The sequence below is a fragment of the Ranitomeya variabilis genome, chromosome 2 (assembly GCF_051348905.1).
Source record: "Ranitomeya variabilis isolate aRanVar5 chromosome 2, aRanVar5.hap1, whole genome shotgun sequence".
Lineage (NCBI taxonomy): Eukaryota > Metazoa > Chordata > Amphibia > Anura > Dendrobatidae > Ranitomeya > Ranitomeya variabilis.
In genome coordinates, this window is record NC_135233.1 from 1059777079 (window position 1) to 1059921257 (window position 144179).

Below are 144179 nucleotides of genomic sequence, written 5' to 3' on the forward strand. Positions count from 1 at the left end.
TTATCCTATGTAGTGTTTTTCCACAAATTAGCTGGAGACGGGTGGAAAGACACTAATAGGAATTTTTTGAAAAAATGTGCAGCAGCCTACACTACTTAAAACAAAATGAAAATTGATTTGGCGGTATGACGCAGTGAACAACCCTGAGCTGGAGACAACCAGGCTATGGCTGCTCACAGACTACAGGGCGAGCTGCAGTCACACGGAGACCGTGCAGACAGCCGTAAATGGCGCTGCAAGGCCCAAAAACCCTCCTCTACGTTATCCTATGTAGTGTTTTTCCACAAATTAGCTGGAGACGGGTGGAAAGACACTAATAGGAATTTTTTGAAAAAATGTGCAGCAGCCTGCACTATATAAAACAAAATGAAAATTGATTTGGCGGTATGACGCAGTGAACAACCCTGAGCTGGAGACAACCAGGCTATGGCTGCTCACAGACTACAGGGCGAGCTGCAATCACACGGAGACCGTGCAGACAGCCGTAAACGGCGCTGCAAGGCCCAAAAACCCTCCTCTACGTTATCCTATGTAGTGTTTTTCCACAAATTAGCTGGAGACGGGTGGAAAGACACTAATAGGATTTTTTTGAATAAATTAGCAGCAGACTACACTACTTGAAAAAAAAAAAAAAAAGAACAGTATGAGGCAATGAACCACCCTCCCTGAACTGAATACAACCAGCTATGGATGGCCTATGTGGCTGCACTCAGACTAGAGAGTGGGCTGCACTCACACACACACACACACAGACCTTGCAGATCGCTGTGAAAACAGCGCTACAAGGCAAAAGCAAGGTGAATAGTAGGTGAACACAGCGGTTGCTAAATTAGCCTTTGGAAAGCACAAAGAAGCAAATCGCTATCTCTAAACTGTCCCTCAGTCAGCAAACAGCGTCCTGTCACTAACTGAATTCACAGCAGAGTGATCGCAAAATGGCGCCAGCGACTTTTAAACTGCATCATGACATCATTTCAGCAGCCAATCACAGCCTTGCCAGTAGTTTCATGCCCTCCATGCTAAACAGGATGTGCCCACACTTGGAATCATTCTCATTGGCTGAATTTCTGCATTTTGAATCTTGGAACTTCCGATTCCGGTATCCGATACGCGGCAAGTATCGGAATCCCGGTATCGGAATTCCGATACCGCAAGTATCGGCCGATACCCGATACTTGCGGTATCGGAATGCTCAACACTAGTTATGGCTTATTCACTCTCATCATTAGGAAAGGCCAGGTGATGCAAATTTCCCAGCTTTGTAAAAACAGCAGCCATGGGTTCTTGTAAGCAGCTGCCTAGTTGTCTAAATTGTCATGGGCCCACAAAGCAGGTGAAGGTTATAATAAGATAGCAAAGTGCTTTCAAGTTGCCCTTTCCTTAGTTCAAAATGTAATTAAGAAATGGCAGGTAACAGGAACAGTGGAGGTCAAGATAAGGTCTGGAAGACCAAGCATAATTTTTGTGAAAGCTGCTTGCAGGATTGCTAGAGAGACAAATCAGAACCACCCTTGACTCTTAAGAAGAAGGGGTACTGTCATGGTTCCACCCCTCAGTGTTTTTGGGATACATTTACTGACAGATCAACTGTCCAGTCTGGTACAGGGATGCTCTGAAGCTGTCAGTACTTTGATTGACAGCTCAGTCAACCAGTCTGGTGCAAGGGCGTACTGAGCTGTCAGGGTGTTGATTGACAGCTCGGCCATCTGAGACTGGGAGGAGCTGACGGTTTCCAGATGTTCATTGTCCCAGGTTATTGCCAGAAAACTTAACTGGGCTATTAATTCCATACCTCTGCCAGACGTACATTGGGCTACTGTGGGGTTGTCTCTCTGTGCTTTGCATTCTGTTTGTAAATCTTTCATTGCCTGACTTTGTACCTTGTTCTGATAATATATGTGTTTAACCCATTCTGCTCTGATCCTCTATCCTCCTAATATTCTGACCTCGGAGCATTACCTTACTATGCCTTTATCTCTTCCTTCTGTTTATGACGTACCTTCCTGGCTTTTGACCTCAAGCTCCTTGACTATCCCATCTCCTGGCTTGCCTTTGAGCAGCGACTCAGCATCACAAATACCACTTTACTACTATTCTCATCAGAGTTGTACCTGACCTGCACAACTCCACCAGGTGAGCAGATTCCATTTACTATTCCTTGTTTCTTTTTAGAAGGTCTTCACCATGAAGCGCTCCTATTTGGTCTTTTAATTTCAATGAATTTGGAGCAAAAAACATCAGCGAAAGCTACAGGTCAAAAAAGAAAACTTAAAGAGAACTTGTCACCAGGTTTTTACCATGTAAAGTAGGGCCAGCACCTGTAAGCCCTGTGTTACAGCAGTTTAGTAAGCTGTATACGAGAGTCCCAAATCTCCTCTGCATAACACAAAAAAGACCTTTCATTATACTCACAGATGGCACTGTTCGATATCTGTCGATGGTCTTAGTCTGGCGCCTCCTCTCTTTTTGCGATCTCCATCCTCTTTCTTGCTTCATGTGGATGACGCTTCCTATGTAATTCACACTGTGTCCTATATCACTCTCCTGTGAAGGCGCACTTTTTTCAACCCTGCTGAGGGCAGTGTAAAGTACAGTAAGGCGCTTGCGCTGGGAAAGGGCAAAAAGTGCCTGTGCATATGCTCTACAATATTTTGCTCTATTCTCAGCAGGCTCGAAAAAAGTACACCTGTGCAGAAGAGCAAAGTAGGACGCAACATGGGACATTGTGTGGAAGATACAGAACGAGTCATACACAAGAAGAAAGAAGGTGGACGGCGATTGCAAGAAGAGAGGAGGTACATTGGACAGGACTGCCCATAGGTGAGTATAATAGAAGGTCTTTCTTTTGTTATGCAGAGCATATTGGAGATTTATATACAGCATTCTAGAACACTGTACATAAGGGTGTTCAGGTGCTGGCCCTATTTTTATTGGAAAAACTTAAAAACTTGGTGACAGGTTCTCTTTAAAAAAATATAAAATGATTAATCATGTCCTTTATCCTTTTGCAGACAGAGTAGTGTAGAATGGCTTCTCCTGCAGTTATGCAGTTTTGACTGCATTAGGACAAAATCAGATGATAAGAGGGAATAAAAGCAGAGAATTTGCTGATTTCTTATTTTCGGGGGAATCTGTATGTGTAATGTTCTTGTAAGAATAACAAGTCACATCCCCGTGAGAATCAGACGACTGATAAATCTAAAGTATAACCTAGCTTCAAAGTTTAGTACGAATTCCTTCCAATAATAAAAAAATGCTAGAGTGAGCGAGATAAGTGGTTTGCCAAAGTGAATTCCCACCTTTTTTAGAGTTAATTGCATATATTGCTTGAAAACCTATAAATTCACCCTGACTAGGGTTGAGCGACTTTCATTTTTTTAAGATCGAGTAGGGTTTTGGGAAACCCGATTTTGTCCAGAGTCGAGTCGAGTGCAGTCGGCCGATTATCGCTAAAAGTCGGGGATCGACCGAAACACGAAACCCAATGCAAGTCAATGGGGAAGCATAGTCGGCAGTGAGTGGAGGCCAGGAAAACACCTACAGTGCCCATTTTAATGCCAAAAACATCCATTCTTGTTTCTGAAGCTTGCCAATCTTAATTAACTGTATAATAATAGTTGGGCATAGGGAATTGGGTGAAAGTTGTGGGGGGAGTAGGGCTGGCTCAAGTTTTTCGTGGGCCCAGGAAATGCGGACTACGTCACGGCGGTGTTGCAGGGAAAGGTAAGTATTTAAAAGTTGCAAGTGCTGTGATCCTGAGCAAGCAGGGGGGGGGCCCACTCGTTCGCATTGCCACTGGCACAGGGCCCCTCAAAGTACGGCGGTGTGTTTGCATGGCGGGGGCGCCTCCCACCAGCAGCGACACTTTTGCGTACTCTGAGGGGCCCTGTGCCAGTGACGTCGCCAACGAGTATGCCCCCCCACCTGATGAAGGAACCTGCACTTTCATCTGCACCTTCCTCTTTGTCCCTGTGTAAGGTGGTATAACATGCGGGAAGGGGAACCTTACTTTCAGCAGGGACAGATTCTGGCTGTGTAGAGTACAAGGGGAATGTAGTGGTCTAGGTCAATGTACCAGCAGACTCATTTAGCAGTGGCTGGGCAATGGGCAGGATGAGGAGGAAACAGATATAGGGCCAAAGAATAAAGTAGGCTACATGCAGTTCAAAATTGGTAACAGGACTAAACAGGCGGCATTGCTTTGTTCAGTGGAGTAGCAAACCCAAGAGCAGCAGACACTGTTTCAAGGGCCTAACCACACTAGTAGGCCAAATGCAGTTTAATATCTGATAGTATAGGGCGAAAGCCAGAATGTGGAAGCTCAGCTTTGTTCAGTTGAGGACAACACCAGGGAGGGGCAGACACCTTTAGTAGGCCGGAAAAGCCTATTGCATTTTTTAAAATGGTAATTTGGAGCAGAAGGTTGAAGCTCAGCTTTATTTACTTGAGGGCAACACCAGGGAGGGGCAGAAGCCGTTAGTAGGCCCTAACCACCATTTTTTTTTTTTAAACCACATAATGAGAGCCGGAAGGTTGAAGCTCAGCTTTATTTAGTTGAGGACAACACCAGGGAGGGGCACACAGACAGACACCTTTAGTAGGCCTGAAAAGCCTATTGCATTTTTCAAAATGGTAATTTGGAGCAGAAGGTTGAAGCTCAGCTTTATTTAGTTGAGGGCAACACCAGGGAGGGGCAGAAGCCGTTAGTAGGCCCTAACCACCATTTTTTTTTTAAAACCACATAATGAGAGCCGGAAGGTTGAAGCTCAGCTTTGTTCAGTTGAGGACAACACCAGGGAGGGGCAGACACCTTTAGTAGGCCGGAAAAGCCTATTGCATTTTTTAAAATGGTAATTTGGAGCAGAAGGTTGAAGCTCAGCTTTATTTAGTTGAGGGCAACACCAGGGAGGGGCAGAAGCCGTTAGTAGGCCCTAACCACCATTTTTTTTTTTTAAACCACATAATGAGAGCCGGAAGGTTGAAGCTCAGCTTTATTTAGTTGAGGACAACACCAGGGAGGGGCACACAGACAGACACCTTTAGTAGGCCTGAAAAGCCTATTGCATTTTTTAAAATGGTAATTTGGAGCAGAAGGTTGAAGCTCAGCTTTATTTAGTTGAGGGCAACACCAGGGAGGGGCAGAAGCCGTTAGTAGGCCCTAACCACCATTTTTTTTTTTAAAACCACATAATGAGAGCCGGAAGGTTGAAGCTCAGCTTTATTTAGTTGAGGACAACACCAGGGAGGGGCACACAGACAGACACCTTTAGTAGGCCTGAAAAGCCTATTGCATTTTTTAAAATGGTAATTTGGAGCAGAAGGTTGAAGCTCAGCTTTATTTACTTGAGGGCAACACCAGGGAGGGGCAGAAGCCGTTAGTAGGCCCTAACCACCATTTTTTTTTTTTAAACCACATAATGAGAGCCGGAAGGTTGAAGCTCAGCTTTATTTAGTTGAGGACAACACCAGGGAGGGGCACACAGACAGACACCTTTAGTAGGCCTGAAAAGCCTATTGCATTTTTTAAAATGGTAATTTGGAGCAGAAGGTTGAAGCTCAGCTTTATTTAGTTGAGGGCAACACCAGGGAGGGGCAGAAGCCGTTAGTAGGCCCTAACCACCATTTTTTTTTTTAAAACCACATAATGAGAGCCGGAAGGTTGAAGCTCAGCTTTATTTAGTTGAGGACAACACCAGGGAGGGGCACACAGACAGACACCTTTAGTAGGCCTGAAAAGCCTATTGCATTTTTTAAAATGGTAATTTGGAGCAGAAGGTTGAAGCTCAGCTTTATTTACTTGAGGGCAACACCAGGGAGGGGCAGAAGCCGTTAGTAGGCCCTAACCACCATTTTTTTTTTTTAAACCACATAATGAGAGCCGGAAGGTTGAAGCTCAGCTTTATTTAGTTGAGGACAACACCAGGGAGGGGCACACAGACAGACACCTTTAGTAGGCCTGAAAAGCCTATTGCATTTTTCAAAATGGTAATTTGGAGCAGAAGGTTGAAGCTCAGCTTTATTTAGTTGAGGGCAACACCAGGGAGGGGCAGAAGCCGTTAGTAGGCCCTAACCACCATTTTTTTTTTAAAACCACATAATGAGAGCCGGAAGGTTGAAGCTCAGCTTTGTTCAGTTGAGGACAACACCAGGGAGGGGCAGACACCTTTAGTAGGCCGGAAAAGCCTATTGCATTTTTTAAAATGGTAATTTGGAGCAGAAGGTTGAAGCTCAGCTTTATTTAGTTGAGGGCAACACCAGGGAGGGGCAGAAGCCGTTAGTAGGCCCTAACCACCATTTTTTTTTTAAAACCACATAATGAGAGCCGGAAGGTTGAAGCTCAGCTTTATTTAGTTGAGGACAACACCAGGGAGGGGCAGAAGCCGTTAGTAGGCCCTAACCACCATTTTTTTTTTTAAAACCACATAATGAGAGCCGGAAGGTTGAAGCTCAGCTTTATTTAGTTGAGGACAACACCAGGGAGGGGCAGAAGCCGTTAGTAGGCCCTAACCACCATTTTTTTTTTTAAAACCACATAATGAGAGCCGGAAGGTTGAAGCTCAGCTTTATTTAGTTGAGGACAACACCAGGGAGGGGCACACAGACAGACACCTTTAGTAGGCCTGAAAAGCCTATTGCATTTTTTAAAATGGTAATTTGGAGCAGAAGGTTGAAGCTCAGCTTTATTTAGTTGAGGGCAACACCAGGGAGGGGCAGAAGCCGTTAGTAGGCCCTAACCACCATTTTTTTTTTTTAAACCACATAATGAGAGCCGGAAGGTTGAAGCTCAGCTTTATTTAGTTGAGGACAACACCAGGGAGGGGCACACAGACAGACACCTTTAGTAGGCCTGAAAAGCCTATTGCATTTTTTAAAATGGTAATTTGGAGCAGAAGGTTGAAGCTCAGCTTTATTTACTTGAGGGCAACACCAGGGAGGGGCAGAAGCCGTTAGTAGGCCCTAACCACCATTTTTTTTTTTAAAACCACATAATGAGAGCCGGAAGGTTGAAGCTCAGCTTTATTTAGTTGAGGACAACACCAGGGAGGGGCACACAGACAGACACCTTTTGTAGGCCTGAAAAGCCTATTGCATTTTTCAAAATGGTAATTTGGAGCAGAAGGTTGAAGCTCAGCTTTATTTAGTTGAGGGCAACACCAGGGAGGGGCAGAAGCCGTTAGTAGGCCCTAACCACCATTTTTTTTTTAAAACCACATAATGAGAGCCGGAAGGTTGAAGCTCAGCTTTATTTAGTTGAGGACAACACCAGGGAGGGGCAGAAGCCGTTAGTAGGCCCTAACCACCATTTTTTTTTTTAAAACCACATAATGAGAGCCGGAAGGTTGAAGCTCAGCTTTATTTAGTTGAGGACAACACCAGGGAGGGGCAGAAGCCGTTAGTAGGCCCTAACCACCATTTTTTTTTTTAAAACCACATAATGAGAGCCGGAAGGTTGAAGCTCAGCTTTATTTAGTTGAGGACAACACCAGGGAGGGGCACACAGACAGACACCTTTAGTAGGCCTGAAAAGCCTATTGCATTTTTTAAAATGGTAATTTGGAGCAGAAGGTTGAAGCTCAGCTTTATTTAGTTGAGGGCAACACCAGGGAGGGGCAGAAGCCGTTAGTAGGCCCTAACCACCATTTTTTTTTTTTAAACCACATAATGAGAGCCGGAAGGTTGAAGCTCAGCTTTATTTAGTTGAGGGCAACACCAGGGAGGGGCAGAAGCCGTTAGTAGGCCCTAACCAAAGTTGAAGGCCAAATGCAGTTTAATTTCTGATACTATAGGCCGAAAGCCAGAAGGTGGAAGTTCCGATTTAGACAGTGGAGGACAATTTGAATTAGGGACTGCAGACAGACTTAGTAGGCTGTCCCCTGTGGACCATGCATCCACCACATTAACCCATTGCGCCGTAATGGACACGTAATCTTCCGTGGCCATGCCTACAGGTCCATGCGTCTGTTGTCAGGTGCACCTTTGTACTCACAGATTGCCAGAGTGCATGGACAATGCGGTCTTCTACATGCTGGTGGAGGGTTGGGATGGCTTTTCTCGCAAAAGAAGTGTCGACTGGTTAGCTTGTAGCGTGGTACAGCGTAGTCCATCATGGCCTTATTAATAGTAAATAAAATATATAACTAGGCTCTATGAACTTTTAAATAGGTTCCAGGGGTACACGGGCAGCATTGGTGTGGTCAGTGGAGGAGTATTGCAAGTAGGGGCTGCAGACAGGCTATCAAAGGCCTAAAATAACAAACAGTAGGCAGTCATGGCAGTTTTACATCGGTTACATGGATACACAGGCAGGCACTCCAGGCAGCATTGTGGTCAGTGGAGGAGTATTGCAAGTAGGGGCCGCAGACAGGCTATCAAAGGCCTAAAATAACAAACAATAGGCTCATGGCAGTTTTACAGCGGTTACATGGATACACGGGCAGGCAGCTTGGTGGTCAGTGGAGGAGTATTTAAAGTAGGGACCGCAGACAGGCTTCAAAGGCCTAACATAAGAAAATGGGCTGGCTGTAGGCACTTTATAATTGGTTCCAGGGGTACACGGGCAGCAGTGGTCTGGTCAGTGGAGGAGTATTTAAAGTAGGGACCGCAGACAGGCTATCAAAGGCCTAACATAACAAACAATAGGCTCATGGCAGTTTCACAGCGGTTACATGGATACACGGGCAGGCAGCTTGGTGGTCAGTGGAGGAGTATTGCAAGTAGGGGCTGCAGACAGGCTATCAAAGGCCTAAAATAACAAACAGTAGGCAGTCATGGCAGTTTTACATCGGTTACATGGATACACAGGCAGGCACTCCAGGCAGCATTGTGGTCAGTGGAGGAGTATTGCAAGTAGGGGCCGCAGACAGGCTATCAAAGGCCTAAAATAACAAACAATAGGCTCATGGCAGTTTTACAGCGGTTACATGGATACACGGGCAGGCAGCTTGGTGGTCAGTGGAGGAGTATTTAAAGTAGGGACCGCAGACAGGCTTCAAAGGCCTAACATAAGAAAATGGGCTGGCTGTAGGCACTTTATAATTGGTTCCAGGGGTACACGGGCAGCAGTGGTCTGGTCAGTGGAGGAGTATTTAAAGTAGGGACCGCAGACAGGCTATCAAAGGCCTAACATAACAAACAATAGGCTCATGGCAGTTTCACAGCGGTTACATGGATACACGGGCAGGCAGCTTGGTGGTCAGTGGAGGAGTATTGCAAGTAGGGGCCGCAGACAGGCTATCAAAGGCCTAAAATAACAAACAATAGGCTCATGGCAGTTTTACAGCGGTTACATGGATACACAGGCAGCTTGGTGGTGAGTGGAGGAGTAGTGCAAGGAGTGTCTGTCCCAGTACTCCCAAAATATAAATAGATGTTAATGTCTCGCAAAACAACCAAAACAAAAAAAAAAGGTGGCATACTTAGGTACAGGGGTGGGCTCATCTACTGAGTTTCTGACATAGTAATTTGGCAGTAACTATTTAATGGTGCCAATATAGGACACAGACACAGACTACTTTAAGTTGCATCATAGATGTCTACAAATTTGTATTGTCAGTGCCAGACATTGAATGATGTCAGCGAATAGACTAAAGATTGGTGGAGCTGTGCGACATAATTTTGCACGTGGTAGAGCACATTTTGAGCTGGGGTAGGGGGGAACTCTCTTGAGGCCGGCGGGACCGCCCCAGGGCCCCTCATGTTACAACGGTGTGTCTGACGTTGGGTGCGCACCACCACCGCCAGAGACACTACATTGTACTATGAGGGACCCAGTAGCAATGCCGTCAACCAAAAGCGAGCACACCCACCTCTTCAGACAAACAGCAGTCTCACGGGTGCTTGCGCCAAGTCGCGATACCACGGCCCCGTGTGGGGAGTTTTGCCATTTAGGGAGGTGTAAACATGTCGTATGCTGTACAATCAGCTGCAGCAAATTAGACATTAGAAAAGTAATTCACAGGCAAGAGCTTTTCATAGGAAAGCTAGGTGTCGGCCGGGCAAGGTGGGGCAAAAGATTTCGAAATCCAGTTGTGGTTCATTTTAATGAATGTTAGATCGTCAACATTTTGGGTAGCCAGACGAGTCCTTTTTTCGGTTAATATTGAACCTGCAGCACTGAATACTCTTTCTGATAGGACACTTGCTGCCGGGCAAGCAAGCTCCTGCAATGCATATTCTGCCAATTCTGGCCAGGTGTCTAATTTGGAGGCCCAGTAATCAAATGGGAATGACGGTTGAGGGAGAACATCGATAAGGGATGAAAAATAGTTAGTAACCATACTGGACAAATGTTGTCTCCTGTCACTTTCAATTGATGCAGCAGTACCTGTCCTGTCTGCGGTCATAGCAAAATCACTCCACAACCTGGTCAGAAAACCCCTCTGTCCAATGCCACTTCTGATGTGTGCACCCCTAACACTCCTAGTCTGCTGCCCCCTGGAGCTCGTGTGAGAACGATCACGTGCGCTGTGTGCTGGGAATGCCTGAAGCAAACGGTCAACAAGAGTTGATTGTTTGGTTGCTAATATTAGTTCCAAGTTCTCATGTGGCATAATATTTTGCAATTTGCCTTTATAGCGTGGATCAAGGAGGCAGGCCAACCAGTAATCGTCATCGTTCATCATTTTCGTAATGCGTGTGTCCCTTTTTAGGATACGTAAGGCATAATCCGCCATGTGGGCCAAAGTTCCAGTTGTCAAATCTCCGGTTGTGATTGGTTGAGGGGCAGTTGCAGGCAAATCTACGTCACTTGTGTCCCTCAAAAAACCAGAACCCGGCCGTGACACGCAACCAAATTCCTGTGCCCCCGGGAAAGGTTCGGCATTAAAAATATACTCATCCCCATCATCCTCCTCGTCCTCCACCTCCTCTTCGCCCGCTACCTCGTCCTGTACACTGCCCTGACCAGACAATGGCTGACTGTCATCAAGGCTTTCCTCTTCCTCTGGTGCAGACGCCTGCTCCTTTATGTGCGTCAAACTTTGCATCAGCAGACGCATTAGGGGGATGCTCATGCTTATTACGGCGTTGTCTGCACTAACCAGCCGTGTGCATTCCTCAAAGCACTGAAGGACTTGACACATGTCTTGTATCTTAGACCACTGCACACCTGACAACTCCATGTCTGCCATCCTACTGCCTGCCCGTGTATCCTCCCACAAATAAATAACAGCACGCCTCTGTTCGCACAGTCTCTGAAGCATGTGCAGTGTTGAGTTCCACCTTGTTGCAACGTCTATGATTAGGCGATGCTGGGGAAGGTTCAAAGACCGCTGATAGGTCTGCATACGGCTGGCGTGTACAGGCGAACGTCGGATATGTGAGCAAAGTGCACGCACTTTGAGGAGCAGGTCGGAGAACCCAGGATAAGTTTTCAATAAGCACTGCACCACCAGGTTTAAGGTGTGAGCCAGGCAAGGAATGTGTTTCAGTTGGGAAAGGGAGATGGCAGCCATGAAATTCCTTCCGTTATCACTCACTACCTTGCCTGCCTCAAGATCTACTGTGCCCAGCCACGACTGCGTTTCTTGTTGCAAGAACTCGGACAGAACTTCCGCGGTGTGTCTATTGTCGCCCAAGCACTTCATAGCCAATACAGCCTGCTGACGCTTGGCAGTAGCTGGCCCATAATGGGACAACTGGTGTGCAACAGTGTCATCTGCCGATGGAGTGGTTGGCAGACTGCGTTCTGTGGAAGAGCTGTAGCTTCTGCAGGAGGACGAGGAGGAGGAGGAGGAGGGGGTGCGAACGCCTACAGCCAACTGTTTCCTAGACCGTGGGCTAGGCACAACTGTCCCTAAATTGATGTCGCCTGTGGACCCTGCATCCACCACATTCACCCAGTGTGCCGTGATGGACACATAACGTCCCTGGCCATGCCTACTGGTCCATGCATCTGTAGTCAGGTGCACCTTTGTACTCACAGATTGCCTGAGTGCATGGACGATGCGCTGTTTAACATGCTGGTGCAGGGCTGGGATGGCTTTTCTGGAAAAAAAGTGTCGACTGGGTAGCTCGTATCGTGGTTCAGCGTACTCCATCAGGGCTTTGAAAGCTTCGCTTTCAACTAACCGGTAGGGCATCATCTCTAACGAGATTAGTCTAGCTATGTGGGCGTTAAAACCCTGTGTACGCGGATGCGAGGATAAGTACTTCCTTTTTCTAACCAGAGTCTCATGTAGGGTGAGCTGGACTGGAGAGCTGGAGATCGTGGAACTTTCGGGTGTGCCGGTGTACATGGCAGACTGAGAGACGGTTGGAGACGGTATTGTTTCCGCCGGTGCCCTAGATGCAATATTTCCTCCTACAAAACTGGTGATTCCCTGACCCTGACTGCTTTTGGCTGGCAAAGAAACCTGCACAGATACTGCCTGTGGTGCGGAAAATGGTGGCCTTACAGTGACGGAAGGGATGTTGCGTTGCTGACTAGCTTCATTGGCCGAGGGTGCTACAACCTTGAGGGACGTTTGGTAGTTAGTCCAGGCTTGAAAATGCATGGTGGTTAAGTGTCTATGCATGCAACTAGTATTTAGACTTTTCAGATTCTGACCTCTGCTTAAGCTAGTTGAACATTTTTGACAGATGACTTTGCGCTGATCAGTTGGATGTTGTTTAAAAAAATGCCAGACTGCACTCTTCCTAGACTCGGATCCCTTTTCAGGGATTGCAGACTGAGCTTTAACCGGATGGCAACGCTGTGCTCCAACAGGTTTTGGCTTTGACACGCGTTTTGGGCCAGATACGGGCCCGGCAGATGTAACCTGTTGCGATGTTGATGCCTGCTGCGGCCCCTCCTCCACCTCCGCTTCTGAACTACTGCCGCCTGCACCCTGTTCCCCCAATGGCTGCCAATCGGGGTCAATAACTGGGTCATCTATTACCTCCTCTTCGAGCTCGTGTGCAACTTCGTCTGTGTCACTGTGTCGGTCGGTGGTATAGCGTTCGTGGCGGGGCAACATAGTCTCATCAGGGTCTGATTGTGGATCTGTACCCTGAGAGGGCAATGTGGTGGTCTGAGTCAAAGGAGCAGCATAGTACTCTGGCTGTGGCTGTGCATCAGTGCACTCCATGTCAGAATATACTTGTAATGGGCATGGCCTGTTAAATGTTTCACTTTCTAAGCCAGGGACGGTATGTGTAAAGAGCTCCATGGAGTGACCCGTTGTGTCGCCTGCTGCATCCTTCTCTCTTGTTGTAGTTTTTGCTGAGGAGGACAAGGAAGCGACTTGTCCCTGACCGTGAACATCCACAAGCGACGCGCTGCTTTTACATTTACCAGTTTCGGAAGAGGAGGCAAAAGAGCTAGAGGCTGAGTCTGCAATGTAAGCCAAAACTTGCTGTTGCTGCTCCGCCTTTAAAAGCGGTTTTCCTACTCCCAGAAAAGAGAGCGTTCGAGGCCTTGTGTAGCCTGACGACGAAACTGGCTCCACAGCTCCAGACTTAGGTGGAATATTTTTATCCCCACGACCACCTGATGCTCCTCTACCACTACCATCATTACCAGCTGACAATGAACGCCCACGACGACCTCTTGCACCAGACTTCCTCATTGTTTTAAAATCTTAACCAAAGTAACTTTATTTGTTGCTGTCAAACAACTTACACGGTGAGCTATAACTTCAGTATGATTTCAATATCCCTTAACAGGTTGGTGAGACCACAAGGAAAATCAGGCACAATGTTACACACTCTGTTTTCTGTGGCACAAAATCACAGAGATGACACACACGCAGGACTGTCACTCAAGCACTAATGTCAATATTAATCTCCCACCTAATTTATTTATTTTTTTTTCTCAGGGAGACTTTAGAAACCAAATAATATTAAAAAAAAAAAAAAAAAAGGCTTTCTATGGCCCACAATTAGAGAGAGAGAGGTGGCACACCCAGGAGTCAAGACTGGCACACAAGCTGAGAGGGCAATATTACTCTCCCACTGTTTTTTTATGTATTTTTTGTTTTTTCAGGGAGACTTTAGAAACCCAATAATATTTTAAAAAAAAAATAAATAGGCTTTCTATGGCCCACTGAATGAGAGGGAGAGAGGTGGCACACCCAGGAGTCAAGACTGGCACACAAGCTGAAAGGGCAATATTACTCTCCCACTGTTTTTTTAGGTTTTTTTTTTTTTTTCAGGGAGACTTTAGAAACCCAATAATATTTTAAAAAAAAAATAAATAGGCTTTCTATGGCCCACTGAATGAAAGGGAGAGAGGTGGCACACCCAGGAGTCAAGACTGGCACACAAGCTGAAAGGGCAATATTACTCTCCCACTGTTTTTTTATGTATTTTTTGTTTTTTCAGGGAGACTTTAGAAACCCAATAATATTTAAAAAAAAAAATAAATAGGCTTTCTATGGCCCACTGAATGAGAGGGAGAGAGGTGGCACACCCAGGAGTCAAGACTGGCACACAAGCTGAAAGGGCAATATTACTCTCCCACTGTTTTTTTAGGTTTTTTTTTTTTTTTCAGGGAGACTTTAGAAACCAAATAATATAAAAAAAAAAAAAAAAAATAGGCTTGCTATAGCCCACTGAATGAGAGATAGCACACACAGCAGTGGCACACAAGCCCTGACTGAGGCCAATATTTTTCTCCCACTGATTGATGTAGTGTTTTTGTGTTGAGGTAGAATTTAGAACACAAATCACGGAAAAAATAAATAGGCTTTCTATGGCCCACTGAATGAAAGGGAGAGAGGTGGCACACCCAGGAGTCAAGACTGGCACACAAGCTGAAAGGGCAATATTACTCTCCCACTGTTTTTTTATGTATTTTTTGTTTTTTCAGGGAGACTTTAGAAACCCAATAATATTTAAAAAAAAAAATAAATAGGCTTTCTATGGCCCACTGAATGAGAGGGAGAGAGGTGGCACACCCAGGAGTCAAGACTGGCACACAAGCTGAAAGGGCAATATTACTCTCCCACTGTTTTTTTAGGTTTTTTTTTTTTTTTCAGGGAGACTTTAGAAACCAAATAATATAAAAAAAAAAAAAAAAATAGGCTTGCTATAGCCCACTGAATGAGAGATAGCACACACAGCAGTGGCACACAAGCCCTGACTGAGGCCAATATTTTTCTCCCACTGATTGATGTAGTGTTTTTGTGTTGAGGTAGAATTTAGAACACAAATCACGGAAAAAATAAATAGGCTTTCTATGGCCCACTGAATGAAAGGGAGAGAGGTGGCACACCCAGGAGTCAAGACTGGCACACAAGCTGAAAGGGCAATATTACTCTCCCACTGTTTTTTTATGTATTTTTTGTTTTTTCAGGGAGACTTTAGAAACCCAATAATATTTAAAAAAAAAAATAAATAGGCTTTCTATGGCCCACTGAATGAGAGGGAGAGAGGTGGCACACCCAGGAGTCAAGACTGGCACACAAGCTGAAAGGGCAATATTACTCTCCCACTGTTTTTTTAGGTTTTTTTTTTTTTTTTCAGGGAGACTTTAGAAACCCAATAATATTTTAAAAAAAAAATAAATAGGCTTTCTATGGCCCACTGAATGAGAGGGAGAGAGGTGGCACACCCAGGAGTCAAGACTGGCACACAAGCTGAAAGGGCAATATTACTCTCCCACTGTTTTTTTAGGTTTTTTTTTTTTTTTCAGGGAGACTTTAGAAACCCAATAATATTTAAAAAAAAAAATAAATAGGCTTTCTATGGCCCACTGAATGAAAGGGAGAGAGGTGGCACACCCAGGAGTCAAGACTGGCACACAAGCTGAAAGGGCAATATTACTCTCCCACTGTTTTTTTATGTATTTTTTGTTTTTTCAGGGAGACTTTAGAAACCCAATAATATTTTTAAAAAAAAATAAATAGGCTTTCTATGGCCCGCTGAATGAGAGGGAGAGAGGTGGCACACCCAGGAGTCAAGACTGGCACACAAGCTGAAAGGGCAATATTATTCTCCCACTGTTTTTTTAGGTTTTTTTTTTTTTTTCAGGGAGAATTAGAAACCAAATAATATTAAAAAAAAAAAATAAATAGGCTTTCTATGGCCCACTGAATGAGAGGGAGAGAGGTGGCACACCCAGGAGTCAAGACTGGCACACAAGCTGAAAGGGCAATATTACTCTCCCACTGTTTTTTTAGGTTTTTTTTTTTTTTCAGGGAGACTTTAGAAACCAAATAATATTAAAAAAAAAAAAAAAAATAGGCTTGCTATAGCCCACTGAATGAGAGATAGCACACACAGCAGTGGCACACAAGCCCTGACTGAGGCCAATATTTTTCTCCCACTGATTGATGTAGTGTTTTTGTGTTGAGGTAGATTTTAGAACACAAATCACGGAAAAAATAAATAGGCTTTCTATGGCCCACTCAGTGAGAGATGGCACACACAGGGATGGCACTGTAGCAGAAATGCCAATCTTAATCTCCCACAAAAAAAAAAAAAAAAAAAAAAAAAAACTGTCCTACAATTACTATCTCCCTGCAGTAATGTAAGCCAGGTATGGCAGGCAGCAATAGGAGTGGACTGATGCACAAATTAAATAAAAAGTGTGGACAAACAAAAAAGATAGCTGTGCAGAAAGGAAGGAACAAGAGGATATGTGCTTTGAAAAAAGAAGTTGGTTTCCACAGTGGCGTACACACAGCAATACAGCTATCACGGAGCCTTCTAGGGCAGCCCAATGAGCTACAGCGCTGAGGGGAAAAAAAAAAAAAAATAGCTTCCACAGTCCCTGCACACCGAAGGTGGTGTTGGACAGTGGAAATCGCTGCAGCACAAGCGGTTTGGTGGTTAGTGGACCCTGCCTAACGCTCTCCCTGCTTCTGACGAAGCGGCAGCAACCTCTCCCTAAGCTCAGATCAGCAGCAGTAAGATGGCGGTCGGCGGGAACGCCCCTTTATAGCCCCTGTGACGCCGCAGACAGCAAGCCAATCACTGCAATGCCCTTCTCTAAGATGGTGGGGACCAGGATCTATGTCATCACGCTGCCCACACTCTGCGTTCACCTTCATTGGCTGAGAAATGGCGCTTTTCGCGTCATTGAAACGCGACTTTGGCGCGAAAGTCGCGTACCGCATGGCCGACAAGCACAGGGGTCGGATCGGGTTTCATGAGACGCCGACTTAGCCAAAAGTCGGCGACTTTTGAAAATGATCGACCCGTTTCGCTCAACCCTAACCCTGACATTTTGCTTTTTTTTTTTGTCCAGTCAGCAAAATCTACATGAAATAGGCACCAACGAACCTTACATAAAAGCGTGCTCCAAATTGTTGCTATTTTTTTTTTGTCTCTCCTCTTCAGTTCATAAAACTTTCAGGATAAACCTATATTTTTATTAATATTGTCATGATTGACATTCATATTGTGATGTAATGACCAGAGACGTTTTCCTTGTATTAGAGGCTGCTACATCAGTCGTACGAATACATTCCTGAAATCATCAATTTTGTACATTTCACAGAAAGTGTTTCTGGTTTTGATCATACTTTAATGTCTTATTTATTGAGCAAAGCTTTTAACCTATGCTCAGGCCATATTTATTTCGGTGTCACGAAGTGGACACGCGGTTTACTTGCTGCATACAAATAAATAGTTTTAACAAGAAGTTTTACACTGCAACAACCAGAAAGATAATAAATATCCAACAAATAAATTTCAAAGGAATGAGACAAAAAACATGGAATCTTAAGTTTACAAATAAAGTCACTTATATTATGCATTAGCAAATCAGAGAATAGCGTTCACTCCTTGACTGGGTCGAATCAAGGGTTTTGGGGTTTTAGTCCAACATTCAACTTTTTTGGGATTCATGGTAAAGGACACTGACTTTTAATGGTCATGTTATGGATGAAGACATCACAATATGGCATCTTCAGTACAGAAGTCAATAGAGCTCTAGTGTATCACTATATAAAGTTTATCCATTGGTATCAGCTTCAATAGATGAGGTATTACATATAGGGCTGCGATTATGTCGGAAAAACTGGGCAATTACTTGTGGCCCTCATCCAAAAGGGAATTTGTCGCTCTATAGTGTAGTTCTTTTCCGAATGTTTGGTCCAGTAGATCAGCAATTGGGATCAGAATGGAAAGATTAGATATTTTGTGGATCATACAATATGGTTGTACATACAGTACAGACCAAAGGTTTGGACATTACTTCTCATTTAAAGATTTTTCTGTATTTTCATGACTATGAAAATTGTACATTCACAATGAAGACATCAAAACTATGAATTAACACATGTGGAATTATATATTTAACAAAAAAAGTGTGAAAAACATAAAATATGTCTTATATTCTAGGTTCTTCAAAGTAGCCACCTTTTGCTTTGATGACTGCTTTGCACACTCTTGGCATTCTCTTGATGAGCTTCAAGAGGTAGTCACCAGAAATGGTCTTCCAACAAACTTGAAGGAGTTCCCAGAGATGCTTAGCACTTGTTGGCCCTTTTGCTTTCACTCTATGGTCCAGCTCACCCCAAACCATCTCGATTGGGTTCAGGTCTGGTGACTGTGGAAGCCAGGTCATCTGGCGTAGCACCCCATCACTCTCCTTCTTGGTCAAATAGCCCTTACACAGCCTGGAGGTGTGTTTGGGGTCATTGTTCTGTTGAAAAATAATTGATGGTCCAACTAAATGCAAACCGGATGGAATAGCATGCTGCTGCAAGATGCTGTGGTAGCCATGCTGGTTCAGTATGCCTTCAATTTTGAATAAATCCCTAACAATGTCACCAACAAAGCACCCCCACACATCATACCTCCTCCTCCATGCTTCACGGTGGGAACCAGGCATGTAGAGTCCATCCGTTCACCTTTTCTGCTTCACACAAAGACACGGTGGTTGGAACCAAAGATCTCAAATTTGGATTCATCATACCAAAGCACAGATTTCCACTGGTCTAATGTCCATTCCTTGTGTTCTTTAGCCCAAACAAGTCTCTTCTGCCTGTTGCCTGTCCTTAGCAATGGTTTCCTAGCAGCTATTTTACCATGAAGGCCTGCTTCACAGTCTCCTCTTAACAGTTGTTGTAGAGATGTGTCTGCTGCTAGAACTCTGTGTGGCATTGACCTCGTCTCTAATCTGAGCTGCTGTTAACCTGCGATTTCTGAAGCTGGTGACTCGGTTAACTCGGATAAACTTATCCTCAGAAGCAGAGGTGACTCTTGGTCTTCCTTTCCTGGGGCGGTCCATATGTGAGCCAGTTTCTTTGTAGCGCTTGATGGTTTTTGCAACTGCACTTGTTGACATTTTCAAAGTTTTCCCAATTTTTCAGACTGACTGACCTTCATTTCTTAAAGTAATGATGGCCACTATTTTTTCTTTACTTAGCTGCTTTTTTCTTGCCATAATACAAATTCCAACAGTCCATTCAGTAGGACTATCAGCTGTGTATCTACCAGATTTCTGCACAACACAACTGATGGTCCCAACTCCATTTATAAGGCAAGAAATCCCACTTATTAAACCTGATAGGGTACACCTGTGAAGTGAAACCCATTTCCGGTGACTACCTCTTGAAGCTCATCAAGAGAATGCCAAGAGTGTGCAAAGCAGTCATCAATAGGGTTGAGCGAAACGGATCGGTCATTTTCATAAGTCGCCGACTTTTGGCAAAGTCGGCGTCTCATGAAACCCGACACGATCCCTGTGTGGGGTCGGCCACGTGGTACGCGAACTTGGCGCCAAAGTCGCGTTTCGTATGACGCGTTTAGCGCCATTATTGCAGCCAATGAAGGAGCGGCAGAGTGATGACATAGGTGTCAGGGGGCGTGCCATTTTTTTTCGCTTGTATGTTGCAGCGATTTGGAAAGTGAAAAACCTGTCTTCCCGTTCGGGGGAGAGAGAGAGAGAGAGAGAGAGAGAGAGAGAAAAAGCAAAAAAACACAATTTCTTCATTGGGTTTCGTGTTTCGGCCGATCCCCGACTTTTCACGGTGGTCGGCCGATTTCACTCGACTCGACTTTTAAGGCAGTCGGGTTTCGCAAAACCCGACTCGACCCTAAAAAAATAAAGGTCGCTCAACCCTAGTCATCAAAGCAAAAGGTGGCTACTTTGAAGAACCTAGAATATAAGACATATTTTCAGTTGTTTCACACTCTATTATTAAGTACTAGATGGCAGCCCGATTCTAAAGAATCGGGAGTCTAGAATCCATATATACTTTATTTATTCAAATGTAAGAATAATACAATTAATAAATAATAGTAAGAAAGAACAAAAAATGGCTGCACTCACCAGCTCTTGACAATTCTTGTTATTTAAGGTACAGTTACACAGGATCCATGAACATGCTTATGAGGGGAGGAATGAAAGACATCACACAACAACTTTGCGTGTTGTGGCAAATGCCACAACAACGGTTCTTTGCTTAAGAACAATAATGTAAATAATAAATAATATGTATCAATAACTATGTATATTGGTTAGTGTTGAGCGATACCGTCCGATACTTGAAAGTATCGGTATCGGAAAGTATCGGCCGATACCGGCAAAGTATCGGATCCAATCCGATACCGATACCCGATACCAATACAAGTCAATGGGACTCATGTATCGGACGGTATTCCTGATGGTTCCCAGGGTCTGAAGGAGAGGAAACTCTCCTTCAGGCCCTGGGAACCATATTAATGTGTAAAAGAAAGAATTAAAATAAAAAATATTGCTATACTCACCTCTCCGACGCAGCCTGCACCTTACCGAGGGAAGCGGCAGCGTTCTTTGTTTAAAATTCGCGCTTTTCTTTCCTTTACTGAAGTCCCGGCTTGTGATTGGTCGCGTGCCGACCATGTGGCCGGGACGCAACCAATCACAGCAAGCCGTGACGTAATTTCAGGTCCTTCAGGATTTTAAAATTACGTTCCGGCGTTGTGATTGGTTGTGTCGCAGTCACATGGGCAACGCAACCAATCACAGCAAGCCGTGACGTAATTTCAGGTCCTTAAGGATTTTAAAATTACGTCCCGGCTTTGTGATTGGTTGCGTCGCAGTCACATGGGAGACGCAACCAATCACAAGCCGTGACGTCACGGGAGGCTGGACACGCGCGCATTTTAAAATGGGCGCGTGTCCAGCCTCCCGTGACGTCCCGGCTTGTGATTGGTTGCGTCGCGATCAACCAATCACAAGCCGGGAGGCTGGACACGCGCGCATTTTAAAATTTTAAAATGCGCGCGTGTCCAGCCTCCCGTGACGTCACGGCTTGTGATTGGTTGCGTCTCCCATGTGACTGCGACGCAACCAATCACAAAGCCGGGACGTAATTTTAAAATCCTTAAGGACCTGAAATTACGTCACGGCTTGCTGTGATTGGTTGCGTTGCCCATGTGACTGCGACGCAACCAATCACAACGCCGGAACGTAATTTTAAAATCCTGAAGGACCTGAAATTACGTCACGGCTTGCTGTGATTGGTTGCGTCCCGGCCACATGGTCGGCACGCGACCAATCACAAGCCGGGACTTCAGTAAAGGAAAGAAAAGCGCGAATTTTAAACAAAGAACGCTGCCGGTTCCCTCGGTAAGGTGCAGGCTGCGTCGGAGAGGTGAGTATAGCAATATTTTTTATTTTAATTCTTTCTTTTACACATTTTTACATTAATGTTGTTTCGATACCGATACCCGATACCACAAAAATATCGGATCTCGGTATCGGAATTCCGATACAGCAAGTATCAGCCGATACCCGATACTTGCAGTATCGGAATGCTCAACACTAATATTGGTATGTTCTATGACATTTTAAAATATTTCATTATTATGTGGAAAAGCTCTTAGAACCCATACTGGCGCATACTTGTGTGCCCATCAGGTATTTTCACAGTAAAATTTTCACAGGTGGGGCCCCTCGTCCTCCGATTTGGTGGGCGGGGACCCTCGGCCTCCGATTTTGTGGGCGGGGACCCTCGGCCTCCAATTTGGTGGGCGGGGACCCTCGGCCTCCAATTTGGTGGGCGGGGACCCTCGGCCTCCGATTTGGTGGCTGGGGACCCTCGGCCTCCGATTTGGTGGGCGGGGCCCCTCGGCCTCCAATGTGGTGGGCGGGGCCCCTCGGCCTCCGCTCTGGTGGGCGGGGCCGGGCCCCTCGGCCTCCGCTTTGGTGGGTGGTGCCGCTCGGCCTTCGATTTGGTGGGTGGGGCTCCTCGGCCTCCGATTTGGTTGGTGGGGCCCCTCGGCCTCCGATTTGGTTGGCGGGGCCCCTCGGCCTCCGATTTGGTGGGCAGGGACTCTCGGCCTCCGATTTGGTGGGCGGGGACCCTCGGCCTCCGATTTGGTGGGCGGGGACCCTCGGCCTCCGATTTGGTGGGCGGGGACCCTCGGCCTCCGATTTGGTGGGCGGGGACTCTCGGCCTCCGATTTGGTGGGCGGGGACCCTCGGCCTCCGATTTGGTGGGCGGGGACCCTCGGCCTCCGATTTGGTGGGCAGGGACCCTCGGCCTCCGATTTGGTGGATCGGGGACCCTCGACCTCCGCTTTGGTGGGCGGGGCCCCTCGGCCTCCGATTTGGTGGGCGGGGTCCCTCTGCCTCCGATTTGGTGTGCGGGGACCCTCGGCCTCTGCTTTGGTGGGTGGGGCCCCTCGGCCTTCGATTTGGTGGGCGGGGCCCCTCGGCCTCCGATTTGGTTGATGTGGACCCTCGGCCTCCGATTTTGTGGGCGGGGACCCTCGGCCTCCGATTTGGTGGGCGGGGACCCTCGGCCTCCGATTTGATGGGCAGGGACCCTCGGCCTCCGATTTGGTGGGTGGGGCCCATCGGCCTCCGATTTGGTGGGCGGGGCCCATCGGCCTCCGATTTGGTGGGCGGGGCCCATCGGCCTCCGATTTGGTGGGCGGGGCCCATCGGCCTCCGATTTGGTGGGCGGGGCCCATCGGCCTCCGATGTGATGGGCGGGGACCCCCGGCCTCCGATTTGGTGGGGGGGACCCTCGGCCTCCGATTTGGTGGGCGGGGACCCTCGTCCTCCGACTTGGTGGGCGGGGCCCCTCGGCCTCCGATTTGGTAGGCGGGGCCCCTCGGCCTCCGATTTGGTGGGCGGGGACCCTCGGCCTCCAATTTGGTGGGCGGGGACCCTCGGCCTCCGATTTGGTGGGCGGGGACCCTCGGCCTCCAATTTGGTGGGCGGGGACCCTCGGCCTCCGATTTGGTGGGCGGGGACCCTCGGCCTCCGATTTGGTGGGCGGGGCCCCTCGGCCTCCGCTTTGGTGGGCGGGGCCGGGCCCCTCGGCCTCCGCTTTGGTGGGCAGGGCCGCTCGGCCTTCAATTTGTTGGGCGGGGCTCCTCGGCCTCCGATTTGGTTGGCGGGGACCCTCGGCCTCCGATTTGGTGGGCGGGGACCGGCCTCCGATTTGGTGGGCGGGGCCGCTCGGCCTTCGATTTGTTGGACGGGGCTCCTCGGCCTCCGAGTTGGTTAGCGGGGACCCTCGGCCTCCGATTTGGTGTGCGGGGACCGGCCTCGGATTTGGTGGGCGGGGACCCTCGGCCTCCGATTTGGTGGGCGGGGACCCTCGACCTCCGATTTGGTGGGCGGGGACCCTCGGCCTTCGCTTTGGTGGGCGGGGCCCCTCGGCCTCCGATTTGGTGGGCGGGGTCCCTCTGCCTCCGATTTGGTGGGCGGGGACCATCGGCCTCCGCTTTGGTTGGCGGGGCCCCACGGCCTCCGATTTGGTGGGCGGGGTCCCTCGGCCTCCGATTTGGTGGGCGGGGACCCTCGGCCTACGATTTGGTGGGCGGGGCCCCTCGGCCTCCGATGTGGTGGTCGGGGCCCCTCGGCCTCCGCTTTGGTGGGCGGGGCCGGGCCCCTCGGCCTCCGCTTTGGTGAACGGGGCCGCTCTGCCTTCGATTTGTTGCGCGGGGCTCCTCGGCCTCCGATTTGGTTGGCGGGGACCCTCGGCCTCCGATTTGGTGGGCGGGGACCGGCCTCCGATTTGGTGGGCGGGGACCCTCGGCTTCCGATTTGGTGGGCGGGGACCCACGACCTTCGATTTGGTGGGCGGGGACCCTCGGCCTCCGCTTTGGTGGGCGGGGCCCCTCGGCCTCCGATTTGGTGGGCGGGGTCCCTCTGCCTCCGATTTGGTGGGCGGGGACCCTCGGACTCCGCTTTGGTTGGCGGGGCCCCACGGCCTCCGATTTGGTGGGCGGGGTCCCTCTGCCTCCGCTTTGGTGGGCGGGGCCGCTCGGCCTTCGATTTGGTGGGCGGGGCTCCTCGGCCTCTGATTTGGTTGGTGGGGCCCCTCGGCCTCCGATTTGGTGGGCGGGGCCCCTTATCCTCCGATTTGGTGGGCGGGGACCCTCGGCCTCCGATTTGGTGGGCGGGGCCCCTCGGCCTCCGATTTGGTGGGCGGGGCCCCTCGGCCTCCGATTTGGTTGGCGGGGCCCCTCGGCCTCCGATTTGGTGGGCAGGGACCCTCGGCCTCCAATTTCGTTGGCGGGGCCCCTCGGCCTCCGATTTGGTGGGCGGGGACCCTCGGCCTCCGATTTGATGGGCGGGGACCCTCAGCCTCCAATTTGGTGGGCGGGGACCCTCGGCCTCCGATTTGGTGGGCGGGGCCCCTCGGCCTCCGATTTGGTGGGCAGGGCCCCTCGGCCTCCGATTTCGTTGGCGGGGCCACTCGGCCTCCGATTTGGTGGGTGGGGACCCTCGGCCGCCGATTTGGTGGGCGGGGACCCTCGGCCTCCAATTTGGTGGGCGGGGACCCTCGGCCTCCGATTTGGTGGGCGGGGACCCTCGGCCTCCGATTTGGTGGGCGGGGACCCTCGGCCTCCGATTTGGTGGGCGGGGACCCTCGGCCTCCGATTTGGTGGGCGGGGCCCCTCGGCCTCCGATGTGGTGGGCGGGGACCCTCGGCCTCCGCTTTGGTGGGCGGGGCCGGGCCCCTCGGCCTCCGCTTTGGTGGGCGGGGCCGCTCGGCCTTCGATTTGGTGGGCGGGGCTCCTCGGCCTCCGATTTGGTTGGCGGGGCCCCTCGGCCTCCGATTTGGTTGGCGGGGCCCCTCGGCCTCCGATTTGGTGGGCGGGGACTCCCGGCCTCCGATTTGGTGGGCGGAGACCTTCGGCCTCTGATTTGGTGGGCGGGGACACTCGGCCTCCGATTTGGTGGGCAGGGACCCTCGGTCTCCGATTTGGTGGTCGGGGACCCTCGGCCTCCGCTTTGGTGGGCGGGCCCCTCGGTTTCCGATTTGGTGGGCTGGGTCCCTCTGCCTCCGATTTGGTGGGCGGGGACCCTCGGCCTCCGATTTGGTGGGCGGGGACCCTCGGCCTCCGATTTGGTGGGCGGGGCCCATCGGCCTCCGATTTGGTGGGCGGGGCCCCTCGGCCTCCGATTTGGTGGGCGGGGCCCCTCGGCCTCCGATTTGGTGGGCGGGGACCCTCGTCCTCCGATTTGGTGGGCGGGGCCCCTCGGCCTCCGATTTGGTGGGCGGGGCCCCTCGGCCTCCGATTTGGTGGGCGGGGACCCTCGTCCTCCGATTTGGTGGGCGGGGACCCTCGGCCTCCGATTTGGTGGGCGGGGCACCTCGGCCTCCGATGTGGTGTTCGGGGCCCCTCGGCCTCCGCTTTGGTGGGCGGGGCCAGGCCCCTCGGCCTCCGCTTTGGTGTGCGGGGCCGCTCGGCCTTCGATTTGTTGGGCGGGGCTCCTCGGCCTCCGATTTGGTTGGCGGGGCCCCTCGGCCTCCGATTTGGTTGGCGGGGCCCCTTATCCTCCGATTTGGTGGGCGGGGACTCTCGGCCTCCGATTTGGTGGGCGGGGACCCTCGGCCCCCGATTTGGTGGGCGGGGCCCCTCGGCCTCCGATTTGGTGGGTGGGGCCCCTCGGCCTCCGATGTGGTGGGCGGGGCCCCTCGGCCTCCGCTTTGGTGGGTGGGGCCAGGCCCCTCGGCCTCCGATGTGGTGGGCGGGGCCGCTCGGCCTTCGATTTGGTGGGCGAAGCCCCTCGGCCTCCGATTTGGTTGGTGGGGCCCCTCGGCCTCCGATTTGGTGGTCGGGGACTCTTGGCCTCCGATTTGGTGGGCGGGGACCCTCGGCCTCCGATTTGGTGGGCGGGGACCCTCGGCCTCCGATTTGGTGGGCAGGGACCCTCGGCCTCCGATTTGGTGGGCAGGGACCCTCGGCCTCCGATTTGGTGGTCGGGGACCCTCGGCCTCCGCTTTGGTGGTCGGGGACCCTCGGCCTCCGCTTTGGTGGGCGGGGCACCTCGGCCTCCGATTTGGTGGGCGGGGTCCCTCTGCCTCCGATTTGGTGTGCGGGGACCCTCGGCCTCCGCTTTCGTGGGCGGGGCCCCTCGACCTTCGATTTGGTGGGCGGGGCTCCTCGGCCTCCAATTTGGTTGGAGGGGCCCCTCGGCCTCCAATTTGGTGGGCGGGGACCCTCGGCCTCCGATTTGGTGGGCGGGGACCCTCGGCCTCCGATTTGGTGGGCGGGGACCCTCGGCCTCCGCTTTGGTGGGTGGGGCCCGTCGGCCTCCGATTTGGTGGGCGGGGCCCCTCGGCCTCCGATTTGGATGGTGTGGACCCTCGGCCTCTGATTTGGTGGGCGGGGACCCTCGGCCTCCGATTTGGTGGGCGGGGACCCTCGGCCTCCGCTTTGGTGGGTGGGGCCCGTCGGCCTCCGAATTGGTGGGCGGGGCCCCTCAGCCTCCGATTTGGATGGTGTGGACCCTCGGCCTCCGATTTGGTGGGCGGGGACCCTCGGCCTCCGATTTGGTGGGCGGGGACCCTCGGCCTCCGATTTGGTGGGCGGGGCCCCTCGACCTCCGATGTGGTGGGCGGGGCCCCTCGGCCTCCGATTTGAAGGGCGGGGCCCCTCGGCCTCCGATTTGGTGGGCGGAGCCCCTCAGCCTCCGATTTGGTGGGCGGGGACCCTCGGCCTCCGATTTGGTGGGCGGGGACCCTCGGCCTCCGATTTGGTGGGCGGGGACCCTCGGCCTCCGATTTAGTAGGCGGGGCCCCTCGGCCTCCGATTTGGTGGGCGGGGACCCTCGGCCTCCGATTTGGTGGGCGGGGACCTCTCGGCCTCCGATTTGGTGGGCGGGGACCCTCGGCCTCCGATTTGGTGGGCGTGGACCCTCGGCCTCCGATTTGGTGGGCGGGGCCCCTCGGCCTCCGATGTGGTGGTCGGGGCCCCTCGGCCTCCGCTTTGGTGGGCGGGGCCGGGCCCCTCGGCCTCCGCTTTGGTGGGCGGGGCCGCTCGGCCTTCGATTTGGTGGGCGGGGCTCCTCGGCCTCCGATTTGGTTGGCGGGGCCCCTCGGCCTCCGATTTGGTGTGTGCTCTGCCTGGGGCCCCATATGCTGCCTGGGGCCCCTGTGCTCTGCCTGGGGCCCCATATGCTGCCTGGGGCCCCTGTGCTCTGCCTGGGGCCCCTGTGCTCTGCCTGGGGCCCCTGTGCTCTGCCTGGGGCCCCATGTTCTGCCTGGGGCCCCTGTGCTCTGCCTGGGGCCACTGTGCTCTGCCTGGGGCCCCATGTTCTGCCTGGGGCCACTGTGCTCTGCCTGGGGCCCCATAAGCTGCCTGGGGCCCCTGTGCTCTGCCTGGGACCACTGTGCTCTGCCTGGGGCCCCATATGCTGCCTGGGGCCCCTGTGCTCTGCCTGGGGCCACTGTGCTCTGCCTGGGGCCCCATATGCTGCCTGGGGCCCCTGTGCTCTGCCTGGGGCCCCATTTGCTGCCTGGGGCCCCTGTGCTCTGCCTGGGGCCCCTGTGCTCTGCCTGAGGCCCCATGTTCTGCCTGGGGCCCCTGTGCTCTGCCTGGGGCCACTGTGCTCTGCCTGGGGCCCCATATGCTGCCTGGGGCCCCTGTGCTCTGCCTGGGGCCCCATATGCTGCCTGGGGCCCAGTGCTCTGCCTGGGGCCCCTGTGCTCTGCCTGGGGCCCCATATGCTGCCTGGGGCCCCTGTGCTCTGCCTGGGGCCCCTGTGCTCTGCCTGGGGCCCCATGTTCTGCCTGGGGCCCCTGTGCTCTGCCTGGGGCCCCATATGCTGCCTGGGGCCCCTGTGCTCTGCCTGGGGCCCCTGTGCTCTGCCTGGGGCCCCATATGCTGCCTGGGGCCCTTGTGCTGTGCCTGGTGCCCCATGTTCTGCCTGGGGCCCCTGTGCTCTGCCTGGGGCCACTGTGCTCTGCCTGGGGCCCCATATGCTGCCTGGGGCCCCTGTGCTCTGCCTGGGGCCACTGTGCTCTGCCTGGGGCCCCATATGCTGCCTGGGGCCCCTGTGCTCTGCCTGGGGCCCCATATGCTGCCTGGGGCCCCTGTGCTCTGCCTGGGGCCACTGTGCTCTGCCTGGGGCCCCATAGGCTGCCTGGGGCCCCTGTGCTCTGCCTGGGACCACTGTGCTCTGCCTGGGGCCCCATATGCTGCCTGTGGCCCCTGTGCTCTGCCTGGGGCCAATGTGTTCTGCCTGGGGCCCCATATGCTGCCTGGGGCCCCTGTGCTCTGCCTGGGTGTAGGACACTGGTGACGTCACTTATCTCCGGACATTAGCTCCGGACATTATCTCCGGACATTAGCTCCGGACATTATCTCCGGACATTAGCTCCGGACAAAGCCACGGAAGTTGGCACAAATTGCAGGAAGTAGTATTCTAGGCAATTATATATTAGATATAATTCCACATTTGTTAATTCATAGTTTTGATGCCTTCAGTGTGACTTTACAATTTTTATAGTCATGAAAATACAGAAAAATCTTTAAGTGAAAAGTTGTGTCCAAATTTTTGGTCTGTACTGTACACCCCATCACCTTTAGCAGTTTCCATCCTTCCTTTGGGCTTGATGCACATTTGTCTTTTCTCAACTGTATTAGCTATTTAACAATTTATCGCTAGCATTCCTCCTCCTCCTCCATCTGCCAGTCTGCACTGAGTCTCCTCTTCTTCCTTGCAGTCAGCCTCCTCATTCAGCATCTCTCTCAAAGATAGCCAATTTCATTCTCCCACAGTCGGGGGGTTTAGAGTACACACAGCGGTCCAGAAAAAATATTTATTTGGCCTGGAAATGGCAACAAGACGGCTGATGTCAATTATTTATTTGCAATACTACTAGAAAGCACACAGTGGTCCAGAAAAATTATTTGCTGGTCTACAAATGGCAATGAGATGGCTGATGCCAATTATTTATTTGCAACAGTACTTAAAAACACACAACGGCTTAAAGGAACAGTGCTCCCAGAGGGGGGAGTGCAGAGTACACACATCAGCTTAAAGGAAAAGTATTCCCACAGTTGGGGGGGCAGAGTACACACAGCAACTTAAAGGAACAGTACTCCCACAGGTGGGACAGAATATACACAGTGGATTAAAAGAACAGTACTCCCATAGGCTGAGGGTGCTGAGTACACACAGCAGCTTAAAGGCACAGTGTTCTCACAAAACGGGGGTTGCACAGTATATACAGCAGCTTAAATGCAGAGTACTTTGACAGATGGGGTTGCATAGCACACACAGAGGCATAAAGGCACAGTACGCCCACAGTCGTGAGTACAGAGTGCATACAGCAGCTTCTGGCACAGTACTCACACAGATATGGGTTACAGAGTACACACAGTGACTTTTGCTACATTACTCCCACAGGCGAGGTTGCAGAGTACACACAGCCGCTTTTGGCACAGTACTCACACAGATATAGCTTGCAGAGTACAAACAAATGCTTTTGGCACAGTACTACCACAAAAATGAGTTGCTGGGAACACACAATGGTATTTGGCACAAAACTCCCACAGGCAAGATTGCAGAGTACACACAGCAACTTTTTTGCATAGTGTGCAGATTCTGTCCATCACACCAGCTGCGTCCTGTCCCTAATTTAATAAGAGTAGGATGGCAATATTGGCCTAGCTCTGATGGCTCCAGAAGTGCCCACAGTCTAAAAAACTTTACCGTTTGGTTTTGCTCGTCCCTAACGACATGTTGTGATATTGGGCAGATATAGAGAGATGAACTTGTGAAGCCTGTTACGCATAGCTTTTTTTGTTTGCAAAAACTACGCAAAGCGCGGGTCACAAGGGCTCTTTCCCTGGTCTCTACAACAGTGAAACTATGATGAGTAAGCTTCTTTGATATTTTATTAGGTGATTTCACGAGAGGGTGTTGTAGTGAGTGCTAGGATATTCCTATATATGTTTCCCTAAGATAAGTGTACCGTAACCACACACTTGTGCTGTTGAACTGGCTGCTTGCCATTATGTCTGTGCTGCACCATGTTAGCCATGAATATTACTATACTAGATTGTGGCCCGATTCTAACGCATCGGGTATTCTAGAATATGCATGTCCCCATAGTATATGGACAATGATGATTCTAGAATTCGCGGCAGACTGTGCCCGTCGCTGATTGGTGGAGGCAACCTTTATGACATCATCATCACCATGGCAACCATTATGACATCTACATCGATACTGTGCCCGTCGCTGATTGGTCGAGACCTGGCGGCCTCGACCAATCAGAGACGCGGGATTTCCAGGACAGACAGACAGACAGAAAAACCCTTAGACAATTATATATATAGATGACCTCTTCACTAATTTGACTTATATGCTATTGTCTGGTGATGATGCCCTCATATATATTTGAAGGAATTACTTTTCTGGCGTTGATGCCATCATCTTTCTATACTGACGGATCATTATATCTCTGGCGATGATGCCCACATATTTCTGGCGGTGATGCCATCACTTGCATATAATTATTGAATATGGTAATTATGGCTTTATTCTGGCTATGATGCCTACATGATTCTGGCGGTTATGCCGATTTTTTGATGGTGCCTAAGCTTCTGAGTTTTTGTAACCTCACCACTACCAATGTACAGTATATGCCATCATGCGTATGTAACTATTGGAGCATCTTAATAATGGTTCTAATCTGGCGATGATGCCTATATGAGCCTGGCGGTGATGCCGATATTTATCTTTATGACTAAGCATCTGAGGTCTTTTTAGTAATTTTACCATGATGAGTGTATATTACCCTTCCTACCAACAGAAGGCATGATCTCTGAACAGGTGATCATACCCTTTATCTATAGACTCTTCTAGAAGAAAAAGTTTTACAGTATTATAAAAGACTAGATGGTGGCCCGATTCTAACGCATTGGGTATTCTATAATATGCTATTGCCCAGCCACGTAGAATATTGCCCAATCACATTGTATATTGCCCAGCGATGTAGTATATTGCCCAGCCACATAGTATATTGCCCAATTACGTAGTATATTGCCCAGCCACATAGTATATTGCCCAGCCACATAGTATATTGCCCAGCCACATAGTATATTGCCCAGCCACATAGTATATTGCCCCGCCACATAGTATATTGCCCAGCCACATAGTATATTGCCCAGCCACATAGTATATTGCCCAGCCACGTAGTATATTGCCCAGTTACGTAGTATATTGCCCAGCCACTTAGTATATTGCCCAGCCACATAGTGTATTGCCCAGCCACATACGGTAGTATATTGCCCAGCCACATAGTATATTGCCCAGCCACATAGTGTACAGCATATCCCTGTTAAAACAAAGAATTAAAATAAAAAATAGTTACATACTCACCCTCCATTGGCGCCCAGATCGAAGCGGCCGGTTACCGATGCTCCTCGCGCGCTCCGGTCTGAAGAGTGCATTGCGGTCTCGCGAGACCGCTACGTCATCATCTCGTGAGATCGCAGCATGGACTGGTTACAGGAGCGTCGCGATCGGGAAAGGCCTGTTGTCGATCCGGGGGCCGACGGAGGGTGAGTATGTAACTATTTTTTTTTTTTTTATTATTTTTAACATTAGATCATTTTACTATTCATGCTGCATAGGCAGCATGAATAGTAAAAAGTTGGTCACACAGGGTTAACAGCAGCATTAACCGAGTGCGTTACACCGTGGTCAACGCTGCCATTAACCCTGTGTAAGCGCTGACTGGAGGGGAGTACGGAGCGGGCACTGACTGTGGGGAGGAAGGAGCAGCCATTTTTCCGCCGGACTGTGCCCGTCGCTGATTGGTCATGGCTGTTTTGCCACGACCAATCAGCGACTTGGATTACATGACAGACAGAGGCCGCGACCAATAAATATCCGTGACAGACAGACAGAAAGACAGACAGAAGGACAGACGGAAGTGACCCTTAGACAATTATATAGTAGATATGTCACCTATTGAAGTAAACTTTTTTTTTACCGTTTCAGACAATCTGCTAATGATGGAGATACCTATTTCTTTCTACGATTAGTCACTGCTGTATTTACAAATAATAATGATATCAAAAAGGGAGTATTGTTTATTGTTTTATATATACATCCTTGTAAATCAATTATTCTCCTAGATTTGATATCACTCAGAGTAAATACATTTCCTCAGATGGTATTTAGCAAGGCTCACTAACGCCATTTTGCACTGACAGCCATTAGCAGCAACAGCACATTAGTGTATCTATTTATTGTCGGGTTTTTTTTGTTTTTTTTGTGGTGTGTTTTGGGTGGTGGCTTTGGTAGGGATACCTTTTAGGGTTTTCAGGGTCAGTCTACGTTGAGCGGGGGAACCATATGGTATCCCAGGGTGCCAACCTCCGCTGCAAGGAAGGGACTCCAGTAGGGTGAGGCACTTCTATCTTCCCTAGCCCTTTCCTTATTAGCGATTATCTTTACCTTACGATTATCTGATCCTATTTTTGGGCTCCCTACCATTGTTTTTTGTTTGGTATGTGTGGTTTCCAGTCCTATATTTTAATTATTGTTATTAAAGAATATATTTTTTAGGTCTTTTTTTTAATTCATTGGTTTTCTCTTTTGATACTAGACCTAGGCCATCTTTTTTTGGTTTTCACTATTCCTATATGTTACTAATGAAACTGGCTGGTTCATTGACTTTTTACTTGGATTACACTTGTTCCAACTTCACACCAATCTGGTGTTTTCATTTAGTCTATTGGGTTAATAGTACTGAATAATGATCATTTTGAGATTTGCTTAACTGTACTGCACCCCAGACAGACTATCTATCTAGTCCTGTACACTCAGCAAAACCCCATTACATAATTTTAATACATGTAAAGCTATTACCCTAGTTGCATACCATTTGGATTATAAAGTGGTCTATCTTTATTTCACCTCGTATTGTATGTTTATTATATACTTTTATAAATTGTATTATACTGTATTTAAAAAAAATGTTTTTTTTTTCCAAAAAGTGCTCCAGTTCTATCTTTGTAGGCTATAAAATATATTCTATATGTTACTAACTAACCAATGCATAACTCCCACTTGTGAAAAGTAAAAGGGATTGCATGTTTCAATAACATGTCTGTGATAGTATTGTGTCAAAAGCTGCTGTGTGTACTCTGCAACCATTCCTGTGATAGTATTGTACCAAAAGCCACTGTGTGTACTCTGCAGCCATGTCTGTGATAATATTGTGCCAAAAGCCGCTATGTGTACTCTGCAGCCATGTCTGTGATAGTATTGTACCAAAAGCCGCAGTGTATACTCTGCAGCCGTGTCAGTCCGAGCAGTGTTTATAAAAAATAATTCTACCCATCAGCCATCTCACTGTCATTTGTACATTCTACTGATTACATTTCTGTGATGGAGTCTAGCATCTCTACAAAAGAAATTGACAAGCTGCGGTCCTGAAAGACGCAATGCATGTCAGTTTATGCAAGTGATCCACAGGTGCACATACACGCATAGTGAACATGTGATTTCTAGAAATCCAATCCACTATGCTGTAACATCTGACTGCTGCAGTTTTGACACTGTATAAATACGCTGCGTCAAAACAGCAGCACTTCCTGATAGTGGGCACATACCCTAAAGCATTTTTGTACTCTGCAGCAGTTTTTTTCCCATTTGTGGGCCAAAATGATTGTGTTTCTCTTGTGCCAAAAAGCCTCTGTGCATAATGTGCCAAAAAGCATACATTTTCACAGTACCAAAAATACTCTGGGAGTACTGCGCCAAAAGCCTCTATTTGTACTGTACCAAAAAATATTGTTTTGTACTGTACCAAAATAGGGATCATATCAGATGGTAGAGCTTGTCTATGTTATTTTAAGTCATTTTCCCATCCACATTTGTTTGCATGGCAATTGTCCTACTCTTACCCCCATTTAGCTTCTTTTTGCAGCCCCTTAGCCCTTAATATGACCATTTTACAGCCATTTTTAAGCATTGAATTTCGGGTCCCCATTGACTTCTATTGGGTTTGGGTTCGGAGTCAAGTTCGGACCCAAACTGAACTTTTTACTGTAGTTTTGTTGAACCCAGTGAACACAAGCATCCATGGGTCTGCTAATCCCTAGTTATCCCTAGATAGCGATTTGTGAAAACCATCTACATTTAGCATTTCATTGCCGAACACAACAGTAACGTTTTGCCATTCATAGAAATCTAAAGAAAATAATAATCATAATTACTGAATATATTGAGCAGACAGGACAGGAGTGCAATTAAAGACTGAAGATTGCCGACAGAACAAGGACAAAAAGGTGAAGTTGTCCAACTGTGTAATCAAAAACAGTGGAGAGGATGAGAAGTGGACATAAGTGAATGGATGGTGCGGCTAATAATAACATCCTTTAACTATTAATGAGGGTTTTGTGCAATGTCAAGCACAAGTGGAGTCTTTTAATGGCTATTTTCATTCTTTTGTCTTCTTGTCTTCTTCATTACTGCAGAAAAGGTCTTGGTTATATGCAAATTGGATGCATTTAAATTAGAGTGGGCGGGACTGTATGTCTGTTATACTATATGTGTGTTTCCAAAGTCAGGCAGCAAATGATAATCAGGACTTGTGAATATTCATCTCCTTTCACTAAACCATAATCACAGTGAAAGGGTTATTAAAAGTTTATTCTGAGCTTTTCTTAGCAGTCAACATTGCATTTTTGTAACGCTTTCTTGCTTACATCCACCCTAAAGTTTAAAAGGGACAGTAAAGATTAGACACAAAAGTTATCAGCAGACAGATGATCATTTCCTATAGACTTATTAAATTTTACTTTAGCCTACAATAAAAGGGTGAGTGGGATCTATAGCCGTCTTGGTTTTCTTTAGAAAAATAATGGGGAAGGGCTTCTGCTGCAGACAGTTTTCTTACCGCCAGAGGAAAGCAGATCTGGAAGGGGAAAAATGACAGATCTCGAAGGACACATTTCTATAAATTATTTTTATATATCATGGTTTTGATTACAGTTTCAATGGTAATAAACAAAACAGAATCGGAGAAGAGGAGGATAATAGGGAAAAAAATGATCTTCTTTGTATATTGTCTACATTTAGGGCATAGTTCATTATTCATACAAAAAGAAAAAAACGACTGTAAAAAGCCGTAGCCAGCTCACCAACCAGACCATCAGATGCGGTGCACGGAAGTTCGTCCAGACCAAGACGTCCTGCAATAGCAATCTCAAAAGAACATGGATACTCCAGCTCCAGCAAGATGGGTAAAAAAAAAACAAAAAAACCCCCTTTTTTTCCTTTATATTTTATTGTAAATCCAACATGAAGATAAAAAACAAATCCTTACAAAAGGTAGACCAAACAGGTGATTGTGAAGATATGGCTACGCGTTTTGACCAAAATAGGTCTTACTCATGCCTATATAAAGGAAAAAAAAAGGTTGTTTTTTTTTTTTTACCCATCTTGCTGGAGCTGGTGTAACCATGTTCTTTTGAGATTGCTATAGTTCATTATTGCTGTTTCACCACTTTTCTGGAGTAAATTTGCTCCTTTTTAGTGGCTTTAGTATTTGCTAATTTTTCTTTATAAGTTTTGTACCACTCTTTAAGTTGTCTTTCTTTTCTAAGAATTTTTTTTTATCTTTCCCCCAACAACTTTGTTTTAGACTCATGAAATGTGACATTGTCTATTCCACTCCAGGCAGAGACTTTAATTTGGTGCAATTTTGTGACTTTTTGAATGATTTTTGACTTTTGGTGCTAAAAAGTTGCAAAAACGTTACAGTTTTTTTTTATGTGTGTCTAATTTATGAATTACAGACAACATTTTAAAGAAGATAAACAATGCCACATGGCCAAAAATGAAAAATGACTGTAATGAAGCGCAGATGATGATTTTCACCCTTAGTGTTACTTTAACCCCTTAACCTCCAAGGGTAGTTTGCACGTTAATGACCGAGCCAATTTTTACAATTCTGACCACTGTCCATTTATGAGGTTATAACTCTGGAACGCTTCAACGAATCCTGATGATTCTGACAAGGTTTTCTCGAGACCTATTGTACTTCATGACAGTGGTAAAATTTATTTGATATTACTTGCATTTATTTGTGAAAAAAATGGAAATTTGGCAAAAATTTTGAAAATTTAGCAATTTTCCAACTTTGAATTTTTATGCCCTTAAATCACAGAGATATGTTACCCTTAATACTTAATAAGTAACATTTCCCACATGTCTACTTTACATCAGCACAATTTTGGAACCACAATTTTTTTTTGTTAGGGAGTTATAAGGGTTAAAATTTGACCAGCAATTTCTCATTTTTGCAACACCATTTATTTTTAGGGACCACATCACATTTGAAGTCACTTTGAGGGGTCTATATGATAGAAAATACCCAAGTGTGACATCATTCTAAAAACTGCACCCCTCAAGGTGCTCAAAACCACATTCAAGAAGTTTATTAACCCTTCAGGTGTTTCACAAGAATTTTTGGAATGTTTAAAAAAAATGAACATTTAACTTTTTTTCACAAAAAATTTAATTCAGCTCCAATTAGTTTTATTTTAAAAAGGGTAATAGGAGAAATTGGACCTCAAAGGTTGTTGTACAATTTGTCCTGAGTACGATGATACCCAATATGTGGGCATAAACCACTATTTGTGCACATGGCAGAGCTCAGAAGGGAAGGAGCACCATTTGACTTTTCAATGCAAAATTGACTGGAATTGAGATCGAATGCTATGTCGGGTTTGGAAAGCCCCTGATGTGCCTAAACATTGAAACCCCCACAAGTGACACCATTTTGGAAAGCAGACCCCCTAAGGAACTTATCTAGATGTGTGGTGAGCACTTTCACCGACCAAGTGCTTCACAGAAGTTTATAATGCAGAGCCGTAAAAATAAAAAATCATATTTTTTCACAAAAATGATCTTTTTGCCCCCAATTTTTTATTTTTGCAGGGGTAAGAGAAGAAATTGGACCCGAATAGTTGTTGTACAATTTGTCCTGAGTACGCTGATACCCCATATGTGGGGGTAAATCACTGTTTGGGCACATGGGAGAGCTCGGAAGGGAAGGAGCGCCGTTTGACTTTTCAATGCAAAATTGACAGGAATTAAGATGAGATGCCATGTTGCGTTTGGAGAGCCCCTGATGTGCCTAAACATTGAAACCCCCCACAAGTGACACCATTTTGGAAAGTAGATGCCCTAAGGAACTTATCTAGATGTGTTGTGAGAACTGTGAACCCCCAAGTGTTTCACTACAGTTTATAATGCAGAGCTGTGAAAATAAAAAAATATTTTTTAACCCTGTTTTGTATTTTCCCAAAGGTAACAAGAGATATTGGACGTCAAAGTTGTTGTCCAATTTGTCCTGAGTACGCTGATACCTCATTTGTGGGGGAGAACCACCATTTGGATGCATGGCAGAGCTCAGATGGGAAGGAGCGCTGTTTTACTTTTTCAATGCAGAATTGGTTGGAATTGAGATCGGACGCCATGTCGCGTTGGGAGAGCACCTGATGTGCCTAAACAGTGGAAACCCCTGAATGCTAACTGAAACCCTAACCCAAACACACCCCTAACCCTAATCCCAACCCTAACCATAACCCTAACCACACCCCTATCTCGAACATGCCCCTAGCCCTAATTCTAACCACACCCCTAACCCCAACACACCCCTAACCCTAATCCCAATTCTAACCACACCCCTAACTCCAATACACCCTTAACCCTAATCCCAAACTTAACCCTAACCAGTCCCCTAATCCCAACCCTAATTCCAACCGTAAATGTAATCCAAACCCTTACTTTAGCCCCAACCCTAACCCTAACTTTAGCCCCAACACTAACTGTAGCCACCAACCCTAACTTTAGCCCCAACCCTAACTTCAGGCCCCAACCGTAACCTTAACTTTAGCCCCAATCCTAACCCTAACTTTAGCCTCAACCTTGACCCTAACTTTAGCCCCAACTCTAACCCTAACTTTAGCCCCAACCCTAACTGTAGCCCTAACCCTAACTTTATCAACAACCCTAACTTTTGACCCAACACTAACCCTTAATTTAGCCCCAACCCTAACCCTAACTTTAGCCCCAAAACTAACCCTAACCTTAGCCCCAACCCTAACCCTAACCCTAATGTGAAAATGGAAATAAATATATTTTTTTAAATTTTATTATTTTCCCGTAACTAAGGGGGTGATGAAGGGGGGTATGATTTACTTTTATAGTGGGTTTTTAGCTGATTTTTATGATTGGCAGCTGTCACACACCAAAAGACTCTTTTTATTGCAAAATATAGTTGCGACATTTTGAGAGCTATATTTTTTCCATATTTTGGTCCACTGAGTCATTTGAGGTTTTGTTTTTTGAGGGATGAGTTTACATTTTTATTGGTACCATTTTCGGGCACGTAACTTTTTCTAGCGCTTTTTATTCCGATTTTTGTGAGGCAGAATGACCAAAAACCAGCTATTCATGAATTTCTTTTGGGGGGGGCGTGCGTTTATACTGTTCCACGTTTGGTAAAATTGATACAGCAGTTTTATTCTTCGGTTCAGTACGATTACAGCGATTCCTCATTTATATCATTTTTTAATGTTTTGTCGGTTTTATACAATAAAAACTATTTTATATAAAAAAATTATTATTTTTGCATCGATTTATTCTGAGAACTATAACTTTTTTATTTTTTCACTGATGATGCTGTATGGCTACTTGTTTTTTGCGGGACATTAAGACGTTTTCAGCGATACCATGTTTATTTACATCCGTCTTTTTTATCTCGTTTTATTCCACTTTTTGTTCGACGGTATGATAATAAAGCGTTGTTTTTTGCCTGTTTTTTTTTTTTCTTACGGTGTTCACTGAAGGGGTTAACTAGTGGAACAGTTTTATAGGTCGGATCATTACAGACGCGGCGATACTAAATATTTGTACTTTTATTTATTTTTTTTAATTTAGATAAAGGATTGTATTTATTGGAACAATATATATATATATATATATATATATGTATATATATATATATATATATATATATATATATATATATTATTTTTTTTCTTTATTTAGGAATTTTTTTGTTTTTATTTTTTTACACATGTAAATATTTTTCTTTAACTTTTTTACTTTCTCAAAGGGGGGAACTCATACTATAGTGTCAGATCCCTGATCTGACACTGCAAAGCAGTGTGTCAGATCAGCTATATGACAGGCACTGCAGGGAGGCTTCCCGGAGCCTGCTCTGAGCAGGCGCTTGAAAGCCACCTCCCTACAAGACCCAGAAGACCACCAGCAGCCATTTTGGATCCGGGCCTGCAGGGAGGAGGAGGTAGGAGACCCTCGGAGCAACGCGATCACATCACGTTGCTCCGAGGGTCTCAGGGAAGCATGCAGGGAGCCCCCTCCCTGCACAATGCTTCCCTGTGCCGCCGGAACGCTGCAATCATGTTTGATCGCAGTATTCCGGGGGTTAATCTGCCGGGAGCAGTCCATGTAATAATCAGCTGACACCCGGCGGCGATCGGCCGCGCTCCCCCCGTGAGCGTGGCTGATCGTGCTGGAGGCACTATCCCATCACTGGGAATTAAGTCCCAAGTCATCTCGATGTGATAGTATGTCCAATGGGAATAAAGGGTTAAAGTGACAGTGAAGGTCATGTTTTTTTAGCATGGAAATAATACACTCTAATGTTCCCTGTCTTTAGCCATAGTAAAGTGTTCTTCAATGTAACAGAAAATCCAGAAATTTCTCCCACCTCATGATCACAACTTTTTCTGACATAAAGTAGCTTCTGAAGAACCACCAGTAGTAAGAGATTGCAGTACAATTTATTGTCTATGTTAGGATTCTTGGATTAGCTCTGTTTATTCCTACCAGATCTGTGATCACCGGCTACTTCCAGGGCCATCATCAGGGCATTACTGCCCTTACTGGCAAATTTACTGGAATATTGGAGCTGGACACTATGGAGCTGCTGTATTATGCTTTGGGGCTGTTGCATTATACTATGGGGCTGCATTATATCCCTATTGGGCTGCCACATTACAGTATGAGGTGTGTTCTATCCCTATGGGGCTGCTACATTACACTATGGGGCTGCTGCATTATACTATGGGGCTGCTACATTATACTATGGGCTGCTGAATTATAAAATGGGCTACTGCATTATGCTATGGGCTACTACCTTATACTATAGGGCTGCTGCATTATAATATTTGGCTGCTGCATTATACTATGGAGCTGCTACATTATATTATGGGGCTGCTGCATTGTACTATGGGGCTGCTGCATTATACTATGGGGCTGCTGCATTATTCTATGGGGCTGCTGTATTAGGCTTCAGGGCTGCTGCATTATACTATGGGGCTGCATTATATCCCTATGGGGCTGCTACATTATACTATGAGGTGCGTTCTATACCTATGGGGCTGCTACATTATGCTATAGGGCTGCTACATTACACCTTGGGGCTGCTACATTCCACTATGAGGTGCATTATATCCCTATGGGGCTGCTACATTATGCTATGGGGCTGCTGCATTATACTATGGGGCTGCTGCATTATACTTTGGGGATGCTACATTATACTATAGGGCTGCTGCATCATTCTATGGGGCTGCTGCATTAAACTATGGAGCTGCTACATTATACTATGGGGCTGCAGCATTATACAATGGGGCTGCTGCATTATACTATGGGGCTGCTACATTATACTATGAGGCTGCTGCATTATACTATGGGGCTGCTGTATTATGCTTTGGGGCTGCTGCATTATACTATGTGGCTGCATTATATCCCTATGGGGCTGCTACATTTTACTATGAGGTGCGTTCTATCCCTATGGGGCTGCTACATTATACTATGAGGCTGCTGCATTATACTATGGGGCTGCAATATATCCCTAAGGGGCTGCTACATTATACTATGAGGTGCGTTCTCTTCCTATGGGGCTGCTACATTATACTTTGAGGGTGCTACATTATACTATGGGGCTGCATTATATCCCTATGGGGCTGCTACATTATACTATGGGGCTGCTATATTACACTTTGGGGCTGCTACATTACACTATGAGGTGCATTATATCCCTACATTATACTCATTATACTATGGGGCCGCTGCATTATACTATGGGAACAAGCAGAAAAACACATCCAGCTATTGGAGTACCACATAATCAATATAAATAAATATAAACATAAATATAGAAGTAATCCATAGCCCGAATGTTTCGACCATTAAGGACCCACTGGAGTCAATTAGAAGCACACCACAGAAAAAAACAATGGAAAAATTGTCCAAACAAAATGGCAGATGTATATTATAAGGATAAGTTTATTAAATGGTACAAAAAGGCAATTGACAGGAATAAGGCTAAAAGGTGATAAACCATGCCGCAGCACAAACAGTGAGAGACAGCACAGTGTACCCAGATTTCACAAGAGTAAAACCTTAACAGATATTGATAGCATCAATACATATATATACATATACATATATATATAGACATCATGCTTATAGTAACATACCTAGTGGTGTGTAACAGGGGCACATGCAATCTCCCGCCCTCCCTGACATGCATTTCGGAAGAAAACTTCCTTCTTTAGGGGGCGTGCCGCAAAGAACACCAAGGGAAGATTTATAGGGAGCATATCCGGAAATACACGTGTTTGTCAGTCTGCAGCAACAACACGTCCCGCCTCCAACCTGGCGCGGCCACTACTGCCAACACAAGAACACATGGGTCCCCATGTGACTAATACCTCAGACAGTGGGCGGTGCCGGAGAAGGATACAGGGCGCAGCAGACACACACTTGCCGGCGGCCATCTTGGATGTGGGTAAACGGCCAGGAATACAAAAATGCTCTACATATGTATATGAAGAGAAATAGCAGGCATATATAGGCTTGTATAATGGTATGTGTAATGCAACATGGAACAACAACTACCTATACCAAAATAAACATAACAAACGTGGACATTGCAGATGGCAGCAGGAGAACCTCAAATTATAGAACCATCACAATTAAATAACACCCAACAAAAAGGACATATTTATATATATATATATATATATATATATATATAATTATCAAAATTATGTCCCAAATACTTATTTATTCCTCCATATATGCCAAAATAATTTACTATATATCCCCAACAGAAATTCCTGCTGCATTATACTATGGGACTGCATTATATTCCTATGGGGCTACACTTTGGGGCTGCTGCATTATGCTTTGGGGCTGCTGCATTATACTATGGAGCTGCATTATATCCCTATGGGGCTGCTACATTGTGCTATCAGGTGTGTTCTATCCCTATGGGGCTGGTATATTATACTATGGGGCTGCTACATTACACTATGGGGCTGCTACATTACACTACGAGGTGCATTATATCCCTATGGGGCTGTTACATTATACTTACTATGGGGCTGCTACATTACAATATGAGGTGCATTATATCCCTATGGGGCTGCTACATTATACTATGGGGCTGCTATATTATACTATGGGGCTGCTGCATTATATTATGGGGCTGCTGTATTATTCTATGGGGCTGCTGCATTAAATTATGTGTGCATTGTACTATGAGGCTGCTACATTATACTATGGGGCTGGTGAATTATACTATGGGGCTGCATTATATCCCTATGGGGCTGCTACATTATACTATGAGGTGCATTATATACCTATGGGGCTGCTACATTATACTAAGAGGTCAGGTGCATTATATCCGTATGGGGCTGCTACATTACACTATGGGGCTGCTACATTATACTAGTGGGTGCATTATACTGCTATGGGGCTGCATTATACTGCTATGCGAGTGCATTATAGTACTATAAGGTGCATTATGCTGCTATGGGGGTGTATTATACTGCTATTGGGGTGCATTATGCTGCTATGTGGGTGTGTTATACTATATATGACTAGGGGGTTCATTATACTACTATGGTGGTGCATTATACTGCTATATATGACTAAGGGGTACATTATACTATTACGGATGACTATGAGGGCAATATGGTGAGACATGAGGCTGAATGAGGACACGTGGGGTCCAGAATGTGGGATATTATTACTGTAGGGGCTAATTAAAGGATATTATTTTTGAGGATACTGTTTTCAGTGTGGGGGAGGAGATGTTCTGTTACTGTGCAGTGCGATACGGTCGCTTATTTTCTTCATCTGGCATAGTGTAGAGGTTGGTGAAAAATTGGAGAATGTGCTCTAGATAACTGTGTTATTTTCTGCAGAGACGAGTGATGGCGGTGTATGCTCAGTGAAGATGAAAAACGAAGATGAAGTACTTCAACTAGAGATGTCACCGGTGAGTCAGTATGTTACCTGTACACTGACACTATACACTGTATACTATATACAGATCTCCTGTGTATAATGTCACCAGTGATCATTGTATTACCTGTACACTTACACTATATACAGAGCTCCTGTGTATAATGTCACCAGTGATCACTGTATTACCTGTACACAGAAACTGTAATCGAAGTACAGATCTCCTGTGTATAATGGAACTTATGGTGATGTTAGTATTGTGGGTTTTTTTAATAATGATCAGTATTGTAGTATTCAGTCACTATGTTGTGGAAATATGTGATCTGGTCATGGTGTGTGGTATTTGTTCCATGTATGTAGTATTTTTCAGTCACCATGTGGTGGTAAGATGTGGTCTGGTCATGATGTGTCAGTTTTTGTTATTTGTATGTGGTATTATTTGATCACTATATGGTGGTAATATGTGGTCTGTTCATGGTGTGGTGGTATTTGTTCCTTTTTTGTGATGCTATTGGTAATTTTAAAAATAAATAAAAATATACCTAAATTGTATTCGATATTTTAACAAATGTTTAGTAAGTTACAGTAGAGTAAAGTCCGGCCAAAAGAGTCTACCTTGTCATAGTTGCGGATTAAAAAAATCTTTTGGCCAAAACAAAATCTGCTGGTTATGTAAGTGGTGATGGGAACTGTAAATATGTGATTGGGGAGGATGTGGTGCAGAAGTAGAGTTTTTCTAAGACAGGGCGGTGGGATTGTGCAAGGTTTGAGGAGTGGAGCCTGGGTGGACTCTCAATGGGGCCCCAAAAATTTTGCCAGTATGAGGCCCCGAAATTCCTAGTGGCAACCCTGGCTACATCTATGATAGAGTCATAGCTGCAAATAAAGGCGAAGGTATTCGAAATATGAATCCTCTCTCATCTGTCTAATGGTATGTTAACACATTTTACGCATGTGCTACCCTTCATTATACACATTTTACGCATGTGCTAGCCTTCATTATACACATTTTACGCATGTGCTACCCTTCATTATACACATTTTACGCATGTGCTAGCCTTCATTATACACATTTTACGCATGTGCTAGCCTTCATTATACATATTTTACGCATGTGCTAGCCTTCATTAGGGCTTGTGCACATGAGCATATTTTCATACCAAGAGTGATCCATCAAAACATCAGATCCCACTCGGACCAATGTTATTCCATGGGGCCGTGAACATGTCCAATATTTTCCTTGGACCGAGCCAAGGAAAAAAATTGCCACATGCCCAAGTTAGATCTGATTTTCAGATCACACTAGGCCATGCAAGTCAATGAGCTAGTGGAAAAAATCGGACTGCACTTGAATAATATCTTAGTGCAGGTCGATTTTCACGGAATTACAGAATGGAGAAGATAGAGACATTTATGAGCTATGCTATGATCTATGTATGATCAAACATTGAGTATTTTTTAGCAGATTTTTCTGTACCAAAACCAGTGTTGGCAAGAAAAACCTTGAGTAAAATTTGCATGTTTTGATGTATTTTTAATTGTATTTTTTCACCATTTATTTGAATGAGTGAAAAAAACTGAAAGAACTGACAGATCTGAACAATAAATGCTTGGGCACACGTTGCGTGTTTTCCTCGGAGTGAATGAGGTCTCTGAAATCTCATGCACACGCTGCTTATTTTTTCCTTGCGGATTTAAGCCATCAAGGCATTATTTCCAATCTGCAGCATATTTAATTCTTTCAGTATTTTTGCAGCGTTTTTCAGTCATTCAAAAGAATGGTGAAGAAAAAAGTAAAAACATATCAAGAACATTTGCAAAAAATAAGCAAAATTGTGGAAATATATTTTATGCAGGATTTTTCCTGCCAACACCCTGCTTTTTCTGCAGAAAAATCTGCTACAAATTCTCGATGTGTGCACATAGCTAAATGGGTCAATTTTTCAAATAAAAAATAGCAGCAAGTGCTTAAGATTTCTGAAATCCCATTCATGTTGCAGGTTCTGTAAAGTGCAGGATATTTTACCTTGAAAAGCTAGGAGAAAAAACGCAGCAAAAATTCAGTGTGTGAACAAGTCCTTAGACTGGTTTCCATTAGTATGTTTTTTTTAAAAGTTTTCTATGCAGAAGAATCCCACAAAAAAGTATATGTCATTCTCTTTATTATCCTGCCCTTTGTCTTACACCAAAACTCTGCTTGTTCACAATGGCCGCCATGCATAAGAACAAGCCGTCTTTCTCTTAATCTACATGAAACATAAACATGCCAGTAATCACTAGATCCTAAATTCATTGCAAAGTGGAGGACATTTTCTCATTATACAAATTCAATATGTTCTTATGCAGACATATATAGCATAAACAACATCCGACAGAGTAGTACATTTTTTTAAATGAATCTTTCAGCAGGCTTTTTCTATATAATCAAAGGGCAGCATGATGTATTGGATGAGACACAGATTTCAGGGATATATAACTTATTAGGCTGGAGTCACACTCAGTGTAAGACAATACGGTCCGTTTTTTACGGCCGTAATACGGCCGTAATACGGAGAAATGTTCCCAAAATAGTGATCCGTATGTCCTCCGTAGTCAGGGTGTGTCAGCGTATTTTGCGCATGGCATCCTCCGTATGTAATCCGTATGGCATCTGTACTGCGATATTTTCTCGCAGGCTTGCAAAACCGACATCTAATGGATTTATGTGCTCAAATGTTTGGTAAAACATATATACAGTATATATATATATATATATATATATATATATATATATATATATATATATATGTCATTGAGACACATATATATACTGTATATTCTGTATTTATATTTAATTCAGCGCGATATCTGTGAAAAGCCGGTAATTCAATTGCCGGCTTTTCATTTCTCCTTCACAAAAACCCGACAGGATATGAGACATGGTTTACATACAGTAAACCATCTCATATCCCCCTTTTTTTGCATATTCCACACTACTAATGTTAGTAGTGTGTATGTGCAAAATTTGGGCACTGTAGCTGCTAAAATAAAGGGTTAAATGGCAGAAAAAATTGGCGTGGGCTCCCGCGCAATTTTCTCCGCCAGAGTGGTAAAGCCAGTGACTGAGGGCAGATATTAATAGCCAGGAGAGGGTCCATGGTTATTGGCCCCCCCCTGGCTACAAACATCTGCCCCCAGGCACCCCAGAAAAGGCACATCTGGAAGATGCGCCTATTCTGGCACTTGGCCACTCTCTTCCCACTCCCGTGTAGCGGTGGGATATGGGGTAATGAAGGGTGAATGCCACCTTGCTATTGTAAGGTGACATTAAGCCAGATTAATAATGGAGAGGCGTCAATTATGACACCTATCCATTATTAATCCAATTGTTTGAAAGGGTTAAAAAACACACACACATGATTAAAAAGTATTTTAATGAAATAAACACACCGGTTGTTTTATTATTTTATTGCTCTCTCAATCCATTTGAAGACCCTCGCTTGGCAAAATAATAAACCCACAATATTGACCTACATTTGCTTCATTCGCCAGGGCTTACAGACACGAGCACAGCTGCATTAGCAGGGCTCCTGCCTGTAAAATATTTTAACCCCTTCAGATGGATTACCTCGTGGGACCTGACAGTTCATCAGAGGGTATGTATATTGTGGGTTTTACCACTCTGGCGGAGAAAATTGCGCGGGAGCCCACGCCAATTTTTTCCGCCATTTAACCCTTTATTTTAGCAGCTACAGTGCCCAAATATTGCACATACACACTACTAACATTAGTAGTGTGGAATATGCAAAAAAAAGGGGGATATGACATGGTTTACTGTATGTAAACCATGTCTCATATCCTGTCGGGTTGGGGAAGGAGAAATGAAAAGCCGGCAATTGAATTACTGGCTTTTCACTAACACCGCTGCGTATTTCTCGAAAGTCACACTGCTGGTCCGTGTGGAAGCCGTATTTTTCTCGCCCCCATAGACTTTCATTGGCATATTATTTGCGCAATACGCTGACAAACGCAGCATGCTGCGATTTACTACGGCCGTAGAAAGCCGTATAATACGTCGCCGTAATATACGGCTGATAGGACCAGACCCATTGAGAATAATTGTGCCGTTTGTTTGGCGAGTTTTACGGACGTATTTTCTGCGCTCATACGTTCGTAAAACTCGCTAGTGTGACTCCAGCCTTATATGGTGTGCTGCTGTTTCAATACAATCAATGTTTTATCACCAGGAAATGATTACTGCTTGGACTACAGCTCATGTGAACCCTGGTCTGACCACGCCCCCTCCTCTGATAAGCAGCTCACTGTCAATAGACAATGCACATGGAAAGCTGTGCTGTGCGCGGGGGCAGCTTTTTAAACTTTGCTGCATGCTACATCCAAAAATTCTGATTGTGTGACAAAAGCGCCACTTAGTAAACTCAGTGATTTACAGGGTCTCTTTTCCCACATTCTGCTGCTCTCAGATGAGGTAGCAGACACAAGGTAACAGGCTGAGATGGGCACTGCAAAAAAAGTGTTGGTAGTGCACAAAAAAAACATACGGTACATTGTTCTCCCCGATTACAACCTGCAAAAGCCAATAAGTATGGAAATATCTATGGTAACAATTTTTTATTATTTAATTGGTCATTTATTCTTCAGCTTCTATCTTGTAATATTCTATATTCTCATGGTATTGTAATTTACGGTAATTGGAGTGACACATTGTAATGACAGCATGCAAATTGTATCCCTGCACTGCTGCTATTTCTGAAATGCATCACAGACTTGTCAGCAGTCATAAAAACAAGATAACGAGGTCTTAAATTAGCACAATAAGTAATTCCAGTTAGTCATCAGCCAATGCAAATTGTTTCTATAATAAAATTAGCCCATATATTGTACCATGGATAGACCTCCGCTTTAGGCTCTGATTGATGACTTGTCAAGACTTGGGAAATCAACTAAAAAAAATGTGAATATTACTGGAAATAGCTATTGTGTTGCAATTATAGCTGTCATTCGGTTGCATCGCCTATGTTCATCTTAGATAGGTTCCAACCTATGGGCAATCACATAGCATTATAAATGGGGTTGTCTCTCTTTGTTACAAGAGTAAAATTGCAAAATGCCGGTAAAAAACAAGCAATTTGCAATTTACCTCTTCTTAAAAATTTTCTTCAATCTCAAGAAGAGATTGAGTTTTAATACTATAGTTTACTGCTTGCTGCCAAGGTTACTGGCCACCTCTTCAGTCTATCAGCAGTGGCTAGTCTCCTAGCACTCACAAGCTTTTCGGTTTAGAAATTGCAAACACTACTATGGATAAGAAGAATCACTGGATCTGATTAGCCTCCATACCACTACTTTCCTGCGGAGCTGTAAAAAGTGGCTTGTCTTGCAGCGTGGTAGAGAGTGCAGTTGGGGCGAGTGGCACAACCATTGCTAAAATCTTGAAGGTCAGTCTTAAGGAATGCACCACTTTCTGGCAAGCAGGAGGCGGGAAGGTAGAGGAGTGGTATGCTACCGAAGAACGAAGATGATATGAACCCTTTAACATTCAGGCGGACAAGGTTCTGTCTCTTATTTACAGGATAAGTAGCAAATGTATAATCTCTGGTGGTCTCATCATCGGCAACCCCACTGATCATGAGGATGTGCTCCATAATTCTCTTATATGACAAGAGCCATAGTGAGCATGTCCAACCTCTGCCATAGTCACGGCATGCCCAATACAACTCCAATCATACATGGACTTTTGCCCCCCCCCCCATTTTGTTAGGATCTTCGTGCATCTCAGCAGTCTTTGGATAGGGGGTACATTTTGCTATTGGTAAAATCGTTGGATGCGCAATGTGCATTCCGAGCCAACATATCTGTAGGAGTGTGACAGAAGCTGTCATGCGCATCTCCTCCCTAGTGTTCATGTGCATACAATTAATGTGTGGTAATATAAATGATGCTTATGTGTACTCTACTAATAATAATGTGGTTGTTATATTGTATACAGGTTTTACATCTAATTTTATGTGTTTTGATATTGTTACAAGATTAGGGAAAGATGTAAAGCATAAGATAAGAGGGTAGCTATAAATTAGCATAGGATTGGGTTTAGTATAGTGGGACACAATAGAGTGAGGAAACTAGGGTGCCAGAATTAGAAGAGTAAGGCCATGTGCACACGTTCAGTATTTTTCGTGTTTTTTTCGTGTTTTTTCGCTATAAAAACATGATAAAAACGCGAAAAAAACGCTAACATATGCCTCCCATTATTTTCAGTGTATTCCGCATTTTTTGTGCGAATGTAGCCTTTTTTTCCGTGAAAAAATCGCATCGCGGAAAAAAAAGCAACATGTTCATTAAAATGCGGAATTGCAGGGGATTCCGCACACCTAGGAGTGCATTGATCTGCTTACTTCCCGCACGGGGCTGTGCACACCATGCGGGAAGTAAGCAGATTATGTGCGGTTGGTACCCAGGGTGGAGGAGAGGAGACTCTCCTCCACAGACTGGGCACCATATAATTGGTAAAAAAAAAAGAATTAAAATAAAAAATAGTCCTATACTCACCTTCGATGTCTTCCCGCCTCTCCGCTGCATGCTGCCGCTTCAGTTTCTAAAGCTGGTGTGCGATGAAGGACCTGCGATGACGTCACTGTCTTGTGATTGGTCGAGACCGGTCATGTGACCGCTCACGTGACCGCGACGTCATGGAAGGTCCTGAACCACAACGGCATCTATAGGAACGGACGCCTGCAGGTGAGTATAACCATTTTTTTATTTTTTTTATTATTTTTAAACATTCTATCTTTTACTATAGATGCTGCATAGGCTGCATCTATAGTAAAAAGATGGTCACACTTGTCAAACGCTATGTTTGACAAGTGTGACCAACCTGTCAGTCAGTTTTCCAAGCGATGCTACAGATCGCTTGGAAAACTTTAGCATTCTGCAAGCTAATTACGCTTGCAGAATGCTAAAAAAACCGCGAAAAAAAACGGAAAAAAAACACACAAAAAAAATGCGGATTTCTTGCAGAAAATTTCCGGTTTTCTTCAGGAAATTTCCGCAAGAAATCCGGACGTGTGCACATACCCTTAAAGTAGAGGATTTCCAAGTTGGGAGGGGTAAGAGTGAGTGAGTTTGTCAGAGAGAACCTTCCTGATTCTCAGTCAGTCAGTGGGAGCAGTGTACAGTAATGATTTATAGCTGGAACATTAGGAAAGTGCTGGAGAGTGATTCAGAGGAAGGCAGGACAGGCCAGAGGGCCACACAGTACAGAAAGGACATCGAACACTTGGGAAAAGTGCAATCACTTGGTATGATGGTATCGCTTAGAGAATCTGGGGCCTATGGCTCGAATCAGGACAGAGGAACCTTTTTCATCTCCCAGTAAAGGGCAGCCAGAGTGGAAACTAGTACGGGAAAATGAGCGCAGGAATATGGGGACCCCAGAGCCAAGATGAGCATCTCAGAGGCTAGAGGAGCCAGCCATGACTACCACCCTGGCCACCTCACATATCCCTACATCTTCTACCCTTTGTAGTTTAAATTCACAATGAGGCAATGAGGACATCCATTCTGCAATAGCCTAGCATCAAGGTTCATCTAAACCCTATCTATTCAATACTGTATACAGGACTTTTTATTTGAAATAATCTTGTAACAAACAATCTGTGAGCTCCGTAAGCTATTAGGGACTGGTTTACTGCTCATATGGTAAGAACGCCTCTCTTCCAGCTGAAGTAAAACCTCTGTGACAAAACCACCCTTAATTGCATTTTTCTAAGAGTTGGTGGCAGGTATGCATTTTAAATGATGGACAAGAGCTCAATCACAGAAAATATGGTCTGCATATGGGAGTGCTCTTCTTACAAAGGTGACAGAGGTTACAGAGTATTTATCTTTTTATGCCCAGTCTGCCATAGATTGCATTCAACTTAAATCCTAAAAGACAAAACAGACACAAAAGGGAGAAGGTAGAAGCGACTGTGCATTTTATAAAGCCTGGGTGACATTGATGTTGGAAGATGTGACATTCACAAAGATTGTATTAACATCAGCAGCATAGCACCAAACCAAGAATGACATCCAATATCTGGTGTTATCTTTTGGTGACTTTTATACCTGTAGACACTGAGCAACTATATGCAGAAGAGTAAAGAACTGGCTAGAAAACGGGAAACAAAGAGTTGTCATAAATGGTATGTTCTCTAAATGGGACATAGTCAGCAGTGGGGACCACAGAGTGCTGTATTGGAAGTAATGGGGACCACAGGGATCTGTACTGGAAATAATGGGGACCGCAGGGATCTGTACTGGAAATAATGGGGACCGCAGGGATCTGTACTGGAAATAATGGGGACCGCAGGGATCTGTACTGGGAGTAATGGGGACCACAGGGATCTGTACTAGGAGTAGTGGGGACTACAGGGATCCATACTGGGAGTAGTGAGGTAACTCAGGGATCAGTGCTAGGACCGATTCTTTTTAACCTCTTTATTTATGACCTTGTGGATAGGATAGAGAGTAAAGTGTCAGTTTTTGCTGAAGACACCAAACTACGTAGGATATTAAAATCTGACCTTGACATTACAATATTGCAAAACGATCTGAATAAGATGACAGAATGGACAAACACTTGGCAAATGAGGTTTAATGTAGATAAATGTAAAGTAACGCACCTAGGACGGAGTAATCCTATTCCTGCATATACACTAAATGGGAGTATGCTCAGGACTACAGAACAGGAGAAGGACTTGGGTAGTCTGGTTACAAGTAAGCTGAGCAGCAGTACTCATTGTCAAGCAGCTGCCGCAAAAGCAAACAGGATTTTAGGATGTATAAAAAGAGAGATAAAATCCTGTGATCCCAATGTATTGTTACCCCTCTATAAGCCACTTGTGAGGCCACATCTAGAATATGGGATCCACTTTTGACTCCATATATTACAAACACTATTCAGAAGTTAGAGTAAGTTCAAAGGCAGCAACTAGATTATTACAAGGGGTGGAAGGCCGCTCATGTGATAAGAGGTTGTAAAAGTTGGGCTTGTTTAGCTTAAAAAAAAGAGATCTCATTTATACGTATAAATATATGTGTGGTCAGTACAAAGAACTGGTGCATGACTTACTCCTTCCAAAGACCATTCTGAGGACTAAGGCGCACTCATTACGGGCGGAAGAAAGGTGATTCTGACACCTAAACAGGAAAGGGTTCTTTACAGTTAGAGCAGTCAGACTGCTGAATGCCGACCACAAGAGGTAGTAATGGCCGACACTATAACAGCTTTTTAAAAAAACTGCCGGATGATTTCCTCCATACACATAACATTGCGGGTTATAGTTAATTTAGTGGCAAAATGCACATTTGGTGGAGAAAGGTTGAACTTGATGGACAGGGGTCTTTTTTCAACCTATGTAACTAACTGCTGTATCCAACTAATTTGCATAGATCTGCAGCAGTGCTGTAAACATAAAACAGTAGATTATTTGTAATTAAAGTTCTTTCCAGTTTTCCTTTTTTCTTATTTCATAACCAATGGAAATAAGTATAAAAAATAGCTGCATAAGTGTACATTAACTGCTGCAGCCTGCTGATAGATTTTAAAAGCATCCAGTAGGAATATTACCTGGAATTATATTATATTAATATATCTGCCATTTCTATCAGAATTTTCCTTTACTAGTAAAGATGTTATACACTGCGGTTTCTATAATACTGTTATAATATCCCATGCACAGTTCAGTGACATAAGACTACAGAGAGGACACACACATATACATATACAGTGGGGAAAATAAGTATTTGATACACCCCTATTTTACACGTTTTCCCACCTATAAAGAATGGAGAGATCTGTAATTTTTATCATAGGTACACTTCACCTGTGAGAGACAGAATCTAAAATTAAACCCAGAAAATAACTTTTTATGATTTTTTGCATTTTATTGCATGAAATATTTGATACAATAGAAGAACATAATTTAATATTTGGTGCAGAGACTTTTGTTTGCAATTCTTGATCAAATACTTATTTTCCCCACTGTACAAGGCGTTCGTCCTCCTACTGTACTATTTTTTTTATAATTTGCCATTTCTATTAAATTGCTTTTATTGACTTTCCATAATTAGACTTTAGGTATGAAATTTAAAATAAGAAAAAAAAAACCTTCCCAGTTTCAGGTTTGCTATTGGCATTAAATTGATTAGAAAATGTATGTAACGGACGTGATCCATTCGTTAGGTATAACTCCATCATTTTATATCTGTGCACCTGATACTGTCTAATATTATAATACATATAATACAGCTCTTATTATTGCTGGTCAGGTCAACTTTTAATTATCAATTGCCTTAATCCACTACTCCACTTTCCCAACTGATTAATAATTCTCAACATGTGAGTTAACTTACAGGAATACTCTTATTTTATAATTATATGGCAATAAAAGCATATGTCAGGGGAATACATAGAAATCATAGCAGAAGTTTTAATTATTGGTCCACCCACCCCCCCCCAAAAAAAAAAAAAAAAAAATTATATTTAGGCAGGGTCATGATGCATACGTAGTCAGAGAAGGACTTACCTCCCGACTTTAACAGACAGTAAGAGGGACATGTATTGCAGCACTTTTAAAGTCTTTTCACCTCTATTGATGTCCATTAGTATTCTCACCTAGTATGTTAGATCTTTCATGGCCCCATAGAGTTTGATGTCATCAAAAAATTTACCCAAACTCAGAATTATACCCCCACAGTAAATTCCAACACAGTACCCACTGCAAAGTATGATTCCCCCACAGTGTCCAAAAATACAGAATAAAGGCTCCCACAGTCCTACAATATGATGGCCTCCATAGTACTTCACAAAGTAGGATGGACCCCAAAGTCTCCTAACAAAGTATGATGACTCCCACAGTCCCGCAACATGTATTATTTATTTAGATTTTGCTTGTATAGCGCCATTATATTTCACAGCACTTTACAAATATCATCATTGCTGTCAGTTTGGGGCTCACAATCCAAATTCCCAGAGAAAACACTGGAAGAACATGCAAACTCCTTGCAGATGTTGTCCTTAGTGGGATATGAACTCAGGACCCCAACGCTAAAAAGCAACAGTGTTAACCACTGAGCCACTGTGCTACTGACTGTACAGTGCTAACCACTGAGCCACTGTGCTGCACACAACATAGTATAATGACCCACATACAGTGCTCCACACAGTATAATGTCCTCCCACAACACCCCACACAGTATAATGGCCCCACATATCCCAATATGCAGTAAGATTACCCCCATACAGCCATCCACACAGTATAATGGCCCCCATAGCCCTATACACAGCAGGATTGCCCCCACACAGTAAATTGCCCCACATAACCCTATATGCGGTAACATTACCCCCATACAGCCATCCACACAGTATAATGGCCCCCACATATCCCTATATGCAGTAAGATTACCCCCATACAGCCATCCACACAGTATAATGCCCCCCATAGCCCTATACACAGCAGGATTGCCCCCACAAAGTAAATTGCCCCACATAACCCTATATGCGGTAACATTACCCCCATACAGCCATCCACACAGTATAATGGCCCCCACATATCCCTATATGCAGTAAGATTACCCCCATACAGCCATCCACACAGTATAATGCCCCCCATAGCCCTATACACAGCAGGATTGCCCCCACAAAGTAAATTGCCCCACATAACCCTATACGCGGTAAGATTGCCCCATACAGCCATCCACACAGTATAATGCTCCCCACATATCCCTATATGCAGTAAGATTACCCCCATACAGCCATCCACACAGTATAATGGCCCCACATATCCCCATATGCAGTAAGATTGCCCCTACACAGCCCCCCCACACAGTATAATGCCATCCATAGTCCTATACGCAGCAGGATTGCCCCCACACAGTAAATTGCCTGCAACACATACAGTTGATAGCTCCATGTAAAAATCTACTCACCTCTCCTTGTTCTGCTGTTGAATCTGTCTTGGCAGAGTGAGTTCTGAAGCTCCGCACAGTGCATTGATCATCGCACCCACTGAGCTGACACATCAGAGCTCAGACTTACAACGTGAATTATGGAACAAGGTTCCATCATTGATTTATATTTATCTGCATCCAGGATGCAGATACTATGCAAAGTTGCCAGCCATCAACACCCTGCGGCACTCTCAACTCGCCGGCCCCATAGCGATTGCATGGTCTGGTCCTCCGCTAACATATATGTGTATACCACATTTCCTGCAAACCTGCTAAACAAACCATCTGCTTTTCCGAAAAATTGTGCACCTCCCAATTGACCTTTGGTTTTATTATTAGTGTTATTATTATATAACCATTTTAATTATTAGATATAGAGTAGTTTTCATTTTAACTATGAACTGCAATAGAGTAGTTTTCACGTTCTTATATTTGCATGCAATGTTTCTCTATAGCCTCTAGGTGTCACAGTTACAAATGCTGTGCATAGATATCATTCAGAGACTCAGATAGATAGATAGATAGATAGATAGATAGATAGATAGATAGATAGATAGATAGATAGATAATAGATAGATAGATAGATAGATAGATAGATAGATAGATAGATAGATAGATAGATAATAGATGATAATAGATAGACAAATAAAAGATAACAGATAGATAGATAGATAGATAGATAAATAATGGATAGATAGATGATAGATAGATAATAGATAGATACATAGATAAATAATGGATAGATAGATGATAGATAGATAATAGATAGATACATAGATAGATAATAGATAGATAGATAGATAAATAATGGATAGATAGATGATAGATAATAGATAGATACATAGATAGATAGATAGATAGATAGATAGATAGATAGATAGATAGATAGATAGATAATAGATAGATAGATAGATAATAGATAGATAGATAGATACTAGATGATAATAGATAGACAAATAAAAGATAACAGATAGATAGATAGATAGATAGATAAATAATGGATAGATAGATGATAGATAGATAATAGATAGATACATAGATAGATAATAGATAGATAGATAAATAATGGATAGATAGATGATAGATAATAGATAGATAGATAATAGATAGATAGATAGATAGATAGATAGATAGATAGATAGATAGATAGATAGATAGATAAATAATGGATAGATAGATGATAGATAATAGATAGATAATAGATAGATAGACACATACATAGATAGATAGATATTACATGGATGGATACATAGATATGAGCTAGGTAGATAGATAATAAATTGATAAATATGAGATAGATATGAGATCGATAGATAGATAATAGATAGATAATAGATAGATTACATTAATATAGGAAGGTGCCATAATGAGGACACTATTACATATACAGTATGTTTTTATAGGATCTAGAACTGTACAAGACCCTTACATCTGATCACTATGGAGGTGGGGGGCCAAGATCCAAATTTTGCATGGCTCTTTACATTTTGAAGTATGTTTGACAAATATTATGCTTAGGATTCTAAGTGAAAGATTATCTTGTCGTGGCTGGTGGGTCCGTTTCCTCCCCCCCGGCCCAGGTTTTCCATATGGCTGATAGCCACAGGTTCTTTGGTAAAAACCCCTGCAGCAGAGTGTTGGGTCAGTTTGGTTTTTAAATCATGCAGAGCAGAAGGCTCTGCAGATCTCCCCTGTGTGAAGCAACACAGAAGTGGAGCCAAAGGCCTGACACCCCTCAGTGTACACGGCGGTGCAGTTGCCCTCGGCAACTGGACGCATTTACTGACTGTCTTGTTTTCCCGGCTGCGATCCGGAGGATATCGTTGTTTTCTTGTAAGTTTTTGAACATTAAAAACTACATTTTTTTAAATTCCTGGGGTCACTGCCTCATCACTGCACAGTGTGGACACCGCTGCACCACAATATATTCAATGTTTGCACACTCTTTATAGCATATAGAGTTCTGCTGTATTATTTGGTTTGTGATGTTAAAAATCTACATACAGAAGGAATTTAAATTCACGTTCATTTTTTCTTTGCATTGTACAAGTTAACTTACAAACTACCTCCGCTGATATAAATTATATTGCCCCCTGACACTAAAATGTTCCAGTTTAGGCCACATAAATGAGTTTCCTATGGTATTGGTCTTGTATGTCTGAAAACCATGGTCAGAGACTGATGTGAGTGATCACGTTGCCTGTTGATCGTGTTAGGGCTATATGTAAGGTGGCTGCTAGTATGGCAGTGTATACTGGACTTGGATCAGTGAAGAAGCCGATAAACAGTATCGTGAGTGTAGGATAAAACCCTACTCTGAGTAAGCTTCGTATTCACCGCAGATAATGTAAGATGACTGTGCCGCTCTCCCGAGCCATAACCTGTCAGCTCGCTGTATGATCAGCAGCTAGTCATGCAGCACAGGAGAAACAGTCCACATATGCCAACTTCCTCTCACTGGGTAACCTTCTCCACCTCGGCCAAGAAAGCATTTCAGACCTCCAGCTCACTGTTTTGCATAAGTGAGTTGAACCACAGTTCAGCAGATGTCTGGGGAAAATAAAAGGCCAACAGTGATATGATGGATTCTTCAATAATATATCTTCCATCGTGCTGCACTCCAGAAGAGATCAATGTCTTGAGCTTTATTTCTCCATAACTAGAACTTGCGCATAACATAAGCTTGATTCTCCATAACCACTGTCTTGGCACCGTGAAGGCAGCCGTTTGTGATCACCAATAATGGATGTGTCAGGTTTGTCTGTAATTAAACTTTTTGCCACCCAAGAGACCTTCACAGATTTCTTGCACTTAATTTTTATTAACGGGATTCTCTATTTTAGAAAATAATATATTTTTCATAGCAATGTGCAATTTATTTATTTCTCCGATGGGGACACCGCAGGAAACTTGGTCACAGAACACATCTGGGGTTTTGCCAATGGAAGTACAGAGATTAAGTCCTGGAGCCTAAAGAGGCCCAAGAGGTCCCTCAGGCCCGTATGAGAAAACCAGTATCATAAATTACAGACCCTGTTACATATTTTGCACCTAGAAGCTTAATATTATGCCTTTGCATACAGCTGTTTTATCTGGCCTCCATCATCATCAGAGGATCTTTGTTGGCGTCTTCTGAGCTGCCAGGATGGTGAGCGGACTGTAAAGTATGTCCTACGAGGAATGGTTAAAAGATCTGGGAATGTTTATCCTGCAAAAAAGAAGGCTAAGAGGAGACTTAATAGCTATCTACAGATATCTGAAGGGATGTCACAGTGTAGAGGGATCATCATTATTCTCATTTGCACATGGAAACACGAGAAGCAATGGAATGAAACTGAAAGGGAGAAGATACAGATTGGATATTAGAAAAAACTCAATGAGCGTGCTCAATGAGTGGAACAGGCTGCCACGAGAGGTGGGGAGTTGTCCTTCAATGGAAGCCTTCAGACAGAGGCTGGACAGACATCTGTCTGAGATGGGTTAGTGAATCTGCATTGAGCACAGGGTTGGACACAATGACCCCGGAGGTCTCTTCCAACTCTAACAATCTATGATATTTTTTGTGCATTCATTTTTGTGAGTATCTTCATAAAAAAACTTAGCAAAAGAGCTTGAGAGTAAAAAGCACAAATATGGTCGTATCCAAAACACTTGATTGATATTAAAACAGGATATGCTAACCTGATGCAGTAAATATTAACCATTTAAATGGGTGATCAGCTGATGCAGATCCACGGGTCACTAAGTGTTGAAAAAAAAAACGCATTGATAATATCTCATTGCACCGTATTTTCAACAAACTTCACCAGCGCAGCAAAATTCCACTAATTTTTGCCCCTAAATATTCCTAAAAAGCCTTGAAATATTCCATTACCAATGGGAGATGAAGTATATTGGATCCTGAGCGGGTGAATCCCGTAGGCGTATCTTTTCTTTTGCTTTGTTTAGTTTGCTAAATTCTGTAATGGTTTATGCCGCGTTTTAATAAGTCAGCAAAAGATTATCTCAAGAAGCGTTCCTGTGTCTACCTCTGAGAGCAGCTGAGTCAACCTATCACAATAGTAATTGTATATGTAAGTAACATAGGGTACTGTACTTAGATAACACTATTTTGATCAAATAAGCGTAAAAGTGATCCCACCGTGACTTGGCGCACACAATTGAGACCATCTTACCTCTAGTATTAAAATCTCACCTTGTGTCATCCAAAATCAATTTTTCTGTACACCTACTGTACTATAAAGACAAGAGAGTAACAACATATCAACTAAGTTAAAATCTCCCTTTTAACTTTCAAGGCTTCAGGGAAAGGAGAGTACTCAACCACTTCTAATCGATAATATTACTGTGTCAACAGCAGAGATGAGCAGCTCGTTCCATTATGGATTGCAGTCTAGTCGAGTTATCTGAAATACGCAGTTCTATGCAAATTCAATATGCAAATTGCCTCTTCAGGGAAAAAGATGACTTGAAACTCTATAGCGCCATCTATTGGAAGTAGTGATCTTACAAGTCACAATCAACCCTTTAACGAGTCTTGCAATATGACTTAGGATTAAAGCCAAATCAGTATCTCAGTTCGCAAACACGGTGTGTCAGGCTGTTGGCCCTCATCAGTGCGAAGCATGAGAACTAATTTGGCTAGGTGAGAGGCTCTGGACTGAGGTCGAAGAGGTAAGGTTTCTACTTGTGGAGAGTGACATACCAAACACTTTGAAATTCAATTTGCAGGGACTGAAGCAAAAAGCTTGCGCTGCATCATTTCCCACACTGCTCAAGCAAATTTACATGGCTGCGAGGCGCCTCTGTCTCTCTCTTTCTCTCGCTCCCTTGCTCTCTCTCTTCCTTTGCAAAAACTAAGAATGTTATACATGTATATTCCAAGCAATGATGAGATTCACAATATTGTATTTCACGGCGGACTTATCCCCGTAAATCAAATTTTTAGGGAAAATTCTGCAAGGTCAGCAAATTTGGAATTTCAAACTATACTTGAATTTAATTTGACTGCCATAAGGCGAAAACATCCTGACCTGATGTAATGTCTAATTAGACACTGGGCAAGTGTTTGGCTCCAATTTGGCCAACACCAAGTAACATTTTTAAAAATAATGCAAAGAGAAAACTACAACATTTAAAAAAGAGAACAAATATGTAATTTCCCTTTTAAAGCCTGAATGAGGCTAAAATTATAATGAACCGCTTCCTGAGCGCTGATGGTAGATAAACGTTGGTGCTAGCAGGGCTTTATGCAGCGCCGACATTTGTCTACAGTCGGCGGTTTTGTGCTGATCGGGACCCCCACATACCTTTTAACGAGGGGATCCCAGCGCACAATGCTTCCTGTGATCCACGACCTCATCAAGATCTGATTGGTTCAGGTCCTTATGACGTCAGCGTCACAGCAGCCAATGAGGCAAATCACTAGGAAAGTTTGTTGTAGCAATGAACTTTCCTGGGCGATCTGCCTCATAAAAATGCTGTTTCTCCTCAGATCTCCTGTCAATGAGAGATTTGAGGAGAAACAGTGTAGCAAGGGCTGCTGGCAACATATGTGTCAGTCAGCGCTCTTGCTATAAAAGTTAAAAAGACAGATAAGACACGTTAGTATTTAGTGCTATAGTTAGGGTTACTGTTAGGGTTACTGTTAAGCTAAAGTTAGGGTTAGGCTAAAATTAGGGTTACTGTTAGGGTTAGGGTTACGGTTAGGGATTACTGTTAGGGTTAGGGTTACTGTTAGGCTAAAGATAGGGTTACTGTTAGGGTTGGGGTTACTGTTAGGGTTGGAGTTACTGTTAGGGCTAGGGTTGCTGTTAAGGTTAGGGTTACTGTTAGGATAAAGATAGGGTTACTGTTAGGGTTAGGGTTACTATTAGGCTAAAGTTAGGGTTACTGTTAGGCTAAAGTTAGAGTTTATGCTAAAGTTAGGATTAGGCTAAAGATTTAGGCTTTTCTCAATTGGCTCACCAATAATTTGGTCACCTCATTCACGTTACGTCAGTCACGTCACGTCAGTCACATCAGAGTTTTCTATTTCTGGAAAAAAAGTAGCAGCACCAGCGATAGCTCAGAATTGAGGAGTGATTCTGGTCCTTCCTCAAACACAAGGACCAGTACAAGAAGGGCAAATAGGGCTTCTGGAGAAATGTCTCCAACTTAGGGAACAATGCCCAGTACTAGCACTGTCCCTAGTGCTCCTGAATTGGCGCACACCAATGTCCAAAGAGAAGAAGATAAAACTACAACATTTAAAAAAGGGAACAAACATGTAATTTCAGTTTTAAAGACTGAATGAGGCTAAAATTGTAATTAACCACTTCCTGACCGCTGACAGTAGATAAACTTTGGCGCTAGCAGGGCTTTGCACAGCACCAATGTTTGTCTACGGTCGGCAGTTTTGTGCTGATCGGGATGCCCATACACCTTATAATGAGGGGATCCCAGCGCACAATGCTTCCTGTGACCCACGACCTCATCGAGAACTGATTGGTTCAGGTCCTTATGACGTCAGCGTCACAGCAGCCAATGAGGCAAATCGCTAGGAAAGTTTGTTGTAGCAATGAGCTTTCCCGGGCGATCTGCCTCATAAAAACACTGTTTCTCCTCAGATCTCCTGTCTTGAAACAGTGTTAAAAGTGCTGCTGGCAACATCTGTGTCAGTCAGCGCTCTTGGTATAAAGTTAAAAAGACAAATAAGACAGGTTAGTGTTTAGTGCTATAGTTAGGTTACTGCTAGGGATCCTCTACTCCAAAGCAAAAACCTGTGTCAGTCATTGACTACAACAAATATATGGGGTGTGTGGACCTTGCAGATCAGGTTCTACAGCCATACCAGGTATCAAGAAAATCATATACCTTGTATAAAAAGTTAGTCGTTTATTTGCTTCCAGAAACACATGGGCTACTTGCACAGTGAACAAGTCTGTAGGAACATGTTCACACACCACCAAGAAACTTGAAGACACAAAAGAGCACAGTAAAACCAATAACACTCCGTTGCAAAAAAAAATCACAGTAATCAGCAAGTGCTAGTAAAAAAATGTAAAAAACAGGGTATTTGGTTGATACATTTTTTGCAAAAAAAGTATACTAAGCTGCTCCACCAAACGTCAAGGTATACCCATATAGAGCAGTCCTAACTGATGTATGCAATCCCTATCTGATGTATTTAAAACCTGATCATCTGTATATTACCTGTGTGAACAGGGTTCAGAGAGGAAATGTCCATGTGGACATGCTGAATGGAACAGCTTTTGTGCAGATAGCCCACAAGGAGTGGTGGATAACTCCCTAGTAGTGTTGAGCATTCCGATACCGCAAGTATCGGGTATCGGCCGATATTTGCGGTATCGGAATTCCGATACCGAGTTCTGATATTTTTGTGATATCGGAAATCGGAATCGGAAGTTCCCAGTGTATGGTTCCCAGGGTCTGGAGTAGAGGAGACTCTCCTTCAGGCCCTGGGATCCATATTCATGTAAAAAATAAAGAATAAAAAAAAAAAATATGGATATACTCACCTCTCTGGCGGAGCCTGGACCTTAGCGATGTAACTGGCAGCCTCCGTTCCTAAGAATGCAGTGAATTTAGGACCTGCAATGACGTTGTGGCTTGTGATTGGTCTCGTGAGCGGTCACATGAGCGGTCACGCGACCAATCACAAGCCGCGACATCATTGAAGGTCCTTTACTCAGCATTCTTAGGAACGGAGGCAGACGCATGGACCGGTGAGAGCCAGGGGCCATCCGAGGGGTGAGTATATCAATATTTTTTATTTTTATTCTTTATTTTATACATGAATATGGATCCCAGGGCCTAAAGGATAGTTTCCTCTCCTTCAGACCCTGGGAACCATTCCGATATTTTGTGTCCCATTGATATGCATTTGTATCGGGTATCTGTATCGGCGACATCCGATACTTTTTGGGTTTCGGCCGATCCAATCCGATACCTTTGCATATCGGAAGGTATCGCTCAACACTACTCCCTAGTCTTGTAGATACAAGAGAACAATTATGGAAACAGTTTCCGTTTTTTTTTTCACAAATAAACGCAAGTTATATCGAATAAATTTTACCACTATCATAAAGTACAGTATGTCACTAGAAGACAGTCTCAGAATCACTGGGATCCATTGCAGTATTCAAGAGTTATTACCTCATAAAGTGACAGTGGTCAGAATTGTAAAAATTGGCCAGGTCACGAAGGCAACAACAGGCTCAGGTGCGAATGGGTTAAATGAAACATGCCCATTGGACATGTCCAGTGAAATGCTCTGTACCCTTGTAAATAGAAGCATATATATATACTGTATATATAAATAAATATATATATATATACAGTATATATATATATATATATATATATATATATATATATATATATGTATATATAACTTACAGTGAATATTGTATTATTTATTTACATCATTTACTCCTATAGCTGCGACACTAATGTAAAGGGTTGATTAGTTACAAAAGTGCATCATTGATGAGCCAAAGACTCAAGACAGGGAACACAATTGCCATTATTTCCAGTATAATGGAGGACTCGTCGGTGACTGAAGACTGTTATTATATCCTCCCCTATAACCTCCCATTCGTATAATTAACATGTCTCAGTGTTTATTAATTAGCAGTTACTGCTTCCAGTAAGGATTCAATTCATGGGGCTGATTACTATTCACAGTAAATCTATGAATCCCGCAGAACACAAATCATTCCATGCTGGAAACAAAAGGTTACAAAGTATCAAGCGAACTTGAGTTACACGAAACTGAAGTGCTGAGAATGATGAGGAGTGCAGGACGAAAATTATACACACTGTTGCCTACTTCTCTGATATGCAAGCCAGGGGCGGACACTAATAAGGAAGGGCCCTTGTACAGTACTTGTATCTGGCCCCCTTCATCAGGGTGAATCAGCACATACTGTATACCCACGCATTTCCATGCAGATTCACATTAAACACACATACATAAAATATGCATACATTTTCTAAATACATTGTACATAGGTAACCTGTCACCAGGTTTAGCCAATAAGAGATATGGCCATCACCTTTCAGGGCTGATATACAGCAATCTAAAATGCTGTATATCTGCCCCCAACTCGACATGCAAGAGAAGAAAAAAAACTTTTATTATACTCACCTGTGGGGCTGTTTGGTCCAAGAGGTTTTCCAGGTCCTGGTACTGCACCTCCCATCTTCTTACGATCCCTGTCCTCCTGCTTTCTTCATGTGGTTTCCTCGGCACAGTGCTCCTGCGCAGGCGTACTTCTCTGTCTTGTTGAGGGCAGAGCAAATTACTGCAGTGCGCATACAACGGAGCTCTCTGGTCTTTCCTGGCCCCTGCACACTACAGTACTTTGCTCTGCCCTCAACAGGGCAGAGGAGTGCGCCTGCGCAGGAGCGCGATACTGAGGAGACGCGTCATCCACACGAAGCAAACAGGAGAGCGGTATCACAAAAAGAAGGGAGGCACCGAACCAAGACCAGCGACACCCATCGGGCAAGTTTTGAATGTTTCTTTTACAGTATGAAGCATTTTCAACATAATATCCTCCTTTTGTAATATACTCCAGGGCTTTCAAGGCACACTGTTTCTCCCTACTTCTCCACAACCCAGCTTTAACACTACAGCCCTGATTTACAAGTATGCTTTCCTTGCTCAGCGGTTCCGTCCCTTTTTCTTTAACTACTGGTACCCTGGATCTACTGCTTGGGATCATTCATTTGCCCCGGTCTGTCAGTCCTGCTAAAGCCCGTTAACTTCTGCATTACATGCTCAAAGTCTCATGGCTAGACGTTATCTCCTAAGCCCCAACTCCAGAAGGCCACTGTGTTTCTTTTGTCACTTTTCCTTAAGATCACGCTTTCACTCCTTCTCAGTCTCCTCTCACACAGGATAATTCTCTGATGCAGATCTGCTCACTCTGCACTCCAAAACCTACCTCACTTCCTAGAAGGAAGCAACCATTCTCCCTAACACTAACACCCTCACACTATTGGCTAGCCAAGACATCAACTCCTAACTTACCCTATCGTCATCTATCTACATATCTAGACCTATCACTACCTATCTTACATTACTATACAATATAGTTGCGTCGCCCGCCCTGGCCATGGGGTACTCGATACCGGGTCTGGTACTTAAAGGGGATGTCACGGTGGCTGTGACCAGGTCCGTGGCCCTGGGCGCCCAATTAAAGGGAAAGGTCTTTTAAGGGTTTAATAAAGTTTGTTCTTGACACCACCTGTGGTTCTCGGTCAGTAGGGACTGACGCTGCTTAAAGGGGTCCTCTGGAGTGATGGTATGGCAGCTAGATGGTATAACTTCCCACAGGGGAAGTAGGTCCCCAGTGCTCCCATGTGTAGATGGAGATGGTGGATGATGCAGTCAAGAATGAGGACACAGGATTGTAGTCTCTTTAGATGGTGTACTGGCCGGCTCGGAAGAGAATCCAGAGTCCCCTTTACCAGGTGGAGATGAAAGTGCAGCGCCCCAGAGTCCTGGTCATTGCAGTACTGATGCTCCACCGCTAAGGGGGGCTATGGTACGTCTGATGGCACTGAGGGAGTTCACCTGACCAGGTATCACAGACACCAATACACTTCGCAGTCTGGCCTCCAGGGGGAGCTAAGGGTGCTATGTATTAGGCCACTCCTCACAATCTGGTAAAACTGGGGGTTAGATAGGAAGTTAGGGAGAAGCTGACTGGGTTGGAACCAGGCAACATCCTGTGGCAGAGGGTGTTGCAGGGGAAGATTCAGGGGGTCCCTATCAGGGGTGGGATCCTGACAGAGGCCTAGCGAACAGAAAGAACGTTACGGGACCGCGCTTGCACATCATCGCGGCGGTACCCCAAGAAAGGACAAGAAGCGAGGTGTATTGTGCTGAGTGAGAAACGAGATCAACGCAACAAGGAGAAATACCAGTAGGAGTCATGCTGTAAGATGAGGCAACATCCTACTGAGGCGCGTAGCCGGTGGCCGGAAACGCCGAGGAAGTATTGAGCTCCAGGCCTTACTTCAAACCTACGGCAGGACAGTCAGTTATAGGCGGGCTGTCTCACTCAAATCACCTAAGAAGACATAGGGGGCAACATTTGGAGAGGGGCGACTCTAGGGTCCCAGAAGAGCTCCGAGCCTACCCGTCATACGGGTGCGTCCTAGTCATATCATCTGGGGGGACGAAGAAGAACATCATAATCGAGTTGTGAGGGAACTTCAGAAACAGACACAACAGTTGTGGGGACTCTTCCGTAAGCACAGCAGGGAAGGACCACAACACACAAGCGCTAGAAGGTAGGCACAGATTTCCACCTGCAAAGGGAACTCTGGAGGTGCCATCGGACCGGCCGGACTCAGGTAGCCCGGTTAACCGTATTCCGGACTGAGGATCCTGAAGCCTTCAGTAAAGAGGTAAAGAGACTGCAACCTGGTGTCCTCGTTATTCACCGTGACCTGCACCACACCACAACATCATCAGCCTCTCCACCTTCATTGGACGCCCCTCAGCAGGGTCATGGACCGGGCCTAGCCACCGTTACAACCCCAGAACCGAGACACAGAGGCCCGGTACTGGGTGCCCCTCGGCCCTGCGGCAGTGGGGGCGCTCCAACCTGGCATCACGAACAGGACCTACTTAAGCCTGAAGAATCAGGTCATGTGTGCCTTGGAACTGTGATTTATTATACTTGGGCTGTGACTTATTGCAAAGACTGTGTATTGCCACTTGCTGCCAAAAGTTCCCGCCAAAACCCGCCGCCATTAGAGCGCTAAGGAGAGCGCAGAGGAAGAAGAAGGGCGTGTCATGGGAGGAGACTACCAAAACGGTGCAAAAAGCAGCGACCGCCCCCTCTGACTTCTGCTGCGAGATGGCGACCTGCCCAGTAGCAGAGGAGAACCGCCCCCTTATTTGCAACGGTGGGAACGAGGTGAAGAGGGAGCTTGACCTCGGAGAAATGGCGGAGTCAGGTGCATGCACGGCTGCCGATCTCAAGACAGCGAAGATGATCAGCAGGTGCTCGAGCGACGGCGAAGTGATCCTGGCTTGCCCTCACCCACCAGAGGCGGAACCGCATCCACCGCAGCTGAAGGATCTGAACTCCTTGGAGCCGCCGGCGGAGGAGCCGAGTCTACCTATCCCGACCACGGAGCCAGCAGGTGCGGAGCCATGGAGAGCGGAACCACATCGAGAGGCCACCTTGGAGGAGCCGCGGTCCGGGCTGCAGCCGATTCCAGTGTCCTTGTCAGCGGAACGGATCAACATCGGTGGAATCACATCAGGCGCAGGTATGGAAGGCGCCCCTTCTCCCCCGGCCGATTCTGCTTCCCCCGACCGATCCTGCTCTCCTGACCGATCCCGCTCCTGCGACCACTCCTCACCCCAACAATAACCGTTTCCTCTCGGTGGAGCGGGTGATCCTCACCCCCGACATTATGGGGAGGCTGGTACCTCCACTACCGACCAAGATGGGAGAACCCATAGATGTGAGCTCAGAAGGGGTGATCCTCCAGTGGGACACTCCCTGGATCGGGCCAGATGGGGCTCGGGAGGAGGGCCTCACCCTTGCTGTGCTCACTTGGGAACAATATAAACAATGCCTGATCCTACATTGGAAAAACCGAAAAGAGACAAAACAAACTGATGCGCCGAAAGTACAACACCCAAAGTCTGCGCGGCAGGAAAGACGTGGTAAAGCGGGGAACTGTGCTGGCCTTTCACCCAAAGCGGGGTTGGGGCTCCATACAGGAACCGGGGCTACCGACTGACGTCTTCGTTACTAATTACAATGTGAAGACTCCCTTCCGCAACCAATATGGTGACCCATTATTGCAAAGAGGGGATCAGGTGACTTACACCCGCCACCGGAGTGCACAAGGATGGTGCGCTCGGAACGTCCAACGATGTGGGCCTGAGGAGGTGTCACCTGTAACCCCGACCATGACTGATCCGGACTTGACAGATCTTGTTACTATCGCCACAGTATGCCTTGTTGCAGCTACTGAGCTTGCAGCCAGAGTTAGCCTTCGAATCCAGACACCGGGTGAACTGACTGCACCCGAGAGACCAACCACCGATACTGACACCGCATCAGCCGGAGACCAGGGACCAAAGCCGCAACGGTCAGGAGATGTCCACTACCGGCTGATGTCTTGCAATTTACTATGAAGCTTTAAAGTGCTTTGCAAATTGTATATAGTTAACTGTCCGTCCTTGTATGTGTCTTCTTGCTGCTACAACCCGACTTGGGTTAACTCTTAAAGGGATCCCTTAGTTTACACGGGATCCCTATTTTTGCCTTTTTGCTTTTGTTTCTCGTTCATCATTGTTGAAAAGAACTGCTGGATCATGAACACTGCATGATTACACACTTATTGTAAATAGTTCGCACCTTCTTAAAGGTGCCCTCTACTGGTTTTACAAAGAAAAGGACTCATTGCGAAGAAACTGTTCTTGGAAACAGCATCGGAGTCCTTGCTGTATACGAACTTGCAGCTTGAGAAGTTGCACTACCTCCAAGAGACTTGGCCCCCTCTTAAAGGGGACGTTCACCAATAGCACTTAAAGTCGAATAATGCTTACATGTCAAAGTTGTATGTAGAAAGCTAGTTAAATTGTAAGAAATGTTTAATAATGTGTTAAGAGAATGGGGACAGGAAGTGAACCCGTACGGGTTAGTCGGCGAGTCCTCCTAGGAGCCATACAGAGATGGCTCAGTGATCTTGAACTGAGAGAAGGATGATAAGTTCTATACTGTGTATAGTAGCAGTAAGGCAGTAGGCTTGGGCGAGAAGGGGCGGTCCTGCAACAGAGTGAGAGGCAGTAGGCCTGGGGCAGATAGACAGGCGGTCCTGCAGATGTAAAGGTGGAAAATGAAGAAAAGTTGATTAGCCTTATAGTGTTTTATAAGAAGGTCTTTAGTGGATTCAGTGTGTACGTCCTTAAAGGCAACGTTAAATTATTGTTCAAAAATTGCACTAAGTAGAATACCCGGTTGGGTAAGAGAAGTTATTTATAGTATGTTATTTAAAATATTTAACCATGTTTGTAACGTTCAAGTGTTCTCACCTCCCATAAAGGGAAGCTCTGTTCACATTTACTTGTTATTGCATTTCAAAAATTGAATGTCTTTTTGCTGACATGTATTGTTGTTTTCTTCCCAGTCCAGGAGTACTGGATTTAACCGGGGGGGAGTGCAGCACCCCAGAGTCCTGGTCGTTGCAGTACTGATGCTCCGCCGCTAAGGGGGGCTATGGTATGTCTGATGGCACTGAAGGAGTTCACATGACCAGGTATCACAGACACCAATACACTTCACAGTCTGGCCTCCAGGGGGAGCTAAGGGTGCTATGTATTAGGCCACTCCTCACAATCTGGTAAAACTGGGGGTTAGATAGGAAGTTAGGGAGAATCTGACTGGGTTGGAACCAGGCAACATCCTGTGGCAGAGGGTGTTGCAGGGGAAGATTCAGGGGGGTCCCTAACAGGGGTGGGATCCTGACAGAGGCCTAGCGAACAGAAAGAACGTTACGGGACCGCGCATGCACTTCATCGCAGCGGTACCCCAAGAAAGGACAAGAAGCGAGGTTTATTGTGCGGAGTGAGAAACGAGATCAACGCAACAAGGAGAAATACCAGTAGGAGTCGTGCTGTAAGATGAGGCAACATCCTACGGAGGCGCGTAGCCGGTGGCCGGAAATGCCGAGGAAGTATTGAGCTCCAGGCCTTACTTCAAACCTACGGCAGGACAGTCAGTTATAGGCGGGCTGTCTCACTCAAATCACCTAAGAAGACATAGGGGGCAACATTTGGAGAGGGGCAACTCTAGGGTCCTGGAAGAGCTCCGAGCCTACCCGTCATACGGGTGCGTCCTAGCCATATCATCTGGGGGGACGAAGAAGAACATCATAATCGAGTTGTGAGGGAACTTCAGAAACAGACACAACAGTTGTGGGGACTCTCCCGTAAGCACAGCAGGGAAGGACCACAACACACAAGCGCTAGAAAATAGGCACAGATTTCCACCTGCAAAGGGAACTCTAGAGGTGCCATCGGACCGGCTGGACTCAGGTAGCCCGGTTAACCGTATTCCGGACTAAGGATCCTGAAGCCTTCAGTAAAGAGGTAAAGAGACTGCAACCTGGTGTCCTCGTTATTCACCGTGACCTGCACCACACCACAACATCATCAGCCTCTCCACCTTCATTGGACGCCCCTCAGCAGGGTCACGGACCGGGCCTAGCCACCGTGACAACCCCAGAACCGAGAAACAGAGGCCCGGTACCGGGTGCCCCTCGGCCCTGCGGCAGTGGGGGCGCTCCAAAAGCTTTCCTCAAAGCGTGGTGGTATTGTAGCCCCTTACTGCCTATGGCTTCTGATAAGGTCCTCACAGTTCTTCTCTGTCCCCCATATAGGTTAGGACACAAACCCATATGACAGGTGACTCGAGCCTTTTTATAAGGTATCTATCACGACCCGGGCTCTATACGTCACTGTACCTCCTGGGTGTAAAGGCAGACAGTTAACTTAAAGTTCAGCTGTCCTGCTGGTTTCTGCTATGTCCCTTAGAGTCCGACACGGCCTCGGTCTTCCAGCTAATGGAAGCTGCGGTAGCCAGAGAGGTAGCCAAATCACTGCTCTGCTCCCCTGGTGTCACTCTCCTGTGCCTTTTCTCTCCACACACTTTCCACAAGTTGTTCTTTCCTCCTAAGTTTCCTCTCTCCAGGAGCTGTAGTACCTCTAACTACATGTCCCCTTCAGACCTTCTGACACTCTATGTCCGTCTGCCTTCATCTCTGTCCTCTGACAGAATCTTTCCTCCTCCACTGTCTGCTTCAGACTGCTGTCTGGCACTCACTCTTCCCTCCATACCAGAATGTATTTATAGGGGAGTTCACCCTAAACCAGGTTTAGAGCTCCCCCTTCTGGTTCTGGCCTGGAGTATGAACATGTTGTGTGTATGTGATTACCTGGTGAAAGATATCCTTCATCGCTTCCAAGCGTGACATCACTCTCCCCGTGAAGAAACCAATGCCACTGTGATGACCAGGACCCTGGGGCGTCACATAATACCTTACATTTTTTCTAACAACACTTATCACACTCTATACATTATGATTAAACAGTGGCTATGATTGGAGAAGCACACAATAGGGTAAAACCCTAATATAGGAGACATCAAAAACAATAGGTTTGCTCACCTTGGGTGGTTGTATGAATATACAACCACTATAAAGGTTTAGATAGCAGCTGCTGCTGCCCCTTGGCTGGGGGAAGGATCCACCAGAAAGAATTTACCAAAACAGAAAAAAAATCCATTTAAAAATGGTCTGCGTTGCTGGAAAGCAGTCTCTTGCTGCAATATTAATTAGAAGGTTCTTTATTGTCCACTTCGTGTTTCAATGCCGTACTGGCATCTTTATCAAGTGTGAGAAAAAAACAACCAAGTGGACAATGAAGAACCTTCTAATGAATATTGCAGCAAGAGATTTCTTTCCAGCAGTGCAGACAATTTTGAACGTTTTTTTCTGTTTTGGTAAAGTCTACACATTACGACACCATTCACATGACACAATATATACAAAAGACACAGGATATTATTCACATTGCATACAACACATCATGTGATTGGTGTGTTCAGGAGCAGGAACATGACAGCAGAGTCTACTACCACCCTTACACATGTATGGCCCACATTGATAGCTGGTGTATGGAGCGCTATGGCTGTATGTTGGAACAGGGTCATACGTCCAAATTTTTTCTCAGTCGAGAGAATCAGGTCAATTATGTTAATCATACTCTGAACAATTTCTGAGCAGAGTTTGATCAGAGTGTGATCCGATTCTCTTGGATAAAGAGAAGATGGGGAAAAAATTCTCCATCCTTTCCATTCTGTCAGTGTCACGGCGGTAACCTGCATACCTGCTCTGCGCTGACCGACTCACCATTGTCATGTTTTGCCTCCTGCAACACTGCTGCATCTTCGGGTGGTTATCATTTTACCTAAGGGGGAGAAAAGTGACCCGTATCTGCAGGAATTTAACCCTGCTGTGTCCTGCAGCAATTAGGTTCCCCAGCCTTTCCCGAATCAGTGTAAGCAGAAGGACCAGGTTGGGGGTACCTTTCTTGCGCCGGGTCAGGAACTGTCGGCGCTGTCTCCTCTGTTGTCCAGGGGAAAGCATAGAGAATCGGACCAACCTTTGCACTGGGCCGCAGGGTACATGTCTCAGGTTGATAAGCAAAAGCAACCCCGGAAACACTCAGACTGGGTGTGAACAGACAGCGCGCAGCAGGGGGAGGTGAGTGCTCCATCCCTTGAGCACCGTAGCTGCGCAGGCCCGCTCTCCAGCATCCCCGCTGCCGCCCGTAGAGACTGTAAACAGAGACATACAGTACGTCTGCTGGCCCCTCCTAAGCAAGCTGCCAAACTCTCTGGGCTCGTGAGTACCGCAACGTGCCGCCTGACAAGTACCGCGTGTGTGACCGTGAACTGAACTCTGACCCCCCCAGTGCTTGTTTGTCAGGCCACGTTGGGCTCCGACATTGTTGTGGCCTGTGCCTTACCCTCCACAGCACCTGCTGGACTCCAGGACCTACAGGAGGCATCAGAGACTCATTGCTGTTTAACTCTTTATCTCCCTGCGTGGAGTATTCCCCTGTTAAATAAACTTGTTAACCCTTGCTCTGCCTCCTGTCCGTCATTGCATCCCGCAACCTGCTCACATCGGCAGGTTCTATTTTTGTCAGTTACTGCCATTACCCCTGGCCCGAACCTTGGTTCCTAGTGAGTTTGCTAGCATCCAGTTTGTACTTGTGTGTTTCTGCTTCTCCTGTTACTGACCCAGCTTACCTACCTATCCTGTCTGACCTCTCAGCTGCTTACCTCAACAATAAATCCTGAACCTGTGCTGACTACCCAGACCAGACATTGCACAGTCTGATCACGCTTTTGTCTTTGTTCTCCTGTACCACATACCCATGTCTTTGACCCATGGGTCAGCTACCGAAGTCCCGGGTACTGCGCTGCGATTGCACCTGGTGTCTACCGGCAGCCCTGCCTATCCTTACCACAATAGGTTCCAGTAATGACCCGGTGGGCACATAGATACGCCCCCCCAGGGTAAGCCCGGCCCATGGCGCAGTGGGTACACATACAGCAGTGTTACATTCGCTCGCCAGTTTTAGTCAGTTTGTGGAAATTGGATTGCACTCAGATGTATCCAAGTGCAGTCTGAATATAGGATGCAAATTGAGCATGCTGCAATTTGTTCCTTAGACAGATTCTGCATCACAATATTTTGAGAGCCATAATTTTTCCATATTTCTGCCTACAGAATCATTTGATGGCTTTTTTTTGCTGAACAAGTTGACATTTTTATTGTTAGCATTTTCCGGCTCCTAACATTTTTGATCGCTTTCTATTCTGATTTTTGAGAAGCAGTATGAACAAAGACCAGCAATTCAGGAATTGTTTTTTGGTGCTTTTTTAATGGTGCTTTGCATTTGGTAAAATTGATAAGTCAACTTTGTTCTTTAGGTACGATTACAGCGATATCCCATTTAAATTAGGTGAACAACTGGTGTGACACTTTTATAGATCTAGTCTTTGTGGAAGTGAGTCGCCCTACCAGGGCCTATGGTTCTCGGTCAGAGGGAGCGACGCTGCAAAAAGGGGTCCTCTTGGGTGATGTTGTTGCAGCAAAATGGTGACGCTTCCCACAGGTGAAGCGGGGTCCCCAGGTCTCCCAAGGTGTATGGCAAGGATGGTGGGTTGCCGGTAAATAATGGAGGACGCAGAGTTGCAATCTTTACCTGGTTAACTGATGGTAGCAGGCCTCATTCCAAGGTACCGGCAGCAGGTGCAGAAGGAGTCCAGGCAGCCCGGAAACAAGTGGAAATCTCCTTGGCAGGTCAGATTGGGAGCCTTCCACTATGCACTGGTTTTCTGGTGCCTTGCTACCTGTAGCTTGCTGGCAAGGTACCCTTTTCTCTCTCCTGTCCTGGGACAGTACCTGCATGGTAGGCAACTTGAGATGTTCTCTTGGGGTCTCTGACACAGTGACTCCAGTCTTTAACTGCTGCTGTACCTCAGCTTCTGCTGTGGACCTTGCAGTTATCCACAACCTCGAGCTCCCAGTGCCCGGTTTCTGTGCTCTGGCTCACAGGAAGCCCAATCGCAGCATCCTTAAGCTCCTAATCACTCCTCCAAGCTCCTTTCCTGTCTCTTGTCTCACACAGACTGACTAACTCCTCGTCCAGACCAGGATGTAAATCAGGGAAGCTCCCCTAAAACAGGGTTTTGAGCTCCCCCTTCTTGCCTGGTGTTAGAATGTGTTGTGTGTACAGCTTACCTGCCAAAGGGATCCCTCCTGTCTCCAGGCATGGCACTACCCTCCCCGAGAGGAAGGCAGCACCACTGTGGTACCCAAACTTCTGGGGTGCCACAGAAGCATCTATACCAAATATGTGTACTTTTTTTTGCATAAAAATGTGTATGCATTAGTGTAATATTTTTATTTTTTATTATTTTGCAATTTGAAAAAATTATTTTACAATTTTTGTACATGGTCTAAAAGGCTTTCTGTAGCTATGTGACCTGGGGATCATCATGACGACACGGGGTCACCATGGCCCCCACATCTTGGCCCTGATCTGAAGGCAGAGGGAGCTCTTTTCCTCTGCCTGCCTGTAATCACTCTCAATCACAGCAATTAGGGAGGTAAACAGCAAGGGTTGATGCTGGCATCATCTCAGGCTGTTAGTGCATTAGATCGGCCATTAGGACCACTGAGCTCCTGCTGTGATCATTCAGGAGGTTTTGATATATCAGTACCCCCTGCATGATCATGCTGTGATCAGTCAGTCAGATTGAGCAGCACTCTAAGAGTGGGGACCGACAGCATGGGTCCCTGCACCTCTTTTCATGCCGCTCAGGTGTCACAGCTGTCGGCACAAAACTATCACTATGTGTAACACGCCGTGACAGTTTATATAATTGATGGGCATAGCACGTCATGGTGTGGGAACTGACACCCGCCCATGATGTGCTACGTCCTTCATTGTTCGTTAAGGGGTAAAACAAATGTTCTATGAACTGAGTCTTGTCAAAATTTTGGAAATTGTTCATGTTCAGTGAGATATTGATTAAATTCTTACTTTTCAAAGGGGGTGTCTCATTTATGTTGAGGAAGACCCATGTAGGAAGAACTTTATGAAAGATAAAGGGGTACAAATCTCTATTGAAATGCAGACTCAGCGATGGTAGTGATACCATTTTTGGTGGGGGCTCTTTAATTATGTTTTAAAATTTGCTTAAATATAAATTGTTTCTTTGATTACTGTTTTCTAGGTAACATTTATTTCTCTGCCTCCAAGGAAGCAACTTATTGAGTAACCAATATCTTTCACTCAGTGTTATAATACAGTTCACTTTATGAGCAATTAGAAGCAATTCCTTAATTTACTTCTATTAACGGAATCACTTCTTTTATGAGCAGCAGTGATGTGGGAGATATGAGAGAGCAGCCATGGGGAAATCAAATCCCCCTCAATAGCTTCCCCGGCGTGGTCATCAGAAGGTAGTTACACTGATTGTAGTCTGGTAATATAGACACTACAAGGAAAAGATGTTTACAGGGAAATGGCTGGTAATGCAATTCCTTAATGCTATCTGTCTATTTATCTATCTCTACAGTGCCTTGAAATAGTATTTACACCGCGTGAAATGTTCCAAATTTTTCTACATTACATACACAATTTTAAATGTCTTTTAATTGGATTTTATGTGATAAACCAACACAAAGTAGCAAATATTTGTGAAGTGTAAAAGAAATGATACATGATTTTCTAAATTTCTAAAAATTATAAATCTTAAAATTGTGATATGCATTTATATTCAACCCCCTGAGTCAATGCTTTATAGAACCACCTTTCACTGTAAATACTGCTGTAAGTCTAGAGGCTCACATTTTTGCCTATTATTCTTTGCACATTAGCTCTAGTTCAGTGAGATTGGATGGAGGCGTCGGTGAACAGCAATTTCTTGCCACATATTCTCAATGGTCTGGACTGTGACTGAGCCATTCACCCACATGAACAGGTTCGGACTTGCCCACCAGTGGGCCCAAGTGCCTTGGCAGGCCCCGAGTAGTACGTAGGAGGGCCTGCTGGTTTCAACTGAATGTGTGTCCTTTGATGCACATTCAGTTGAAACCAGCAGGCCCTCCTACGTATTGTCCCGTCACCATCGCAATAGGCTGCCATCCTAGCACAGGCCGAAGGCTGATGTGTGTTATTGTGTGCGCCCTTCGCACCCTGGCTGTGTCTCCTAGGTTCCTTGGCCCTATCTGTGCCCCGCATGATAGGGAAATCAGGTGTCACAGCCAAGGCCAAGGAACCCAGGGGTCACAGCCAGGGCCAAGGGACCTGGAGGACACAGGCAGGGCCAAGGGATCTAGGGGACCAGAATGAGACACATTATTAAATAAAGAAGGCAAGGTGAGGAACTTAACCCCTTCCCGACATTTGACGTACTATCCCGTCGAGGTGGGGTGGGCCCGTATGACTGCCGACGGGATAGTACGTCATCACCGATCAGCGGCGCTCACGGGGGGAGCGCGGCCGATCGCGGCCGGGTGTCAGCTGCATATCGCAGCTGACATCCGGCACTATGTGCCAGGAGCGGTCATGGACCGCCCCCGGCACATTAACCCCCGGCACACCGCGATCAAACATGATCGCAGTGTACCGGCGGTATAGGGAAGCATCGCGCAGGGAGGGGGCTCCCTGCGGGCTTCCCTGAGACCCCCGGAGCAACGCGATGTGATCGCGTTGCTGCGAGGGTCTCCTACCTCCTTCCTGGCTGCAGGTCCCGGATCCAAGATGGCCGCGGCATCCGGGTCCTGCAGGGAAGGAGGTGGCTTACCGAGTGTCTGCTCAGAGCAGACACTTGGTAAGCCTGCAGCCCTGCACAGCAGATCGTCGATCTGGCAGAGTGCTGTGCACACTGCCAGATCAATGATCTGTGATGTCCCCCCCTGGGACAAAGTAAAAAAGTAAAAAAAAAATTTTTCCACATGTGTAAAAAAAAAAAAAAAAAAATTCCTAAATAAATAATAAAAAAAAATATATATTATTCCCATAAATACATTTCTTTATCTAAATAAAAAAAACAAAACAATAAAAGTACACATATTTAGTATCGCCGCGTCCGTAACGACCCAACCTATAAAACTGCCCCACTAGTTAACCCCTTCAGTAAACACCGTAAGAAAAAAAAAAAAAAAAACGAGGCAAAAAACAACGCTTTATTACCATACCGCCGAACAAAAAGAGGAATAACACACGATCAAAAAGACTGATATAAATAAACATGGTACCGCTGAAAACGTCATCTTGTCCCGCAAAAAACAAGCCGCCATACAGCATCATTAGCAAAAAAATAAAAAAGTTATAGTCCTGAGAATAAAGCGATACCAAAATAATTATTTTTTCTATATTTTAGTTTTTATCGTATAAAAGCGCCAAAACATAAAAAAATGATATAAATGAGATATCGCTGTAATCGTACTGACCCGAAGAATAAAACTGCTTTATCAATTTTACCAAACGCGGAACGGTATAAACGTCTCCCCCAAAAGAAATTCATGAATAGCTGGTTTTTGGTCATTCTGCCTCACAAAAATCGGAATAAAAAGCGATCAAAAACGGTCACGTGTCCGAAAATGTTACCAATAAAAACGTCAACTCGTCCCGCAAAAAACAAGACCTCACATGACTCTGTGGAGCAAAATGTGGAAAAATTATAGGTCTCAAAATGTGGAGACGCAAAAACTTTTTTGCTATAAAAAGCGTCGCTGGTTTCACACTTGCGTTTTTGTCTGCAGCGTTTTTTGCACAAAAAAACGCATGCGTTTTTTCCCTATATTTAACATTGAAAACGCATGCGGTTTTTTTGTACGCGTTTGGTCGCATTTTCAAACGCATGCGTTTTTTTTCTGCATGCGTTCATTTTCAGAAATACAACCTGCAGTATTTTCTTGCGTTTTTAAGCACATGCGTTTGTTTGCGTTAAAAACGCATGCATTTTTTCGAAAAAAAACAGAAAACACACTGAAAAGCCACCCACCACCATCAAGGTGATAAAGGGATCCAAACCCTAACCCTAACTCTACCCCTAACCTCACCCCTAACCGTTTAATGAACATTTTCTGACAGTCATAGTGCCACGTATTTCAGTGCCACGTATTTCAGTGCCACGTATTTCAGTGCCACGTATTTCAGTGCCACGTGTTTCAGTGCCACGTATTTCAGTGCCACGTATCACATATTTCAGTGCCACGTATCACGTATTTCAGTGCCACGTATCACGTATTTCAGTGCCACATATTTTAGTACCACGTATTTCAGTTGCACGTATTTCAGTGCCACGTATTTCAGTTGCACGTATTTCAGTGCCACGTATTTCAGTGCCACGTATTTCAGTGCCACGTATTTCAGTGCCACGTATTTCAGTGCCACGTATTTCAGTGCCACGTATCACGTATTTCAGTGCCACGTGTTTCAGTGCCATGTATTTAAGTGCCACGTATCACATATTTCAGTGCCACGTATTTCAGTGCCACGTATTTCAGTGCCACGTATTTCAGTGCCACGTATTTCAGTGCCACGTATTTAAGTGCCATGTATCACATATTTCAGTGCCACGTATTTAAGTGCCACGTATTTAAGTGCCACGTATTTCAGTGCCACGTATTTCAGTGCCACGTATTTCAGTGCCACGTATCACGTATTTCAGTGCCACGTGTTTCAGTGCCACGTATTTAAGTGCCACGTATCACGTATTTCAGTGCCACGTATTTCAGTGCCACGTATTTCAGTGCCACGTATTTCAGTGCCACGTATTTCAGTCACGTTTAGGGTTAGGGTTAGGGGTAGGGTTAGGGCTAGGGTTGGAGGTAAAGTTAGGGTTGGGGCTAAAGTTAGGGTTGGGGCTAAAGTTAGGGTTAGGGTTTGGATTACATTTACGTTTGGATTAGGGTTGGGATTAGAATTATGGGTGTGTCAGGGCTAGGGGTGTGGTTAGGGTTACCGTTGTGATTAGGGTTAGGGGTGTGTTTGGGTTAGGGTTTCAGGTAGAATTGGGGAGTTTCCACTGTCCAGGCACATCAGGGGCTCTCCAAGCGCGACATGGCGTCCAATCTCAATTCCAGCCAATTCTGCGTTGAAAAAGTAAAACAGTGCTCCTTCCCTTCCGAGCTCTCCCGTGCGCCCAAAAAGGGGTTTACCCCAACATATGTGTTATCAGCGTACTCGGGACAAATTGAACAACAACTTCTGGGGTCCAAGTTCTCTTGTTATCCTTAGGAAAATAAAAATTTGGGGGGCTAAAAATCATTTTTGTGGGAAAAAAAAGATGTTTTATTTTCACAGCTCTGCGTTATAAACTGTAGTGAAACACTTGGGGGTTCAAAGTTCTCACAACACATCTAGATAAGTTCCTTGGGAGGTCTAGTTTCCAATATGGGGTCACTTGTGGGGGGTTTGTACTGTTTGGGTACATCAGGGGCTCTGCAAATGCAACGTGACGCCTGCAGACCAATCCATTTAAGGCTGCATTCCAAATGGCGCTCCTTCCCTTCCGAGCTCTGTCATGCACCCAAACAGTGGTTCCCCCCCACATATGGGGTATCAGCGTACTCAGGACAAATTGGACAACAACTTTTGGGGTCTAATTTATCCTGTTACCCTTGTGAAAATACAAAACTGGGGGCTAAAAAATCATTTTTGTGAAAAAAAAAAAGAATTTTTATTTTCACGGCTTTGCGCTATAAACTTTAGTGAAACACTTGGGGGTTCAAAGTTCTCAAAACACATCTAGATAAGTTCCTTGGGAGGTCTAGTTTCCAATATGGGGTCACTTGTGGGGGGTTTGTACTGTTTGGGTACATCAGGGGCTCTGCAAATGCAACGTGACGGCTGCTGACCAATCCATTTAAGTCTGCATTCCAAATGGCGCTCCTTCCCTTCCGAGCTCTGTCATGCACCCAAACAGTGGTTCCCCCCCCACATATGGGGTATCAGCGTACTCAGGACAAATTGGAAAACATATTTTGGGGTCCAATTTATTCTGTTACCCTTGTAAAAATACAAAGCTGGGTGCTAAAAAATCATTTTTGAGAAAAAAAATAAAAATTATTTTCACGGCTCTGCGTTACAATCTGTAGTGAAACACTTGGGGGTTCAAAGCTCTCAAAACACATCTAGATAAGTTCCTTAGGGGGTCTACTTTCCAAAATGGTGTCACTTGTAGGGAGTTTCAATGTTTAGGCACATCAGGGGCTCTCCAAACGCAACATGGCGTCCCATCTCAATTCCAGTCAATTTTGCATTGAAAAGTCAAATGGCGCTCCTTCCCTTCCAAGCTCTGCCATGCGCCCAAACAATGGTTTACACCCACATATGGGGTATCATCGTACTCAGGACAAATTGCACAACATTTTTTGGGGTCCAATTTCTTCTCTTACCCTTGGGAAAATAAAAAATTGGGGGCAAAAAGATTATTTTTGTGAAAAAATATGATTTTTTATTTTTACGGCTCTGCATTATAAACTTCTGTGAAGCACTTGGTGGGTCAAAGTGCTCACTGTTATGGTTCTCAATGGCAAGAGAACAAAGCCCAGCAAACATACGAACTAGCTCTTGGAAGGATGGAAACTAAACTGACCATGAACTAAACCTGCCGCACAACTAACAGTAGCCGGGTAGCGTAGCCTGCGTTTTATCCCTAGACGCCCAGCGCCGGCCGGAGGACTAACTAATCCTGGCAGAGGAAAATATAGTCCTGGCTCACCTCTAGAGAAATTTCCCCGAAAGGCAGACAGAGGCCCCCACAAATATTGGCGGTGATTTTAGATGAAATGACAAACGTAGTATGAAAATAGGTTTAGCAAAATTGAGGTCCGCTTACTAGATAGCAGGAAGACAGAAAGGGCACTTTCATGGTCAGCTGAAAACCCTATCAAAACACCATCCTGAAATTACTTTAAGACTCTAGTATTAACTCATAACATCAGAGTGGCAATTTCAGATCACAAGAGCTTTCCAGACACAGAAACGAAACTACAGCTGTGAACTGGAACAAAATGCAAAAACAAACAAGGACTAAAGTCCAACTTAGCTGGGAGTTGTCTAGCAGCAGGAACATGCACAGAAAGGCTTTTGATTACAATGTTGACCGGCATGGAAGTGACAGAGGAGCAAGGCTAAATAGCGACTCCCACATCCTGATGGAAACAGGTGAACAGAGAGGATGATGCACACCAGTTCAATTCCACCAGTGGCCACCGGGGGAGCCCAAAATCCAATTTCACAACAGCTCACCACACATCTAGATAAGTTCCTTAGGGGGTCTACTTTCCAAAATGGTGTCACTTGTAGGGAGTTTCAATGTTTAGGCACATCAGGGGCTCTCCAAACGCAACATGGCGTCCCATCTCAATTCCAGTCAATTTTGCATTGAAAAGTCAAATGGCGCTCCTTCCCTTCCAAGCTCTGCCATGCGCCCAAACAATGGTTTACACCCACATATGGGGTATCATCGTACTCAGGACAAATTGCACAACATTTTTTGGGGTCCAATTTCTTCTCTTACCCTTGGGAAAATAAAAAATTGGGGGCAAAAAGATCATTTTTGTGAAAAAATATGATTTTTTATTTTTACGGCTCTGCATTATAAACTTCTGTGAAGCACTTGGTGGGTCAAAGTGCTCACCACACATCAAGATAAGTTCCTTAGGGGGTCTACTTTCCAAAATGGTGTCACTTGTAGGGGGTTTCAGTGTTTAGGCACATCAGGGGCTCTCCAAACGCAACATGGCGTCCCATCTCAATTCCAGTCAATTTTGCATTGAAAAGTCAAATGGCGCTCCTTTCCTTCCGAGCTCTGCCATACGCCCAAACAGTGGTTTACCCTCACATATGGGGTATCAGCGTACTCAGGACAAATTGTACAACAACTTTGGGGGTCCATTTTCTCCTGTTACCCTTGGTAAAATAAAACAAATTGGAGCTGAAATAAATTGTGTGTGAAAAAAAGTTAAATGTTCATTTTTATTTAAACATTCCAAAAATTCCTGTGAAACACCTGAAGGGTTAATAAACTTCTTGAATGTGGTTTTGAGCACCTTGAGGGGTGCAGTTTTTAGAATGGTGTCACACTTGAGTATTTTCTATCATATAGACCCCTCAAAATGACTTCAAATGAGATGTGGTCCCTAAAAAAAATGGTGTTGTAAAAATGAGAAATTGCTGGTCAACTTTTAACCCTTATAACTCCGTCACAAAAAAAAATTTTGGTTCCAAAATTGTACTGATGTAAAGTAGACATGTGGGAAATGTTACTTATTAAGTATTTTGTGTGACATATGTCTGTGATTTAAGGGCATAAAAATTCAAAGTTGGAAAATTGCAAAATTTTCAAAACTTTCGCCAAATTTCCATTTTTTTCACAAATAAACGCAAGTTATATCGAATAAATTTTACCACTAACATGAAGTACAATATGTCACAAGAAAACAATGTCAGAATTGCCAAGATCCGTCAAAGCGTTCCAGAGTTATAGCCTCATAAAGAGACAGTGGTCAGAATTGTAAAAATTGGCCCGGTCATTAACGTGCAAACCACCCTTGGGGGTGAAGGGGTTAAAGAGAACCTGTTAGGTCCCCCATGCCCTCCAACCCAGTAGCTTCCATGTTATCACAGGGTTCAGAGGCGCACTGCGAATGATTGGAAATTCAGAAGATGGCTTTCAGACATGCACAGCGCGAGCCTTTGAAGTCGGGAAGCATACACCTGACTGCAGAGGTGCAGTGATGCTGCCAAAATGTGCGGCACACGTGGTAAGATTTGCAGGGACTGGCAATGATGACAGCTCCTACAAATTATGTTATCACATCCACAAAGGCGAGAAAACATGGAAAGAGGGATGACTAGCCAGGGGTAACTAACGCCCCATTGACTAGTCAAAGCCCTCATTAGTATAGGGAACAGGGACAATATAAATGCTTTCTTTAACCCCTTCATGACCAGAGGTATTTCTGTTTTTGTTTTTTGCTTCCCTTCTTCTTAGAGCTATAACTTTATTATTTTTCAGTCAAAATGGACATGTTAGGGCTTGATTTTTGTGGGACTAGAAGAAGAGGGGACGGGAAGAAAAACATTAGACTCGAACAAAGAAGACCCAGGAAAACATACTCAGAAGGGAGGTAAGAACATTTCTAAAACAATCCACAGCGAGGAGATTGGAACAAAACAAAATCCTCTAAACTGCGTGCTCGCAAACGCCAGAAGCCTGACAAACAAGATGGAAGAACTAGAAGCAGAAATATCTACAGGTAACTTTGACATAGTGGGAATAACCGAGACATGGTTAGATGAAAGCTATGACTGGGCAGTTAACTTACAGGGTTACAGTCTGTTTAGAAAGGATCGTAAAAATCGGAGAGGAGGAGGGGTTTGTCTCTATGTAAAGTCTTGTCTAAAGTCCACTTTAAGGGAGGATATTAGTGAAGGGAATGAGGATGTCGAGTCCACATGGGTCGAAATTCATGGAGGGAAAAATGGTAACAAAATTCTCATTGGGGTCTGTTACAAACCCCCAAATATAACAGAAATCATGGAAAGTCTACTTCTAAAGCAGATAGATGAAGCTGCAACCCATAATGAGGTCCTGGTTATGGGGGACTTTAACTACCCGGATATTAACTGGGAAACAGAAACCTGTGAAACCCATAAAGGCAACAGGTTTCTGCTAATAACCAAGAAAAATTATCTTTCACAATTGGTGCAGAATCCAACCAGAGGAGCAGCACTTTTAGACCTAATACTATCTAATAGACCTGACAGAATAACAAATTTGCAGGTGGTCTGGCATCTAGGAAATAGCGACCACAATATTGTACAGTTTCACCTGTCTTTCACTAGGGGGACTTGTCAGGGAGTCACAAAGACACTGAACTTTAGGAAGGCAAAGTTTGACCAGCTTAGAGATGCCCTTAATCTGGTAGACTGGGACAATATCCTCAGAAATAAGAATACAGATAATAAATGGAAAATGTTTAAGAACATCCTAAATAGGCACTGTAAGCAGTTTATACCTTGTGGGAATAAAAGGACTAGAAATAGGAAAAACACAATGTGGCTAAACAAAGAAGTAAGACAGGCAATTAACAGTAAAAAGAAAGCATTTGCACTACTAAAGCAGGATGGCACCATTGAAGCTCTAAAAAACTATAGGGAGAAAAATACTTTATCTAAAAAACTAATTAAAGCTGCCAAAAAGGAAACAGAGAAGCACATTGCTAAGGAGAGTAAAACTAATCCCAAACTGTTCTTCAACTATATCAATAGTAAAAGAATAAAAACTGAAAATGTAGGCCCTTTAAAAAATAGTGAGGAAAGAATGGTTGTAGATGACGAGGAAAAGGCTAACATATTAAACACCTTCTTCTCCACGGTATTCACGGTGGAAAATGAAATGCTAGGTGAAATCCCATGAAACAATGAAAACTCTATATTAAGGGTCACCAATCTAACCCAAGAAGAGGTGCGAAACCGGCTAAATAAGATTAAAATAGATAAATCTCCGGGTCCGGATGGCATACACCCACGAGTACTAAGAGAACTAAGTAATGTAATAGATAAACCATTATTTCTTATTTTTAGGGACTCTATAGCGACGGGGTCTGTTCCGCAGGACTGGCGCATAGCAAATGTGGTGCCAATATTCAAAAAGGGCTCTAAAAGTGAACCTGGAAATTATAGGCCAGTAAGTCTAACCTCTACTGTTGGTAAAATATTTGAAGGGTTTCTGAAGGATGTTATTCTGGATTATCTCAATGAGAATAACTGTTTAACTCCATATCAGCATGGGTTTATGAGAAATTGCTCCAGTCAAACCAATCTAATCAGTTTTTATGAAGAGGTAAGCTATAGGCTGGACCACGGTGAGTCATTGGACGTGGTATATCTCGATTTTTCCAAAGCGTTTGATACCGTGCCGCACAAGAGGTTGGTACACAAAATGAGAATGCTTGGTCTGGGGGAAAATGTGTGTAAATGGGTTAGTAACTGGCTTAGTGGTAGAAAGCAGAGGGTGGTTATAAATGGTATAGTCTCTAACTGGGTCGCTGTGACCAGTGGGGTACCGCAGGGGTCGGTATTGGGACCTGTTCTCTTCAACATATTCATTAATGATCTGGTAGAAGGTTTACACAGTAAAATAATGATATTTGCAGATGATACAAAACTATGTAAAGCAGTTAATACAAGAGAAGATAATATTCTGCTACAGGTGGATCTGGATAAGTTGGAAACTTGGGCTGAAAGGTGGCAGATGAGGTTTAACAATGATAAATGTAAGGTTATACACATGGGAAGAAAGAATCAATATCACCATTACACACTGAACGGGAAACCACTGGGTAAATCTGACAGGGAGATGGACTTGGGGATCCCAGTTAATGATAAACTTACCTGGAGCAGCCAGTGCCAGGCAGCAGCTGCCAATGCAAACAGGATCATGGGGTGCATTAAAAGAGGTCTGGATACACAAGATGAGAGCATTATACTGCCTCTGTACAAATCCCTAGTTAGACCGCACATGGAGTACTGTGTCCAGTTTTGGGCACTGGTGCTCAGAAAGGATATAATGGAACTAGAGAGAGTACAAAGGAGGGCAACAAAATCAAAATTAATAAAGGGGATGGGAGAACTACAATACCCAGATAGATTAGCGAAATTAGGATTATTTAGTCTAGAAAAAAGACGACTGAGGGGCGATCTAATAACCATGTATAAGTATATAAGGGGACAATACAAATATCTCGCTGAGGATCTGTTTATACCAAGGAAGGTGACGGGCACAAGGGGGCATTCTTTGCGTCTGGAGGAGAGAAGGTTTTTCCACCAACATAGAAGAGGATTCTTTACTGTTAGGGCAGTGAGAATCTGGAATTGCTTGCCTGAGGAGGTGGTGATGGCGAACTCAGTCGAGGGGTTCAAGAGAGGCCTGGATGTCTTCCTGGAGCAGAACAATATTGTATCATACAATTATTAGGTTCTGGAGAAGGACGTAGATCTGGGGATTTATTATGATGGAATATAGGCTGAACTGGATGGACAAATGTCTTTTTTCGGCCTTACTAACTATGTTACTATGTTACTATGTTACTTTTGAACAGCGTCATTGGTTTTAACATATCGCATACTGGAAAACGGGAAAAATATTCCAAGTGCAGTAAAATTGCAACAAAAGTGCAATTCCAGAGATTGTTTGTTTTTTAGATTGTTCACTAAATGCAAAAACTGACCCTCCATTATGATTCTCCAGGTCACAATGAGTTTATATGCACCAAATATATAGAACCCCTGGCAAAAATTATGGAATCACCGGCCTTGGAGGATGTTCATTCAGTTGTTTAATTTTGTAGAAAAAAAGCAGATCACAGACATGGCACAAAACTGAAGTCATTTCAAATGGCAACTTTCTGGCTTTAAGAAACACTAAAAGAAATCAAGAACAAAAAATGTGGTAGTCAGTAATGGTTACTTTTTTAAACAAGCATAGGGTAAAAATTATGGAGTCACTCAATTCTGAGGAAAAAATTATGGAATCACAAAAACAAACAAAAAAACACTCCAACACATCACTAGTATTTTGTTGCACCACCTCTGGCTTTTATAACAGCTTGCAGTCTCTGAGGCATGGACTTAATGAGTGTCAGACAGGACTCTTCATCAATCTGGCTCCAACTTTCTCTGATTGCTGTTGCCAGATCAGCTTTGCAGGTTGGAGCCTTGTCATGGACCATTTTCTTCAACTTCCACCAAAGATTTTCAATTGGATTGAGATCTGGACTATTTGCAGGCCATGACATTGACCTTATGTGTCTTTTTTCAAGGAATGTTTTTGCTCTATGACAGGATGCATTATTATCTTGAATTGATTTCATCATCCCCAAACATCCTTTCAATTGATGGGATAAGAAAAGTGTCCAAAATATCAACATAAACTTGTGCATTTATTGAAGATGTAATGACAGCCATCTCCCCAGTGCCTTTCCCTGACATATCATCAATGACTGTGGAAAATTTGCATGTTCTCTTCAGGCAGTCATCTTTATAAATCCCATTGGAATGGAACCAAACAAAAGTTCCAGCATCATCACCTTGCAAAATGCAGATTCGCGATTCATCTCTGAATATGACTTTCATCCAATCATTCACAGTCCACAATTTCTTTTCCTTAGCCCATTGTAACCTTGTTTTTTCCTGTTTAGGTGTTAATGATGGCTTTCATTTAGCTTTTTGGTATGTAGATCCCATTTCTTTTAGGCGGTTTCTTACAGTTCGGTCACAGACGTTGACTCCAGTTTCATACCATTCATTCCTCATTTGTTTTGTTGTGCGTTTCCTGTTTTGGAGACATATTGCTTTAAGTTTCCAGTCTTGATGCTTTGATGTCTTCCTTGGCCTACCAGTATGTTTGCCTTTAACAACCTTCCCATGTTGTTTGTATTTGGTCCAGATTTTAGACACAGCTGACTGAACAACCAACATCTTTTGCAACATTGTGTGATGATTTATCCTCTTTTAAGAGTTTGATAATCCTCTCCTTTGTTTCAATTGACATCTCTCATGTTGGAGCCATGATTCATGTCAGTCCACTTGGTGCAACAGCTCTCCAAGGTGTGATCACTCCATTTTAGATGCAGTCTAACGAGCAGATCTAATTTGATGCAGGTGTTATTTTTGGGTATGAAAATTTACAGGGTGATTCCATAAATTTTTCCTCAGAATTGAGTGATTCCATAATTTTTCCCCTATGCTTGATAAAAAATAGTAACCATTACTGACTACCAGGTTTTTTGTTCTTGATTTCTTTTAGTGTTTCTTAAAGCCAGACAGTTGCCATTTGAACTGACTTTAGTTTTGTGCATTGTCTGTGATTTGCTTTTTTTCTACAAAATTAAACAACTGAATGAACATCCTCCAAGGCTGGTGATTCCATAATTTTGCCAGGGGTTGTATAGGTTCTTTTTTATTTAAGTGATGGAAAAAAATCCAAACTTTGGGGAAAAAAAAGCATCATTTAATTTTCCAAGACCTGTAGCTTCTCCATTTTTGTGATCTCGGGTTGGGTGAGGGCTTATTCTTATGTGCTGAGCTGATGTTTTAGCAGCGACCAAAAAAACGTAATTCTGATGTTTTGAATTTTTTTCTCATTATGCTGTTTAGCGATCGGATTATTTTTTCTTTGTATTGATAGATTGGGCAATTCTGAAGGTGGCAATGCCAAACCTGTGTATGTTTGATTTTTGTTATTGTTTTATTTTGAATGGGGTGATAGGGGGGGTGATTTAAACTTTTAAATTTTTTAATTTTTTTTTTTAGTTTTTGCATGCTTCAATAGTCTCTATGGAAGACAAGATGCTGCAGTACTCTGATCTCCTCTGCTACATGAAGGTGATGATCAGATCACCTGTGTGTAGCAGAAATGCTCACTTTCTATGAGCGCCCACTACGGGGTGGTGCTCAAAGCAATCTGGCTATGGCAACTATAGAGGTCTGCTGGAGACTTCAGATTGTCATGCCAACCCATTGTTGAACCGCGATCATGTGACGGGTCACCGATGGGCAGGATTTATGACACCCTTCCTTTAAGATTGACAGCAGCATTTAACTAGTTAACAGCTGTGGGTGGATCGTGATTTCACCCCCAGCTGTTGCGGGCACATGTCAGCTGTACAGATCAGCAGTATTGTGCCCGGAAAGATGCTGGAGGAGCATGGGAGCCCGCACCAAATGGGTTGTCTGACATCGGCGTACTATTATGGCCGATATCGGAAAGAAGTTAAAACTCATTTGTACAGGGACAGTTAGGCTGGGAATTTACTCATAAATAAGTGAATGCTGCTGTGTTGGAGGCCATGGGAGACCTGACAGGTTCCCTTTAATTACTGTATGGGGGCCAGAATGAGGAACATACATTATTAGTTTATGCTGGCAAGTGAGGGACATTATTACTGCTGTAATATAATTTACTTTTTAGAAGACTGTTTTCCATGTGGGCTTGGGAACAAAATGGGGGTCCTTTCAGTGCTGCCATCCACAGTATGTCGCTTTTTTATCTTGCATCATGGGGAATGAGCTCTATAAGATATCAGCTATAGATAACTGTGTGTTATTTTATGCAGGGATAAGTCCAGGCAGGAAGAAGTGGTCTGTGCCAGATGAAGAAGAAAAATGAATATGAAGGTCTTCACATACAGACATCAGTGCATCACTTTAAAGGGAGGGTGCTGTGATTTTAGTTTTTGTATTAATAATTATTGATTATACAATCAATTATTTTTAATACAAAAGTAAATGTACCTCTTTCATACTTTTTTATTTATTCACTTTTACATTCACCATTGGAGGCCGCCATTTTCATTAGTGTGGGTGTAAGTGTCTGGGCACGACACTTGCACACCTCACTTACGGCAGCCATGGACATAGGAGACTGCAGTCGGGCCCCGACCGCATCTCTTTCATTGAGGCCGCTCCTCCTCCCTCTCAGCTGTGACTTGGCCATGCCCACTGAGCTGCCGCATCACAGCTGTGAGAGGAGATGGCGGCCATTTTGTTTTTCCCTCTGCCATCGCACACACAGCTCAGTGCGTGCGATGGCAGAAGCTGCTGCTGGGAGAAGCTGCTGCCGAGGGTCCGAGGTAAGTATCTGCAGCGAGGAGCTGTGATTGCAGCCTGTACTTAGTATTACAGTACAGGCTGCAATCACTGCCGACCTGTTCAGAGCAGAGCAGGGAGATCGTCGCACTGCTCTGCCCTGAACATGACTCAGCATTTCCTGAGAGAGGATGGAAGGTAAGTACAGGGTTTTTATTTTCTTATGCATCTACCACTGCTACCAGCCCCTATATACCACCTAGCACTGCCTGCCCCTATATACCACTGCCTGCCTCTGTATACCACTGCCTGCCTGCCTCTGTATACCATTGCCTGCCTGCCTCTGTATACCACTGCCTGCCTGCCTCTGTATACCACTGCTGCCTGCCTCTGTATACCACTGCCTGCCTGCCTCTGTATACCACTGCCTGCCTCTGTATACCGCTGCCTGCCATTGTATACCACTGCCTGCCTGCCTCTGTATTCCACTGCTGCCTGCCTCTGTATACCACTGCCTGCCTGCCTCTGTATACCACTGCCTGCCTGCCTCTGTATACCCCTGCCTGCCTGCCTCTGTATACCACTGCCTGCCTGCCTCTGTATACCACTGTCTGCCTGCCTCTGTATACCACTGCCTGCCTGCCTCTGTATTCCACTGCCTGCCTCTGTATACCACTGCCTGCCTGCCTCTGTATACCACTGTCTGCCTGCCTCTGTATACCACTGCCTGCCTGCCTCTGTATACCACTGCCTGCATGCCTCTGTATACCACTGCCTGCCTGCCTCTGTATACCACTGCTACCTCTGTCCTGTGTAGCTAAGCTAGTCCTGGGTAGCTAATCCTGTCCCGTGTACTGTGTCCTCAGCAGTCAGTATCACACAGGACAGGATTAGATACACGGCTCAGCAGTCGGTATCACACAGGACAGGATTAGATACACGGCTCAGCAGTTGGTATCACAGAGGACAGGATTAGATACATGGCTCAGCTGTCGGTATCACACAGGCCAGGATTAGATACACGGCTCAGCAGTCAGTATCTAATCCTCTCCTATGCACTCTCCCCCCTGTGTGTCTTTTCCCATTGTGGTTTATTATTTTTGTTGTGGGAGATGAGGGAGTCGAGGATTATGCGTTCGGTATGGTTTAAAAAAGATTAATAAAGGACTTTATTCTGGCCGAGTCTTTATTTACAATACAACTATAGGATTAGTAATGGATGGGTGCCTTATAGACGCCTCTCCATTACTAAGCCGTGGGCTTGATGTCACCGGACAATATGAAGGTGACATTAACCCCACAAATATGAACCCCACTTGCTACCGCTACAGGGCAAGTGGAAATTGCCAGGCAAAGCGCCAGAAAAGGCGCATGTAAAAGGCAGCTGAGAGCTGATGTTTTTAGCCTGGGGGGGGACAGTATCCATGGCCCCTTCCTAGGCTATTAATGTAAGCCCGCAGCTGTCTGCATAATATTTCATGGTTATTAATTATAGGGGGCCCCACGTCTTTTTTGGGGGGCTGTCCCCCATTTTAATAGCCAGTAAAGGCTATAAGTATACAGTTGCGAGCGTGTGAGTGTGAGCACACCCTCCCACCCACAGACCAGTACACTGCTCTTCTGAAATACTGTGCTCCTGTCACCCTGCTCCTTCCACCATACGTCTCTCACCTCCCTAGAGCAGCACAATACCATATGGATCACGTATAATGCCGATATATATATATATATATATATATATATATATATAATCACATAATACTCCCATAAAGACCACACATTATGCCACCAAGTATTGTGTGATCTATGTGACGGTATTATATGTGATCTATATGGCAATATTATGTTTGATCAGTGTTGTGGAATGATGTAAAAACTATATGACGGTGGTATATGAGAACTATATTGTGGGATTATGTGTGATCTATGTGGAAGTACTAGGTGAGAATTATATGGCGGTATTATGTGTGATCTATATGGTGGTATGTGAGAACTGTATGACAGTATTGTGTGATCTATTTGATAGTATTGTGTGTGATGTATATGGCGGTATTATGTGTGATCTATATAGCGGTATTATGTGAGAACACTATGGCAGTATTATCTTCAGAAAGTGGACCCATTCTACGGTGGTTCTGGCTGAGCACCTGCACGCGGGTCTGGGGTAATAGAGGGGGCAGCATGACATCCAGTTAGGTGCAGTCAGGGCTGGTGAGGCAGCTGAAGAGAGGGGTCTCATGTTTATCATTACTATATGGCTACATTTCCTTCCCAGCGTCACCCCGGACTGCTCCTGTCGTCTCACTTTCACACATCGCCAGGACAGGATGGAGAAGACAGGATGTGAGGAGGGGAATGGGGTCTGCAGGCAGAGTCTGGATCAGAACAGGCCATCAATCCGCAGAAATGTTTCCTGGATTTCTGTGGAGCAGACGGCCCATCCATGTGTATAAAAGACAGCGCTCTATGTACAATCCCTGGCTGCTCCGCGCACTGAACGGGGTGCCCTCCATAGACCAGCACACTGCTCTCCTGAAATACTCTGTGCTGCTGTCACCCTGCTCCCTCCACCACATATCTCCCAGAATCCTTGCTGCCTGCCATCCTCGGTGACTGTCTACTTGTCAGTACAAGGCTGCCGTCACACATTCAGTATGGTGAGTATTTTACCTCAGTATTTGTAAGCCAAAACCAGGAGTGGGTGATAAATGCAGAAGTGGTGAATATGTTTCTATTATACTTTTCCTCTAATTGCTCACTCCTGGTTTTGGCTTACACATACTGAGGTAAAATACTGACCAAATACTGCTAGTGTGACGGCAGCCTTACTCTGCAGTCACTGACAAAATGGCTGCTCACTGTGTTCCTGAATCCTCTCTTATCCCTTAGCAAACACATGGAAGGAGAGGAGTGACATCACACACGTCAACAGACTCCGCCCATAATTACTGCAGTGCAGTAATGTGAGCTAGTTGTACACTAGGTTTTTCTGAAATTTCAGCAGCTGCTCCCCCTAGTGTTTAAAAGTGGAAATTCCAAAACTTTTCAAATTATTTTTCATATTTTACTAAATTATAAACAAATGAAAATATTTTTTAAGAAAATTTAAACATTAATTCTTTACATTTTTACAATTGCTGTAAAAAAAATTTTTTTGATGGCACCTTCCCTTTAAACTATAAACTATATACAGAGCTCCTGTGTATAATGTCACTGGTGATCATTGTATTGCCAGTGCACTATACACTACAGGTCCTTCTCAAAAAATTAGCATATAGTGTTAAATTTCATTATTTACCATAATGTAATGATTACAATTAAACTTTCATATATTATAGATTCATTATCCACCAACTGAAATTTGTCAGGTCTTTTATTGTTTTAATACTGATGATTTTGGCATACAACTCCTGATAACCCAGAAAACCTGTCTCAATAAATTAGCATATTTCACCCGTCCAATCAAATAAAAGTGTTTTTTAATAACAAACAAAAAAACCATCAAATAATAATGTTCAGTTATGCACTCAATACTTGGTCGGGAATCCTTTGGCAGAAATGACTGCTTCAATGCGGCGTGGCATGGAGGCAATCAGCCTGTGACACTGTTGAGATGTTATGGAGGCCCAGGATGCTTCAATAGCGGCCTTAAGCTCATCCAGAGTGTTGGGTCTGGCGTCTCTCAACTTTCTCTTCACAATATCCCACAGATTCTCTATGGGGTTCAGGTCAGGAGAGTTGGCAGGCCAATTGAGCACAGTAATACCATGGTCAGTAAACCATTTACCAGTGGTTTTGGCACTGTGAGCAGGTGCCAGGTCGTGCTGAAAAATGAAATCTTCATCTCCATAAAGCATTTCAGCCGATGGAAGCATGAAGTGCTCCAAAATCTCCTGATAGCTAGCTGCATTGACCCTGCCCTTGATGAAACACAGTGAACCAACACCAGCAGCTGACATGGCACCCCACACCATCACTGACTGTGGGTACTTGACACTGGACTTCAGGCATTTGGGCATTTCCTTCTCCCCAGTCTTCCTCCAGACTCTGGCACCTTGATTTCCGAATGACATGCAAAATTTGCTTTCATCAGAAAAAAGTACTTGGGACCACTTAGCAACAGTCCAGTGCTGCTTCTCTGTATCCTAGGTCAGGCGCTTCTGCCGCTGTTTATGGTACAAAAGTGGCTTTACCTGGGGAATGCGGCACCTGTAGCCCATTTCCTGCACACGCCTGTGCACGGTGGCTCTGGATGTTTCCACACCAGACTCAGTCCACTGCTTCCTCAGGTTCCCCAAGGTCTGGAATCGGTCCTTCTCCACAATCTTCCTCAGGGTCCGGTCACCTCTTCTCGTTGTACAGCGTTTTCTGCCACATTGTTTCCTTCCAACAGACTTACCATTGAGGTGCCTTGATACAGCACTCTGGGAACAGCCTATTTGTTGAGAAATTTCTTTCTGGGTCTTACCCTCTTGCTTGAGGGTGTCAATGATGGCCTTCTTGACATCTGTCAGGTCGCTAGTCTTACCCATGATGGGGGTTTTGAGTAATGAACCAGGCAGGGAGTTTTTAAAAGCCTCAGGTATCTTTTGCATGTGTTTAGAGTTAATTAGTTGATTCAGAAGATTAGGGTAATAGGTCGTTTAGAGAACCTTTTCTTGATATGCTAATTTATTGAGACAGGTTTTTTGGGTTATCAGGAGTTGTATGCCAAAATCATCAGTATTAAAACAATAAAAGACCTGACAAATTTCAGTTGGTGGATAATGAATCTATAATATATGAAAGTTTAATTGTAATCATTACATTATGGTAAATAATGAAATTTAACACTATATGCTAATTTTTTGAGAAGGACCTGTATATACAGAGATCCTGTGTATAATGTCACTGCATTACTGCACACTGACACTATATACAGACTAATAATTACCTGTGAAAGGTGACATGTGGATCTTTGCAGATCTTCCAGAGTGACCACGGGCCTCTTGGCTGCTTCTCTCATTAGTACTCTCCTTCCTTAGATGTCAGTTTAGATGGATGGCCATGTCTCGGTAGATTTGCAGTTGTGCCATACTTCTTCCATTTTTGCGTGATGGATTGAACAGTACTCCATGAGATATTCAGATGCTGGCCTATTTTTTTTTTAAAATCTAGCCCTGCTTTACTCTTCTTCACACCTTTATCCCTGAACTGTCTGGGTGGTTCTTTGGTTTACATAACGCTGTTTGATCCCTAATGTTCTCACAGAAAAATCAATTGCAATATTTGCCTAACTTATTTTTATTTTTATTTATATGTAGATAGTGATATCAAAAAGTGAAAAAAAATCATTTTTGTTTAAACACATTTAACTTACAAACTTGGTTTACAGAATATGTAATTTTCCTACAACAGATTTTCTTTAACAGCTAATTATCTGACTTGATTTTCCTATGTCCAGATGTCTGTCATAAAGCACTTTTCTGGAACTGCTGTTGACTAACCCCATAAATATATATATATATATATATATATATATATATATATATATATATATATATATATATATATATATATATATATATATATATATATATTAAAAAAACAAATATAGAATCTTATAGAAATTAAATTGGGTGCTACATAACATTAGTATTACTCAAACAATTTTCTGTGTTGCTGCGCAGGAAGTTCATTCTTCACCTTTATACTCAGTGTCTTGTCTGGCATGAAGAGAATCTGAGAATGGTGACGCTTTCTAAGTATGCCTGCACCTCTTTCTTCGCAGTCTCATCCATCTTCCTTTGTTTTGGACATAAAAGACTGACACTCTCAGAGCCAAGTCGTAGACTTACAGCGCGTTATTCCTCAGCTGAATTGTTTATTGTATTTCGGAAAAACTTTTGGAAGAACTTTCAGTGTTTAAGCTCTGGCCATGGAGCATTGTCTCACTTGATAAAGTAAAGGTTAGCTGGAAAACTTCTTACGAAACATGAGTGGATTTCTTAAAACTGTCCATTCCAGGCAGAACAAAATATTAATAGATGCATATTTGTATGCTTGAAGTTCAGGGAATCAAACATTTTCTTGCCTTAGAAATAGAAAATAGTCCAGCTCACCGTAGTAGACATCCTTAGGTGTTCAGAGCATGGGAAATGTGTTAAGGTGTGGATCAATCAAAACGTGAGAAATCCAGCTCAATTAACTTGTGATCATACTTCTTTATTCACCAAAAAGTGCTCAGTAGAGGATAAAACAACATCAGCTTTAACAGTTACATGATATGCGACATCGACGCGTTTCAGGTGGCTACGCACCTTCATGGTTAAGGGTGAGAAGCCACCTGAAGCGCGTCAATGTCGCATATCATGTAACTGTTAACCCTGATGTTGTATTACCCTCTGCTGAGCACTTTTTGGTGAATAAATGAATAAAGAAGAAGTTTGTTCACAAGATTTCTCATGTTTTGATTTCCCTGCCTTGCCTTACCCTGAAAATTCTGATGGCTATTGGCCCTATTCACACCCATTCATGCATAGTGAATCTTTAGCCAAAATAGTATTTGTGGAGACACAGGGGGATTGGTGGGCGCCCAGGTCCGCTAAAAGAGTAACAACTGGTATCCATTGGGTTCAAGCATGGCTTCCTCCGCATTCCATAGTTACCAGATTAAATCCCATTAAATCCATTGAAGCTGGCACCGCTCCTGTGGTTTCCGTTTGCTGTTGGGGTCATACATCCACTATGGTCTTCTTCCCAAGGCCGAGTTGGTGGGGTTGGACAAAGTAGTGTCCGAAACCTGTTCTGCATGCCTCATCAATGGTCTGCTGGGTCTGTCTGTGTGCCTCCCCGATTGTGGTTCCCTGGATGGTGTGTGAGAACACATGTCCCCTGCAGCTTCCCCAATTTCATCGGGCTGAGTAGTATCCCTCTGCTGCCACCAAGTGTGGAGACATGGGGGATCGGTTGTCTCCCTTGTCTGCTAGCTGGAACTGCATGGACCAGGGATTGTCCCGTCGGTACGCCCACTCTCCTTTTAATGTGGGCAGAACACTACTCAGACAACACAGGGTAAGGGTAAAACAGTGTGACAATACTTTATTGAACCACAAAATAGGCAGACAACACAGAGAACAGTCCCAGCACAGTACCCCAGAGGGTGCACATTACAGAGTCTCACCCTTCCGCTGACACGCTGGGATAATGGCAGATGTCAGAGCTCCCACGGTCAGCTACCCCACCTGTGGCACACACACAGAGAGGAGGTAACAACAAGCATAGGAAGTTGACAGTCCATTGAGTCCATACAAGGTACAAGGCCAGTTGACACGACAGTCACAAACTGGCTTATCCAAACATCTCCATGGAGCTAGATGACCAGCGGGTCCCAATCTTCGCTTTCTCCATACGTTTCCATGGTTCAGCGATGGTCAATGAAACAGATCTTAATTCTTCCAACCAGAGCTAAAAAACCCTAGGTTATTTCCTGTAGAATGATAGATTTGTGTCCCTCGTGATGGTGCCATGATGAATTGGCTGTTGTCCTCTCTCTGGTCCTTTGGGTGTTAGGATGTCTTGGCATAATCTCTGGCTGCCTCCCTATCTTAGTCTTTCTGTCTCTGAGTCTATTTATACAGAGGCATGTAACTTATTTTAAAATTTACCCAGTGTCCTTCAGTCTACCCTCATAGATAAGGGGAAGAATTGTGAAGACCAAGTTACCTTGTTTTATTACTTAATCTATTTGCATAGATTTTCCTCCTCTGTTTTAAAAATCAACAAACTATGTGGGCTAGACAATGTACAGTATAATTAGCATATCAGTAGACTATTCATCAAGGATAAGAGCACACTATGTTATATCAAATATCATCTTGCAAGTCAATATTCCAGGCTTACAAAAACGAAAGTCTGTTTTCTTGACCAACCTGAAATCAACACTTAAATCCAAAAGTCAAAACACAGATAAAAAGTCAATTCTTCTTGGTTTGCTAAACATAGTCATCTGGGTAATTATTATATAACCTGGTTTATTCACAGTATGTATCTCTGCATTATAATTAACTATTGCTACTGGTTTAAGCCATTCCTAATGCCTGTGACAAATGACCCATTCCAGCCTCCATAACTAACCCGATGTAATGTCATGGGATGTAATGTCCCATGACATTACAGTATGGAATATAAAAACCTTAATGAGGTAGCTCACTACTGGGCAATCCATTGCTTAAGAAGAAGGGGTCAAAAATAAATAAATTGACACTTACCTCCCGAATGGCATAGCTCCTGAACAGTCAGAGTTGCATCCCCAGTGAGTTTGTCAGATCAATGACAACTGATCAGCTGAAGCATTCAAATTTCGTCAAGTCAAGCAGAAGAGAAAGTGTTTTTGTGGATATATATATATATATATATATATATATATATGTATATTTATATTAATAATATAGGGTCTGCCATGGATAGGTGATGGTTAGTGTTAAGCATTCCGATACCGCAAGTATCGGGTATCGGCCGATACTTGCGGGTATCGGAATTCCGATACCGAGATCCGATACTTTTGTGGTATCGGGTATCGGTATCGAAACAACATTAATGTGTAAAATAAAGAATTAAAATAAAAAATATTGCTATACTCACCTCTCCGACGCAGCCTGGACCTCACCGAGGGAACCGGTAGCGTTCTTTGCTTAAAATGCGCGCGTTTACTTCCTGCCGTGACGTCACGGCTTGTGATTGGTTGCGTGCCGCCCATGTGGCCGCGACGCGACCAATCACAGCAAGCCGTGACGCAATTTTCAGGTCCTCAATGCCTAATTCTAGGCATTCAGGAATTTAAAATTACGTTCCGGCTTGTGATTGGTCGCGTCGCGGTCACATGGGCGACGCGACCAATCACAAGCCGTGACGTCACGGGAGGCATTTTAAAATTACGTCACGGCTTGTGATTGGTTGCGTGCCGCCCATGTGGCCGCGACGCGACCAATCACAGCAAGCCTAATTCTGCATTCAGGACCTGAAAATTACGTCACGGCTTGCTGTGATTGGTCGCGTCGCGGCCACATGGGCGGCACGCGACCAATCACAAGCCGTGACGTCACGGAAGGAAGTAAACGCGTGCATTTTAAGCAAAGATCCGATACTTTTGTGGTATCGGGTATCGGTATTGAAACAACATTAATGTGTAAAATAAAGAATTAAAATAAAAAATATTGCTATACTCACCTCTCCGACGCAGCCTGCACCTTACCGAGGGAACCGGCAGCGTTGTTTGCTTAAAATTCGCGCTTTAACTTCCTTACGCGAAGTCCCGGCTTGTGATTGGTCGCGCGCCGCCCATGTGACCGCGACGCAACCAATCACAGCAAGCCGTGACGTAATTTCAGGTCCTTCAGGATTTTAAAATTACGTTCCGGCGTTGTGATTGGTTGCGTCGCAGTCACATGGGTGACGCGACCAATCACAAGCCGTGATGTCACGGGAGGCTGGACATGCGCGCATTTTAAAATGCGCGCGTCTCCTGCCTCCCGTGACGTCACGGCTTGTGATTGGTCGCGTCGCCCATGTGACCGCGACGCAACCAATCACAGCAAGCCGTGACGTAATTTCAGGTCCTTCAGGATTTTAAAATTACTGTGATTGGTTGCGTCGCGGTCACATGGGCGGCGCGCGACCAATCACAAGCCGGGACTTCGCGTAAGGAAGTTAAAGCGCGAATTTTAAGCAAACAACGCTGCCGGTTCCCTCAGTAAGGTGCAGGCTGCGTCGGAGAGGTGAGTATAGCAATATTTTTTATTTTAATTCTTTATTTTACACATTAATATGGTTCCCAGGGCCTGAAGGAGAGTTTCCTCTCCTTCAGACCCTGGGAACCATCAGGAATACCGTCCGATACATGAGTCCCATTGACTTGTATTGGTATCGGGTATCGGTATCGGATTAGATCTGATACTTTGCCGGTATCGGCCGATACTTTCCGATACCGATACTTTCAAGTATCGGACGGTATCGCTCAACACTAACTATAACTATTAAATGTATACCGATATCACCTATGCTGTATATCATAGATAGTGTATATACATCCATTGTCCCACAGATAAAGGAATTAACATATCATAAATACACATGAATAAATATAAATACTAATATAACCATTGTCCATATGATTATAATCAGATCATTCCCCTATACACACACATTATGATGGAACTAAAAAAAGCCCAAAACACATATAGGTACATCCAATAGGCATATATCTTCATTCTATACATATATAGGTCCACATATATGTACATCCTGCTGCTTTTCAGATCCATCCGAGAATTGTAGATTCATAGTCCACTGGCATAGATGTCCTCATAATATCCAATGGATAGCCCCCACTATGATGTCACAACATAATTACTAGAAAGGATAAAAAAGACCATTAAAAACAAGGTATAAAAACATACTGTATACGTGAAAAGAATGCCATGGTGGAAACGCACAGCAACCGACGGACTATAGATATGGGACAAATGATAAATTTTCATTCAGGCCGTCCGGTTGGACGGTCTGAAGGCGCCATATCCACTGTGTCTCCAATTTTCCCAATCGCTTGGATAACTGGCCGCCTCTAATATTAATTTTCAGGGCATCAATGCCCCGAACTTTTAATAACGATGAATTGCAGTCATGAAACTCCCAAAAATGCCTCGGTAGAGTTTTAAGCATTGACCCATCCGTGTGGCCAGAGGCCGCCTGAATTCCAAGTACGTGTTCCCTAATCCGTACCTTAAGTTGGCGGGTGGTTAAGCCAACGTAGATCAATCCGCAGGGACACGTAGCATAGTAGACAACATAGCGTGTCGTACACGTTATATGTTGCCTAATTGTATATACCTTGGAGCCTTTAGAATTAGAAAAGGAACTAGATCTTTCGACATTAGGACAGGCGACACAATGGCCACACGGAGTACATCCAGGCCCTGGCCTAAATCTATCCAGGAATGTTGTAGGGCGTTGGCTTTCATAATGGCTTCTAACGAGATGGTCCCTAAGATTCCTGGCCCTCCTAAATGTTAATGATGGCCGAATTGGAAGGAATTTTTTCATAGTGGGATCAACCGTTAGAATTGGCCATGCCTTTTCTATAACCCTCCGTACCTCATCCGCCCTTGAACTAAAAGTAGTAATGAATCTTGTTTTGCCGTCCTTAGTATCATTACTTCCCCTGGCAGTGTCTGGGGCCCCATATAATAATTTATCACGTGGGGTGTGTTTAGCTCTTAGGTAGGCTTTTTTGATTGATCTCCCACTGTATCCACGAGCTTTAAACCGTGTCTTAAGCTCTGTAGCTCGTCTCTCAAAATCTACCCCCGTGGAGCAGATCCGTCTGAGACGGAGAAACTGACCCACCGGGATAGATTGTATCTGTGTAAGAAGGCTAATGGATGGTTAAAATACCCTTGAAAACCCTTGTGCAAGTATGTTAGCACAGCTGAAAACAGTTTGGCTGATTAGAGAAGCTATAAACCTGACCTTCCTTTGAGCTAGTTGACAATCTGGAGAATTACATTTGTTGGCTCCATTAAATTCTCAAAATGGCCAGAAAAAAAGAATTTTCAAGTGGAACTCGACAGTCATTCTTGTTCTTAGAAATGAAGGCTATTCCCTGAGAGTAATTGCCAAGAAACTGAAGATTTCCTACAACGGTGTGTACTACTCCCTTCAGAGGAGAGCACAAACAGGCTCTAACCAGAGAAGAAAGAGAAGTGGGAGGCCCCACTGCACAACTGAGCAACAAGACAAGTACACTAGAGTCTGTAGTTTGAGAAATCAACGCCTCACAGGTCCTCAACTGGCAGCTTCATTAAATAGCACACTCAAAACGCCAGTGTCAACGTCTACAGTGAAGAGGCGACTCCGGGATGCTGGCCTTCAGGGCAAAGTGGCAAAGAAAAAGCCATATCTGAAACTGGCTAATATTAGGAAAAGATTAATATGGGCAAAAGAACACAGACATTGGACAGATGAAGATTGGAAAACAGTGTTATGGACAGACGAACCCAAGTTCGAGGTGTTTGGATCACACAGAATAACATTTGTGAGACGCAGAACAACTGAAAAGATGCTGGAAGAGTGTCTGACGCCATCTGTCAAGCATGGTGGAGGAAATGTGATGGTCTGGGGTTGCTATGATGCTGGTAAAGTGGGAGATTTGTACAAGGTAAAAGGGATTTTAAATAAGGAAGGCTATCACTCCACTTTGCAACTCCATGCCATACCCTGTGGACAGCGTTTGATTGGAGCCAATTTCATCCTATAACAGGACAATGACCCAAAGCACACCTCCGAATTATGCAAGAACTATTTATGGAAGAAGAAGGCAGCTGGTATTCTATCTGTAATGGAGTGGCCAGCGCAGTCACCAGATCTCAACCCCATAGAGCTGTTGTGGGAGCAGCTTGACCGTATGGTGCGCAAAAAGTGCCCATCAAACCAAACCAACTTGTGGGAGCGGCTTCAGGAAGCATGGGGTGAAATTCCTCCAGATTACCTCAGCAATTTAACTGCTAGAATGCCAAAGGTCTGCAATGCTATAATTGCTGCAAAGGGAGCATTCTTTGAGGAAAGCAAAGTTTTAAGGAGAAAATTATTATTTAAAAAAAAAATCTATTTTTCGAACCTTGTCAATATCTGGACTAGATTTTCAATTCATTTGGCAACTCATTTGATTAATAAAAGTATGAGTTTTCAAGGAAAACACAAAATTATCTGGGTGACCCTAAACTTTTCAACGGTAGTGTATATTCAGAAGAAAGGACAGCAATTAGCATCTGGGGCAAAGGGGAAGGCCTTTTTTTCACAAGAGCACACAACAGAAGGAGCTTTCTCACTCTGTAAATTCACTTTGGTTCTTTAGCTAGTAATAATCATGGCATCTAATGGGTTAAATGGACTGGAACAGTATCTAAGCAATCTATTAGCTCTATGTTACTGCTGGTACCTTCTGGAGATGGCATAGGCACATTTCCTTAGACCACATAATTTCCGTGAATACAAATCCATGGCACTGTGTAAAACCTACATCCTGCCACATTTTAAAATTTTTTTACTTATTAACAGTAATTTCCATTAAAGGGAATGTTTACTCAGACAATAATATATAATTTTAAACATAGTTTTTAAAATCATTATCCATATAAAACATTAATTCATGCACTTTAGGCTTACATTGAATTGTTTTGCTTTGCTGTGTAGTCTGAGTTAGAGTCACCAGAGTCATCTCAGTATCATTAGAAAGCATGGAATTTAATGACAGCTTTTATTAAACTGCTGTAGGCATGGAAAGGTGAATATAATTACATTAGACACATTTATAAGGTTCTGTATGTCGTCCTACTGGTCTCTGGGGGAGATCATATTAGTCTATGTACATTTTTCTGCCTATTTACTTCCATTAACTGTAGTTGCTATAAGACGTACACATCCTGTAGCACGGCCGGCATAAGTACAGAAACAAATTTTTGGTCTCCAGTTTGGAAACAACTATAATTTTAAACACATTATTTATTATCCACATATTTACATATAATTAATTTTAACCTAAATAAAATGCACAAGATAGTTTGGTGAACGAGAAAATATCAATATTTGATGCTGTAGATTCATTTCATCTTCAACTATGTTTTTTAAGCTCTATGACCCCCATGGAGCAGATTTATTTTGTAACTTTTCTTTTCTCCTTTGATTTGACTGGAAGAAGTTCTTTTATCCACGATTAATATTTCTAATTCTGTTTCATGTATTCAGATGAAGAGCGACACAAGTGCAATCAATGTTATAGTCAAAATGTTTGAGATCTGTATTTTTTGGTGTTTCTTTTTATTTCAGGCCTCCTGCCGTTCGGCAATGATTAGTAATATTACGGATTGTGTCATGCAGGATGCTTCAAGAAATCCACCTACTAAAATACCATTGTTTACACAAATTTGAAAGCATCGAAAAAAACCATCTGTGTTTTTCCTGTTTTTCACCTTAACAGCATCTGCTCCGCGGGATGTTTATAAATATTGAGATGCCATTCAAGCAATCGTTTTTCTCTTCAGAATACTTAGATAAATCTTCTGTTGTCCTCTTAAGGGATTGTTTTCGTGGACTTGGAATGTATTAGAGTTTGTAAGAAAATATATTGTAATGTTTGTAATATTTTACCTGGGTGTTTTCCAAGTATTAATTACATCAGAGATCGAAGCCACTTTGACTATAGCCAATTTGTGATGCCTTGATGACTGGGTCAGAGAATCTCCAAAATTGGTTCACCACTGTTTACCTGGGCCTAGGTCAATCTAGATAGATAGATAGATAGATAGATAGATAGATAGATAGATAGATAGATAGATAGATAGAGCAGAACTGAGGTGGGATGGGGGAACAGTAAAGGCATGAATCCACAGCTCATCTAGTTCATGATAACATTCCCCATGCCAGAAATCTCACTCAAGTCCCTAACTTGAATAAGAGTTATGGCATGGCACATGGAGGTGCATGCCACTCATTAGGCTCTCCTAAGCAGCACACAAATTTGCCAATCAGTGCATGCCCATCAACCTTTTTCTTGCTGTATTCCAAGTATTTGGTACATCAGAGATCTAAGCCACTTTGACTCTCAACAAACTGTGTTTCCTAGATCCTAGATCCTGGGTCAGAGCATTTGAGCCAATTGCACACCCCAGTAATGAGAACTGAAGCCAAAGTTTTAATATTGGGGTACTAAGCACACACATTTTTCAATTCATGTGCACCCATCAGTCACAACAAGGAGTACCTTTATCTTGTTGTGGCTGGTGGGCACATAGAAATAGGCCAATTTATGCGTTAAGTATTTAAATGTTATAAATATAATGAAGTTTACATATCATATGTTCTATGTGTGCATATACAGTATCTTGTGCATACAGAGTTCTGCTGCACATTTTTTGTATCTATCTCCTGAAGTCACTGAGGTCTGCACCTGTTCACACTTGCTTCATTCTTTTAGCAGGTGCTTGTCAAAAATTCGATAGATAGATAGATAGATAGATAGATAGATAGATAGATAGATAGATAGATAAATATGAATGATTTGATTACAAGGCTTGAGAAAGGTTCCTGTTGGGACCGAAACGTCACTTTCTGGGCTGATTAAATAGCTCCTTTACACTACAAAATGGTGTGCTGCCTCCAATTTTTCTGGATTTTGATAGATAGATAGATAGATAGATAGATAGATAGATAGACAGATAGATAGATAAAGATGAATGATTTGATTACAGGTTCATCATATTCACCTAAAATTGTACCAAAAATCAGCATTTGAGCAAAACGGAATTGCAGCGCCCCAGAGTCCTGGTCGTTGCAGTACTGTGGCTCCGCCACTAAGGGGAGCTATGGTACGTCTGATGGCACTGAAGGAGTTCATCTGATCAGGTATCACAGTCACCAATACATTTCACAGCCGGGCCTCCGGGGGGAGCTAAGGGTTCTATTCACTAGGCCACTCCCCACCATAGTGGGTAAACTGGGGGTCAGGCAGGAAGTTAGATCAGAAAGCTGACTGGGTTGGAACCAGGCAACACCTTGTGGCAGAGGGTGTTGTGGGGGAAGATACAGTAGGGTCTCTGTCAGGGGTGGGATCCTGACAGAGGCTTGGCACTTGAACGAACGTAACGGGACCGTGCCTGCTCAGCATAGCGGCGGTGCCCAAGGAAGGATTAGAAGCGAGATAGATTGTGCTGAGTGAGAAACGAGATCACGCAAAAGGAGAAATACCAGTAGGAGTCGTGCTGTAAGACCGAAGCAACATCCTACTGAGGCGCACTACCAGTGGCCGGAACGCCGAGGGAGTATCATAACATTCAGCTTCAAGCAATACTCCAAACAGCGGCAGGACAGTCAGTCTAAGGCGGGCTGTCTAACTTAAATCACCTATGCAGTCTTGGGGGGCAACTTGTGGAGAGGGGTGACTCTAGGGTCCCGGAAGAGCTCCGAGCCTACCCGTCAAACGGGTGCCGTCCCAACCAGAACATCAGGGAGGGACGGAGGATTAGCAGAACATCATCTAATCGAGTTGTGAGGGAACTTAAGAAACAGACACAACAGTTGTGGGGACTTTCTGTAAGCACAGCAGGGAAGGACCGCAACACATAGCGCTAGAAGGAAGGCACAGATTTCCACCTGCTAAGAGAACTCTGGAGGTGCCATTGGACCGGCCGGACTTACGCAGCCTGGTTATCCGGATTCCGGACTGAGGACCCAGAGATCTTCAGTAAAGAGGTAAAGAGACTGCAACCTGGTGTCCTCGTTATTTACCGCGACCTGCACCCCACAACTGCACCATTATCTTCACTCATCCACATCATCTACTATTGTACGCCCCTCAGCAGGGTCACGGGCCGGGCCTAGCCACCGTGACAACCCCAGAGCAGAGACTCAGAGGCCCGGTACCGGGTACCCCTCGGCCCTGCGGCGGTGGGGGCGCTACAGAATTTGTATTCACTTCTGGTAAATCCAGTAAAATGGTTGTTGTCCACCATATTACAGGATTATAGAATAGTTAAACAATAATGTTGTTTTTTTTCTATCCAGACACCAGTGCCATCTCAAAGACTTTGTAAGGACCACAGTAGTGATCGGACAGAAGAAGACAACTGGACTGAGCGGGGCTGCACTTGGGACAGTTTTTTTTTTATAAATTACTTATTTCTTGTGCTCTAGGGTATGTAGAGAATTTCGAACATAATAATGCACATTCAGTTTGGTTCAAATACATTCTGTGAAACTCAAACTTCCTGGCCAAATTTGATCAATTGTGCCTATGTCGAATTTTGACAAATTCGCTTTTCCTTAGTAGAGAAAGATAAATGATAGACAATGATAAATGCATAGATAGTTGTAGACCCTAATTCATCAAAACCGGTGTGATGGAGTCAGACACTCCTCATTCGAAATTCTGGGGGGTCTGACGAGTGGCTTCACGTGCTCCACGGCGGATGTCTTACTCCAGCCATGGACTAAATTGAGATTTCCGGCATAGGGAACACAGTAATTCATCATGAATTAGATGAGCTGTGGAGATTCAGAATCGCCACAACCCTGTCTTGCTGAAGCTCTGCCCCTTTTTGTGGAGATAGGAAAAACTAGCCCTGAAAAAAGGGGCAGAGCTTGGGCAAGACTGAGGTGTGGCGGGGCTGAAAGTGTTGTGGTATTTTTAAGCCAAGTCAAAGCTTTCACCAGACTTTTTTGGAGTAAAAGCTTTGATAAATCGGAACCATAGAGTACATGTAGTATATTCAATGCAGTCATTATGCCAGTGTTCTGGAGGTTAACAAGAATGACTAACTTCATGATTTTAGTTGACATTTAATATGTTTCATCAATATGCAATACTAAAATAACTCCATCAGGTCCACAATTCCTCTCCCTCCAGGTACAACTTGATATCGCCTCAGGTATCTAACACTGTCAAGACAACTTTCTTAATTAACAGCATTGAAAGCCCAGATATATTTTATGTGCGCAGTAGAATAACCTGGCAGCCAAGCCTCACTAGGGCAGCCGGTGCTCACAGCACTCCATAATGTACCATCTCTGGAAAAATAAAAGACAAAATAGACAAAATGAAGAATTTATTCTTTAGGTGAGTGAGGACACGCCATAGCGCACAAATGAAGGGGTCACTGTCACTGACACCCCGGGAAGGTGCAGCTGCTCCAAGCCGATACCATTTTCATCTCCAATTAGGTGATCAGATGGTCTACAGATATCACTAAATTCCACGCAGTTTGCTCTTCGCTGGCATTTTGGTCTGTGCTAAGGCATGCAAGCATCTGTAATAAGCCTGGCTGCCAGGAAGGCCTCTGTAATAAGATAAGTGCTGCCTCTCCAGACCTCACACAGGCCACTGCCTAACAAGAATACTTTAGTTTAATGATCTATAAACTTGTCATAGCATGCCCCGCAACAATATACAATTGTCTGACCCCACAGCATCAGAATATATTGTAACACAAGCTCCCGGACAAATCTCTGCCAGTAGATATTATCCAGTTATTTTACATAATTTTTTTTTCTACTTGAATTATTTAGAGGGAATGTAAAATAATAACTTTCTATTTAAATGATTTCTAACATATAAATATGTTTCTATATTTTTGTGTCATTTTATTTGACCATACATTGAAAAAATAAATCTCTAAATATTTTGGGTTTCTTGCTCTTCACTACAGCACGCGATAGGCTGACTTTTCTTGTTTTCTGTAGCGGACTTTAAGCTTTGCTGTGTAGACTAGGGCAGAATCAGTAGAGTCATCTAAGTAACTTTAGAAAACAAGGAATTTAAATACAGATATTGTACTCCTGGAAGAATAAGAATCTCACATGGTAATTTATAGTTGACTATGCAATGTGAATGAGGGCATCCTGACTCACCAATAATAGATGAAGAGATAGAAGGTGTCAAACACATTGAATGAGAATGCTCCATCCTTACATAGTTACATAGTTACATAGTTATTAAGGTTGAAGGAAGACTGTAAGTCCATCTAGTTCAACCCATAGCCTAACCTAACATGCCCTAACATGTTGATCCAGAGCAAGGCAAAAAAAACCCATGTGGCAAAGAGTAACTCCACCATGGGGAAAAAAATTCCTTCCCGACTCCACATACGGCAATCAGACTAGTTCCCTGGATCAACGCCTTATCAAGGAATCTAGTTTATATACCCTGTAACATCATACTTTTCCAGAAAGGTATCCAGTCCCCTCTTAAATTTAATTAATGAATCACTCATTACAACATCATACGGCAGAGAGTTCCATAGTCTCACTGCTCTTACAGTAAAGAATCCGCGTCTGTTATTATGCTTAAACCTTCTTTCCTCCAGACGTAGAGGATGCCCCCTTGTCCCTGTCTCAGGTCTATGATTAAAAAGATCATCAGAAAGGTCTTTGTACTGTCCCCTCATATATTTAGGTCTTTGTACTGTCCCCTCATATATTTATACATTAAAATAAGATCACCCCTTAGCCTTCGTTTTTCCAAACTAAATAGCCCCAAGTGTAATAACCTATCTTGGTATTGCAGACCCCCCAGTCCTCTAATAACCTTGGTCGCTCTTCTCTGCACCCGCTCCAGTTCAGCTATGTCTTTCTTATACACCGGAGACCAGAACTGTGCACAGTATTCTAAGTGTGGTCGAACTAGTGACTTGTATAGAGGTAAAATTATGTTCTCCTCATGAGCATCTATGCCTCTTTTAATACATCCCATTATTTTATTTGCCTTTGTAGCAGCTGCCTGACACTGGCCACTGAATATGAGTTTGTCATCCACCCATATACCCAGGTCTTTTTCATTGACGGTTTTGCCCAGAGTTTTAGAATTAAGCACATAGTTATACATCTTATTACTTCTACCCAAGTGCATGACCTTACATTTATCCCCATTAAAGCTCATTTGCCATTTATCAGCCCAAGCTTCTAGTTTACATAAATCATCCTGTAATATAAAATTGTCCTCCCCTGTATTGATTACCCTGCAGAGTTTAGTGTCATCTGCAAATATTGAAATTCTACTCTGAATGCCCCCTACAAGGTTATTAATAAATATGTTAAAAAGAAGAGGGCCCAATACTGACCCCTGTGGTACCCCACTGCTAACCGCAACCCAGTCCGAGTGTGCTCCATTAATAACCACCCTTTGTTTCCTATCCCTGAGCCAGCTCTCAACCCACTTACACATATTTTCCCCTATCCCCATTACTCTCATTTTATGTAACAACCTTTTGTGTGGCACTGTATCAAAAGCTTTGGAAAAGTCCATATACACTACGTCCACTGGGTTCCCTTGGTCCAGTCCGGAACTTACCTCTTCATAGAAGCTGATCAAATTAGTCTGACATGAACGGTCCCTAGTAAACCCGTGCTGATACTGGGTCATGAGGTTATTCCTCTTCAGATACTCCAGTATAGCATCCCTTAGAATGCCCTCCAGGATTTTACCCACAGTAGAGGTTAAGCTTACTGGCCTATAATTACCGAGTTCAGTTTTTGCCCCTTTTTTGAATATTGGCACCACATTTGCTATACGCCAGTCCTGTGGTACAGACCCTGTTATTATGGAGCCTTTAAAGATTAAAAATAATGGTCTATCAATGACTGTACTTAGTTCCTGCAGTACTCGGGGGTGTATCCCATCCGGGCCCGGAGATTTGTCAATTTTAGTTATTTTTAGACGCCGCCGTACTTCCTGCTGGGTTAAGCAGGTGACATTTAATGGGGAATTTTTATCACTAGTCATTTTGTCTGCCATGGGATTTTCTTTTGTAAATACTGATGAAAAAAAGTCATTTAGCATATTGGCTTTTTCCTCATCCTCATCCACCATTTCCCCCAGATTATTTTTAAGGGGGCCAACACTGTCATTTTTTAGTTTCTTACTATTTATATAGTTAAAGAATATTTTGGGATTATTTTTACTCTCTCTGGCAATGAGTCTCTCTGTCTCAATCTTTGCTGCCTTGATTTGCTTTTTACAGAATTTATTTATTTAATTTTCTGTATTTATTTAATGCCTCCTCACTACCTACTTCCTTTAATTCTCTAAATGCTTTCTTTTTGTCCCTTATTGCGCCCCTTACAGCTCTATTTAGCCATATTGGTTTCCTCCTATTTCTAGTATGTTCATACCATACGGTATATACTGTGCACAGGTCCTATCCAGGATGCTAATAAACGTCTCCCATTTTCTTTGTGTATTTTTGTGTCTCAGGATATCGTCCCAGTTAATTGCACCAAGATCCTCTCTCATCCGTTGGAAATTTGCCCTCCTGAAGTTTAGTGTCCTTGTCACCCCCCTACTACCCATCTTATTAAAGGTTACATGAAAACTTATTATTTTGTGATCACTATTCCCCAAGTGACCCCCAACCCTTATATTTGATATGCGGTCTGGCCTGTTGGTTAATATTAGGTCTAGCAGTGCCCCCCTCCTTGTTGGGTCCTGAACCAGTTGTGAAAGGTAATTGTCTCTCATAGTTGTCAAAAACCAATTACCTTTGCTGGAACTGCAGGTTTCTGTTCCCCAATCTATTTCAGGGTAGTTGAAGTCCCCCATAATAATGACTTCTCCTTGAGTCGCAGCTTCATCTATTTGCTTTACGAGGATATTCTCCATTGCTTCCATTATTTTTGGAGATTTATAACAAATCCCTATCAGTAATTTATTATTTTTTCCCCCTCCCCTTATCTCCACCCACAGGGACTCTACATTTTCATTAAATTCACCTATATTATCACGCAGGATGGGTTTTAAGGAAGATTTTACATATAGACACACCCCTCCCCCTCGCTTATCTGTACGGTCATTTCTGAACAGGCTATAGCCCTGCAAGTTAACAGCCCAGTCATGGCTCTCATCCAGCCATGTTTCAGATATCCCCACCATGTCATAATTATGCTCCAACAACATTAGTTCTAATTCATCCATTTTGTTGGCGAGGCTTCTGGCATTAGTATACATGCACTTGATGTTACTCTCTGTACCTCTATTCTTTCTTAAATTACTAACTGTTCTAACCCCACCCCCCATGCCACCGCCACCCCCAACTTCCTTATTTGTGCCCAGGTCTCTATCTGCACTATCTTCCCCTCCTATAAAATGAATACCCTCCCCCCCAATCCCTAGTTTAAACACTCCTCCAACCTTCTAACCATTTTCTCCCCCAGCACAGCTGCCCCTTCCCCATTGAGGTGCAGCCCGTCCCTAGCGTAGAGCCTGTAGCCAACTGAGAAGTCGGCCCAGTTCTGCAGGAACCCAAACCCCTCCTTCCTACACCAATTCTTGAGTCACTTATTAACCTCCCTAATCTCCCGTTGCCTCTCTGGCGTGGCATGTGGTACAGGCAGTATTTCGGAAAATACCACGTTGGAGGTCCTTGCTTTCAGCTTGCAGCCTAATTCCCTGAAATCATCTTTAAGGACCTTCCACCTACCTCTAACTTTGTCATTTGTGCCAATGTGCACCATGACCGCTGGGTCCTCACCAGCCCCTCCCAGTAATCTGTCCACCCGATCAGCGATGTGTTGGACTCGAGCGCCAGGTAGGCAGCACACCGTCCGACGATCCCTGTCTTTGTGACAGATTGCCCTATCTGTTCCCCTAATAATTGAGTCCCCCACTACCAGCACCTGTCTGGCCTGCCCTGCTCTCCTATTTCCCTCCTTACTGGAGCAGTCACTCCTCTGGCTTTCAGAGGACATGCCTGGCTGCAGCAGTGCTACCCCTGTACTGGCACCCCCCTCATCTGCCAACTTAGCAAACTTATTGGGGTGTGCCAGATCAGGACTAGCCTCCCTGGCACTCTTCCCTCTACCCCGCCTTCTATCTGTCACCCAGCTAACTGCCACACTGTCCTGCAGCTCCATCCTACCATCCCCCTCCTCATCTATCCCATTGAGCGTCTGCTCTGTGAGCAGAAGACTCCTCTCCATATTGTCTATGGATCTCAGTGTTGCCAGCTGCACATTTAGATCCAGTATCTGGGTTTCCAAATGCACAATGTGCATCCTTAGAAGAGGTGTCTGGCAGTAGCTTAATGCTTGCTGTTCATTGAAATCAAATGCACTCAGTTGAGAACACATATGTATAGGAGAGGCCAGGATAGAGAGCAATTGGCTGACCAATATCTAAGGCTGGGGTTCCCAACTTGTGGCTCTCACGGGCACCTGCTGTGTGGCTCTTTCCTAGCTCGATGAGTGATGGGCAGGGTCATTGCTAATGACAAAGATTCAGGGTTCTAGGACTTCCTCTTTGAGCTCTGGCTCTCCAGAATTAACATGACGTCAATGCAATTTAAACCAGTGATAATTTTGCCCTAACATTCACTATCTTGTAGGCTGCAAATCTCTATAAATATTGATATTAAACTTTGAGCCAAATAATGGGTCAAGTAGTGAAGAGATCCAATAAAAAAAGACTTTAATTAATAATTAGTAGTGTTGAGCATTCCGATACCGCAAGTATGGGCGACGCGACCAATCACAAGCCGTGACGTCACGGGAGGCAGGAGACGCGCGCATTTTTAAAATTACGTCACGGCTTGTGACGTAATTTCAGGTCCTGATGCCTATTTCTGCATTCAGGACCTGAAATTACGTCACGGCTTGCTGTGATTGGTCGCGTCGCGGTCACATGGGCGGCACGCAACCAATCACAAGCCGTGACGTAATTTTAAAAATGCGCGCATCTCCTGCCTCCCATGACGTCACGGCTTGTGATTGGTCGCGTCGCCCATGTGACCGCGACGCGACCAATCACAAGCCGGAACGTAATTTTAAAATCATGAATGCCTAGAATTAGGCATTGAGGACCTGAAAATTACGCCACGGCTTGCTGTGATTGGTCGCGTCGCGGCCACATGGGCGGCACGTGACCAATCACAAGCCGTGACGTCACGGAAGGAAGTAAAAGCGCATTTTAAGCAAACAACGCTGCCGGTTCCCTCGGTGAGGTCCAGGCTGCGTCGGAGAGGTGAGTATAGCAATATTTTTTATTTTAATTCTTTATTTTACACATTAATATGGATCCCAGGGCCTGAAGGAGAGTTTCCTCTCCTTCAGACCCTGGGAACCATCAGGAATACCGTCCGATACTTGAGTCCCATTGACTTGTATTGGTATCGGGCATCGGTATCGGATTAGATCCGATACTTTGCCGGTATCGGCCGATACTTTCCGATACCGATACTTTCAAGTATCGGACGGTATCGCTCAACACTAATAATTAGTTAAAACATGATAGTAAAGTAGGTTGTCACAATAGGGGACGCTTGGAGTTGGCACTCAGAATACTTAGAATATATTATATATGCTTGTAGTTAGATTAGTACTGACCACAAAATGCAGTTACAAGTAATAAATAGATGGACTAAAATCAGTTATTTTACACTGCTCAAAAAAATAAAGGGAACACTAAAATCCCACATCCTAGATATCACTGAATGACATATTTCAGTTGTAAATCTTTATTCATTACATAGTGGAATGTGTGAGAAGAATAAAACCTAAAAACGATCAACGTAAATCACAACTAATATCCCACGGAGGTCTGGAGTTGGAATGATGCTCAAAATCTAAGTGGAAAATGAAGTTACAGGCTGATCCAACTTCAGTGGAAATGCCTCAAGACAAGGAAATGATGTTCAGTATTGTGGGTAGCCTCCACGTGCCTGTATGATCTTCATACAACACCTGGGCAAGCTCCTGATGAGTTGGCGAATGGTCTCCTGAGGGATCTCCTCCCGGACCTGGATTAAAGCTTCGGCCAGCTCCTGGACAGTCTGTGGTGCAATGTGATGTTGGTGAATGGTGCGAGACATGATGTCCCAGATGTGTTCAATCGCATTCAGGTCTGGGGAACGAGCGGGCCAGTCCATAGACTCAATGGCTTCATCTTGCAGGAACTGCTGACACACTCCAGCCACATGAGGTCTGGCATTGTCCTGCATTAGGTGGAACCCAGGGCCAACCACATCAGCACAGGGCGCCAGTGGTGAATTTGCCAATCCTGGTGTTCTGTGGCAAATGTCAATCATCCTGCACAGTGTTGGGCTTTGAGCATAACCCCCATTTGTGGATGTCGGGCACTCAAATCACCCTCATGGAGTCAGTTTCAAACCATTTGTGCAGACGGATGCACATTTGTGGCCTGCTGGAGGTCATTTTGCAGGGCTCTGGCAGTGCTCCTCCTGTTCCTCCTTGCACAAAGGCGGAGGTAGCTGTCCTGCTGCTGGGTTGTTGCCCTCCTATGTCCCCCTCCATGTCTCCTGGTGTACTGGCCTGTCTCTTGGTAGCACCTCCAGCCTCTGGACACTACGCTGACAGACGCAGCAAACCTTCTTTCCACAGCTGTAATTGATGTTCCATCCTTGATGATCTGCACTACCAGAGCCACTTGTGTGGGTTGTAGAGTCCGTCTCATGCTACAATGCATGTGAAAGCACAACCAACATTCAAAAGTGACCAAAATATCAACCAGAAAGCATTGGTACTGAGATGTGGTCTGTGGTCCCCACCTGCAGAACCACTCCTTTATTGAGTGTGTCTTGATAATTGCCAATAATTTCCATCTGTTGTCTATTCCATTTGCACAACGGCATGTGAAATTGATTGTCAGTCAGTGTTGCTTCCTAAGTGGACAGTTTGATTTACTTGGAGTTATATTTGTTTAAGTGTTCCCTTTATTTTTTGAGCAGTGCATATTAACATTATTTCATACATTAATTGTTACCAATAATGAATCATTATTATGGTATTATTCCTTGCTGTGAGCTGTAAAAAAACGTAAACCTCTCAACTGTACTGGTGCAGTATTATATACAGATTAATTTGGTACTGCCCTCTTAAGTTAATAATACAACAGTGTGGATAAATCAAAAGAGACTGCACTCCATTGCCCTGTATAAATTGCCCATAGCACCTATGAGAGATGCGGTGGAATAAATAGTGATAAAGTGCTTAATGACTTAATTCATTTACCTGGTGGAAGTAAAGCTATGTAGGCTCTGTAGTCTGAGGTCACCTCGGCATCCCCTCACCCCGACGTGCGTTTCACCATCAGCTTCTTCACTCCCCCACAAGGGCAGAAGAAGACTCTGTGGATTTGGACATCATGGTAGAAGATTAGGTCAGTATTAACTTTGTTTTTTTCAGGGAGTTGGAGGACATTAATGAATCAATATTATTCCTAGGGACACTTTGCTGGTATCATTAATGAAGAGAACACTTATGATTATGAATCAATATTACTGTCTGGGGAACTCTGGGGCATTATCATTGAGGGGAGCTCTATTGAATCAATAATATTCATAAGGGCACTCTGTGGGCATTATTGCTGAAGGGTCACTAATAAATCAATATTACTGGAGGGATCATAGTGGGAGCATAATTAATATCAGTGCACTCTGATGACATTCTTACCGATGGAGCACTCCAGTAACATTATTACTGATAGGAACATTATTAGAGCATTAGGTCTGATGGGGCACTAATAAATTAATTTTACTGATGGGCGCACTTTGGGGGCATTATTACTGAGGGGGCACTAAGGAGTCAATATTATTGATTTATTGATGGGGCACTCTGGGGGTATTAATACTGATAGAGCACTCTGGGCACTTCTATTGATGGAACACTTTGGGATTATTGCTGAAAGGGGCACTAATGGATCTACTATTACTTGAGGGAGCACTCTGAATTATTATTGGAGGGGGCACTATGGGGTATTATCACTGTATCGGGCACTAAAAGGCATCATTACTTGAGGGAACATTATTTCGTAAGCCACAGAATTGGAGGTAGTAGTAGGATTTGGAGTTAGTTTCTGTTGGGATTAGATGGGAATTTGCTAGAAATGTGAGACGTTAAATGGGTCTTTTCTTACAAACCCTGTAGACAAAAGTCATAGTGTCGGTGTGGACCAGATAGCAAAGACGAGAAAAGTGAACAATCCCAATCAGAAAGAATGTCATCAGCAAGTCTATATCTTTATTGTAATCACTTATGTGGTCTCCTGAAATGGTATCTACCACTATATGGTCACCATATGGCGATGATATTGGTCTTATATATATATATATATATATATATATATATATATATATATATATATACATATATATATATAATTGTCTAAGGGTTTTTCTGTCTGTCTGTCTGTCTGTCCTGGAAATCCCGCGTCTCTGATTGGTCGAGGCCGCCAGGCCTCGACCAATCAGCGACGGGCACAGCATGGCGACGATGATGTCATAAACGTTGCCTCAACCAATCAGCGACGGGCACAGTCTGCCGCGAATTTGCCTCGACCAATCAGCGACGGGCACAGTATCGACGTAGATGTCATAATGGTTGCCATGGCGACGATGATGTCATAAAGGTTGCTTCGACCAATCAGCGACGGGCACAGTCTGCCGCGAATTCTGGAATCATCATTGTCCATATACTACGGGGACATGCATATTCTAGAATACCCGATGCGTTAGAATCGGGCCACAGTCTAGTATATATAATATATATATATATATATATATATATATATATATATATCAAATGAAGGTAGAAGAAGGAACGCACTCACAGGAAGTCCGATGCAGGTGTCTTTTATTGAAACGTATTATACATCTTCACGGCCGGGGGTGCTGGAAGGGGAGTGTGGCAGTGCTGGACTCCCCTTCCAGCACCCCCGGCCGTGAAGATGTATAATACGTTTCAATAAAAGACACCTGCATCGGACTTCCTGTGAGTGCGTTCCTTCTTCTACCTTCATTTGATATTGATTACTGGATTTTTTCCGTGGAACCCGGCACCCAGGATTGGAAGCTATGGCCAGCTAAGTGCAGGTGAGCGGTTTCCCACCACACTTTCTGCGGACTGTTGGTGCGGTCCGACTTTTCTTCTTTTTTATATGGATATACAGTGCCTACAAGTAGTATTCAACCCCCTGCAGATTTAGCAGGTTTACACATTTGGAATTAACTTGTCATTGTGACATTTGGACTGTAGATCAGCCTGGAAGTGTGAAATGCACTGCAGCAAAAAAGAATGTTATTTCTTTGTTTATTTTTTTTTTAAATTGGGAAAAGTCTTTTCAGAGGGTCATTTATTATTAAACCCCTCAACCCACCAGAATTCTGTTTGGTTCCCCTAAAGTATTAAGAAGTAGTTCAGGCACAAAGAACAATGAGCTTCACATGTTTGGATTAATTATCTCTTTTTCCAGCCTTTTCTGACTATTTAAGACCCTCCCCAAACTTGTGAACAGCACTCAAACATGGTCAACATGGGAAAGACAAAGGAGCATTCCAAGGCCATCAGAGACAAGATCGTTGAGGGTCACAAGGCTGGCAAGGGGTACAAAACCCTTTCCAAGGAGTTGGGCCTACCTGTCTCCACTGTTGGGAGCATCATCCGGAAATGGAAGGCTTATGGAACTACTGTTAGCCTTCCACGGCCTGGACAGCCTTTGAAAGTTTCCTCCCGTGCCGAGGCCAGGCTTGTCTGAAGAGTCAAGGCTAACCCAAGGACAACAAGGAAGGAGCTCCGGGAAGATCTCATGGCAGTGGGGAAATTGGTTTCAGTCAATACCATAAGTACCACCGCAATGGTCTCCGTTCCAGACGAGCCCATAAGGTACCTTTACTTTCAAAGCGTCATGTCAAGGCTCGTCTACAGTTTGCTCATGATCACTTGGAGGACTCTGAGACTGACTGGTTCAAGGTTCTCTGGTCTAATGAGACCAAGATCGAGATCTTTGGTGCTAACCACACACGTGATGTTTGGAGACTGGATGGCACTGCATACGACCCCAAGAATACCATCCCTACAATCAAGCATGGTGGTGGCAGCATCATGCTGTGGGGCTGTTTCTCAGCCAAGGGGCCTGGCCATCTGGTCCGCATCATGGGAAGATGGATAGCACGGCCTACCTGGAGATTTTGGCAAAGAACCTCCACTCCTCCATCAAGGATCTTAAGATGGGTCATCATTTCATCTTCCAACAAGACAACGACCCAAAGCACACAGCCAAGAAAACCAAGGCCTGGTTCAAGAGGCAAAAAATCAAGGTGTTGCAGTGGCCTAGTCAGTCTCCTGACCTTAACACAATTGAAAACTTGTGCAAGGAGCTCAAGATTAAAGTCCACATGAGACACCCAAAGAACCTAGATAACTTGGAGAAGATCTGCATGGAGGAGTGGGCCAAGATAACTCCAGAGACCTGTGCCGGCCTGATCAGGTCTTATAAAATACGATTATTAGCTGTAATTGCAAACAAAGGTTATTCCACAAAATATTAAACCTAGGGGTTGAATAATAATTGACCCACACTTTTATGTTAAAAATTTATAAAAATTTAACTGAGCAACAAAACTTTTTGGTTTGTAAGATTTGTGCATCTGTTAATAAATCCTGCTCTTGTTTGAAGTTTGAAGGCTCTAACTTATTTGCATCTTATTAAACCTGCTAAATCTGCAGGGGGTTGAATACTACTTGTAGGCACTGTATATATATATATATATATATATATATATATATATATATAGCAGCTTATAGGGACATTTTGCCAATATTGGGATTTGTATATTGTGTTTTGTTCCATAGAATTATTATTTACTCACTTTGTAGTGGTTATGGTTTGAGGGCATTATTTTGGCTTAGTTTAGCAGTATTATTGGTAATATTGATCTTGGTATATATTTTTTAGTTCAGATTAGTATGTGGGTGTTATAGAGTCTTTGTAAAGTAGCAACAGAGTTAACATTTATGTATATTATTGTGTGTGAATAATTTTATTTTAAGTGTCGGGTATGTAGGTGAGATGCTCACCTCCATATTGGGTGATGAATGATGCATCACAGATACCTGCTGGGTTGAGTGTGTGTACAGCAGCTATTGTGCACCTGCTCTATTAATTATTCATTCCGACAAGTATCTATAAAGGTGTCGACACCATTGCTGTTCATCCCCCAATACAAAAGTAAGCATAGTAGGAATAGTCCTTTTATACAAGAATCTGATTTTGTTATAAGTTTTGTGCAATTTGGGCAGCCTTAAAGGATTATAAGTAAAGTAAAGACCCTAGCGCAAGTGGCGTATCCAGGGGGGCAGCCGGGGCATGTGCCCCGGGTGCAGCCGATGGGGGGGCGCCAGCGGGCCGCCTGATGATGCGGCGGTCCAAGGAAGCTCCTCATCCTGTACTGAGCGTTCACATGGTACCGCTCATTACAGTAATGAATATGCGGCTCCACCTCCCAAAGGGGTGGAGCCGCATGTTCATTACTGTAATGAGTGGTAACGGTGATCGCTCAGTACAGGAAGAAGCTGCCGTCACTGGGGGAGCAGGGACTGCACTGCGCCAGGAGCAGGTGAGTATAACGTGGAAGGGAGCGCTGCGTGATATTCACCTGCTCCTCTTTCCAGCCGCCACTCTGTCTTCAGCATCTTCAGCAGTGACGCTGAGGTCAGAGGGCGCAGTGATGTGGTTAGTGCGTGCCCTCTGCCTGAACATCAGTGCTGAAGATGGAGTGGCGAATGGAACGAGGAGTGATGAATATTGAAAGTGCCGGGGGCCTAAGCGACGGAGAGGTGAGTATGTGATTTTTTTTTTTATTGCAGCAACAGCAAATGGGGCAAGTGTCTGTATGGAGCATCTTATGGGGCCATAACGTTTGTGCAGTACTATAATGGGGCAAGTGTCTGTATGGAGCATCTTATGGGGCCATAACATTTGTACAGCACTATATGGGGCAAGTGTCTGTATAGAGCATCTTATGGGGCCATAATGTTTGTGCAGTACTATAATGGGGCAAGTGTCTGTATGGAGCATCTTATGGGGCCATAACGTTTGTGCAGCATTATATGGGGCAAGTGTCTGTGTGGGGCCATAATCAACGTTTGTGCAGTCACTATATGGGGCAAGTGTCTGTATGGAGCATCTTATAGGGCCACAACGTTTGTGCAGCACTATATGGGGCAAGTGTCTGTGTGGGGCCATAATCAACGTTTGTGCAGTCACTATATGGGGCAAGTGTCTGTATGGAGCATCTTATGGGGCCATAATTAACGTTTGCACAGCACTATATGGGGCAAATGTCTCTATGGAGCATCTTATGGGGCCATAATCAACGTTTCTGCAGCACTATATTGGGCAAATGTGTGTATGGAGCATCTTATGGGGCCATTATTAACCCTTATGCAGGATTATATGGGGCTCCTGATTCATTATGGATATTCAAAAACACTTAACTTACTGATGTCTCAATTAATTTTACTTTTATTGGTATCTATTTTAACATTATGGGGATTCAGGAATGTACCTTGGCTTGGTCATACAGTTTCAATAGAGTTAAGGCTCAAATGGGGGGGGGGGCGCCAAACTGATCCTTTGCCCCGGGTGCAGGAAAGGCTAGATACACCTCTGCCTAGCACTCAAGGTGATGGGTACTGCTCTAAGTTGCTGACAGAAAAATAGGTGGCAAATCTGTAGAGAAAGGTGATCAAATACAAACTGAATACTGACGCTCTACAGACATGGGGTGGAAAAAAAGCATGTGCAATTATAAATATATCAATAAGTTTCATGTGTATAAAGCAAAATTCACATAATCCCTACAAAAATCATGGTAATTCAAATTTACACATAGGTATTTTTGATTAATACTGCTCTATAAATGGAAAAGCAACAGTTTGTGGTCTTTCTGCTAACACCGCAAATCTAGCGATTGGGCTATAGATAGTGTTGAACATTCCGATACCGCAAGTATCGGGTATCGGCCGATACTTGCGGGTATCGGAATTCCGATACCGAGATCCGATACTTTTGTGGTATCGGGTATCGGTATCGAAACAACATTAATGTGTAAAAGAAAGAATTAAAATAAAAAATATTGCTATACTCACCTCTCCGACGCAGCCTGCACCTTACCGAGGGAACCGGCAGCGTTGTTTGCTTAAAATTCGTGCTTTAACTTCCTTAAGTGAAGTCCCAGCTTGTGATTGGTCGCGTGCCGCCCATGTGGCCGCGACGCGACCAATCACAGCAAGCCGTGACGTAATTTCAGGTCCTTCAGGATTTTAAAATTACGTTCCGGCGTTGTGATTGGTCGCATCGCGGTCACATGGGCGACGCGACCAATCACAAGCCGTGACGTCACGGGAGGCTGGACACGCGCGCATTTTAAAATATTTTTTATTTTAATTCTTTATTTTACACATTAATATGGTTCCCAGGGCCTGAAGGAGAGTTTCCTCTCCTTCAGACCCTGGGAACCATCAGGAATACCGTCCGATACATGAGTCCCATTGACTTGTATTGGTATCGGGTATCGGTATCGGATTAGATCCGATACTTTGCCGGTATCGGCCGATACTTTCCGATACCGATACTTTCAAGTATCGGACGGTATCGCTCAACACTAGCTATAGATCTTACATATAAAGGTTAAATAATTCACTAAACTCTTTAAATTAAAATAGAGTCAGTTTATAAAGCTACAAATAGTTACCACTACAGACCTAGCATTTCAGCTTAAAAACATGAGTGTGAAACATAAGGAGTAACAAAAAGAAGACCTGCAGTTTGCTGATATAGCCTCCTTTGAGTATTTCACTGGAGGATGGGGTTATCCTTGTATCTCTGAATGCTCCTGTGAGTACGGGCGTCCAATGTAGGGATCTTGTCTCCAGATGCAATTTGAAATAGATGTGGTGCAGCAGGATGCTGTGAGTCCTCTGGTAATTCCCCCTGACAAAGGGGAACTGAGATTTCCTAGAAAAGCATAGGATGTGGACACCGCAGGACTACATAGCTTCTTATTGTGGCGTCACACACTATTCCAGCATTCTCCTGCTTGGTTACCAGGGACGCTACTGGCCTGAGCACTCCGGTTGCACAGACTTGTTAGACTTGCCAGAGGACTCACAGCATCTTGCACTATGTCCATTCGTAACTGCTTCTGGATACAAGATCCCTAGAGCAGACACCAGTACACACAGGAGTACTCAGAGATACAAGGATAACCCCCGTTTCCGGGTCCACACATCATGAAGTTCTATTGTGCAGGAAACCATAGACGGCAAGTATGTGATATGCATACGCCTGGCCAGACCCTGAAGAGAGTGTCGATGGTGTGCTCAATGCAAGTACTGCATATTTTGCGAGGCCAGAAACTAGTCAGTGCACATTGTGTGAGAATCCACAAGTCTGCAGTCATATAAAGTGATTGAACATTTGTTATTTTAGACTGGACAACCCCTTTAAAGACAGTTGTTGACTTCAGAAGACTGTATTCACATGTTGGGGCTGAGATGCAATTTTCTGTGGTAGCTGTGGCAAAAAAAACTCATTGGTTTCCCGTGATTTTCAAAATCCATGGCAAAAATGTTGCATTCTACTACAATCATGACAACAACAAAAAAACACAATGTGTGGACGCAGTCTAAAACAATAACTTTAATGGAAATTTACTGGGATTGTTTTTTGGAGTATTTTCTAAATTTAGTGCTGCTTGGGGCAAAGCAGGAACACTGACAACTAGGGTTGAGCGACCTTTAGTTTTTTAGGGTCGAGTCGGGTTTTGTGAAACCCGACTGTCTTAAAAGTCGAGTCGAGTGAAATCGGCCGACCACCGTGAAAAGTCGGGTTTCGGACGAAACACGAAACCCAATGAAGGAAATTATTATTTTATTTTTTTATTTTTTTTTATTTTCTCTCTCTCTCTCTCTCTCTCTCTCTCTCTCTCTCTCCCCCTCCGTCCCAGCACAGAAAATTTCGTATTGCACATTCCAAATCCCTACTGCGCACAAGCGATAACATGACGATAGGCGTTCACTCCCCTAAGACCTATGACATCACTCTGCCCATGCTCATTCATTGGCTGAAAAAATGGCGCTAAACGCGTCATACGAAACGCGACTTTGGCGCCAAGATCGCGTACCGCATGGCCGACCCCGCACAGGGATCGGGTCGGGTTTCATGAGACGCCGACTTTGCCAAAAGTCGGCGACTTATGAAAATGAACGACCCGTTTCGCTCAGCCCTACTGACAACCTCTTGATTTCCATCAAAAATAGGGTAGGTGCGTGTCACCACTACTGCACAAAATGAATTGAATGCCTTTGGTAAAAAAAAATTGCAAAGCCCCTAAGACATAATCTCGGCATTGTGAGTGAAATTGCCTCTAGGCTGGGGATGCGCTGTATACTGGTATATACTTGTATACATTTTTCACAGGAATCAAAAGTTTGTATGTTCACATATATCTCCTGTAGTTGTGACAGCATTGACAGATCACAGTCGATACTCAGAGCTATGCATGGCTCTCGTCATTGCTCGGTATGATGCTACGACACGGGTACTGTCTTATAATTAATATATGAAGCGTTTCCAAGTAACCTCACATAATGCCACATGGCAAAGTCATTATTACTGCTACGATTCAGAAATGACAAGTCGAGTGTAGGAGTATGAGAAACACTAATAAGGTCATCGATGTCACAATGTATAGAGCACATAACCCTTCCATAAAGAGATGTTGAGGAGTAACACCGGCTGTCACACAAAGGGCATGTCTCTTATATCACATTGTGTTACCCTTTTGCTCCTTTTATTTCTTTTTCCTCTGTTTAGTTGAGATTTCCTTTATACGGCCTTCGAGCAAATGAGGAAGAATGTCTTTATATTTAGCACCTCTAGAAACAAAGAAAATAATTTAAAAGTTGTAATCACTGCCATATCTGAGGTGATCTAACCTCAGACAGAACTGTCATGTCAGTCTATTATTACCATCCCTGGAAAAAGTTATCAAATCCGCAAACAGTCTATGTGAAGACAGAATTTTGTTTTTTATTTTGAACAGATCCGTTCCAAAAATTCCACAAAATAATTCCTAAAAGCTCTTGAAAGTCTCCTTCCTTTTCATTTCAAAGTTAATCCTCATTAGTATTCATATGTAGAGTTTTTCGACTGACTTTATGCTGTCATTTCATATTTTGAAAAACACCAGGTAAGAAATTGCATGTAATTTCTTGGAGGCCGATCCTGATGGACTATTTTTCACATTAGGTACTAAAAGCTCTAAAGTGATTCAAAAATTTTCACAACCGTTTCAAAAAAAGAAAATTTTCTCCCCAAACTCTCCCCAAAATGGAACATTTCCTAAAGCCGTTTCCACTTTAAAAATGTGTTGTTTTTGAATGCCAAAAAACCCTTCCATATGCACATAGCCTGAAGATGTGGTCTCTCTGAGGTCTCGATTAATTATTTTTGTTTCTCAATTTTTTAGATTAATTTGCTCCTTTTTAACCCCTTCCCGACATGTGACGGTATAGTACGTCACATGTCGGGACCCCCGCTTTGATGTGCGCTCCGGCGGTGAGCGCACATCAAAGTCGCGACATGTCAGCTGTTTTTTACAGCTGACATGTGCGCGCAATAGCGGCGGGTGAAATCGCGATCACCCGCCGCTATTAACTAGTTAAATGCCGCTGTCAAACGCAGACAGCGGCATTTAACTACCGCATCCGGCCGTGCGGCCGGATATGAGCGCATCGCCGACCCCCGTCACATGATCGGGGGTCGGCGATGAGTCAGGAAGGTAACCATAGAGGTCCTTGAGACCTCTATGGTTACTGATTGCCGGTGGCTGTGAGCGCCCCCCTGTGGTCGGCGCTCACAGCACACCTGCAAATCTGCTGTGTAGCAGCGATCTTATGATCACTGCTGCATAGCAGAGCCGATCGGGCTGTGCCTGCTTCTAGCCTCCCATGGAGGCTATAGAAGCATGGCAAAAGTAAAAAAAAAAAGTTTTTAAAAATGTGAAAAAAATAAAAAAAATATAAAAGTTTAAATCACCCCCCTTTCGCCCCAATCAAAATAAATCAATAAAAAAAAAACCCAACCTACACATATTTGGTATCGCCGCGTTCAGAATCGCCCGATCTATCAATAAAAAAAAAGCATTAACCTGATCGCTAAATGGCGTAATGAGAAAAAAATTCGAAACGCCAGATTTACGTTTTTTTGGTCGCCACGACATTGCATTAAAATGCAATAACGGGCGATCAAAAGAACGTATCTACACCAAAATGCTATCATTAAAAACGCCAGCTCGGCACGCAAAAAATAAGCCCTCACCTGACCCCAGATCACGAAAAATGGAGACGCTACGAGTATCGGAAAATGGCGCAATTTTGTTTTGTTTTGTTTTTTGCAAAGTTTGGAATTTTTTTTCACCACTTAGGTGAAAAATAACCTAGTCATGTTAGGTGTCTATGAACTCGTAGTGACCTGGAGAATCATAATGGCTGGTCAGTTTTAGCATTTAGTGAACCTAGCAAAAAAGCCAAGCAAAAAACAAGTGTGGGATTGCACTTTTTTTGCAATTTCACTGCACTTGGAATTTTTTTCCCGTTTTCTAGTACACGACATGCTAAAACCAATGATGTCGTTCAAAAGTACAACTTGTCCCGCAAAAAATAAGCCCTCACACGGCCAAATTGACGGAAAAATAAAAAAGTTATGGCTCTGGGAAGGAGGGTAGCGAAAAACGAAAACGGAAAAACGGAAAAAGCTCCGGGGGTGAAGGGGTTAATGGCTCCAGTATTCGCACCATTTTTTAAAGTTGTGTTTTTTTAAAATTTTTCCTCTACAGCTTACTTATCCAGATGGTTTAGACATATTCATGAACTGCTAGTTTTACCAAATATGGATTTTTTTTCAGTACATCTTACCCCAGTCCCTGCCTGGAGTAAGGTTACTGTTGAAGTTTTCAATTTGATGCATTTTTAGACAATTGTGTGACTTTTTGTGCTAAGAAGTCTATTCATTAAAAAACAAAAAATGAAATACAATTTTTATATTGTGCAAACTTCATGATTCAAAGAATAAAGAATGTTATCCAGTTCACTCACATTGAAGTGGCCAGCAGATTCTTGGCATGGATAAAAAAAAAAAAAAAAACTCCTGCTCAATAGTAGCAATCAGAAAAAGAAACCTTTTTTGTGCAAAAAAAATTGCAAAAACTTTTCAGTGTAGAATTGAATAAAGCAAAACATTCCCAGTAGTTTGGCAATTTTTTTCATCCATGAATCAGCAGGATGTCCCTATCTTTCCCAACTTCATGATCCATATGAATAATTTTTAATAATTTGAGCACAGAAAAGTCAGCAAAAAAAAAAAAAAAAAACATAAAAGAAAAGTGAAATCAATAATTTGCAAATCGGGACCAGAGTCTTAGGACATGTGCACACAATGTCTTTTTCAAGTGGGTACACTCCATGACCTGCCTGGAAAATTGTTAAAAAATGCTAAGGCCACGTGCCCACGTTGAGGATTTGGTCAGCATTTTACATCAGTATTTATAAGCCAAAACAAGGAGAGGAACAATCAGAGGAAAAGTATAACAGAAACATGTCACCACTTCATTATTTTTTATCTTGGCTTAGGCTTACAAATACGAAGGTAAAAAACTCACCAAATACTTAAAGTGTGCATCTGGCCCTAGGGTATGTTCACCCGATGTTTTTTTCAGGCAGATTTGGTATAGATCCACTCAAAAAAATTGGCTGAAAAACAAAAAGCGTTCAAAAGAATGAACATATATGAATATGATAAAATGATTTGCTGTGCATATGTTCAGCATTTTGAGCATTTTTTATATTGTTTTCAAAAAGCCAAGTGGTTAAAAGAAGTGACTATTGATGAGCACAAGTGCTCGTTACTTCAGTTTCTCAAGAGTGCTCGGGTATGCACCGAGTATCGCGGGTGCTCGAGTAACATGTTCAAGTCCCCTTGGCCACATGTTTTGCAACTGTTAGACAGCCATGAAAAATGTGGGGATTGCCCATGTTTGTCAGGCTATAAGCCAATATTTTGTGGCTGTCTAACAGTCATGAAACATGCAACCCTGGACTCAAACATGTCACTTGAGCACCTGCGATGCTCGTTGCATACCCAAGAACCCTTGGCAAACTCGAATAACGATCACTTGTGCTCATCACCAAAAATGTTCTTTCTTCAGACTTTTTCTGGTTGAACGACACTCAATAGATGTCAATGGAAAGGGTAAAAAAGGGGCCCAAGCATCTTTTTAATCTATTTCTCAGCATTAAGAGAAATAAAAACGCTGTAAACTATGCTTTATAAAACTCCAGAAAAAATTAGCAATTCCCGAAGTGTCTATTGTTGTGAAATTGGATTTTGGGCTCCCCCGGTGGCCACTGGTGGAATTGAACTGGTGTGCATCATCCTCTCTGTTCACCTGTTTCCATCAGGATGTGGGAGTCGCTATTTAGCCTTGCTCCTCTGTCACTTCCTTGCCGGTCAACATTGTAATCAGAAGCCTTTCTGTGCATGTTCCTGCTGCTAGACAACTCCCAGCTAAGTTGGACTTTAGTCCTTGTTTGTTTTTGCATTTTGTTCCAGTTCACAGCTGTAGTTTCGTTTCTGTGTCTGGAAAGCTCTTGTGATCTGAAATTGCCACTCTGATGTTATGAGTTAATACTAGAGTCTTAAAGTAATTTCAGGATGTGTTTTGATAGGGTTTTCAGCTGACCATGAAAGTGCCCTTTCTGTCTTCCTGCTATCTAGTAAGCGGACCTCAATTTTGCTAAACCTATTTTCATACTACGTTTGTCATTTCATCTAAAATCACCGCCAATATTTGTGGGGGCCTCTGTCTGCCTTTCGGGGAAATTTCTCTAGAGGTGAGCCAGGACTATATTTTCCTCTGCCAGGATTAGTTAGTCCTCCGGCCGGCGCTGGGCGTCTAGGGATAAAACGCAGGCTACCCTACCCGGCTACTGTTAGTTGTGCGGCAGGTTTAGTTCATGGTCAGTTTAGTTTCCATCCTTCCAAGAGCTAGTTCTTATGTTTGCTGGGCTATGTTCTCTTGCCATTGAGAACCATAACAGTTTGACCGGCCCAAAAAGGGTTAAATTAATTGACAGAGAAAGGAGAGAAAAGAGAAGTCTGCTGAAGATTTTTTTTTTTTTTTTTTTCAGTTCTGAGTGTGCTTGTAATTGAATCTCTTGCAAGTCTGCCTATATTGCAGCCTTTCTCTCTCTCTCTCCTTCTAATCCTGGAATGGCTCTGTGTTCACCTGTTTAAAATGGATATTCAGAGTTTAGCTGCAGGTTTGAATAATCTCACCACGAAAGTTCAAAATTTACAAGATTTTGTTGTTCATGTTCCTATATCTGAACCTAGAATTCCTTTGCCTGAATTTTTCTCGGGGAATAGATCTTGCTTTCAAAATTTCAAAAATAATTGCAAGTTGTTTTTGTCCCTGAAATCTCGCTCTGCTGGAGATCCTGCTCAGCAGGTCAGGATTGTGATTTCCTTGCTCCGGGGCGACCCTCAGGATTGGGCTTTTGCATTGGCTCCAGGGGATCCTGCGTTGCTCAATGTGGATGCGTTTTTTCTGGCCTTGGGGTTGCTTTATGAGGAACCTCAGTTAGAACTTCAGGCGGAAAAGGCCTTGATGTCCCTATCTCAGGGGCAAGACGAAGCTGAAGTATACTGCCAGAAATTCCGTAAATGGGCTGTGCTTACTCAGTGGAATGAGTGCGCCCTGGCGGCGAATTTCAGAGAGGGTCTCTCTGATGCCATTAAGGATGTTATGGTGGGGTTCCCTGTGCCTGCGGGTCTGAATGAGTCCATGACAATGGCTATCCAGATCGATAGGCGTCTGCGGGAGCGCAAACCTGTGCACCATTTGGCGGTGTCTACTGAGAAGACGCCAGAGAATATGCAATGTGATAGAATTCTGTCCAGAAGTGAACGGCAGAATTTTAGACGAAAAAATGGGTTGTGCTTCTATTGCGGTGATTCAACTCATGTTATATCAGCATGCTCTAAGCGTACTAAGAAGCTTGATAAGTCTGTTTCAATTGGCACTTTACAGTCTAAGTTTATTCTATCTGTGACCCTGATTTGTTCTTTATCATCTATTACCGCGGATGCCTATGTCGACTCTGGCGCCGCTTTGAGTCTTATGGATTGGTCCTTTGCCAAACGCTGTGGGTATGATTTGGAGCCTCTTGAAACTCCTATACCCCTGAAGGGGATTGACTCCACCCCATTGGCTAGCAATAAACCACAATACTGGACACAAGTAACTATGCGGATTAATCCGGATCACCAGGAGATTATTCGCTTTCTTGTGCTGTATAACCTACATGATGTGTTGGTGCTTGGATTGCCATGGCTGCAATCTCATAACCCAGTCCTTGACTGGAAAGCTATGTCTGTGTTAAGCTGGGGATGTAAGGGGACGCATGGGGACGTACCTGTGGTTTCCATTTCATCATCTATTCCCTCTGAGATTCCTGAATTCTTGACTGAATATCGTGACGTTTTTGAAGAACCTAAGCTTGGTTCATTACCTCCGCACCGGGAGTGCGATTGTGCCATAGATTTGATTCCGGGTAGTAAATACCCTAAGGGTCGTTTATTTAATCTGTCTGTGCCTGAACATGCTGCTATGCGAGAATATATAAAGGAGTCCTTGGAAAAGGGACATATTCGTCCTTCGTCATCTCCCTTAGGAGCCGGTTTTTTCTTTGTGGCTAAGAAAGATGGCTCTTTGAGGCCGTGCATTGATTATCGGCTTTTGAATAAAATCACGGTTAAATATCAATATCCGTTGCCACTGCTGACTGATTTGTTTGCTCGCATAAAGGGGGCCAAGTGGTTCTCTAAGATAGATCTCCGTGGGGCGTATAATTTGGTGCGAATTAAGCAGGGGGATGAGTGGAAAACCGCATTTAATACGCCCGAGGGCCACTTTGAGTATTTGGTGATGCCTTTTGGTCTTTCAAATGCCCCTTCAGTCTTTCAGTCCTTTATGCATGACATTTTCCGTGATTATTTGGATAAATTTATGATTGTGTATCTGGATGATATTTTGATTTTTTCGGATGACTGGGACTCTCATGTCCAGCAGGTCAGGAGGGTTTTTCAGGTTTTGCGGTCTAATTCCTTGTGTGTGAAGGGTTCTAAGTGCGTTTTTGGGGTTCAAAAGATTTCCTTTTTGGGATATATTTTTTCCCCCTCTTCCATCGAGATGGATCCTGTCAAGGTTCAGGCTATTTGTGATTGGACGCAACCCTCTTCTCTTAAGAGTCTTCAGAAATTTTTGGGCTTTGCTAACTTTTATCGTCGATTTATTGCTGGTTTTTCTGATGTTGTTAAACCATTGACTGATTTGACTAAGAAGGGTGCTGATGTTGCTGATTGGTCCCCTGCTGCTGTGGAGGCCTTTCGGGAGCTTAAGCGCCGCTTTTCTTCCGCCCCTGTGTTGCGTCAGCCTGATGTTGCTCTTCCTTTTCAGGTTGAGGTCGACGCTTCTGAAATCGGAGCTGGGGCGGTTTTGTCGCAGAGAAGTTCCGATTGCTCCGTGATGAGACCTTGTGCTTTTTTCTCGCGTAAATTTTCGCCCGCCGAGCGGAATTATGATGTTGGGAATCGGGAGCTTTTGGCCATGAAGTGGGCTTTTGAGGAGTGGCGTCATTGGCTTGAGGGGGCTAGACATCAGGTGGTGGTATTGACTGACCACAAAAATCTAATTTATCTTGAGTCCGCCAGACGCCTGAATCCTAGACAGGCGCGCTGGTCGTTGTTTTTCTCTCGGTTTAATTTTGTGGTGTCCTACCTGCCGGGTTCTAAGAATGTTAAGGCGGATGCCCTTTCTAGGAGTTTTGAGCCTGACTCCCCTGGTAATTCTGAACCTACAGGTATCCTTAAGGATGGAGTGATATTGTCTGCCGTTTCTCCAGACCTGCGGCGGGCCTTGCAGGAGTTTCAGGCGGATAGACCTGATCGTTGCCCACCTGGTAGACTGTTTGTTCCTGATGATTGGACCAGTAAAGTCATTTCTGAGGTTCATTCTTCTGCGTTGGCAGGTCATCCTGGAATCTTTGGTACCAGGGATTTGGTGGCAAGGTCCTTCTGGTGGCCTTCCCTGTCTCGAGATGTGCGAGGCTTCGTGCAGTCTTGTGACGTTTGTGCTCGGGCCAAGCCTTGTTGTTCTCGGGCTAGTGGATTGTTGTTGCCCTTGCCTATCCCGAAGAGGCCCTGGACGCACATCTCGATGGATTTTATTTCGGATCTTCCTGTTTCTCAGAAGATGTCTGTCATCTGGGTGGTGTGTGATCGTTTCTCTAAGATGGTCCATTTGGTTCCCCTGCCTAAGTTGCCTTCTTCTTCCGAGTTGGTTCCTCTGTTTTTTCAAAATGTGGTCCGTTTGCATGGTATTCCGGAGAATATCGTTTCTGACAGAGGTACCCTATTCGTGTCTAGATTTTGGCGAGCATTCTGTGCTAGGATGGGCATAGATTTGTCTTTCTCGTCTGCTTTCCATCCTCAGACTAATGGCCAGACCGAGCGGACGAATCAGACCTTGGAGACATATTTGAGGTGTTTTGTGTCTGCAGATCAGGATGATTGGGTTGCTTTTTTGCCTTTAGCGGAGTTTGCCCTCAATAATCAGGCCAGCTCTGCCACCTTGGTGTCTCCCTTTTTCTGTAATTCGGGGTTTCATCCTCGATTTTCTTCTGGTCAGGTGGAATCTTCGGATTGTCCTGGAGTGGATGCTGTGGTGGAGAGGTTGCATCAGATTTGGGGGCAGGTAGTGGACAATTTGAAGTTGTCCCAGGAGAAGACTCAGCTTTTTGCCAACCGCCGGCGTCGGGTTGGTCCTCGGCTTTGTGTTGGGGACTTGGTGTGGTTGTCTTCTCGTTTTGTCCCTATGAGGGTTTCTTCTCCCAAGTTTAAGCCTCGGTTCATCGGCCCGTACAGGATATTGGAGATTCTTAACCCTGTGTCCTTCCGTTTGGACCTCCCTGCATCTTTTTCTATTCATAATGTTTTTCATCGGTCATTATTGCGCAGGTATGAGGTACCGGTTGTGCCTTCCGTTGAGCCTCCTGCTCCGGTGTTGGTTGAGGGCGAGTTGGAGTACGTTGTGGAAAAAATCTTGGACTCCCGTGTTTCCAGACGGAAACTCCAGTATCTGGTCAAATGGAAGGGATACGGTCAGGAGGATAATTCTTGGGTGACTGCCTCTGATGTTCATGCCTCCGATTTGGTCCGTGCCTTTCATAGGGCTCATCCTGATCGCCCTGGTGGTTCTGGTGAGGGTTCGGTGCCCCCTCCTTGAGGGGGGGGTACTGTTGTGAAATTGGATTTTGGGCTCCCCCGGTGGCCACTGGTGGAATTGAACTGGTGTGCATCATCCTCTCTGTTCACCTGTTTCCATCAGGATGTGGGAGTCGCTATTTAGCCTTGCTCCTCTGTCACTTCCTTGCCGGTCAACATTGTAATCAGAAGCCTTTCTGTGCATGTTCCTGCTGCTAGACAACTCCCAGCTAAGTTGGACTTTAGTCCTTGTTTGTTTTTGCATTTTGTTCCAGTTCACAGCTGTAGTTTCGTTTCTGTGTCTGGAAAGCTCTTGTGATCTGAAATTGCCACTCTGATGTTATGAGTTAATACTAGAGTCTTAAAGTAATTTCAGGATGTGTTTTGATAGGGTTTTCAGCTGACCATGAAAGTGCCCTTTCTGTCTTCCTGCTATCTAGTAAGCGGACCTCAATTTTGCTAAACCTATTTTCATACTACGTTTGTCATTTCATCTAAAATCACCGCCAATATTTGTGGGGGCCTCTGTCTGCCTTTCGGGGAAATTTCTCTAGAGGTGAGCCAGGACTATATTTTCCTCTGCCAGGATTAGTTAGTCCTCCGGCCGGCGCTGGGCGTCTAGGGATAAAACGCAGGCTACGCTACCCGGCTACTGTTAGTTGTGCGGCAGGTTTAGTTCATGGTCAGTTTAGTTTCCATCCTTCCAAGAGCTAGTTCTTATGTTTGCTGGGCTATGTTCTCTTGCCATTGAGAACCATAACAGTCTATTGAGTTAAAGAAAAATTCTAGAGTCTTCATCACCGTTTAATAGAATTAATAGTCCAAAAAAATGAAAGTTAAAAGATGGTAATCAATGCTGAAAAAATCTCTAAAAAAAAACACTGGTGGAAAAAACGATACAAAAGTTCTTGGGAAAATACAAAAAAAACCCCAAAAAAGATGCTTTTAAAAATTGTAGAGAAAATAAATGATTCCTGAACAGTGATGAGTGAGCATGTTCTGTTATGACCCCAATGGCAGAGGGTCTCAGGAATAAATACCAAGTCTGCAAACACAAAAAACCAGCTCATAGGGCAGTGGTAACTGGGCTGACCATATATCTAATCCTAGCACCACAAATAGCAGTAGCCGGGGAACGTGCCTACGTTGGTTCGCGCCAGCCGGAGAACTAACTAACCCTAGAAGGGAAAAGAAAGACCTTTCTTGCCTCCAGAGAAAAGACCCCAAAAGTTGGATACAAGCCCCCAACAAATAATAACGGTGAGGTAAGAGGAAAAGACAAACATAAGAATGAGCTAGGTATTTAGCAAAGAGAGGCCCACTAGCTAATAGCAGAATATAGTAAGATGACTTATATGGTCAGCAAAAACCCTATTAAAATATCCACGCTGGATATTCAAGAACCCCCGAACCGACTAACGGCCGGGGGGAGAACACCAGCCCCCTAGAGCTTCCAGCAAGGTCAGAACTCACATTTAGTACAAGCTGGACAAAAATAGAAGCAAAGCAAATAACCCAAAAAACAAGGAAGCAAGACTTAGCTTAATTTTGCAAGAACCAGGACCCGCAGACAGGAGCAACAGAAGGATCTGATTACAACGATGCCAGGCACTGGACTAAGGATCCAGGAAGTCCATATAGCGACACCCCTGGACTAACGACCCAGGTGAGTGCCAGACTGAAGAAAGACAATCCCAGAGTCATATCACTAGTGACCACAAGAGGGAGCCAAAAAGTCTAATTCACAACAATGTTCATTACTCTAGTCTCTCCGAGCATGCTCGGGTGGTCTCCGAGTATTTCGGCGTGTTCGCAGATTTAGTTTAAGTCGATGCAGCTGCATGATTTGCAGCTGCTAGAAAGCATGAATACATGTGGGGATTCCCTAACAAACAGGCAATCCCCACATGTATTCAGGCTGTCTAGCAGCCGCAAATCATGCAGCTGCGGCGAAACAAACTAAATCTCCGAGCATGCCGAAATACTCAGAGACCACCCGAGCATGCTCGGAGAGACTAGAGTAACGAACATGCTCACTCATCACTATTCCTGAAGTGTATTCTGCTTTAAAAATGGTCATTTTGGGACACCTGAAAAAAAAGACCTTTATAGGTCCTATAGAGAGTGAAGTCATCAGATAACCGGCACTTTCTAGAAGGCGAAGTGCTCTCTTATACTGGTTAGGAGCTTCAAGCTGCAGCTTATGTATTCTGCAATCAAAGCAATGATAGAATGGCTTAGTCTTTTGGATACATAGGACACCAGTGAATTTATGATCGCTGGACTCCGTGGCCTTCCACCTGGTAATAAACAACATTAAAATTAAGGTTTTGTAAATTAAGCTACCCATGAGCATTAATTTTTCATCCTAGAGCGCTTTTTCCAATAACGATCCAAAAAAATAAATATATTCCTCCATATACATTAAACTAATGCGGTGAAGGTTTATAGCCCTCAAATACTCAACAGCAAAAGAAGGACGGTAATTGCCGGTCAGTTTTACGATGTGAATTTAATTGTCGTTCGGCTTTAAAATGGGAATTTAATTGCCGGTCAAGTTTTAAAATGCACTTTAATTGCCGGTCAACATGGAGAAATATGTTTTTGTGAGATTGGATTCACTCTCTTTGTCGACTTTATTGGGACAAAAGTAAAACTAAGCTGAAAAAAAAAGAAAATCAATGGAGATCTGATTAACAAGATGCATTAAATCCAATGCCAACTCCTTTGATTCCAGCTGTGTGATTCAGTTTAACATGAATGTCTCTATAATTAATGCAAATTATTTCGAATCAATATTTTAGCAAGTTGTGTTGGAAGTCGCTGGAAGGAATTATTTATAAAATAAATTTCACCTTATATTTTCTGCTTTCACCACGTAATTACACACAATTTACTGTCAGCGTGCTATTCACATTGTGCATTAAAAAGAGTATTATATATTTATGGTGTGCGCCGTCGCCGGAGCCGGCTGTATGTAAAATTAACACAATCTGTCTCCTCCGAATTACTAATTACCTAGCTGCAATCATCAGGTAAGAATGCTCATTTGTGTCATTATGTTGTAATTATATTATAGTCTGGCATGTATAAGGGCTGATTTACTAATGTCCCAAAGTTTTTGTTTGATTAGAAATATGCTAATGAGGGCATTTGCATATTTTGAATGCAGGTAAGCAGACGAAAGTTGGAGTGTTTGTTAGGAAAGTGAATGAAGGAAACTAATTTTGCATATATTCTATATAAAAAAGTGAATAGGAGAAAAATTGTGGCAGATGTTATATGTTTTCGCGGACAGATGCACAGTGTTGCCAATCCACAGACCTGGTATCATTGCATCCAAGTAGAAGGAGTTGATACTAGGGTTCCACAGATGACCACAGTGGTAACCCACAAAGCTCCCAATAATACTTGATTCCCTTGAGAAAGAATTATGCGAAACGCGCGTCGGGGAGCTGTGGTGGGTCCATCCAGTCCTTCCCTATAGATGGATAAGCATGATATCTGATATTGAATAGCACATGTCATCTATTTATATTACTTTATATTGTGTGTTCAGCCATAGTGGTTCAGTACTGGGACTTATTTAGATAATGTTGGTTGCTATGTAGTATATGTAGACTCTGTTGTGGATTGTGATGTTCCCTTATGTGTTTTCTTTCTTATTAGACCTATCTATATACTCGTTTTGGTGATGATTTTTTATTATTCAACTAATTAATAAGACATTTTATCTTAAATTTTGCCTTGTGGCTAATTTTCTGGTGCTATTGCTTGTTTTCAATCATACTTGTATGGTCGAAGTCAGACGGCTGTATAACACAGGCGATGATCACATCACAGTGCTCGGACTGGCCCTCGGCTCTCCTGATCAGAGCATATATTTTTATGCAGCTGTCAGGAGAGCCACCGGCCAGTCTGAGAACTGTGGTGTGATTGTCATCCAGGTTATACAACCATCTGACTGCACCCTAAGGAACATTTTCCCTTTTTTTCCTCCTGAATCCTGAGTTTGTAGACTTCTGGCTCTATGGTCTTCATATTACTGAATCCCAAATTAGTGTCTCCATTGCTGATTTTTTTTTTTTTCAGAATTTTAAAAAGATATTTTAAAAAATAAAAGTTGCAAAAATGGATCACAATTCAAATCCAGTAGGGGGAAATAAAGAAAAATTTGCAGACAGAAGTTTTAAATTTATAGATATCTGAATTATTATTACCCATTGTAATGTGCTGCTGCAGTGCAGTATAGTGCAAGCTCCACCAGGAGGTGCTGTTGAGGGAAAAGAGGTTGCACACACAGTGTAGCAACACTGAGCAGCAGCACAGGTGCCACAGGTAATGAAACAGTAGTCAGACAAGCCGAATCCAAAACTGTCAGGAGCTGAAGTACCAAACATAACAGCAAAACATTTAGTCAGGGACAAGCAAAAAGTCAGAGCCTACCGGGAACATGGTAACCAAAACGTGAGACATAAGATGGTCAGGGTACAAGCCAGAGTCAAAGCCAGTCGTGGAGCGTGGTGTCAGAGACGGAAAACAAGGGGCGAAGTCCAGAGATCAGGTCGAGTCATACATGGGTACAGGTAGTCAGAGGCATAAGGAACACTAAGGTATACAGATCAGGGGCTCAAGCCAGGAAGCATGAGCTATAGCTGACACTGGTCCGCAGGCTGCAAAGGACTGAAATAGCCCAGCCAACTTCAAAACGAGGCAGAGGGGATTAACTCCCGCATGACCAGTCCAGAGACAAGACAGCTGAAAACAAACTCAGGACTGGATCATGACACCCATCATGCAGTCACTAGGAAAGTGACTTAAAAAGTCTTCTCAGAATAACTTTACCCCATTGTGCCAAAATCTTTCTCTCATGAATTCTGTGCCACATTTAATCACTGTTTTAACCCCTTCACCCCGATTTTCCATTTTTGTTTTTTACCTCCCTTTTTCCAAGAGCTATAACTTTTTTAGTTTTTAAATCCATGTAGCCGTATGAAAGCTTGTGTTTTCAGGGGTGAGTTGCGCTGAAATTGCAAAAAGAAAGTACGATTTCACATTTTTTGTGAAAGTTTTTATTATTTAAGTGATAAGGAAAAAAAATGGAAATTTGTAAAAAAAAAAAGTTAACTTTGCAGCCCAGTAATGCTTTCAATTTTCGTGATCTGGGGCTGAGTGAGGACTTATTTTTTGCACCCTGAGCTGATTTTTTTACTCATACCATTTTGTTGTAGAAACAATGTTTTAAACACCTCTTATTGCATTTTAATGCAATGTTGCGGAGGAGATTATGATAATCAATGACACACTGTATAGTACAAGAGATCGGATGATCACAGATTCAAGTCCCATATGGGGCTAATAAATACAGAAAAAAGTAAAACAAAATTAAATAATATGGAAAATATAAATATATAAAAGTTTAAATCTTCCCCTTTTGAACCATTAAAAATATAGCAATAATAAAAGAAAACAAAGATCATATGTTTGGTATAAGTTAGTCTGATCAGTAAGGATAATGAGAAAACAATAAAGATGTTAGAATTATATATTTTTCTTTTTTGGCAGCTCCAACATTGCAATAAAACGCAATAGGAGGCGATCAAAAAATTGTATCTACTCCAAAATTGCATCAGTAAAACCATCAGCTCAGGGCACAAAAAAAAACCCATTACACAGCCCCATTTCCTGAAATCTGAAAACATTACGGGTCTTGTAAAATGGTGACACAAGCAAAAAAGTTTATTTTTAACAAATTTTGGAATTTTTTTCACTACATAAAAAATAACTTGTTTGGCATCTGCATACTCCTACTGACCTGGAGAATAATTTTGCTCTTTTTTTGCAATTTAAAAACATTTGGAATTTTTTTTTCACATTACAATTCGTCACGAAAATGCAAGTCTTCGTAGAGTTATGTGGATGTAAAAAATGAAAAAAATATGGCTTTCGGAAGAATGGGAGGAAAATTCTAAAATAAAAAACAGCATAAATCTCCTCACAAACGAGCAAAATGTTCCTTTGTCGGGTGCAATGATTTTTTAGCTGGTTTAAACATCATCATTCTGGGTAGCATATTGTCCAGTGAAAAACAGGCATGCGCTGTCGAAGATATGATAGACTATGAACTCAGAATGATCATATGAACGTATTAGCAATCATCATGTGAGCATAGAAGCTCAGATGCTCTTTCTAAACAGGACATTATATGACCACTGATTAGCTCTCGTGTAGCTTATTGGTGTTTTTATAACAGCTGTGGTCAATATAGCAGCATAAAGGCAGGTCCAGACGGCCATCTTAACAGTCCGAATGTGATCCAATAAAACATTGGATCGCATCGGGGCCAATGTTATTCTATGGGACCTTGCACATGTCTCATTTTTTTCTTAGACAAGAGCTGACCCTAAGAAAAAAATCTCTGCATTTCAGAGTTTGATCCCATATTCCGATTGCACTCAGCCATGCAAGTCAATGGAGAACATTGGACTGTACTTGAATGACATCTGAGTACAGTCCAATTTCAAGGTTCTGATACAATGTTGAAGATGGAAAAAATTGCTTCTCCATCTTCTCCTTAGTGGAGGGAATCGGATCACACTGAGCTGACACTCTGATCAAATGCTGTCATTTGCGAAATAGGTCCACTTCTCTTAGATGAAAGAATGTACATCTCAACCAAACCTTTGGCTAAGTTTACACAAGCAAATTAAAAATTTGCCAGATTCATAAAAATTTGTGATTTTTCATATATATTGTCATCTGTATGGGATCTGTCTTTACATATCAGCAGTTATTGACATTCACAAGAACAAATGCAATTTCCTATGTTAAAAAATGGCAATGCATCCGTAAAATTCAGATGCTATGATCCATACAGGATCCCACTTTAGTATACACCCATAGACAAGACTCATCCAAAAACCGGAAGAGAACGTTCGGTCCATGAAAAAAAAAAAATAGCCGCCTGAACAGTCCTATTGAGTAACAATGGTGCGAGTGCTGTCAGACTTTTTCACTTAAAGCACTCAGACTGAAATTATGTTTGTGGAAACATAGCACAGATAATTGATGGCCAAAGTCTGCTTACCGAGCTTTCTTCATGCTCAGAGACATAGATGATTTTTTTTCACGTAACTGAAAGTATTTCACCTGCCAAGTGATGATGGAATTTGTGCTGAGACTTCCTGCTAAGAGAGAGGCAGAGAGAGCTGCTGCAGTTACAGTCTTAACATGGTGCTGTTTAAAGGAAACCTGTCAGGGCCCCCGGGCCCCCAGAACCACCAGGAGATGTAAATTCCCTGCCTAACAGTCCCTGTATTATATTACAAACATAAACATATCTTTAAAAAAAGTATTTCTAAAGCCTGTTTATGATAGGTGCTGCTGGAGGTTCTGGGGGCACAGGGGACCCAACAGGTTCCCTTTAATAGTTGCTGCAAAGTCAAACGCAATGTGAAATACTGTATTATAAATAAAAGATGATGTTTTGCTATGGGAACTGCCGACAAACATTACAGTATATACATTAACCTTTTCCGTTATTTTTGCAGAGGAACGTTTAAGCATTTACAACCTTTAACCAGTATATTATGCTATATATGATTCTATGCATTGACTAATGGAACACGTATGCTTTTAGAAACGCTTAGCTGAGCAATTGCTCATTGAGAAAACAACATTAAAGTTCATCAAGTATAATGTTTTTCTGCTTTACATTACATTTCATAAAATAAATGTATTGTGATGAAAGTTCAACCTCGGTGAACTGTTTTAAACCAAAAGAAGGGAAGATGTACAGTAATTTACTGCTAGCACATTTCTTAGCACATATGTTGTTCATACTGTGTCGGGTGCTTTTTTGCAAAAATGCTGCCTTTTTATTAAATTTTTCTGGGCATTGTTTGCTATAAAAAAAAACCCACAGTGGTAAGATGTTATTTAAAAGTTCAAAGGGAAATTGTAAACGCATTTTTGTGGCTTTTTTTTCACACTTTCTGCGCATTATTTTTAGGTCTTTGGTAGGATTGAACAAACTAATCCACAATGAGAGGACATGGCATTTGGAAAATATTAATAATTTTGGTAGTCTTAATTGACCTAAAACGGGAAAAGTTTATTCTGATTTCATGTCCGATATTGAGAAAAACCTGCATATTTGTTTTTTTATATAGTGTATGTAAATTTCTGGTTTCAACTGTATATATATATATATATATATACATATCCAGAACATGAAGAAACAGAAGTGGACCTGGACCCGTGGAAGCGCGCAGGCGCGAAACGGCCGTCGTCCTCTTGCCTCCCCATGCACTCCTCTCTTCACCAGCCGCCTCTCCATATTATGTCTGTGAGTTTATGCTCTGAATAAAGGACACTATTATACAGCATCATCGGGTGAGTGCCACTTCTGTTTCTTCATGTTCTGGATTTGCATTGCTAAGTGCCGTTGAGCACCACCCATACGCTGCTGATTGCCGCATGCCGCAGCGGTTCTAAAGTCCTACATCTCTACGCTTCATCGTCTTGAAACTTGAGACTTGGGCGAATCCACGCTATATCCAGTGCTTGGTAGTAATCACCTAGTGCCATTCTACTTTTTTTATTTTTTATATATATATATATATGTATATATATATATATATATATATATATAGATATATATATATATATATATATATATATATATATATAATGGAAAAAAAAAGGAACAGCACAAAGTCTATACTTATCTTCGGGTGCAAAGCCCAAGCAACCCGTCCCTTGGTTGCTCTCAGTCCATATAAATTACAAAAACGGGCAGCACTCCATGTTCAAAGGAAAAACAGCAGGTCTTTATTGAGCCCACATCTCCACGCAACGTTTCGGCTCTGACTGAGCCTTTCTCAAGCCTTGAGAGGCTTGAGAAAGGCTCAGTCAGAGCTGAAACGTTGCGTGGAGATGTGGGCTCAATAAAGACCTGCTGTTTTTCCTTTGAACATGGAGTGCTGCCCGTTTTTGTAATTTATATATATATATATATATATATATATATATATATATATATATACTGTATATATACAGTTGTGCTCAAAAGTTTACATACCCCAGCAGAATTTTTGCTTTCTTGGCCTTTTTTTCAGAGAGTATGAATGATAACTAATGATGGGCGAGCACTAGTGTTGAGCGATACCTTCCGATATTCAAAAGTATCGGTATCGGATAGGATCGGCCGATATCCAAAAAATATCGGATATCGCCGATACCCGATACCAATACAAGTCAATGGGACACAAATATGGGAAGCTATCCTGGATGGTTCCCAGGGTCTGAAGGAGAGGAAACTCTCCTTCAGGCCCTGGGATCCATATTCATGTAAAAAATAAAGAATAAAAATAAAAAATATGGATATACTCACCCCTCCGACGGACCCTGGACCTCAGCGGTGCAACCGGCAGCCTTCGTTTCTAAGAATGCAGTGAGTGAAGGAGCTTCGATGACGTCGCAGTCACATGAGCGGTCACGCGACCAATCACAAGACCGTGACATCATCGCAGGTCCTACACTCACTGCATTCTTAGGAACGGAGGCTGCCGGTTGCACCGCTGAGGTCCAGGGTCCATCGGAGGGGAGAGTATATCCATATTTTTTATTTTTAATCTTTATTTTTTACATGAATATGGATCCCAGGGCCTGAAGGAGAGTCTCCTCTCCTCCAGACCCTGGGAACCATACGCACCGCACACGCCTGGGAACTTATAGGAACTTCCGATTCCGATTTCCGATATCACAAAAATATCGGAACTCGGTATCGGAATTCCGATACAGCGAATATCGTCCGATACCGGATATTTGCAGTATCGGAATGCTCAACACTAGCGAGCACTAAAATACTCGATTGCTCGGGTTGAGCAAATTGGAATGCTCGGGTGCGCAACCTAAGCAACGAGCCCAAAGCAAGTCTATGGGAAATTCGAGCATTTTTCTGGCAGCCCCCACAGCGGTCTGCAGAGGGACTAGAAATTGCGGAAATAGATGGAAACAGTGCTCAAATGACATGGGAACAGCATGGGGAAGACCCCTGGAAGCATTTCTGACTCCCAGGTCACTGCTGTGAACAATGTTGTCAGAGTCTCACGCCACTTTTACAGACTCACAATAAAACATACAAAAACAAAACCAAAATGGATTTTCCTGGGAAATATGTTAAGGAACATCCTTTCCAGGGTAATGACTGGTATATAAGGAAAAATAAATAACCAAAAACAAAAATGCTCCTCCACACCTTGGGCTATGTTCACGCATAGCGTTTTTGATGTGATTTTAACTTTAGCATTGCTTTCAATCAAGACAAATGCATTCACAGGGAAATGTCATTTTAGCATTTTACAACCTTATCTAGTCATGTGGTGTGTGACACATCATCAGACACATCTTGTTTCATTTATGAAGGAGGGACTCTGAAAGTCACAAAGCCTATTTTTATAGGGCCACCGGGCGGCCTTTACTATTCTTAAAGGGCCAGCAGTCAGCCCTCCTTATTCTTATAGAGTCATCAGCCGGCTATGCTTTGTTGTTCCTATTATTAAACAGTAGGTCTCCTATACTGTTATTGCGTATACAGTGAGTGGCAGGGCTGCTCAAAATTTTGGCGCACCCCAATACCCCTTTGAAGAGACTACAGGAGGGCGTCCTAAAAAAATTCTTCCCATTATTAGGAAATGGGTCTCCCATACTGTTTGCCTATGCAGTGCATGCAAGGGCTGCCAAAAATTTGGAGGCACTCCAATGCCCCTTTGAAGAGACGTAGAGGAGGGCCTCATGAAAAAATGTTTCCATTATTAGGAAGTGGGTTTCCCATAGTGTTTGCCTATGCAGTGAATGCAAGGGCTGCTAAAAATTCGGAGGCACTCCAATGCCCCTTGGAAGAGACATGGATGAGGGCCTCATAAAAAAATGTTCCCATTAGAAAGGAGCAGGTCTCCTATAGTTGTAACGTCCAATGACTAAGTGTAAGGGCTTACAAACATTTACCCCTGGGGGGTATACATGAACATACTGTATACCAATTTTTTTTTCCAGCATCATAAACACCCTGACCATGGTCACCCTGGTGATATGGTGGTGGAGGATGAGGAGAAGGAGGAGGACAACAGCAAATAGCCAAAATCAGGAAGCGTATACCCATGTGTGGGTGTGAAGAGGTGCATGAGAATAGACCTCCCAAAAAAAGACACTGGATTTGAGTTTATGTTATGCTGCTATTATTCAGTGGTATTGAGAAGTCTGGCCCAATCCATCCCTTGTTCATTTTTCTAAAAGTCAGCCTGACAGCATTTTCAGTTGACAGGCGGATG